Source organism: Dromiciops gliroides, chromosome 1 (genome assembly GCF_019393635.1).
Source record: "Dromiciops gliroides isolate mDroGli1 chromosome 1, mDroGli1.pri, whole genome shotgun sequence".
Classification (NCBI taxonomy): domain Eukaryota; kingdom Metazoa; phylum Chordata; class Mammalia; order Microbiotheria; family Microbiotheriidae; genus Dromiciops; species Dromiciops gliroides.
Genome location: NC_057861.1, coordinates 293,649,927 through 293,794,105, shown reverse-complemented (window position 1 = coordinate 293,794,105; position 144,179 = coordinate 293,649,927). Strand labels below are relative to the sequence as shown.

At 37.6% G+C, this 144,179-nt stretch overlaps 1 protein-coding gene across 1 annotated transcript; it reads right to left on the bottom strand.

The window, feature by feature from the left end:
- Positions 1–64,094: 64,094 nt before the first annotated feature.
- STMN2 (stathmin 2) lies at positions 64,095–128,602 on the bottom strand. The gene is made up of 5 exons (XM_043976243.1): positions 128,355–128,602; positions 99,831–99,926; positions 93,999–94,171; positions 74,541–74,732; positions 64,095–64,300 (listed from the first exon to the last, which is right to left on the bottom strand). The coding sequence occupies exons 1-5, from the start codon at positions 128,371–128,373 to the stop codon at positions 64,241–64,243; spliced, it is 540 nt and encodes a 179-aa protein (XP_043832178.1). The 5' UTR covers positions 128,374–128,602; the 3' UTR covers positions 64,095–64,240.
- Positions 128,603–144,179: the final 15,577 nt, after the last annotated feature.

The following is a 144,179-nucleotide window of genomic DNA, read 5'->3' as shown; positions in this document are numbered from 1 at the left end:
TTATGTTCCTATTGTCTCTTTTTTTTTGGTGAGGCAATTGGGGTTAAGTGACTTGCCCAAGGTCACACAGCTAGTAAGTGTTAAGTTTTCTGAGGCCAGATTTGAACTCAGGCATTCCTGACTCCAGGGCCGGTGCTCTATTCACTGAGCCACCTAAATGCCCCCCTATTGTCTCTCTTATTAAGATGGAAGTCCCTGGTGAGTAGGGATTATTTAATTTATTTTATTTGTGGGGCTTAGCCCAGTGCCTAGAATCTATTAATTTCCTATTATATTAATTGATCGATTGAGTCCAATTCTTTCATTTTACAGATGAGGAAAATGAGATCCAAAAAAACCTTAGTAACATGCCCAAAAGTCATGTCGATAGTAAATAGCCCAGTCAAGATTTGGAACCAGGGACTCACTCCCTATCCAGACCTCTTCTTATTGTGCCACATTTCCTCTACTGAGGAGGCCCTTTTAGAAACAACAGCATGAGGCAAAATGGGTTTTCCAGAGCTGAAAAGAAAGATTGTGCATGTGTTTCCTCCATGGGAATGGGAAGGGAAGAAGTATGGTTTCAATCCTAAATCAAAATGCTTAGAAGGACATACTCATTTAATTCTTCCAACCAAAAAGATAGGAGAAAATGGTCTTACTCAGGAGACATAGAGCTCTGGGTCTATTTTTTTTTTGTGGTTGAAAAATTAAAGGACATGACCTCTAATAATTTTCAAGCTGGTTTTATTTCTTCTTCTTTGAGACTGCTCATCCTACCTCTAGCTGGTTGGGTCCCTGGGAAGGAAAAAGGAGAAATGAAGAGAAAGAAAGAAATAGGGAAAGTTCCTTCTCTCATTAGCAGCCAATTTCCTTCCCCAAATCACTCAAATGATCATTGAAAAACATAAAAAGGATCATAGACATTACAAATGGTAAAGATTAATCTGATTATCCAGCTTTTCCCTTGGGAGAGCAGTGGAACATCTTTTTGTAAATTCACCATGTCTTTTCCCACTCCAGACTAAAATGACCCCTTAAATGAGGCTTCCATTCCATCCCTTGGGATATGTTTCTACTCATAAATATTTCCACAAAGACAATTTTAGGGAAAAAGGTCTCTTTTTTTGGTTGTTGTTGTTCTTATAGGGAAGTTCCCAATGGGAGGCTGCCTGTGCAATTGAATTCCTGCCTAGAGGGGAATGGCCTTCTGAGGTTATAGGTCCAGGAACATGGAAAGCCCTTCTAGAAGAACTTGGCTTTGTGAAAATCCTCCAGCTCTGACCCAATCTGCTGCTGTGAACTAGTCAGCATCTCTGGCACAGATCTTGTAACCAAGCTCTCTGCTACTGCTGGAGTCCTTTGACTATTCTGCCATCAGGGTATCTGATGGGTTAGCATGTCATCCCTTGTCCAGGATTCAGAGTGGTTTCCTCTTGTCTCTCACATCCAATTGAAACTCTTTTTTCTTGGCTTTTAAAGACCTTTGTGATCTGGTCTCATCCTATTCATAGAACCTTATTTCCTATAATTCCACAACACACGTACACTGCCCTTCCAGTTAAGCAGGTCTCCTAATTGTTTCTCATCTATACTGGGCTCATCCCCAACTTCAAGTCTTTGCTCATGCTGTTTCCCTTCACTTGGAATACTCTTTCCATAAAACTCAGGTTTCACCTTCTTCTCTATGTCAGCTGACACTGAACTCTTCTATCACCAATAGTCTGTAGCAAGAAGTTCAATACCTAATTGTTTTCCAGTTTCTTCATGCTTGTTAATTTTGTCTCAATAAAATTTTGAGCTTCTTAAGGTGTAGGAAGTATATTTTATGCTTTTATAGAGCACAGCTAGCCACCTATATGTCTTGGATACATGCTGAAAATAGACACTGAGTCGGGCCCATAATAGAACAGAAGAGTGGATTTGATGGCCTTTGAGAATTTTTTTTTTTTTTGGCGGGGAAATGAGGGTTAAGTGACTTGCCCAGGGTCACACAGCTAGTAAGTGCCAAGTGTCTGAGGGCAGATTCGAACTCAGGTCCTCCTGAATCCAGGGCCAGTGCTTTATCTACTGCGCCACCTAGCTGCCCCCATAGGCAAACATTGAGGCATAACCAGTGGATATTTATTCAAACTCTCTATTGAGGTTCTAATGATATTAAAAGTCAGGAAGGCCCTCAGTATATTGGATACCCTCCCCATGAAGAAGTACATAGACAAGTACATAGATAAGAAGTATACGGACAGGTTGAGCAGGCATGGATGGGTTGTGATCTGTATGGTTTAAGGAAATCATAGATTTCTTTGTACAATGCAAAGTATACTTTCAACAGATATTTTTTGATCAACTGATTAAAATCAGGTGCATCTTCAGCTGAGCTCAGTCCTACAATACAAATCTGTTCTGAGGGAGTGGTTATCAGTCATACAAAGAGACTAGAAGCCCTTCATTTTCAAGGAGTTTATGACAATTCAGATAGAGAGTAAACTTTGTATTCTCTTCTCCCTTTGGGTAACTGGTCTGTGGAGCTAAGTGTCAGTCAGATAATGCAAAGGTAGGTAGTGCTAGATGTGGTAGGATTAGGGAAAATATTGGTTTTTTTCCCTATAAAACTGAATTACCCATTTCACTATAGAAGAAGAAAGCTGGGAGGAACCATGATATAATATGAAACAGGATGACCTGGGAGAAAGTTTTTGTACAACTTAAGGCTAATTTATGTTCAGTGTAGCAAATTATATGGTATTTTATACAGTTGCATGCAAAATGAAGTTCTAACCAGAGACTTCTAGAAACAGATTTCACTTGTTTGTTCTTATCTTACCCCTTCTTTCCCCTTCACTCGCTCCTCCTTCTCACCCTCCCCATAACAACAGCAGCAGTGGTGGTGGCAGCAACAACAAAAAGAGGTCTAGAGACCTTGAAGCAGAGAGGATGCACTCTGAGCCTAAGTGATCATAGGAGGACATACCTAGAGCTGGAAGAGACTTAGAAGTCATTGAGTCCAACCTTTTCATTTTACATATGAGGCAAGTGAGGCCAGGAGAAGTTAAGAGAGAGATGCCTAAGGTCACATAACCATTAAGTGCCACATCCAGGATATGAACCCAGGTTGTCTCTAATTTGTTTATTTTATTGTGCCATGATGAGTACTTGTTAGATATTCCATCTTTATAGAGAAAACATCTTTTTTTTTTTTTTAAGCACTAAGGGTTAAGTGACTTGCCCAAGGTTACACAGCTAGTGTCAAGTGTCTGAGGCTGGATTTGAATTCAGGTCCTCCTGACTCCAGGGCCAGTCCTCCATCCACTGCACCACCTAGCTGCCGCAGGAAGATAGATCTTATTGGCAATTTCCTGGTAGCTGCTCACAACTAGCACTGATGGAAGTCTCCTCACAGGGATTTTCAAATCGTCAACTGGCTTCATCAACAGAGAATTCTTATTAGGTACAGATTGGATTTAGATGCCTAAACGGAGCTGAAGTTAAGATAACAAAACCTGCATTTGAACCCTGACTTTGCTAGTTCCCAGACATGTGACCTTAGGCAAGTCAAATACCTACTGTGGGTCTCATTTCCTCATCTGAAAAATAAGAGGATTTGACAAGATGTCTTCTGAGGTTCTTTCCAGCTGTAAATCAATGATCTTGTAATGCTGAGAACCTGTGAAAAAGAGAGGCTCCTAAGTTCCTTATGCATGTTTCTTACAGGTTGTTCCTATGCATAAAGTTTGTCATATATGTCTCTTGTACTCTCTGTTTAGATTTGGGGGCTCTTTAATGGGATGAAGAGGGACTTTGGAATTTCCCAATACTTACAACAGAGTCCCATACATGTTGGGCACTGAAAAATCCCTGTTGACTGGTAGATGTTTTTTATAGGCATCTTGGCTACCTTCTGGTTGCTATGGTAATCACAAATAGCCCTTTCATGCACTTGCTTTCATTGTCCTTAAGGTTTTTGTTCATTGTGCCTTATTGCAATAATGGTGGTTGTTGTTATTTTTCCTTCATTCTAGAAGAGGACCGTGACATCGGGGTGATGTCATCACTTGAAGTGAATTGGATTTAAGTGAGGGAGGGCTCAAGAATGCAATAATGGACACATTTCCCAGGATAACTAAGTTGTAAAGGACCCCCAGACTGTTTCCTTTTAAAGATCATGTTTGCAAATTTTTCTATTTTTATGATAATTTCATCTGTACAGAAACCAAACCAAAGTAATCCACAGATTTTTTTTTTTTAAAAGAGAAATTGGATAATTTCAGCACCCAGGGGAATATATAATTTTGGTTTCTAGTCGTGTCTCTCATAGTGTCAGAGTGATTATAATTGGGGAAGGAGAATGTGTGATTGCCTTACAACCAGGGCAAATGTGACTTAGAACACGACCTTATTGTTTCCAGACAGCCAGAGCAGGCTAAGTGTTACCTTATAAACTGGTTAGGACAGGAGGGGTGAGGAGGGAGGTACTACACAGAGGAGAGTGGGCAGCAGCCAATCACACTTCCATTCTAATTAGTTCAAAAGGCTTCTGCTATTTTGACTTTGTGGAGTGATTTGCCAGAGCTCCTGGAATGGAAAAACAATTATGGCTTGGCTATCCATGGAACTGGGTGTTATAGTGGCAGAGAGGGATACATGATCCTATGGCCAGGAATCTCAGCCAGACCGGGGAGCTGAAAGGTGCCGCAGAGATGAAGGAGCCCGGGTGTGTGTGAAGTCCAAAACCCTCTAGGGGAGTGGGATAAAGAGGGGGGAAATCTGCCACCTAGTTAGTGGTCCCAGCACTTGTCAATGGTTGAATCATTAAATTATGTTCACCTAGGGTTTGGGGCCTTACTTCTCAGCTAGGGAAAGCCCCACACTGTCAGTTAATACAAGGGAAGGGGCGGTGTGGGATGGGGGTGTGAGGCAACCAGGAAGTCAAGCTTATTTTTGAGGACAAAAAAGGACAATACTGGAGCCACCTGTGCAAACCTGTAAAAGAATGGAAAGTTTTTAGGCAAGTAGACTGATAAACAAAAACAAAGCAAAGTAAACATACTCACACAGAACCCTAACACACAAACATACCTAAATCCAAACACCTTATGATGAGAGGATTTCAGGGTTAGAGGGAAGGTTATGCAGCAATAATAACAATAGTTATTAGGGATGGTATTTATATAGTTTGCAAAGTGCTTGAAAATTTGCAAAAGGCTTCTATAAACATTTTCTACTATTTGCCTCATTTTGGGGAAAATCTCTCTTCCAATGCAGATGTTACTTGTAATACAGTTTCTAGTCTTCAAGAATTGTCAGGAGCCCTGAGATCAAATGGCTTACTCAAGATCACACAGCCAGTATATGTCAGAAGCAGGACTGGAAGGAAGGTCTTTATGATTGCTTGTCTCTCTGTCTCTGTTTCTTTCTGTCTCTGTCTCTGTCTCTCATAGCTGCCACTAAGTACCAAGACATTCTGTGAAGAAGGTGCCACTGCTAGACCCACTGCATCTGATATTAAGGGAACCAGACCAATTGGCCTGTTTGCTCTTTGTAGGATGCTCTTGAAACACAGCAAAGTTGGCAAATGTTCTTACTTTGGCCTCAATTCAATTGTTCTGCCAGAACTCCTTAGCCTAAATGACTATGGATAATTTCTAATAGAATATGAACAATCCCCTTCTCTTATTTTCTTATGATCTTTTTTTGATCTGTAAGAGCCAGGACCTAGCACTAAACCTTTGGCCACATGTGGACTATTATTACTAATATTTTTTTAAAGGGGGGGGGAATTGATCACAAATTCAAATGTTTCTGAAGGAAGTATTTTTATCCATTTTGTTCCATGGTGTTTTCAAAGTTCTGCCTATCTCAGTAATGAGCAATTCAACTATTAAGTTAACAGTTCATTTATATGGGGATAGAGGTGAGTGATAGAGATCATGCTACACTCTGCTTTTATCACAGAATATCATTTCTCCTCTCATTGGAGAAAAATGACCACAATGGCCATTGTTGGATATTTACCTCAGCAATGACACATCCACCCATCTTGGAGCCTGAATCAGACCCTTAAGCAGTAACATGATTGTCTCACATTCTTCCTAAGTTAAAAAGCAGTGGAGTCCACAGGCTTAGTGAAGATGGACATTAAGTTGGTCCAAGGTTAATTCAGGATTAATTTAAGGTCATATTTTACTAGAATAGTATCAGCCAGGAAAGTTCTATAATTTTATCAATGTAGGGAGCTCCTGGTGTGGGAACCCCTTAACAGAACATGGATTGTGACTTCGTATGACTTAATATCACTAAGTCAATGATTTTAGAGCTCAAAAAAAAATTGAAAAACAGTGATGAGGGATTCTTTCATGAAGAAATGTCCCCACTCATTGAGGCTGAGGAATCATGGCAAGCAGAGTTGCACAGTGGCAAAAATGAGTTTGTTTGAGTTAAAGTAGTGGACTCGAGTTACAGAGCTAGCAAGAAAATGTCAGAAGAAGGATTTGAACTCAAAGCCCAGTCTTGACCTCCTAGCTACTATAGCCCATTGTCATTGCTTTGAGGATGGGGATGGTTTCATTTTTTCTTTTGTTTCTCTGGTGCCTGGCACATAGTAGGCACTTAATAAATTCTTATTGAAATAGTTTGTTTTGAACTATGTCCATGATTTCATTGATGTATGTCATTTCCAGTGAGGAGGCTCCCTTTACCAATGCAGATTATTAGCTGCAATGCAACTTATTTTCTTAGAGAATTGCACTAAGAGAATTATTCCTTTGAGAGGAGCACTTAAATGACTTGCTTGAGGTAACGTAGCCAGTCTGTATTCAGAGGCAAGACTTCAACTCATGTCTTCAAGATTAAAATGTGTGGGGCAGCTAAGTGGCACAGTGGATTAAGCACTGACTCTGGATTCAGGAGGACCTGAGTTCAAATCTGTCCTCGAACACTTGACACTTAATAGCTGTGTGACCTTGGGCAAGTCACTTAACCCTCATTGCCCTGCAAACAAATAAATAAATAAAGATAACCTCAAAAAAAGATTGTAAAATATGTCATTCATCATACCAGGCTGCCTCTGGGCTAGAATAGTATTTCAAAGAAATCTGCAGTGGAGAACTCAGATTTGCAGTTACCCATCAAGAACCCCAGAAAGCAACAGGGTTCTCAAAGGTTCCCAAAAAAATCTTGACTCCCTCTCTGTCCTCTCGCTATTTAAAACAACTAAATAGGAACTTTCTCTTTTTGATTTAGTAGTGGTTTTATTTTTATTTCTTGCCAATGACATTGATGGTGCTTGTCTATATTGGAGCAAATTCTAATCTGGTTTCCTGGGTCCTCATCAGTCCTCTAGTTACTGCATTAGAGAAATAGTGAAAAGTAGTTTAGTTGGAATATCTACTACATGAAAGAAACTTTCTGCTCAGACACCACTTTTGAGAATCATTCAAAAAGCATGTGAGCTTATGTGGCCAAACGTTAACTGGCTAGAAGTAATTCAGTGAGCAGAGAAGGTGCTGGACTTGATGCCATGAAGACCTTGGGATCACAGACTGCCTTAGACACTTCCTAGCCTTGTGACCTACGGCAAATCTCTAAACCCCTCTGAGCCTCAGTGTCCTCATCTGAAAAATGGAACAATAACACCTACCTCCCAAGGTGGTTGTGAAAACTGAATGAGATAATGCATATATTTTACATGTAATTGAGAAAAATAAAAGAAAATATAAATAAAAGAAAAAACCTTAAAAAAGAGATAATTTAGATAAAGCATTTTGTAAACCTTGAAGCCTATTAAAAAGGTCTCTTCCTCTTAATATGTGTCTTTAATTTCTCTAAGAGAGAGGACGTGCATTATAGAGGAGAGAGAGATGGGCTCAGGATAAGTCACTTGTCCTCTCAATGCACCAGACGAGCTCTAAGTGGCAGAACGGATCTTCATAGAGGCAGCCAGGTAGCACAGTGGATTACAGAAGTGGGCCTGGTATCACAAAGACCCGAGTTCAAATTCTGCCTTAGATGCTACCTAGCTGTGTGACCCTGAGCTAGTCACTTCACTACTATTTGCTTCAGTTTTCTCAGATGTAAAATGGAGGTCATTATAGGATCTACCTTCCAGGGTAGGATCAGTGTTGTGAGGAACAATGAACTAATATTTGAAAAGCACTTAGCAGAGTGCCTATCACATAGTAGGGACTTAGAAGACACTCATTTACTTCCTTCCTTCCTTGGTAGAGGGAGTATCAAATCAGAAACTACCTACGCTGAGGGTCCAAAAGAGAGAGGAGGGTGAGGGAGGAGAAAGACAGATAATAGAGTCAGCGACTGAGAGAGGAGTGAAGAGCCATCTTCAGGCCACCTGTTTTTTACCAGGGGAGACTGTTTTCAGTGCTTAGCACAGGGCCTGGCACATAGTCACTTAATAAATGTCAATTGATTGGTTGATTGATTGACTGAACCTGAAAACTAGAAAATGCTTCCCGGCTTTTACCTTTACATCAGGACATTTCTGAAGGTCATACCTCATGAGGTCTCTTGCTGTCCTGTTCTCTATGATTTCTTCTCTGGCCCTTCTTTTGTCATCATAAATCTTGGGCAAAGCATTTTACATGGATTCTTTTCTGGGCTCTCAGGGCCACTAGTTCTGAATCAGACAGTTTGTCACAGCACACGGCTGATTTTGGCTGTGACTAAGGGGAGTCTTTCTGAGCTATAGTGATCACCCATTGTGATTTTTAAGACAAGGAGGCACAGTTTGTTTATCATGCTGGGAATCTCTTTCTGATAGCCTTCTCACAAAGATAAGATCTCCAGTTTTGCCAAGCTGGAATTTTGGTACTGTGTTTTTCTCTGTCTGCTTCAGAGGGACACAAGGGTGGGGCATAGTGGCAAAGAACACTTGGGTAAGGAAACAAGACTTTATCTTTCCTGCTCATAAACAGAAGTCACCCAGATAAAGGAAAAACAACTGAGCTTAATGTAAAATATTACTGGTCTATTATACCCATAGGGCAGCTAGGTGGCACAGTGCAGGTGCAGGGTCTGGAGTCAGAAAGACCTGAGTTCAAATCCAGTCTCAGACACTTACTAGATATGTGACCCTGGGCAAGTCACTTAACCCTGTTTGTTTCAGTTTCCTCATCTCTAAAATGAGCTGGAGAAGGAAATGGTAAACCACTCCAGTATCTTTGCCAAAAAAAAGAAAAACCCAAATGGGGTCATGAAGAATCAGACCCAACTGAAATGACTGAAAAATAACAACATTAAGCTATGGGATAGCATGGAATAAATAAATTCCTAAACACTGGATAGTACAAGAGTTTTTCTGTGAAGAAATACAGTACAATTATCTGTTGAAACTACTGTTCTGATAGGAAAAAAACACTAATTAATTTCACTTTATAATAGAATGCTATTAGATTGGGAATCTATCTTTAAGTAGCATTGGGTTGGAGGTTCACAGATGCTGGAAAGGACTTCAGAGGCCATGTAGTCCAATCCATACCTGAACAATATTTCCTTTAACTAGTGTTTGTCCAGCTTCTGAATGAAACTTCCAGTGCTCTAAGAGAAAATCTGCAGGCACACCTTGGAGATATCGCAGGTTTGATTTCAGACCACTACAATACAGTGAATATTGCAACAGATTGAGTCACACGAAATTTTTTGTTTCCTAGCACATATAAAAGTTGTTTACACTATACTGCAATTTTCAAATTGTGCAATAGTATCATGTCTAACACACCCATGTATATACCTTAATTAAAAATACTTTATTGATAAAAATGCTAACCATTATCTGAGCTTTCAACAAGTCATAATCATTTTGCTGGTGGAGGGTCTGGCTTCAATATGTATGTCTGCTGACTGGTCAGGGTGGTGGTTGCTGAAAGTTGGGGTGACTGTGGCAATTTCTTAAAATAAGACAATAATGAAGTTTTTCGAATCAATTGACTCTTCCTTTCACTTGAACACTTAGAGGCTGTTGTAGGGTTATTAAGTGGCTTAATTTCAGTATTGTTGTGTCTCAGGGAATAGGGAAGAGAGTAGAGGGAGAGAGACAGGGCAATGGCAGGTGGGCAGAGACATACACAACGTTTATTAATTAAGTTCGCTATATTATATGGGTTGTTCCTGGTGTCACCAAACAATTACAATAGTAACATCAAAGTTCACCGATCACAGATCACCATAACAGATGTAATGAAAACAATTGAAATATTACAAGAATTACCAAAATGTGACAGACAGATATGATGTTAGAACATGCTGTAGGAAAAATGACACCAGTAGACTTGCTTGATGCAGGGTTGTCACAAACCTTCCATCTGTAAAAAACACAATATCTGTGAAGCACAATAAAATGAGGTCTATTTCTATTCTCCTTTTGGATAGCTCTGTTCTATTTATTGGAAACTATTGTTATAAGATTAGGCCTGATAGTTTTGAGCCCATCATGACAGTCTCCCCTTAAGAGGGGCTGTAAGCTTATAGAACATACGTTTGGAAAAATACTGAAAATAACATCTTTCAAAGGTAGTGCTTTTAACCTTTGTGTCCCCCAATAATATTTTGTCCAATAGCAACTTGTTTTTTCTCCCTGATAACAAACCCCTTAAATAATTTTTGCCATTACCCCTTGTGGAAATTTATTCCACACCCTGATATGCAATTCGGCCAGTTGTGTGTGTGTTAGCACCTAAAATCAGAGTACAAGAGCCCCACTATCAGAAGGGCACTGTGGAACACACCCTCCCCTTCCCTAGGAACACACCTTCTCGTTGGAACACCCCCTTTCTGCTGAATAGACCTGTGGCTTTGTGTTCCCCAATGCAGCACTGTCCTTATGAAATATACTCTATGTTAGTTTGTATGCCTGAGTTGTATACAGGGTCCCCTTTTCCCCTTTTTCTTTCCCATCTTCTCCATTGTTTATAATAAAGCTTTGCATTGAACTGATTCCCATTGTTTTATATGTTATTCATAGTGGTGGAACTCTCCGAAGTCTCTGCCTGGCCCATGGGCCTTTCCTTAGACAACTGCACCTACATTGGGGAAGTATGGCACTGTGAGTCCCATTGGAGAAAGCAAGGATCCATATGGGAATCCTATGAATCCTATGTCCCCCAGGAGGGCCTCCCTTATGCCAGAGGACTGTCAAAAACATTCTCTTTCTCTCTGTCTCTCTGTCTGTCTCTGTCTCTTTGTATGTCTGTATGTCCCTCCTCCCTCACTTGGCATGAGATATGTGATTTCATAGACATACGCAACCCCATATTAGGAAACTCTCCAATGTAGTTTATCTCCTTCTCTGTAATTTATAAATTTAGAGAATTGCTGCGGGGGGGGGGGGCAGGGAACTGCAAGGTTGATTAACTTTCCCAGGGTCACAGAGCCAGTATATGTCAGAGGTAGCACTTCAAATAGGGTCTTCTTGACTCTGAGAATCGGGGGAGGAGAAGCTTTAAAACTCTCTAAACCTGTTTTTTTATAATTGGACCCTTTGAAGGAAAGGTGTCTCAGACAGAAATCAAGGTAGATTTCCCTTTTCCAGAGAGGGTACTTCAACTTCACCAAAGTCCCACAGAATGTAGCAGTTCACCTTAAAGTCTCAATGGGATCTTTATCATTGTGCCTTATGGACTCATATGAAGCAGAGTTACTTTCAATATTACTTAATCCTTATTGAAAACCTTTCCAGAAGAATAAATCCCCAATCTCCTTTGCTGACCTGCTCTAGGGATTTGCTAACTTGACTGTCAAATAGTGTCTAACTCCCTACTGTTGACTTCTTTGTTTTTTCATTTGACCATCTGGTAAGATGATTTTAAATGTACTTGATGGTTTTTTTTTTTTTTGCAAGGTCGTTGGGAGACTTAGTTGTTATTTTTAAAATACTTGAAGACCTTTGACTTTTTATAGGGTAAGACCTTTTATAGGGTAAGCTGTTTTCTTATTTTGATGTTCTTTGTTCTTTGTTTCATGATTTCCCAGAAATGTACAGTGAAGGATGATGTAGAATTATAATGATAACTAATATCTGTATAGCATTTCGAGAATTACAAAGTGCTTCACAACTACCTTGTGAGGGAGGTAGCTACATATATTTTAATATGTGCATATATGCATTATATAATATGTACTATATACCTTATAACATTATTAACTTGTAATATAACATGACACCATTTAAATTTATATATATATGTGTATATATATATATATATAAACATATACATACACACATATATTTATTTTTGAGAGGTAGCAGTGGTATTGTGGATAGAGAATTTCCCTCAGAGTCAGGAAGACTTAAGTTCAAGTACCATCTCTGACATATACTGCCCCTCTGACCCTGGGAAAGTCATTAAACATCTCCGTGTGTTCCGCCCCACCCCTTGCAATTCCCTATGGCTGTAAGTTACAAAGAAGGTGATGAACCACATTGGGGATTTTCCTTATATGGGAGTTTCTATGGGGAGAGGGAGAGGATAGATTACTAGGTAGCTAGGTGGTGCAGTAGATAGAACACTGGACCTGGAGGTAGGAAAACTAATTTTCATGAGTTAAAATTTGTTCTCAGACACTTAATAGCTGTGCAACCTTGGGCAAGTCACTTAACCCTGTTTGCCTCAGTTCCTCATCTGTAAAATGAGCTGGAGAAGGAAATAGCTAACCATTCTAGTATCTTTGCTAAGAAAATGCCAAACAGGGTCATGTAAAATCAGACATGATTTAAAAACAACTTAATAATTAATATAACTGTCTGGTAGATAAATGATGGGTTGTTAGATACATGATAGGTGATAAATAGATGATAAATACTTGATCGATAGATAACTGGAGATAAACACACACACATATATAGTAGGATTAGAGATACACAGATTGGCTAAAAATGATAGAAGGGGAAAATGACCAATGTTGGTGGAGATGTGGAAAAATTGTGGCATTAATACACTGTTGGCAGAACTGTGAACTGATCTAACTATTTTAGAGAGCAATCTGGAATTATGCCTAGAGTTATAAAACCATGCGTACCCTTTGACCCAGCAATACCACTATTAGGTCTGTTTCCCAAGGAGATCAGAGAAAAAGGAAAAGAACCTTTATGTTCTAAAATATTTATAGCAGCTCTCTTTGTGCTGGCAAAGAACTGGAAATTGAAAGCATGTCCATAAATTGGTGTATGGCTGAACAAGTTGTGGTATATAGTTATGAAGGAATAATTCTGAAGTGTAAGAAATGATGAGCTAGAAGATTTTAGAAAAACATGGAAAGAATATCATGAAATAATGAAGAATGAAATGAGCAGAACCAAGAGAATGTTGTATACAGTAACAGCAATATTGTTTTGTCATGGGGCCCAGAGTACCCCAGAAGTTCTTTGGGGTACATCAAGGAATCTTCTCCTTGAGAGACTAAACCAGAGGACAGATACGCCTAGAGAGATAAGTGGAACCAGATCTGACTAAGCTAGCTTTGGGACCTCCACCCTTCATTCTGGTCTCCCTTACCACTGGGGAGATAAGATTAGGTGTGGCTACTTCTTTTGTGTTCTGAGGAGATGGCTTGAGAGATCAGCAGCCACCCCTCACCCAACTCCTCTAGCCACCACCAGTCGGGGATGGTCCACCCTCACTAAAGGAACTTTCCACTGTGAGATGGTCACCCCCATCAGTCCCCTATAAAAGTACCTGCCAGACTCCTGCTCGGGGAGATTGGTATCTCAGAGCCATGTGCTTTGTGCCATGCCCCTCTCCCCATGAGAAGTCCAAGGATTTCTTTCATGGTTTCCCTTCCCCTCCCTTCCCCTTCCCCTAAGTAAACTACCATCTTATTATAACTGCTTTTGTGTGCAAGAGGGTGTAATTCTTTAAAGAGGAATTCCTAAGGACCCCAAGCCCCTACCCCAAACCCCGTACCCCATTTTCCCACATAACATTTTGGTGCCCCACGTTGGGCGCCAAATGATATGGGGAGAAAGCACGTGGGGCCTTAGGATTCCTCCGTAAAGAATTACACTCTCGCACAAGATCTAATTAGGAATGAAAGAACAGGTTTATTGGGGTACAAGAGAAACTGGTTGGGAGGAAAGCATTTTGTTGCTCCAAAACCTTCCTCCCAGTCAGTTTCTCTTGTACCCCAATAAACCTGTTCTTTCATTCCTAATTAGATCTTGTGCGAGAGTGTAATTCTTTATGGAGGAATCCTAAGGACCTATGTGCTTTCTCCCCATATCAGTTTGAAGAATAATTGTGAACAACCAAGTTATTCTGAGTACTATAAATAATCAAATCATCTATAAATAAAGCACCTATGAAGGAAGATATTCAGCTCCAGAGAAATAACTGATTAATAGAAGTATGCATAGTATAGTTTTATATATATTTATACATTTGTGTCCAGTGGTGGTTTTCCCTAGTGCAGGGTGGGGATGGAGGGAGGGAGATGCCAGTTTGGAACTTAAAATGTAAAAAAAAATAAATACATAAAATATTTTGAATACTTTTGTCCTTCAGGACAACCTGGTTCAGGATTGACCCCGAACAGAACTGCAGAAAAGCACTGATCACTACCATTTCTACCATTTCCCTATAGCCCCTCACTTTGTTCCCTAACATATTAAACATGCACACACACACACACACACACACACACACACACACACACACCCCACATTTGGTCTGGACCTGTGATTTCATTGATTCCTCCACTGATATAAATATACTATAAATTTTATTCTTAGTTACCTGTGGTTGGTCATTGAGAGGTCAAGCGATTGGATACACATCCAGCATGAATCAGAGGTCAGAACTGAACCCATATCCTTCCAGCTCCAAGTCTGGTCTTCTAGACACAACATCAGATATTTCTCTAGTAGCGTATTATCCTTAATTTACAGGTGAAAGAAGTAAGGTTGAGAGTAGGGGAAGTGATTTGTCCAAAGTAACAAGGCTAATTCAATCACAGTTGAGCACAGGTCTCCTGACTCCAAGTACAGCACTTTGTCCCACTAACTACCTAAAGAAGAATTATAGCATGCTTGAAACTGCAGAGTACAATGTGCAAGGCAACCCATGACCACAGGATCATAAGTCTAGAACCCACCTAGTTCAATGATTTCATTCTACAGATGAGGAAACTGAGTTCTAACATGTTTAGTGATAACAAGTGTTCTCATAGTGGCTTGGACAGGACTGAAAACTGCTTGGGCAGAATTCATTAAGACACTCCAATGATACACAGTCATCATTAAACATTCCATGCACTCATCTACCATGGAAAGCCTATTTGCTAAAGGAAGGAGATATGAGTTGTTCCCTAGTGGGGAAGGAGGGAGGGAAACAAGTTTAAGTGTTTCTGCAGTTCCTGGTCTGGTATATGTGTCACACAGTTTATTTTTCAAAAAGTGACACATAAAACACTTAATTCAATTTAACAACAAGGGCTGGCTTCCATGTAGCTTCTTGTGTGTGACTTCAACAGATTTTCCCGGGGGTGGCTCCCACATGCTTGCAAGGAGGTATGGCATGAATTAACTGAAAATTAAGTGTTACCCTGCTGTTTACGCAGTTATATCCCTCAGTGCAAACCCCCAAGGAAGGTCTGCTTCTGTCATGAAGTGGTCTAAACCAGGGCTCTCTCTTGTATTCTTTTATTCCCTAACATTAGTGAGAGAGAGAGAAAACACAAAACACGTGAGGAGAAACTGCACACTTGGGCTCTGGCTTCCTCTATTATCTCTGAGGAGTGGTCATTCACTGCTTCTCTCCTCCAGAGGTCTTACAGACTTTGCTGCAAAGGAAATCCTTCCTGCCAGGTTGCTCAGCAACACATTGAGACTCAATAAAGGAAGACTACTTAATGCTGTGCTACAAAGAAAATCCTCCACTTGATGGTACTCTGAACAATACACTACACAACTGTAGTTATTCAAATTAGTCAGCAGTATTAGCCTTGTGGTTTATTGCTAGGCAGAAGATCTAGCTAGGGTTAATAATATCCCAACTTTCTGAACCAAGAGAGGGGCTTGGGCAGGGTTATCACTGGGCAAAATAAGCAGAATAAGCACTGGGTTTCTATGTGGTTATGATTCCAGTTTTGCTATTTACCAACTGTGTGACCTTGGACGAATCACTTAACTTCTCTGGGCTTCACTTTCCTCACCTGTAAAATGGGGTTGGGTGGGTGGTCTAGATCAAAGCTTCTTTTTTTTTTTTTTTTTTTTGCAGGGCAATGGAGGTTAAGTGACTTACCCAGGGTCACACAGCTAGTAAGTGTCAAGTGTCTGAGGCCAGATTTGAACTCAGGTACTCCTGAATCCAGGGCCTGTGATTTATCTACTGCGCCACCTAGCTGCCCCCCTAAAGCTTTTTTTAAAAAATAAATTTATTTATTTAGAATTTTCCCCAAGTTACATGTAAAAACAAATTTTCACATCGATTTTTAAAAACTTTGTGTTCCAAATGCTATTTCTCCCTCCCTCCCTTCCCCTCGTTAAGAACTCAAGCAATTCAGTATAAGTTATACATGTGCAGTCATGCAAAACATTTCCACATTAGAACTAACAAAAAATTATACTTCCATCTGTATTCAGATAACATCAGTTCTTTCTCTGTAGATGGACTGCATTTTTCATAAATCCTTCTGATAGCATCCTGCCCATCATTTCTTACAGCACAATAGTGTTCCATTCTAATTTCATCCCACAATTTGTTCAGCCATTCTCCAATTGATGGGCATCACCCCAATTTCAAATTCAACTTTAAAAAAAAATCTCTTTTACTGTACCAACCAATGGTGGTATTGCTAGGTCGAAGAGTATGCATGGTTTTATAGTCCTTTGGCCATAGTTCCAAATTGCTCTACAGAATGTTTGAATCAGTTTACAACTCTACCAAGAGTGCATTAATGTCTAGTTTTCCCCATATCCCCCACAACGTTTGTCATTTTCCTCTGCTGTCCTGTTATCCAAAACAATAGGTGTAAGGTAGTACCCAGAATGATCAAAGCTTTTAAAATTGTGGGTCATGAAGTGAAGGTGGGGGTCATGAAACATTTGGCAACAGTAAAAAGTTATGTATACCTATTTTATATACCTATATACTAGAGTTGTGTAAAAATTTCTTGGGGAAGAAAAGGTCACGAGTGGAAAGAGTTTAAGAAGCCCTGGTCTGGATGATCTACGGCTGGTCCATTCCAGCCCCAAATCTGCGGCTCTACAGCCCTTACTCCCTAATAACTCCTAGCTTCCCATTACCTTCTTGCTGCCTCTTGGATACCCAGAATCCCTCATTGTTGCTTTTTTCCAAGCAGCCTTCAGGGACACTACTACTTTCTCCAAAATTACCCTCCTTTTTCCTCTCCCCCTCTTGCCCCCAATCCTACTCCCTCTAAGCATTAGGAGCAAAGCAGAGTAACTAAACTAATGTATACTTAAGTGTGAATAAAGTGGCCTAGCTTCATTTGCTTAGCATCCTGTTGGGTGTTTGCATTTTAAAAAGGGACTCTTGTAACCCCAAAGACTAAACCAGAAGTAGCAATTTATACACATTAAATAAATTTAACAAACATTTATTTAATGAATTGATAAATTGTGGAATGCCGAGCATCAAGATGAAACTGGGCTGGGAAAGGCATATCTTAGGCAGGGGCTCTTTCTAGAGGTTACCTCTCCTTTTCCTAAACATATACATCTATATATCTGTAGGTTTTATGGAGCAAGTAGATTGAAGTTGGGATGTTGCCTAATATCTGTAGAATCATGGCAGTGGATATAGAGAAGCTATTTCTACCATAATCATCAATACTATTTGTTTAAGGCATTGTGTTAGGCACTTTCACCAGGCTGCAGGACGCTTTACAAGACATGAAGGAAAGCCTATAACAGTTTACAAGCTGTCACATACCTAGTTTAGCAAAAACCTTTTCTCCTGAACTTGTGTTACAGTTTCACCACAGACCTAAGTCTATCACTAGTGCCCAGATAACCCCCAACACTGCTCAAAATGACACAATCTCCTTACGATTATTCCATTTGCAAATACAAGGAAAAGACACCTTGGAGGTGTGCAATTGTCATGGATGCCAGTACATCCACCTGACTGAGATTAAGCTAAGGAAGCTTGATCTTTCTTGTCAGTGGAAGAAATCTAGGTAACAAACATGTGGAGATTATTAGCAAGGTTCTCTAAAATCCAAGGCAGAGGAGCAAAATAGTATCCCAGCCAAAGATGGAGATGTTTGTGATAGCTGGGCAGATATAGCTAGCATGAGGCAGAAATGTCAGTGCAATCTCAGCAAAGGGTAATAAACAACCCCACCAAAAGCTAACAGTAAGGCAGCTAAATTGTGGGAACATTATAGTGCCTACCATCACTCCCCCCACCAAATATACCACAGCTCCCCATTGACAGTATGACTGAATATGAGGGAACATTTTTTTCATCTGAAGACATTTTTAGAGACATACACATGGAGAGTGTGGGTAGGTTATAGTGAGATTTGAGGCAGGTCTGTCAAAAGGATGAAAGGAGCAATATTGAGAGGCTGGTGTGGGTCTCTTGTAGATACGATTAGGCTTGGGTGGAGGTGAACACACATAATATGCTTTGGGATTCTGTGGTAGTCATAAATGGTAGAGACTACTTTAATGGCCAATTTGCTCCCCCTCCCCTTTGCCCATTTTTTTTTGCCTTAATTTCTGTTTCATATTTTAACCTATTCTAAACCCATGAGTTGCTTTGTGCTGATCACACTATCTAGAGACTGATTGAAGGCAATAGTGTCCAATGACCACTTAACTCAAAAGGCATTAGAGGATAATAGGTAGAGAGGTGGAAGGAACCTCTGTAGGAAAGGGTGGTGGGGGGGAGAGAATTTGGGACTGAAAATTAAAATAAGAGGGAACTCTAAGATTATATATTGTCATCCCTTCATTTTACAGGAAAGGTAACTGAGATGCAGAGAGGTTAAGTAATTTGCCTAAGTTATATATAGCAGTGACAAAGCCAGGATTCAAACACAGATCCCGTGACTCCAAATCCAGCATTGTCTTCCTCGTGCTAAGATTCAGTTTGATTTACTGCTTCCTTCCTACACTGTGTGAGCATGGGAAAGATCCTTCAAACACAGGATTTAGGCAATTTAGTCTAGTGAGCATAAGCCTAACCATTCCACTGGTATGTTATGACTCAATGTTTATTTAGGGCTAGCTTATGTTCTGAAGGACAAATTTTGTAGTTCCGTTTCATCAGCCCCAGAGAAAAACAGAATTTGGAAGAGAAAGTTGTCCCTTTCTGACCAGCGAGGTAGTAACTAATCAGTAGAGGATCTGAGACTAATATGAGAAAAGAAATGGTAGTTTCTGTTGGGATTCTCCACATGGCACCAATCTGAGGTAGATTATGTAAAGAGTAAATCCTCCAAGGAGTGGGGCTTATTGGGAGCTATGGATCACGATATGATGGAGGGGAGAGTACACTGCTTGGGAAAAAAGTGGGAGCATCTGTACCTTACTCCACAAATCCCTAGAAGTATAGCTATTGGGGCAGCTAGGTGGCGCAGTGGATAGAGCACTGACTCTGGAGTCAGGAGTACCTGAGTTCAAATCCGGCCTCAGACACTTAACACTTACTAACTGTGTGACCTTGGGCAAGTCACTTAACCCCAATTGCCTCACTAAAAAAAAAAAAGAAGTATAGCTATTAACATTTTTTAAAAGTGGAGAAAAATTGTTGGGCCACACAGTAAAAGTAGAGGACTATGCCATGTTATCACAAATAGATATTTACTTGGAATTGTCTGTATAGGGGCAAGAGTCTCTAAAATAACTCTTCTTACTTTTCTTCCATTGCTAATAGCCCATACAACCAACACACTATTAACACAAGGCAAACACAAAGTGAATTGGACCAAAACTCATTTCCCAATAGATAGGTGGACAAGGATATGAACAAATGATTATCAAAAGAACTATAAATTATTAATTGCATATGAAAGAATGCTCCAATCACCAATAGTAAGAAGCAAATCAATACATTCTGAAGATTTTGTCTGATACTTGCAAATTGGCAGAAATAAGCAAGAATGGGAGCAGATAAAATTGGAGAGGTTGGTTGGGAAAAATAGGCACACTAATGCATTGTTGGTGAACGTATAAATTGATACAACCATTCTGAAAAGCAACTAGGAATTATACAAATAAGGTGGCTAAAATGTCCGTACCCTTTGACCCATGAGTCTACTGCTAGACATATGCCCTAAGGAAGTCATTGGCAAAAAAAATGATTCCATGTAAAATTTCACATAAAATATTTATAATAGCATCTTTTATAGCAGCAAAGAATTGAAAACAAAGGAGATAGCCATTAATTGGGGAATGACTCAATAAATTGTGGCACATGAATAATGGAAAATTACTGTGCTGTAAGAAATGATGGACATGATGAATATAGAAAAGCATATAGACATATAAACTAATGCAAAGTGAAGTAAGTAGATCTAGGAGAACTGTACATAACTATTAAAATAATGTAAATAGGAAGACTGACAACCATGAAGGAATTGAAACTGAGTATTATGAAATTATAAAAAACAGGCTTGGCTCAAAAGAAGCAATATGAAATGATACCTTTCTCAAATCTTCCTTTGCATAGATTGAGGTCCATGGGTGTGGAAAACTGAATATTGCATCAATTTTTTCCAGTGTGTTGATTGAATTTGCTAATTATGCCTCCTCATTCCTCTTAAAAATTTTCTTCTTATAAGAAACAGGTTTTTGGGAGAGAGTTAGGAAAATCTCATTTGCTGCATTTTCATTCTGTTCATTCCCACTAACCACTGATATTCCCCCAAGTTTTGTCCTTGTTTGTGACTACCTCTATACTGTGTTTCTTGGTAATTTAATAAACTTCCATGGATTCAATTATCATATTCATTCAGATGATTTTGATATCAATTTATAGCAGCTCTTTTTGTGTTGCCCATCAATTGGGGAATACTGTGGTATATGATGGTGATGGAATATTACTGTGCAGTAAGAAATGACAAACAGGATGACTTCAAAAAAACTTGGAAAGACATGTATGAAATGATGTATTGGGAAGTGAGTAGAACCAAGAGAACACTATACACAGAGATAGCAATATTGTTTGATGAAGAACTGTGAATGACTTGACTATTCTCAACAATACTATAATCTAAAACAATACCAAAAGAGTATTGATGAAATATACTATCCACCTCCAAAAAAGAACTGATATTGATGGAACAGACTGAAGCATGCTATTTTCACATTCTTTCATTAAGTGAAAAATATGATGATGTTTTGCAAAATCATATATGTATAACCCATATTGGATTGTTTGCCACCTTGGGAAGAGGGGAGGGGAGGGAGGAAAGGAGGGATAGAGATTGGAACAGAAAAATATAAATAAAAATGTTTAACCTGAAAAAAAGACACTTATTAGCTATATGACCTTGGACAAGTTAATTAACACTGTCTGCCTCAGTTTCCTCATCTGTAAAATGAACTGGAGAAGGAAATGGCAAACCACTCCAGTATCTTTGCTAAGAAAACCCCCAAAATGGGGTCATGAAGAATTGAATACAACTGAAAAACGTCTGAACAACACCACCTTCTCACCTACAGTCTTGTATCTCCAACTACCTATTAGATATGTCTAACTGTATGTCCTATAGACCTTTTAAACCTAAAATTGTCTGAAATTGAGTTCACTATCTTTTCCCCTTCCCTAACCCTCACTTCTGAACTTCCCTATCACCCAGACTTGCAACTTAGGCAATTCTCCAGTCTTTACCCTCTTTATCACCCATATCCAAATCAGTGTCAATTCCTATCTTTGTAAAGTTTTTCATATATGACTCATTCTCTCCTCTGACATTGTCACCATCCTGGTGCAAGTCCTTCCTCATCACCTCAAACCTGGACTTTCTGCAATAGTCTTCTCATTTGTTTTCCTGACTCGTCTCCCCTTATGCCAGTCCATTTTCCACTCAACTGTCAAACCAATCATCCTTAAGCACAAGACTGACCATGTGTTCCCTCTATTCAATCAACTTCCATGGCTCCCTATTACCTCTAGGATCAAATATTAAATCCTCTGTTTGACTTTTATAGATCTTCATAATCTGGGTTCCCTCCTGCATTCATAGTCTTCTTGTATTGTACTCCCCTCCATGTAGTCTATAACCCAGTGACACTGGTCTTCTTTGCTGTTCCTCCCACAAATAATGTGATCTCCCCTATCTGAACATGTTCACTGGCTATCTCCCAGGCCTGAGACTCTTCATTTCTACCTCCAGACTTTCCTGGTTTCCTTCAAGTCTTAGCTAAAGCCTTCTACAAGAAGCCTTTCCTAGTCTTCTTTAATTTTAGTGCCACCTCCTGAGACCACACCCAATTTATCCTGTCTATATTGTGTTTTGTACATAGCTGTTTGCATATTCTCTTCCCCCGTGAACTTTTGAGAGCAGGGAATGTCTTTTGCCTTTCTTTGTATCCCTGTCACCTAGCACAGTGCCTTGTACATCATAGGTGCTTAATAAATGTATGTTGACTGACTTGAGGGGGAAGGATTCAGGAGGAAATGTAGATGATGTAAAAACAAAAGATACTTAAAAAAACCCATTTAAATTTGTAAACCTATTTAAAAAATAAGAAGGAAAATGACTTGGGCACACCTCATCTTCCATAAACTAAACAGCTGCCTATTGCTCCGAGGTTTTGCTTTGAGGCTGCCTGAATAAGTTTGTGGTGCCTTCGGTCTAGCAGAGATTCAGAGCTGACTCAGGTGAAGTTTTGCTAGGGCTGGCTTTGGCTCTGAGTCAGGTTAAAATTCTTTAGCTATGCCTACCCTCTAAATCAGAGGCTCTTTATTTGAAGTTCATTGGACTCTTTGGGATTTCACAGGATTGCTGAAGTTGGATGGGAAGAATATTTTGAGGTCTATGTTTCAGTATAATTGCTTTCCTTTGTATTCTTTGTGTTTTATTTGATGAATTTAAAAACAGCATTCTGAGAAGTGATCTGGCTTTCCCAGATCGCCAGAGCAGTCCATGATGCACAAAGAAAGATTAAGAACTATTGCTTCAGACTCAGCTTTACTCTATCCTTAGTCATGCTTCTGAACTCAGACTAGGTCTATGGCACTGGGGAATTGACGGGGCTTCTTCCACAGAGCTTGGACCACTCTGAAAAGGAACAGGATGCTCAGCTCTCAGAATTCTTCTTATTAGATTCCCCGTGGTCCCCATTAGACATCCTCTTTTTAAAAATAAACATTTACTTCATTTTTCCATTTTATTTTTTATCTTAATAGCATTTTTCCAGTTACATGTAAAGATAGTTTTCAACGTTCATTTTTGTAAGATTTTGAGTTCAAATTTTTCTCCTCCCTTCACCCTTCCCCTCCCCAAGATAGCAAGCAATCTGATATAAACATTATTTAAAGTTTTGAGTTCCAAATTCTATCCCTTCCCCCCTCCCCCTTCCCCCTCCCCCAAGGCAGTAAGCAATCAGATATAGGTTATACATGTGCAATTATATAAAACATTACCATATTAGTATTTTTATATAAGAAAACTTGAATAAAAGAAAAAAATGAAAGAAAATGAAAAATAACATGCTTAGTCTGTTCAATCAATATCAGTTCTTTCTTTGGAGGTGGATAGCATGCTTTATCATTAGTCCTTTGGGATCATTGTATCACTGAGAAGTTAAATCACAGTTCTTCACTGAACAATATTGCTATCACTGTGCACAACATTCTCCTGGTTCTGCTCACTTTACTATACATCAGTTCACATAAGTCTTTCCAGGCCTTTTTGAAAACATCTTGCTTGTCATTTCTTATAGCACAATAATATTCTATTATAAATTCTATACCACAGCTTGTTTAGCCATTCCCAAGTTGAATGGCATTTCTTTGATTTCCAATTCTTAGCCACCACAAAAAGAGATGCTATAAATATTTTTGTATAAATAGGCCTTTTTCTTTTTTGGGGGGATGGACATTTTTTATACTGTGATGCTTTAAGCAGCTAGCTGATGGTTGGTTGTAGGACAGAAGGGGAAGGAGACCTTAATTTGGGGGGGGGGACTGTGTCATGCATTCGTAGATATGGATGGACTACATATTGATAGCCTATATTGATAAACTATTGATAGACTACATTGTAAAGTCCATGGAAGAAAACTTAGGTACTGTCTTTATAAAATGATTTGAGTATTTAGTTAACGAATGATAGTCTGTCTGAGACTAAGATGAATTTAGGCCAAGGCATGAGGTATGATTTTCTCCCTACTTTGGGGGAGGTTTGGAACTGGAAGGATTGGGATTGGAGCATTGGAAGAAAAATTGAATTAGGAAAAGTAAATATCAGCATTTTAAGAAAAGGTTACTTTTGCCTAAATTCCTTAATGTCTAATAATAAAGAGATTTCTATCCATGACTATATAACAGATTAAAAGGAGTTGTTGTTTTTTTCTTGCCACTGGACTCCCTTAATCAATTAATTAAGTATATGTCTACCTGCTTCCAAACATCTGGATGAGGAAATAAAAGATTTGGACTATATATTCTCTAAGGTCCCTCCCAGCTCTAAATCTATGAGCCATAATCTAGAAAATAAAGTATTCCAGATGTTTCCAAATAGTTGGACAGTGAACATTATGTAACATAACATCAATTATTACTATGTCATTTCATTGCAAGTATCATTTAATTTCAACCATAGAAACCAACATTAATACCCAAAGTCCCAATTATGAAAATGAAGTTCTGAATTTTGGAGTTATTTGCCCAGCCTTAGGTTATTTAAGATTCAAAGTTAGTTCTTATCACACTAGTCATTGCAAGGAGACATTCACTTTCTAGAAGAGATTCTCTTGACTTTTTATTGTGTCCTGGTTGCGTTTGGCAGTCTGGCAAAGCCTGTGGACTCCTCAGAATAATGTTTTTAAATCCATAAAATAAAATATAAAGCATTACAAATACAACAAATTATATTGAAATAGAGTTATCAAAATAGTTTAAAAAGCTACATGTTCATAGATCCCAGGTTAAGAATCCCTGCTCTAAGGGATCTAACTAGTTTATTCCACAATTTAGGACACAGTAGATTAAAACCAACTCTTAGATTTCCAAGTGAAAATGAGGAGGTAGTCAGCAGAAGTGACAAATGGACTACAGAAGTGCCTGTTGACAGTCCCAGCAGTTGGGCAGCTGGATTCTTCATGGTTTTTCAAGAACTCTAGGAAACCTTGATTGACATTTCTATCATATTGGCATATGATAGGTCCATGTGAGTATTTGAATAAGTTTTTATTTTTTATTTGAATAAGTTTTTGCTAAGGTTTATTTAGCATCTTCACTAAGTATCTGGAATAACTAATAAATTAGAACAATGTGTGGCATTGAGAAGGACCTCCCTAAGCATCATTGACTGATCAAGGCTGGATTTTAAGAAAATATCCTTACTTGTGCCCTAAGGCATTTTGATTTGATTCAATAAACATTTAAGCAACTATTATTTTCCAGGCACAATTTAAAATCTAAGATATGAATATTGAAAAAAACCATACACACACACAACATGCTAGAGCTTAAAGATAATGCTAAATCCTAAAGGAATTACAGTTAGCTGAATGGGTTTGGGCAAAACTCCCAGAGTTTCAGGCTCTTCATTTGTAAAATGAGAGGGTGAAGCTAGATGTTTCCGTGGTTCTAAATTTGCAATGAAAGGGGAGAGGGCATCTCAGAGTATTGGGAATTATTTTGGATTTGGAAATAAGAGCATCTGGATGCAGATCCTGGCTCTTCCCTTTACTACCCAATGGTCTTGGGCAAGGCCCTTAGATTTCCTGGTCCTCACTTTCCTGTCTGTAAAATAGGGCATTGGAACAGACGATCTTTAAGGCCCCTGCTAGTTCTAAGTCCCTTTATTTGAAGAGGTAAGAAAAAGAAAAGAAAAGAAAAGAAGGAAAAGAAAAGAAAACAGGCCTACCCTTCCCACCCATTTTTTTTTTTTTACTTTTAGGGAAAATAATCCTAAACAGATTTTAATGGAGAGGAACAATCTCAAATTCAATAATGCTGAAGTAATCCCAGGGAAGCAATGAGATGCGAGAGTGCAATGGGATCTCCCAGTGGAAAAGGCCAGGGCTATTTTGGGCAATAAGCACCATGGAATAAAGAGGTGATAGTTCTTCAAGAATCTCTCTGGTTTGAGAATGTCTGCTGCATTCAGGTTTAGTGCCTCCAATCCCTTAAGTGATAAAAACAAATTAGGATGTTTTACAAGAAAAACATAAGGGTAATTAAGAGGGAACAGAGATTGACTTAGGATGGAAGATGAAAGGAAAGCGATATGTATATTTGTATAGAAGAGATAGGGATGGACAAGGAAAGGGCTAGAATGATGATTATGCTTTTCATGTACTTAAGACTAAACTGCTGGTCACTTTCAATTAATGGAGTACAAAGATACAGGGTAATGAAATTTAGAAGATAAAATATAGAACAAATGCAAAAAGTAAGTGATTCAGTCAATAAGCATTTAATTAAGCACTTAACTGTAAGTCAGACATTGTTCTGAACACTTGTTGGTCATCTTTTGTTTTTGAAAGGGACAAATGACATCATGGGGTGATGTCTTGATTCATGTGCATGAATTGGATTAAAGTTTGGCAGAGTTGCACAAAGTCATCAGTCTCATTCTCTCTTCCAGAATCATTGAAATCCAGTGGCAAGACATAAGTCATTGACATTGGCCCAGTGGATACGATGGATGACCTTGGTGTCTTTGATGTCTTACCAAGCTCTACCTTCTTGGTCTTTGGAACAAATTGTTCTTATCTACCCATTCCAATGGGTGATATGCTTGAGGTAGAAATCTCTTATTGCAGAAGCCTCAAAAAACTAAACATGAGGGATACACAGAAAAATAAAAACTGTGTCTGCCCTCGAGAAATTTACATTCTAATGGGAGATACATGTGAATAAAGGTATACACATATATGTATATTTATGTAGATACACATGAAGCGGACATATAAGACAATCTCAAAGAGCAAGCCACTAGTAGGTTGGGGAAGGAAAGGCCTCCTGCAGGAAATACACATAAAGCAGATGGAAGGTAGTCCCAGAGGGAAGGGCACTAGCAGCTAAGGAGACTGGGAAAGGCCTCCTGCAGAAGGTGAGATTTGAACTGAATCTTGGACAAATCCCAGCAGTAGGGAATGATGGTAATGGTTGGTACCCAGGGTGATGGAGTGTTGAAATACTGGAATTCATATTTACACAGAATAAGTATTTTGCAACTCTGGAAATTTTAAAAAGAATGGAACTGGTTTTATTTTTTCTTTCCCCCCAAAGAAGTAGTTAGAATCAAGTCTATCCAGAAACAGAGTAGACAAGATAGCATTTCAAAATTATTTTTAAATGTATTATTTTATGAAGTCTTATGGACCACATGAAGAGGGCTAAAGGTTAGTAGGCAGGTTCTGTTGGAGATTTTGCTAATATTGGTGGAGAAGATAAAGTATTGAGGAGGAGCAGTCATTCTGGGAACTATCAGTCCTGGCTCTTTTTAAATAACACACCCTGAGTTATCTTGCTATTTTTTAGATGCCTGTGTCCCAGGTACCTTTGACTTTCTTGTTCTACAATCTCAGAGACAACCAATTAAGCTAAAAATAATTCCTTGTGCTTGGGCAAGGCTTCTAGGTATTTGTATTAATTACTTTGTATGGTGGCACTGAGAGAAGAGTGTGTGGGGAGGGAAAGATTAACAGAAGTACAGAGTTGGAGCTTAGAGACTGGGTGCCAGAGATTCTCTTCATTGCTCACCTGGAAAAGGATGAGTTATGCCTGGGCATCCCTGAGTCAGAATTGCCAGGGGAAACTAAATTAAAGAAATTTAGTGTGTGTGCTCAGACTCGCTTATCTAGAACTAGGCTGCAACTTCAGCTCCTCAAACCTGAGGTTTGTATAGTATCTCTTTTCTATTGCCTTTGTCTGCAGCCCCCACCAGATAGGTGCCCCCCATTCTTATTGAAGCAGTGACCAACATTCCTCTTAACCTCTTACCTTTTTTGCTTCATTTAATATTTTATTTTCCCCCCAATTACACGTAAAAACAATATTTAAAATTTGCTTTTTAAAGTTTTGAGTTCTAAATCCTTTTCCTCTCTTCATCCCTTCCCTCCCCGAGTTGAGAAGGCAAGCAATTTGATATAGGTTATACACATGCAGTCATGCAAAACATTTTTCCATATTAGTCGTGTTGTGAAAGAAAACACAGACAACTACCCCCCAAGAAAAATAAAGTTAAAAAAAGGTTTGCTTTGATCTGCATTCAGTCTCCATTAGTTCTTCTGAGGTTGGATAGTATTTTTCATCACGAGTCCTTTGGAATTGTCTTATTACTAACGCCATTTTGTAGATGAAGCAAATGGAGTTGAGTTGACTTGCCCAGGGTCACACAGTTACTAAGTGTTTAAGGTCAAATTCAAATTTAAGCCTTCCTGACTTTGGGCCTCATGCTCTATGCACTGTGTCAAGGAGTATAGAAAGTCATACTCCCAAAGATTGTTCCTTGATCCTCAAAGGATCAGAAGTGGGTTTGGCTATAAAAACCAGCCTGGCCTCCAACTTCTACATTTCTGTGATTCATTCTTCCAAATTTCCTAGACTCCCAAGGTCAGAGAATCTATTTTCTTTACCTGGAATGGAAAAGAACTAATGAAGAGGCCGAGGCCTGCTTTTGGGGCAGTCAGGGCCTCTGTTTATAGCATGGTCCCTCTCTGGACACTGTGTGAGTGAAGGAGTCACTGAATGAAGTGGGGGAAAAAAGGTCATTGAAAGTGACCCAGGCCTTTTTTGAATTCATCTCCAGTTCTGGATACCTAGCCAATTGAAAAAGATTGTCCTCAACCATGTGATTAGCAGATTAGACCCAGATTCTAGATCTTAGTTACAGAAGACAGTTGAAAAATATCACTTATTATCAGAGTTAGAAAGGATCAGAGAGGCACTTACTAAACGCTGTCCGAAACATCTTACTGCATTAAGCATAAAGTACTTCCCAAGACTTCAAAAGGCAGACATGTAGGAGAAATATGGTTCCTCAACATGTCCCTGATTTCCAAAGTCTTTTCTCTCTCTCTGAAGAGAATCTGGAATGGTATGTGTCCTCTCTTGAAGCAGGAAGCAAGAGAAAATGTCTCCCCTCTCCAAAGCTCTTGTACCAACTCCATCCTTTACAAAATCACTCAGAGGAGCAGCATTCTCTCTACCAATGATGAGAGTCTTCTCCAAATGTTTCAGACTTGATACCTTGGTTACACAAGTATGGTCCTTGTTTGGTGTCTTGATTTAGAAGGTGCTACTAACACTGGAGGGAGGCTGGTTGGTGCAGTGGATAGAGATCTGGGCTTGGAACCGGGAAGATCTGAGTTCATATCTGGCCTCAGCCACTTACTAGCTGTGTGACCCTGGGCAAGTCAATAAACCCCATTTGCCCCAGTTATTTATCTGTAAAATGGGGACATGCTGCAGAAGGAAATGGTGAAACCACTCTAGTGTCTTTGCCAAGAAAACCCTATGAATGTCTATGGGGTCACATAGAGTCAGATACAACTGAAGAACAACAACTAACACTGGAGATGGGTAGAAGACCCCACCAATGAGGAAAGTCTACACAAATGCTCCAGGCGTGAGACTTGGTTCGTGCTTACCTTTCATATTTCGAGTGCTTAGAGTTTTCTCCTGGGAAATGCGGAACGAACATGAGGGTATCAGTTCTATATAGTTCTATATTGCACTGACCCTTTTGAAAAATTAAGGCATCAAAAGAGTGATGGACAAAATAAAGGAAAGCACTAAACCATTAAACACATAGCCTTCACATCTGCAGTCATTAATTGAAGCTTGAAGGCCCTGTAGTGATATTTAGTACCATGTGATGTCAGGTAAGCAATCCATTGAGAAGATAGCTGGAGACTGTCTTGACTTTTCTGGAGAAACTTGCTGATTGTCTAATTACTAATTAAGCCAGGTTTACTTTTTTTTGTGGGGCAATGAGGATTAAGTGACTTGCCCAGGGTCACACAGCTAGTAAGTGTCAAGTGTCTGAGGCCGGGCTTGAACTCAGGTACTCCTGAATCTAGGGCCAGTGCTTTAGCCACTGTGCCACCTAGCTGCCTGCCGTATTTACTTCTTGCAAGCTTCATTACTCCTCAGGTCTTGATAGAATCTGGAGTAACAAAAAGGTAAGACTGATTCTTATGTAACTGAAACAGAACATTAGTGGGAATGAACTGAGCTTCTTTTGGTCACTTCCAGGGACATGTGTCCTTCAGCACTGAGCATGTATTCCTAGAAATGGCCTGGAGAAGCTCAGCTCAGCTCATCATGTTCCATGGAGTATGCCCCCATTTCATGTATTTATTTCCATACTAGGGGGTAGTGTGTTATTAGAAACAGTGTCAGATTTAGAATGATAAGACCTGGGCTCATTCCTTAGGTCTTTAATTTTCTTTCCAGTGTGACCTTAAATGTATCATAGCTTTTCTGGCCCCAAGTTGCCTCATCTTTAAAATGAGAGAATTGGATTAGATATATGCTCAAAGTTTCCTTCCAGCTCCCGATCTAAGATCCTTTGGAGTCACTAAAGAGACTAAATCTGTCATTCTCTGTTATAAATCTCTCCTTTTTGTGTGTGAGGCAATTGGGGTTAAGTGATTTACCCAGGGTCACATAGCTATTAAGTGTCAAGTGTCTGAAGTCAGATTTGAACTCAGGTCTTTCTGACTTCAGGGCTGGGGCTCTATCCACTATGCCACGTATCTGCCCCTGTTATAAATCTCTTTTTGCTGTTTTCTTGTATCCCAATCAGCAAGCCTGAAAGGGGGCAATGGACATTGTTCTTTCTGTCTCTAAGAGGATAATGGAGAGAGCTATCTGGTTGATGTTTATTTTAATGAAGGCAGAATTCAGCAATAGTCTGAATGGTTGCAGGGCTAAATCTTAGTGTAAAAATGCTATCCTATTCTGAAAGATTTCCTTCTCAGTAATTCTTACATAGTTCTGCAGAACTTGTCCTCAGTTTGAAGATTTGAGACCTTTTACTTTACTGTGTGATCCATGGTCCTTAAGGCTGATGCTACCTGGGTCTGAAGGGGGGGAGTTTAATTCAAAGGAGTATTTTCTCTCCTTGGCTCCTTATTCCCACCCCCCCACCCCCCCTCAACACACACACACACACACACACACACACACACACACACACACACACACACACACACACACACACTTGGAGTTTGCTCAAGGAAATCTCTACTTACAGCTTAGGTGTAGCTGAAGTCTAGGTTATTCAAAGTAATCATATGGTGTCAGACAGTATTAAAAGACACAAAAGACTCACAGTACCTCATAAATAGATAAAGAAAAGGCATACGGGACTCAAAGGACTTGTAGTAGTTCATAAGCAGATATAGAAAACACATAAAACACTCAAATAGACTTTTTGAACTGCTGAACAAGCTATAGCCTTTCCCAACAGACTTTCTGTGTTTGAATCACTCACTGTAATAGTGGCAAAGTCAACGTCTCTTCCTTCCCTGAGCAGCAGAATCCTATTCACTGTTCTTCCATCCTTTGGGTCCACTTGGGTGAGTTTCTTCTTTCTTTAAAAAGGATGCTGTTCAGCAAGTCTTCCACCTTTGGACAGAAAGTCTGACTTGAATATAAGACCATCAAATTTGGTTTGCCCATGAAGTAACTCCCAAGGCTGGAGCTATCCAAGGAATTTCCCTTCTCTGAATTGAAGAAACTAGACTTTGGGACTGTGCTACCTAGGAAATGAATCTCTCTCCTTCTTTAAACTTGAGGTTTGGGTTTAGGGTCATTTCTCTCAGGTCATGTAGGCAAACATATGTGTGCTTCTGTCATGTTCTTCTGCAGTAGCTCTATCAATGCCCTGGTTGCTGCTATCACTTGGGCTGGGAAAGCCAATTTTCAGTTTTGGTGCTCTGAACTATGTTCAGGAAGCGGTGAGCAAACACTTGGAAATCTCAAGTAGGACTGTTATGGAGTATCCATTGTTGGTTCCTAGAGGGGGTGGAAGACTGTACACAAACTCAGCCTGCTTCCTCTCAGGACCTAAATCTGCTGTGGGTGTTCTGCCTTTTGAACAGGGAAAATGAAAAGGGAGCCCCAGAGTACTGAACTGCTTTGTCAGCTTGCTTTTAAACACTTATTCAAGGACATGGCTTTGTTGATGAACATTCATTCTTCTAAGTATAAGCCATCCAGTCGTCCGGGAAGCAGCCTCAGTCACTCTAAATAAGTCAATCCGATCTTATCCAATAAATAAATATTCATTAAGCAGTTCCAGGCACTATGCTAAATGCTCGGATACAATAAAGTCTTTGCCCTCAATGAGTTTACAATGTAAAAGGAGAGACAACCCACAAAAGGAGGTGGGAAAGGTGTGTGTACGTGTGTGTGCGTGTGTGTGTGCGTGTGTGTGTGCGTGTGTGTGTGTGTGTGTGTGTGTGTATGTGAAGGGACACCAAAGGGTAGCCAGCTCAGGGGCATCTTTTACCAGGCAGGGCAGCAGATGAAAAGTGGAGTGACCAGAGAGTCCAGGTTCTGCCCTCTCTAAAGGAAGACATTTGGAGGAGTTTAATACTGTGCTCTTCAGCCATCAAAACATGTGGAGGGAAATGGAATCAGTAAGTGGTGAGTTTAGAAGTCCTGAGTTTATTCTGTGAGTGGCATCTTTTTTATGGAATTGAAACCAGGCAGGGCAGTAGATGCAAAGTGGAGTGAGTTGGTTGGGTCTTCTAAATAAGACATCAGTGGCTTTGCTCATATTCTCCATTGGGAGGTGCCTTGACCCCTAGACAAAGGTTTGCACTCTGTAAATTCATCAGATTGTTTAAGGAGCTCATAAAATTGATTGAGACCTGTTCCTCTGATAAATAATTACCCCTGACCCCACTTACAGAAGTTGTTTTCTACAGTAAGCATAGAGTTTGGAACTATAATTTAAAGAAGTAAAAGAATATAAAGTTCTGTGAATGGGACTGACTTTTAAAATGGCTCTTTCAGGCTCTTTTTGAATTTAAATAAACCTTTGTTGTTATCCAAGTTGAGCCGAAGCTTCATGAAACTTTAATACTCTCTAGGATCGATGATCACTCAACAGGAACTTGTGGCCAGGGCTAAGCTCCAGCTGTTGTATGTTTCTGCTGCAGGTGGAACAAGTTTGAAAATCCTATATTTCCTTTCCAGAAAGTCCCAAGGTCCCATTACAGAGTCCTTTGGGATCCACCTCATTGAGATTTAAATGCCAAGAGAAATTCTAATCTCAAAATAGTTAGGACTCTTTAAATCCAATCTGCAACATCTATGTAGTATAGTGGAAAGAAAATAGGGTTTAGAATCAGATGACTTGGGTTTGAATCTTAGCTCTGACATCTCTTAGCTATGTGACATTGGATGAGTCACTTAGGTTCTTTCTTCATCTGTAAAATAAGGGGGTTGAAATAAAGGCAATAGTGACATTGCATACCCTAATCCCTACTGCCTGAAGGCCAAGTGTATTACATTTCACTCCCTCCCCCAGGGTTCTTTGATGTCCTTAAAGGGGCTTGCTTTGGGGTGTCCAGGCTCTCTCTCATTGGCTCCAATGGTGCTCAGAACTGTGTTCAGGAAGCTGTGAGCAAACACTAAGACATATCATGTACTACTGTTATGAAGTATCCATTGTTGGTTTCTATAATTTTAGGGGTCTTCTATGCCCTAGTTCTATTGTAGTTTACAAAGGAGTATTTATATCAAAGGTATAGCAAGAATAAACATACAAATGCCTCCCCCCCAAAACCTGAGGAACATAAATCCATTTCCTGTACCCCTAGACTCTGGGGAGACCCTGAACTCAGATTTGAAGCTTAGTTTGGTTCCTATGTAGCACTGTCCCACAAGGTTCCAAGTCCAAAGTCCTGATTGGTTTCAAACACCAGACACCCTGGCTTCCTTGCTGGGGTCAGTTGCCACCTCTGGCCTGAAATCCTGGCATGGCTCAATTCTGGGTCCAGGGATTCCATCACCCATACCTAGTACTGAAAAATTAAACAGAGTGAAACAAAACCCCAAGCCCATCATTTAGGAACATGGTGCTTAAAAGAGGAGATGGGGGGAAGATAGTTTGCCTGCCAGCTCAGTTCTTCTTGCCCATGTTGTGGGTGAAGAGAACCTTTACCATTTCTGGAAGCTCTGAGAAAAAAGACTTTTCCAGTGTCATAGTTTTAGAGACACAGAGTGTTCTGCCTACACAGCCAATACAAAGAGGCTGTTGCCACCCATGTGGTAGAAGAATGTTGGATGTCTTCTCTGAGAAGTAGGGGACCTCTAGTTTAGGCGATCTGGAAATGTGTGGAAGAGCCCTTGTTCCATTGATTATCTCTAAGGACTCCTTCTGGCACTCAGATTCTATGATCTTATGTCCCAGGGAGGCCTCCAGTATTCCCCCCTTCATTTTCTCTGTTTTCAGCTTACCCAAGAATTAAAGGAGTGTCCATGATCACCCATTCAACCAGTAGCTCAACTTCTTAGAGGTTTTGGCTTTTGCTGCCCCTTGGCTATCATCTGGCAGAAGGCCCTGGGCCATTCTGTCTTGATGGATGAGACCTCACTTCATATCTAGCTAGCTCTAGAGCCAATTATGGTTTTTCATCATGACCATTTTCAGACCTGCCGCTACTTCTGTTTTTACCCCTTGTCTGGGAATTATAATAAAGTCAATATGACTATTACTTCTGGAATGGGTCAGTCAATTCACTGCCCTATTGTTCCACTCATCAATCAAGGGACTTACCAGCCCATCATTACCTTCTTTGGCCACCAGTCTCCTATGTGTGTTGTCGTCCTTTATTATAATGAAAACTCCTTGAGGACAGGTGTAGGCTTCCTTTTGAATTGTATCCCTGTCATTTTCACAACATTTGGGCCATAGTAAATTCTTAATAAATGATTTTTCAAACATTCAGCCATTTAGGATGAATGGTATAGTGGAAGTAGCAATGGTTTTGGTTCTGGGTTCATATCCAAACTTTGCCACTTACTATTAATATGACCTTGGGTACATCCCTGTCCTCTCTTAAGACAGGACCTTCATTTGTAAAATGAAGGGATTAGATTGGAGTGATCTCTAAAAATCTCTTTCTCTTTGTTTTTTTAAAAAAATAATGTTTTTGTTATTCTAAACTTGATAGATATTGACAATCATGACTGTTCCATAGAAAAATTACAGAAAAAGAGAATTGTATAAGAAACTGAATCTCATCATTTTTGTTTTTACAAAAAGTCTAATGAGAAGGGGAGGAAGATCATACAATCAAATTCCTATGTAGAAAAGGCTGAAGAATCTGTTTTCAGAAAGGCATATAATGACCTCTAATGGAAGTCATAGTGGAAATGATTAATTTCCTCCTTGATTTGTAACATGCATAGAGGATCTATAGCTGGTATTTGTCAGCCAACTATATGATAGGGAGATGGACTGCTGATCAGCTACTTACCAGAACTAGAATGCATTAAGAGGCAATAGTCAGCCAAATCCAGTTTGTTAGCTCTGGACTTTTTTTGCTTGATATGTTCTAGTGAGGAGGCAATGACTAAGCCCGTTGTGGGGAGAGAGGCCTTAGGCCCTGATCTTCCTACTGAAGTCTTTGTGAAGTGCATGGTGAATACATGGTTCTGCTGTTGCCTTTATTATTGGGTCAGGAGAGTGAGCTACCAGAAGTTCAGGAGCTGGAGTCCATGTCAGGATTTTCTGGAAGCCAAATGTTGAGGAGTTAAGTCCCAAGAAATCTGCCTGCCTCAGTCCTGCATAGCAGAGTTTCAGACTCACCCATCTGTCTTCCATGCCCATTCAGAAGTCAGGTTGGTAGGGGTGAATGCTATGGAAAAACTATTTTAAGTCTGAGCCCACTATCCCCCCAAATAAAGATTGTATAGGGGAAAGTATGTCCTTAGATGTTGGGCAGGGGTGTGAAGTTTATACTTCTGCCTTTGCTATATCTTTGCAGTAAATATCTCTTTGTAAAAGTTAATTGGTGTTAAATGGAATTGAGGCATTGATCATTAGGGGGTACTAGTGACAGGAATGGGGGTCTGAGACGATAGCATTAGAGAAATATTTCCTGAACCACTCAGGAATGTAGACAACCTTACTATGAAAGAGTGAGTTCATTTTCACTACAAAACATATACACTTAATTCATCACTTTAGTTTCAAAACTGTTTCATGTATCCATATATTGGCCTTATCCAAAAAGTATATGTTTCATTCTATGTCTCTAATTCATTACTTCTCTGCCACAGGGGAAGAAGCATCCTTTATCATTGGTCCTTAGGAAATGAGATTGGAGAAAACAACAAACACCGAAAGAAAGAAAGAAAGAAAGAAAGAAAGAAAGAAAGAAAGAAAGAAAGAAAGAAAGAAAGAAAGAAAGAAAGCATTTTCATATGCATGGCAGAATACAAAAAGAGTATCTCTGGATTTCCATTTCATACCTCTTGTTTTTTTGAATAATATAATTTAACACATTATTTTCAAAATTTCCATGCTTGTCTATACTCTTTTTATCTTCCTTTTCTTTTACATACTTTCATACTTTCAAAATGTTACGCTGCTTCCTCACCTCACTTTTGCTTGTGAAACCATCAACTTTCACCTCCATCATCCCCCATTACAAGCTGAGAATAGAAAAACAAAAACAAGAAAAAAACCTTGCACAAATAATCATAATCAAGCAAAACAAATCCACACAGTGACCACATAAAAATGCATGTACCTGTACTTCATATCTTTCATCTCTCTGTCAGAGGTACTTAATCACAGGTTCTTTGGAGATATGGTTGATCATTACATTGATTAGAGTTCTTTAGTCTTTCAAAGTTGTTTTTCTTTGCAATGTTTCTATCTTGTATAAAGTGTTTTCCAGGTTCTGCTCACTCACTCTGCATTCATTTGTACTACCTAGGATTCTAAGAAATCATCTCTTATAATTTCTTATGGCACAAAATATCCCATTACATTCATATACCATAATTTGTTTAGCTATTCAGAGTTGTTTTTCTTTAAAATCTTGTAGTTATTTTATAAATCATTCTCCTGATTCTAGTTTCCTCACTCTGTGTGCTTCAGTTCATATAAATCTTCCCAGGTTTCTCTGAAACTGTTTTCATTTCTTATAGAACAATGGTTTTCTGTCAATTCATATATGATAAATTATTGCCATTAATCATTTGTTAGCCACCCCTTAGTTTCTAGTTCTTTGATACCGTCAAGAGCACTATTAGAATTATTTTGTACAATGAGTCCTTGCACAATTTAATGACTTTTGGTGGGGCAGTTCTAAATAAAGTTGGGCTAACTCACAATTTGATCAGCTGTGCATTAACGTGCTGGTCTCCCCACAAACACTCCAACAATTGCAATCATTTATCCATCCATCCATCCATCCATCCATCCATCCATCCATCCATCCATCCATCCATCCATCCGTCCGTCCGTCCGTCCGTCTATCTATCTATCTATCTATCTATCTATCTATCTATCTATCTATCTATCTATCTATCTACCTACCTATCTATCTATCTATCTATCTATCTATCTATCTATCTATCTATCTATCTATCTATCTATCTATCTACTTATGGTTTATTTTTGCCAATCTGATGGATGTGAAGTGGAACCTCCAGTTTTCAGTTCTCTTAAATTATTTTTTTGGTCAGGGCAATGAGGGTTAAGTAACTTGCCCAGGGTCACACAGCTAGTAAGGGTCAAGTGTCCAAAGCTGGATTTGAACTCAGATCCTCCTGAATCCAGGGCCAGTGCTTTATCCATTGCATCACCTAGCTGTCCCCCAATTCTCTTAAAATTAATGATTCAGAACATTTGTTTTCTGATATGTTTGTTGATGTTTCTTTCTTTTTTTGAGAATTTCTCATTCATATCCTTTGTCCTATTGGGGAATGGCTATTGTTCTTATATATTTGAATAATTTCCCTTTATATATGGGATATAGCATTTTTATCACGTTTGTCTTTATTCATATAAAAAGTGTTTTTAAAAAGTGTGTATTCATATAATTCCTGAGTGTTTCTTGGTAGATGGACTTCCCAACATTTTATACATCCTGCAATTATTTTGAATAGCATTTTCCTTTGTATCTTCTCCTTCTGTGTCTTTTGGATAGTATAGAGAAAGGCTGATATGTGCAGCTTTATTTTATACTCTGGTACTTTTATGATGTTATTAATTGTTTCAGTTAGTTTTTAGTTGACGCCCTAGGGTTTTCTAAGTGGACAATTATATCATATGCCAAAAGAAATAATTTGTTTTCTCTTTGCTAATGTTTATTTTCTTAATTTCCCTTTTTTACCTAGTTTCTATAGCTAGCATTTCTAGTACTATATAAAATAACAGTAATGATAAGACACCCTTTTTTTAACTTCTGATCTTATTAGAAAGGACTCTAGTATTTCTCTATTATAGAAAATGTTAGGTTTTAGTTTTGCCTCAATCCTATTTATCACATTCCTGGGAAGCTAGATGCTTTAGCAGGTAGAACACCAGGTTTGGAGTCAGGAAGTCCTGAATTCAAATCTGGACTCAGCTACTTATTAGCATTAGATTCTTGAAGTATACAGTGCCTTACCTTTATCTCTTAGAATCCCTCGTTTCCTTTACAACTGCTCAAAATATACTTTATTTTTTGAATATTTTATTTTTCCCCAGTTACATGTAAAAACAATTTTAAACATTCATTTTAAAATATTTTGAATTCCAGGTCTCTCCCCCTTCAGATGGTAAGCAATTTGATATGGTTGTACATGTGTAATCATGCAAACTATTTTTTATACCAGTCATGATGTGAAAAAAAACAACAGAATTCCCCAAACCCCCATAAAAATAAAGAAAGTGAAAAATAGTATGCTTTGATCTGCATTCAGAATTCCTCAGTTCTTTCTTTGGCGTGGATAGCATTTTCATCATGAGTCCATTAGAACTGTTTTGGATCATTGTATTGCCAATAATAGCTAAGTCCTTCACAATCGATCATTTTACAATATTGCTATTATTATGTAAAATGATTCCCTGGTTCTACTCACTTCATTTTGCATCAGTTTATGTAAGTCTTTCCAGCTTGTCATTTCTTATAGAAAAATAGTATTCCATTATAATCATATACCCCAACTTATTCAGCCATTCCCCAGTTGATGGACATCCTTTCAACTTCTAGTTTTTTGCCACCATAAAAAGGCTGGCACATATATTTTTGTACAAATAGGTCCTTTTCCCTTTTTAAAAAATGTCTTTGGGATACACTTTTAGTAGTGCTGGATCTATGCATACTTTGATAGCCCTTTGGGCATATTTCCAAAGGGCTCTCCAGAATGGATGGATCAATTCACAACTCCACCGACAGTGCACTAGTGTCCCAATTTTCCCACATCCCCTGTCGTATTAGCCTTTATCTGATAGGTATGAGTTGTTTAAACTTGCATTTATCTAAGCAATAGTGATTTAGAGAATTTTTTCCTGTAACTATAGATAGTTTTGATTTCTTCATCTGAAAACTGCCTGTTCATATCCTTTAATCATTTATCAAATTAGGGAATGACTTGTATTTTTATAAATTTGAGTCAATTCTCTATAATTTTGAGAAATGAGGTTATTATCAGAGACACTTGTTGTTAAAATTGTTTCTCACCTTTTTGCTTTCCTTCTAATCTTGGTTGCACTGGTTTTGTTTGTGTAAAACTTATACAATTTAATATAATCAAATTTTTCCATTTTATGTCTCATAATGCTCTCTATCTCTTGTTTGGTCATTAATTCTTCCCTTATCCAGAGATCTGACAGGTTAACTATTGCATGCTCCCCTAATTTACTTATGGTATCAAACTTTATGTTTAAATCATGTGCCAATTTTGACCTTACCTTGGTATAAAGTATAAGATGTCGATTTATACCCAGTTTCTGCCATATCATTTTCCAGTTTCCCCAGCATTTTTTGTCAAATAATGAGTTTTTGTCCTAAAAGCTTGGGTCATTGAGTTTATCAAAAACTAGTTACTATGATCATTTACTACTCTGTATTGAATACCTAATCTATTCTACTGATCTACTACTTTTTTTCTTAGCCAGTACCAGGTGGTTTTGATGATTAATGCTTTATAGTACAGTTTGAGATCTACTAGGGTTCCTGCTATGCTTCCTTCAAAATTTTCCCCATTAATTCCCTTGATATTCTTGACATTTTGTTCTTCTACATGAATTTTGTTGTAACTTTTTTAGCTCTATAAAATAATTTTTTAGTAGTTCAATTAGTATGGCACTAATTAAGTACATTAATTTAGGTAGAATTGTCATTTTTAGTTTAATGGTTTAGTCTACTCATGAGTACTTGATATGTTTCTAGGTATTTAAATATGACTTTATTTGTGAAAAGTGTTTTGTAATTGTTTTTTAAAAGACACCTTATATACAATATCCTTCTTGATCCCACTAGTTTTTAGTGCTCTGCCTGAGCACTAAATATAATAAAAATTACATTTTAACCTAAACTAATTTAGACATTCAATTAAATTCAAGTACCAAAATTATTTTACTGAATTAGAAAACAATATCAAAATTAATTTGGAAGAACAAAAAGTTAAGAATATCAAATAAAAAATGTAAAGGAAGGAGGCTTAGCAGTACCAGATCTTTATATTATAAGGCAGTAATTATCAAAACTATTTGGTCCTAGCTAAGAAATAGAAAGATAGATCAATGAAAAAGAGTAGACATACAATTTACAGCAGCAAATAAATATAATAATCTTATATTTGAAAAGTGTAAAGAGTTAAGATTCTGGGATAAGAATTCATTATTTGGTAATTGTTGGGAAAATTTATTGGAAAAACTGGAAAGCAGTATGGCAGAAACTTGGGATAAACCAAGATAAGGTAAAAATGAATACATGACCTAGAAATATAGAGTGATATTACAAGAAAATTAGAAGAACATGGAACATACTATTTATTAGACTTATGAATAGGCAAATAATTTGTGAATAAACAAGAGATAGAGAGCAAAGTTAGGTATAAAATGGATAATTTTGATTACGTTAAATAGTTTTTGTACAAATAACACAAATATAGCTAAGATCAGAAGGAAAACAGAAAATTGTGGAAACATTTTTATAGAAAATTTCTCAGATAAAGGTCTCATATCTGAAATATATAAAAAATTTTGTCAACTCTCCAAGAATACAAGTGATTTCCCAATTGATAAATGGTCCAAGGATTTTAACAGGCAGTTTAACAATGAAAAAAATCAAAACAATTTATAGTCACAAAATGCTCTAAATCATTATTGATTAGAAAAATGCAAACTAAAACAACCTTTAGCTATCATTTTATACCTATCAGATTGGTGAAAACTATTTGAAGGAGATAGCGACAAATATTGGAGGGGATGTGGAAAGACTGTAATACTTATTCATTGTTGGTGGAATTGTGAACTTTTTCAACCATTTTGGAGAGAAATCTGGAATTATGCCCAAAGAGTTCTTAAACTGCCTATAACCTTTGACCCAGCAATACCACTACTAGGTCAGTATCCCAAAAAGATAATAAAAAAGGGAATAGGACCCCACATTTACAAAAATATATCTAGTAGCTCTTTTTGTGGTAGCAAGGAATTGGAAATTGAGGGGATGCCCATCAAATGGTAAATGGCTGAACAAGTTGCAGTATGTGATTGTGATGAAATACTACTGTGATATAAGAAATGATGAGCTCAATGATCTTAGAAAAAAATTGAAAGACTTCCATGAAAAAATGAAGAGTGAAATGAACAGAACCAAGAGAAGATTGTATATAGTAACAATGATATTGTTTTGAGAACAACTTTGAGTGAATGTCATTCCAACTACTATAAATACCCAAATGAAGAATAAAGAACATACGAAGAAAGACACTATCTGCAACCAGAGAAAGAACTGATAAATAGATGTATAGAATAATTTTATATACATATACACATGCATGCATACACACATGCACATATACATATGTGTGTGTATATATCTATACACACAAATGTACATAAACACATCTATTTGTGTCTAATGGTATTCATATCTGGGGGAGTGGGAGGGAAGAAAAAAAAAGAAACTTACACGATCATTTTTTTATATGTATATAACAGTTGTACATAACAGATTTCTTTCTTTCTTTTTTTTTTTTTGTGAGGCAATTGGGGTTAAATGACTTGCCCAGGGTCACACAGCTAGTAAGTGTCAAGTGTCTGAGGCTGGATCTGAACTCAGGTCCTCCTGAATCCAGGGTCGGTACTCTATCCACTGCACCACCTGGCTGCCCCACATAATAGATTTCCAGTCCCATGTGCAATCAATATATTTTTTATGATACTATATTATAGAAATGATTGTTTTATTCCATAAATTGAAAATAAAATAAAGTAAAAAATGATTAAGAAACATTTTGGCTGTGAAAGAGCCCCTGCATAAAGATAATAACAAGGATATAGTCACTCTCCATGTGCTGAGATACTGTGAAGGGATAGGAAAAAAATTGCTCCAATCAATTCGCTTTTAAAAAAATCTTTAAATAAAATTCAGACTACACACTTTTAAATAAGAGCTGTCTGAAAACATGAACAGGCATGTTGTAGGTGTACAAGAAGATCCATTGATCAGGAGGCCGAACTGTGTGCCCTCTAAGCTCCTATCCAGTTTTAATAGTTCATGATTTTATGAATAGAAAAAAATTACTAGATTGTATGCTCATTGGGTGTGGGGGCTATGTTTTATTTAAGATCGAATCCAATGTTTTGCAATAAAAGCTGTTCAACAAATGTTTGTTGGGGAGACAGAAAATTCAAACACAAACATAAATGATGGTGGACGGATGGCAGTTTGGTTTAATGTTTTCACTAACCAATGAGGAAATTTTGTAGCTATTAAAATATCATTTTTTCAAAAGAATAAAAGTGCAACATTTCCAAAAGATAATTATGAGGAGCTTTCAATACCTATATACATACCTGTAGTCTTTGTTTGCGTGTATACATATACATACCCAACCAAAGATCTATATATTTTAAAATTTAGAGCATATCCCCTTTAACTAGGACATAGTCTTTCACAGAAATAGTGGCTACTAAAGAGATCATGTTTTCCTGATACATAGCTCCTGACAGGCTAGCTCTCAGCAGGTGTGGTTTCAGTGTATTTTTAGCTTTGTAGGCACCCTTAACTGGCCTTATTCTCACTTTGAGGTGAATAGGGTGGAGAGGGAGTGTAAAGGCCACACTGTAATTCATTTCTATAATGGTTTCATAAAAGGAACTTCTAAGAGGGTAGGATTATCAGATCCCTAGAAGTGATTCTGGCCAAGAACCTCAAGGGCTTTGCATGCATGACCTAATTAATCCGACCACATTAATTTGAGGGAAGCAAGGTATCCTTTTTAAAGATGGAGAAACTGAGACTTGGAAGAGTGAGATTACTTTCTCAAGGTCACACAGAGTTTGTGATAGACAGAAATAGAAGCCAGTTCTCCTAACTCCCTAACTGACTTTATGGGTTAGGCTGGCTTTTTATATTCTATCATGGTCAGCTAGCCTTCAATTTTTGCCCAGTCATTGCTGCGACTTTTCTGAAATAAAGTGTTTTTTTCCCCTCCAAGATCTAGTACTAGTTATAATTCTACTTTCAATCTTTCACCTTCAGAGACCAGGCCTGGGAGACCCAGGATACTGGGCATTCTCTGGGATCCTGTGGCCTACTTTTTACCTTTGCAGGACTATTTTTCACATTGCTGCCCTTGAAAATTCTCCCTCTATTCTGCTTTTTCTCTCTTGTTCTGAGAACTCTGCAATCAAATTAGCACTACTGATCTTTCTGAAAAGGGAATGCAAGTTGACTTCACTGTTGTTTCACTGACCATCTTTGTGACCTCCCAAATCACCACTGCCTTCTCCTGCTACCATTCCACTCTCTTTGTTGTCTCCTGCATCAGGATTTAAACTCCTTAAGAACAAGGATTGTCTTAGCTTTTGTAATACAGTTAACTCTGGTCCCATTCTCTTAGAGTCAGGTCTGTTACCTTTCCCTCTTTTTAACCTTTAGGGAGTGGAGGAGTCTCTTTTCTCTGCCATCGGCTCAAGTTCTCTGTATACATCCCCTCCATTTTAGGGGTTAGGGTATTTTTTTTACATTGTGTTAGATGGTCTTTCTACTTGGATTGTCAGTGGGTCCTGGTGTTCTAGCTTCCTTTTTCTCAACACCCATTTTCTTCTTAATTTCTTACAATCTTCTTTACATCTTCAATACTTTTATTCAAACTGTTCTCTTGGAGGTCACCAGCTAATGCCCTAAATGATAAATTCGGCAGTATTTATTCCATTCTCAGTTTCCTAGACCATTCTGTTGTATCTGACACTGTTGACCATCTCCTTTGCAATTCCTAACATTATACTCTTCTGTGTATATTTTTTATACCACTCCTATTTCTTCTGCTTTTTCTTCCAGTTTTGGATATAGATATATCTAGAAGATATGTTTCTAGGTATATCTAGAAGTTGTTTGCATATTATTTCCCCCATAGACAGTGATCTGCTTGATAAGAGGGACTATTTTTTCCCTTTCTTTGTCTCAGCATAGTGCTTGGTGCAGTAGGCCTGTTGACTTGTTGACATCAACTAACTTTTCTCAAATGGGGCTTTTTAATCATGTAATTTCTGCTCCAACCTGAATGATTCTATTTTTCACCACATCAAATTTATTTTTCTCTCTGACTTTATTTTTTTATTTTTAAGTTTTTAAAAATTCATTTTGAACTTAAATGCAAAAAGACAAAACAAATTTTCATGTACATAGTACAACACAAAATGATTCGATATGAATCCATGAATCTCCATTTCGTAGTTCACTTTTTTTTGAAAAATCATGTAATAAATACCACACAGTTTTCAAAAAGACCCTGCTCTTCTGTACTTTCTTTTGATTTTTTTTGTTTTCTGCTATGCACTTTTCAGTTTTATTTTTTTTCTACCTCCTACCCCATGTTGCACTAGAGAAGGCTACCATTTCTCTCTCTCTCACTCACAGACACACACACACACACACAAAACCATGCTATGCATGCTTCTATTTATCATTTATGTGGAGGTGGATGTAGCAACCTCCTTCACAATTTTTTTTGGGGGGAGTTGGTCACACAGCTAGTAAGTGTCAAGTGTCTGAGACCCAATTTGAACTCAAGTCCTTCTGAATCCAAGACTGATGCTTTATCCACTGCGCCACCTAGCTGCCCGCCCCATGCAATTGATTTGAGTACTTATAATACTCAAAATAACAGTTGTTTCACAATTTTTCTTCAAACAACATTGTCGTTACTTTATATGTTCTCTTGGTTTTTCCCTAATTTTAAAGAGGAGCCAACATATAGTTCAATCTTACCTCCTTTATGAAACCATTCCTGTGTATTCTAGTCCTCTAACTCTTCTCTGAACTCCTATAATGTATGTATTGGATACCATACAAAGTAACATTTAATCATACATTGCTTTGTGTTATTCACTAATCATTTCCTGGCTTTGTTTAGTCTCCCTAAGGAAACTAGAGTCCTTTAGGGGAGGAACTTTGTTGGGCTTTTGTGTCTCCCACACTGTGCTTATCAGAGTCCTGAGCACACAGCAGCTGTTTAACAAATACCTTAGTCAGGCTAACTGCCTGTAGGGAATGAGTTCAGGTAAGTTTTATGAAAAGTAACATGATTTTCCACTATGTTCCCAACTCTTATCCCACTCTTCCCAAATCTCAGTCATATTAAATATGAACACAAGAATTTCTGAAGCTCTAGACCTCTGTTCATTTTTAAAAATTAAATTTGATCTTTTTTGATTAATCAAAATCTATCCTTTCCCCGCTATTGAAAAAGAAAGAAAACCAAAGCCCTTGTAACAAAGATGTATAACTAAGCAAAGCAAATTCCTGCATCAATCATGTATAAAAATATATACATTTCAATTCGGACTCTATCAGCTGCCTCTCTGTCAGGAGATGGGTAGCATGTTTCATCATGAGTCCTCTGGAATTGTGGTTACAGACCTCTGTTCTTCAGTATATAGACAGATTAGTCAATAGCCCTACTTTGCTGCTGTTATTCAGCTGTATCTGACTCTTTGTGACCCCATTTGGTGTTTTCTTGGCAAAGATACTGGAACAGTTTGCCATTTCTTTCTCCAGCTCATTTGATAGATGAGGAATTGAGGCAAACAGGGTTAAATGACTTGTTCGGGGTCACACAGCTAGAAAATATCTGAGGCCAGATTTGAACTTAGAAAGATTCATCTTCCTGACTTCAGGCCCAGCACTCTATCCATTGCACTGCTTAGCTGCCCACAATAGCTCTACAATGTGTGTTAATAGCTGGAAGCTATGATTGCTGAGCCAGGGTCAATGATTTTTGAAAGTTTATGAAGAATATGAGAATTGCTGTGGTATTGGAAAAGGGTAGAATTAATGATTTTCAAAAAAAGGGTAAAGATTGGAAGGTGCAAATTATAGGCCAATGAATTTAACTTTGATTCCTGGAACGATTATAAATACATTGCTAAAAAGCAGATAAATGAACAGGTAAGTAGAACAAATATTATTACCCCTCTTTTACAGAGGAGGAAACTGAAATTCAGAAATTATAAGGGACTTGCCTTTGGGGTCAGTTTGGGTTTGAACATAGGTCTTCATAACTCCCAGCCCCACACTCTGAGCTCCATTATGTTAAGGCTTCCTTTGTATTCCTGGTCCCTGGTACAGTACTCGCTTGTATGCAGTAGGTGCTTATAAATGTTTATTGAATTGAATTTTTAAACTTTTTTGTTGCCTTTTGTTTTTATATCACAGACTTTTCCTGATATCCTCCTTCTCCTCTACCTTGTTCTTTTCTTGTAACAAAGATAAAGAATTAAGCTTAGTTCCAGCAAGCATCTGTGGATGTTAGGGAAGGCTAGTCCAGAGAAGAGAAGATTTCTGAGGGACATATTAACTTTCTTCAAATATTTGAAAGGCTGTTACCTGGAACAGTCATTCAACTTGTTCAATTTGGTTCCAGAGGACAGAACTAGGCCTGGAAGTTGTAAATTTATGCAAGAGGACGGGAAAGACTTCCTAACTGTGGGCACTTAATAAATGCTTATTGACTTGATTTGAGCCCTAAGTGGTATGGCTTACCCCAGAAGATACCAAGCTCCCTCTTACTGAGGTGGGACAACCCCTTATTAGCTATATGGCAGATGGAATAATTTTTCCAGTATGAGTTGGATTACATAACTAGCAAGGTCTTTTTTCACTTCCAAATCTTGTGATTACTGCACAAATAATCTTCTTCATGACAAATCAATGATTGTTAGGAGCAAGCCATATTTTACATGACTTGATCAGCTCTGATGTGAACCAAATTGTTAGCTACCTCAAAGTACAAGTCCCTAAGAGCACATGGTCATAGATTAGTGCCAAGAGATAGTAAATCTGCAATACTCAGTCAGACTATCGGCCTGGTAACATGTGTGGGGAAGTACAGGGGATCAAATAGTTTTGGACATTTCCAATTCTGTCACTGACCAGAAGAACCATTGCTGGAAAAATCCAAGTCTTCACCACTGTACTCTGCCCTGATTTTCTCATCATGTCAATTGAAAATGATAATTGCTTCTAATCTAAGTCTGAGGCTAAACTAGGCTCTGTTAAATATTAAAGATGAGTTAGATGGAAGTGTTGAGCAGCATGAATCTTAGCAAAGAATGGAAACCGGAAAACTCCTCCTCACTAACTATTAATACCTGCTGAGAACTACATCTGGGTGATGAAAATTATAAATGATAAGGAAGTGGAAGTTTGCTCTCTGTTAGGTAAGGATAATTATAGTATTATGAATATGAAGCTTTGGGTTTTTTTCCCCTTCTTTCCCTTTCAGGGTCTTAATCCAGTTACAGTACCATGCTATTTGTTAACTTAAAGGATTATGTGCTTTATTAGTTATGTAAAGTCAATGAATAGCATTTTATGCCTCTGTTTATTCCATCCTGGAGTCATCAAGCAGGAGTCTTAGCACCTAACAAATGTTATCTGTAAGGAAATGTTTGAGACACATATAAGCATAGGATGCCCCCTGGTGGACTATAGTGACTACACAGAAGGTCCTGAATACCTCAAAGTTCATTTGAAACAGAACTGTATGAAATCAGGCTCATTCTTCCCCAGATACATACAGACGCCTTCTTCTTCCATCCCTCCTCTTCTTAATATATGGGTTGCGTAAAATGGAAACTGTCAAGTTGACATTTAAATTCTGATCTTTCCAATGCAGACTGAGAATGAAAGAGAAGAGAATCTAAGTATTAGGCCAAGAAGTAAAAACAGAAAACATGTTTATTTCAAGAAGAAAGTGAAAGAGAATCTTGAGGAGTCTCAGTTTTTAGTGCCTATTCTAGATACCATAGTGCTTGTTGCTATAGAAATACTTATTATCTAAAGAGATTTCAGTGATATTGAAGGCATATACAGTGGATTTGGGGCTATCTTCTGGCCCTTTTCATACTATAGTTATACCTAGTATTGTTGTCTTAAGAGTAAGAAAGAATCTTGCAGGACATCTAGTACAACCTCCATTTTATGGGTGAAGAAACTGAGGCCCAGAGATATTTAAAGACTTCCACAAGGTCATACTACCAGAAAGTAGTAGATCTGAGACTTGAATCTTGATCCTCTTATTCCAGACCCCTCTCCTTCTACTATACCATGTTGCCTTTAACAATCCAGTTGAATAGAGAATTCCACAGAACTATTAGGTGAGTCTTACCTAACGTGTTTTCAAAGGCTCAACTTGTAAAACAAATGAGTGGAAAATAATTATAAGATAGGGAAACATCTCAGAAACAAATGTAGCCTCTTCCTGCTTAACCTGCCTCATTCTCATTTTGGGGTCTTTCCAGAAAATTAAAGCCATTAATTTTGAATTTACAGGGAAATAAAAATCCATCCTAGCATTTTCCTCTTTGTATTTTTCCTCCTTTGAAACCTTAACAAAATTATTCCATATGAATAAGTCACTTAGAGGTGAGTTGGCTTTCCTGGCTTCTTTTAAGACTTTATTAAAATCTCACCTTCTAGAGGAAGCCTTTCTTGATCTTCCTCAATCCTAGTGAATTCCCTCTATTTATTATTTCCTATTTATCTTGTATATAGCTTGTTTGTACATAAGTGTTTGTAGGTTGTCTCCCTCATTAGAATCTGAGCTCCTTGAGAGCTGGACTGTTCTTTGCTTTTCTTTGTGTCCCCAGTCCTTAGCACAGTGCCTGACAGTTAGTAGGTGGTTAATGTTTTTTGATTGTCAGTTCTTAGTTTATTGTATCACTTTTTGATTTCTACTAAATACTTAGGGAATCTCAGAATTGGAAGGGACCTTAGTATTTATCTAGTTCGACATCTGAACAAGAATTTATACTGGCTTGATTCAATATTTTATGGACATGTGGTCATCAAAGATTTACTTGAGGACCTGTAGGCAGAAGTGTTGTCAGGTTGAAATGAATTTATGGATGTAAAGCACTTCGCAAACTTTATATGCCAGTCATTGTTATTATTTTTAGCTTCCACTCACTAGGCTTTAAGTGATGATGACTTCTTTCTGTGAACCTTCCATAGCATTCCTCCAGAACTCAAACAGTATTGTTAGGGTGATAGAACGGTGTCTGCCAGTAAATGTTTAGCAACCTGATTCTCCCGGGACAAAAATGTATACATACACACACATTTTAAAGTTTAATCTGTATTATTTATACTTTCTTAAGTCTAGGCAATCAAAAAACCCAATAAATTAAGCCCTGGTTTGTAGCTAATTTTTAAGGTGTAAATGCTCACATTGAAAATTTAATAATAATAAGAGAGAAAGTTTAACAATCATCCTCACAAGCTGGTTAGAGCTGCCTCTAGCACACTCTTGCCTGTAGGGAGGGGAAACCCACTAGTGTTCCAGAGGAACCCATTCCACTCTATAACTTCTACCCATTGCTCCTAGTTCTGCCCTTTGAGAATAAGTAGGTTAGTCTAATCCCTCTCTCCACCAGGAAAGATGGAGTGCCAAGTCAGGAAGACTCAAACTCAAATCTCACTCATTTATATGACCTGGAATAGTTGCTTGATCTTCCTCAGCCTCAGTTTCCTGATCTGTGAAGTGGGTATAATAATAATAGGTGTGAGAAAGCACTGTGTAAACTTTTAAAGCACTATATAAATAAATGTCTGCTCTTACTTGAAAGGAGCTAATCTCATCCTTCCCAAGTCTCTTCTTTAGGTTAAACATCCCTAATTACTTCAACCTCCCTTTGTATGGCATAGTCTTGCAGCCCCTCACTACACTGCTGCCTTCTTCTGTATGCCCTTCAGTATACCTATGTATTCCCTAAAATGTGACACCAGAGATGTATTAAGACACACCAGATGTATTAAGTCTGACTAGGGCTGGGGAGAACTCCTGAAGGTAATGAACCTTTAAATTGTCTAGATTCTACACCACATTATTCTATAAGGTGAACAAGCATAGCAGAGGACCTGAGCTCAAGACCTGGACTTATCACACCAGCCATGGGACTTTGGGTAAGTCACTTCCACATTCTGACCCTCAGGTTCCTCATCTGCAGAATAAGATTAATTATATCACAGATTTTGCAGTTACTTAGAATCTCAAGACTCAGGATACCTTTATTTTTGCTTCTGCTGCCTTCTAATTAGATTCAAAAGGGAATTTAGCTTTCTAGATATCCTTTGATTATGGGAGGTAATGTGGACTGAATTGCCCTGTCAGAATTTCCATCTTCTTCTTTGTTGTGCTATTCTGGAATCTGAAAAGCAGCAAATCATAGAAAAGCATTATGGTTTTAATGAAATACTTAAGCATATCAATGAATTGCCCATGAAAATTGATGTGGAAGACATATATGTAATGCAGAAGCAATTTCTATACAGATGGCCAAATGCAAGGACAATTCCTTAAGCAGTCTGTGAAATTTTGGGACTCCAAAACAGTGAAGTCACAACACCAGATTCAGACACTGGGGAAGATGAAAATGTTGGTGTGATTAATTGTTCTACACCTGCATTTCAGAATAGGTCCTTGCCTTTAATTACTACCAATGGAACCAGAGATGGGTAGCTCATAAGATCACAGGAGGTAATAGCTGATATTTTATACAACTTTATGTATTTTATTATGCAGGTCACCCTCATACAACTATATGTTCTAGCCAAATTGGGCTATTTGTCCTTCTTTGTATACAATATTCTTTCTCTGGCCAAATTCTCCCCCATTCTTGGAATACTCCTTTTCTTTTCTTTCCCTCTTTGGAATCCCTGTCTACCTTCGAAAGCTCAGTTCAGCTACCACTTCCTTAAAGATACTTTTCCTAATTATTAGTGTTCTTTTCTCCAAAATGGTTTGCATAAATTTTATATTCATTTATCTGTGTTTATATTTTATCTATAAGTTCCTTGAGGGCAGGGACCAATTTGTTTCTGCCTTTGTTTCTACAATAAATACAAATTGCAGTGCTTTGTACAAAAGAGGTGCTTAATAAATGCTTATCAAATAAATGGATGAATGAAAGTTCATGATTCAATATTTTATGGTATAGTGGTATGTAGTGCAACTCATCTCATACATTCTAATCCTTTGTGACTCTTATACAATAGGAGTTGTGCATACAGTACTTACCTCATAGGAGGATTAAATGAAATAATATTTGTAAAATACTTAGCACAGTGCCTGGAACATATTAGGCACTATTTAAATGCTTGTTCCCTTCCTGTCCAAGATATATCTGCTAATGAAACAATTCAATGGATTTTCCATTCAACTATATGTTGCAGTTTATATACTAGTAATTTTTCACTGACTTAGTTTTTTGTTTGGATGGCTAGGCTGAACTTTTTTGACTGATAATGGATCTCAATTTAGAGGGTCTATAGTTTTTTCAGGATTGAGGTGTAAAGAATTTATTGTTATTTGAGGTTTTTATGCCTCAGCATGCACTGGCCTGGGGCTCCACAAACCGCACAGTGCTCCACCCACTGGTTTTAGCTGTTGCCAGGGCTCTGGCACCTCACGTCATCACCACTCGCGACGTCTACATGGGCCTGGCAAAATTATAATGATTGGAAGCCTAGTGAGGGCAGTCATGTGACTGTTAGAGCGGCCATCCCATTGGCTGGGGCTGTGTGGGGAGTTTTCTAGGTTTGGGGGAGGAGAATTGGGCATTCTAGGTGGAAGCTGGAAAGCGACAGGCGTTCTGCTGCGTATTTTCAGCTGATTCCTGGGCGGTGGCATTTTTTCAGGTATTATAATTTCCCTTTCCCCATTTTATTTCCTTTCCCTTGATCCTACTGATCCTGTTTGTGTTTTGTTTTTAAATTCATTCTTGTTAAAATAAATCTTGTTCTGTTTTGAGGGAGGTCTCTTTCTTTGCCCCAATATCGCGGTGAGCCGCTTAGCTAGCATTCCTCAATTAAAAATTGGTCCCCACAGAGGCAATAAACACTCACAAACAGGAGCATCTATAAGACCTCACCATCTTTTGGAAATCCCTCTTTGGACTATCTGCTAGGCATTGTCTGGTCTATACTCACCTACTGGATCCATCACCTTTAAGCTCAGACAGACAAGAGACGTTCTGGTACTGGTGACACATCACAGAAGGAAAATTTGGTAATTTTATGGGGGAGTTAGCAAGCAACCAGGAGGATGCTTTGGGGCATCTTCTTGTTTCCATGATCACAGTTGCATTTAGTGAAAGAATAACGTCTAATAGAGGTGTAAATTCTTCCCAGGTAGCTCCTGTTCTATAGGGATGTACAGGAAGGAAAAACCTTCCCCACTTCATCTGGTGCATAATAAAACATACTGAATGAAAAATTTTAAAATAGGAAAAATTATGTACTGCTATTATATTGTATTTTGCTGTTGGAATGGTTTTTATTTTATTATTGAATTTGCTAGTTGTGTGACAAAAGCCTGGAGATCAGAAGTCAAAACAAAAGATGTATAATATCAAAAGCATACATTCCAATCATAAATACTATGTTATAGAATTATATAATTTTAGATCTCAAAGGGACTTTAGAACTCCCTGTCTGGTGTAGTGGGAACAGCAAAACTTTTAGTCTGAGGACTTAGGTTTGAATCCTTTCTCTGCTTCTTACTACCCAAGGAGATTTATGCAAATCAGGTCCACTTTTTGGGTTTTTGTTTCCTCATCTGTAAAATGAGTAGTTTTGGATTAAATCATCTCTAAAGTTTCTTCCAACTCTTAGATCCTTTGTGATCATTGTATGTATGTATGTATTATGTGTGGTGTGGTGTGTGCATTTAAGTAAACAACAGAATATGCTCACCTTGATAATAATAGAAATTATTCTTAACACTTTGTGTTGCCTTCAATCACCCTGGAGATGCTGAAAAGTTTCCTCCACACTTCAGAAACACTCCAAGTAAAGCGACATCCTTACTAGCTAGAAAGTATCAGGGCAGCCACTGTGTGTGGTCAAATGTATCTGTTTATGTTATATATTTCCATATACATATATACATACATAAAGCATAAATTCACATACATACATATATATATACACACATTTATAGATGTATATATTCAGCTCCTTAAAGTTATCTGATTGTCTGAGCAAATCCTCCTTTAGCAAAAAATACTACCATGTGATCAGAATTATATTTTATTTATATCAAAATCAGAACCCCCTGAGATTTTGGAGACTGGAAATACAATTTGGTCTGTGTTTCAACCATAATTGACAAAATATGTGGTAAGAATTATTGTGCTATAAGAAATGACAAGCAGGATGATTTCAGAAAGACCTGAAAAGACTTGTATGAACTGATGTATAGTGAAGAGAGCAGAACCACGAGAACATTGTGCACAGAGATAGCAATATTGTTTGATGAACTGTGAAAGACAACTATTCTCAACAATACTATGATCCAAGACAATCCCAAAGGACTATCAATGAAACATGTTATCCACCTCTAAAGAAAGAATTGATAGTGATGGAATACAGACTGAAGCATGCTATTTTCACTTTCTTTCATTTTTTTCTTTTATTCAAATTTTCTTATGCCAAGTGACTAATATGGTGATGTTTTACATAATCATACATGTATAATCTATATCTGATTGCTTACCACCTCAGGGAGAGTGGAGGGGAGGGAGGGAAGGAGGAAAAAAATTTGGAACCCCAAACTATAAATAAAAATGTATATTACTTAAAAAAAATAAAATAATAATAAAATACAACATTAATAAAACACCTACTTTTAGTAAAAAAACCCAGGAACACATCTTTTCCTGCTTGCATTATTTTTACACAGGATAATTTTGTGTTTTGCTTTCCTCCAAAGATTGTAAACTCTTGGACTGCAGAGACTGGGAAATATATTTTTTTCATATTGGACAAGGCACCCAGAACAGTGCTGAGTACAGAATAAGTACTCGAAAAAGTTCACTCCTCTCGTGTCTTTTGTCCTTATGTTAAGTATGTTTTTAAATTTGATTTTCTGGAACTTCAGAAACAATATGGGTAGAGATGACTCTGATCTTACTCTTCCAGAATGAGACTGACACTAAATTTCCCCTTCTGGGCATCTGAGATGTTGGGGTATCTTTCTATAGTGACATTGCTTTGAACTTGAGGAATGTTGTAGAGGGGTTGTCTGGTAAACTAAAACTTGGACTTGATGAATTAGGAAGCACTTCTAAACCCAGAGATTTTGTGAGAGGATCAATCAGCAGTGGTAAGAATGCTGGTTTAGAGTTAAAGGACTTGGGTTCAAATCCCAGCTCTGCCACATACTCCCTGTGTGATCTAGGGAAAATCATTTAACATCTATGGGTCTCAGTTTCCTCATCTGTAAAATTATGGGATTGGATTTGATGATTTCTTTAGTCTCTTCTGGTTTAAAATTTTTGAAATGTAGAGTCTAGTGCATGGAAATTCCACTGTAAATTTATCAAATACGTTTGATTTCTAGCCCAGAATTTGGTTAGGGTATGTCCACTTGGAAATCTTCCATTTTATATTCCTAAACAATTAAGGGAATGAACTGTTTTTTTTGTGGTTAGGTGTTAATATGCTTTGTATTGTTAACGATGTTAAATGTTTCTGATATCTTGAATAATAGGCTTATATGAGACACAAAACTTAATTCCCAGTCATATAAGCAATCAGAGACTCTAGGAGATTTTGACAATCAGTGCATGTGATGGAAATACAGGACTAATGTGTGGCCTGACATTTAGAATTTGTTGCTAAATATTCATTCAGGGGGATGTTTGAAAAGTGATTACCTGACAGTCAGCTCCTTGATTCCAGTCATATATTCTTCACTGTCCCTTTCATGGATGTATTAATAAGATGTCATTACTGTTTCTATCCTACAGCAAGGGTCAGTTGAGGTGGTGGTGGGTATATAATTGATATGAAAGTCCTAGAGTTTACTGTCATGATAACAGTCTTCAGAGTGAATTTTGTAATTCCAAATTTATGTTAATAACAACTTTCCTTTGTGTAGTAATTCAAGGCTTACACTGCACTTTCTACATAATAACTGAACAAAATAAATGGCGCCATTCTTATCTTTATTTTATGGATGGAGAAAGTGAGGTTCAGAAAATATCTGAACCTCACTTTCTGAACTAGAATCACACATCTAGCAAGTGTCTGAGCCAGGATGTGAACCAAGATTTCTTGACTCCAAATATTCTTTCTAGTACATTATGATTCTAGTTTCCACATCTTTTGTTATGCTACTTTCTCAAAAATATGCTTTTAAATGTTGTATGTGCCTTTTATTTTTATGCCACATTCTTATCCTGATTCCTTCCCAAAGTTCCCTAACTGAATCCTTCCTTTTAACAAAGTAAAACAATTAAATAAACCCAATTGGCACAATGACTGCTTCTGACAGTGTATACCACTGTGTTGAGTGGTCTAGTCTAGCTAACTCTCTAAGACTGTGGGTTGAAGAGAAGGGCCCAACTTGCCTTGGTAGATGAGGTTTCTTCTTAGGTGTTCCCTATACCAATGTTATCACTAGTCCAGTTCCTATTCTAGTTACATTGATTTTGTTATTATAAAATCCTTTTTGTTTAATATAGTTGGAATTTTATGATAATTTCTATCCGTTGTTTGGCTAATAATTCTCCCTTTTTAGTTGTGAAAGGTACCTTTCTATTGTCCTGTTGTCCCTCTACTTTAAAAAACAAAACAAAATTATATGACCCTTTATATTTAGGTCTTATCTCTATTTGGAGCCTATGGTGGTGTGTAATGTAGTAGGTAGGAAATACTGGTCTAAATCTCTTTTCTGCCAAACTGCTCTCCAGTTTCCCCAACAATTCTTGTTAAATAGGCATATTTTCCCTCAGTAGTTTGTGTGTATGAGTGCTAAACACTGAATCGTCATGATGGATTGCTTCAGTATTTATTTATTTGGTCTATGCCACTGTTTTTTTGTCCTTTTAAATTTGTACCATATAGCAAAATAACTATTATGTAATATAGGTTGAGATTAGGTAATGCTAGGCTTCCTTCCTTCCTCATTTTGCATTTTTAAGGGTAATCATACATTTTTAAAAGTTCTTAGTTTTACAAGCATATAATTGTATGCAATAGTATTAAATAATTATTTTTATTTCCTCTGTTGTGAATTAATTTTGTTTATTTTCTGTTTTGTTAACCTGACTTTCCCCAGCGTTAGCTAATGATTTATCAATTTTATGTTTATATAAAAGTTATTTATTTTATTTTAAATTATGAAATAAAACAAGCATTTTCCTAACATAATTGAATAAAAAAGATGATTGCACATGAAGCTGCAAAACTATTATGTACTACTTTTTATTCCTTCTAAATATATAATATAATTATCTTGTAAATTTCTCTTTTTTCTTTCTTCTTTCCACCCATCCTATCACCCTAGACATGGCTACCATTAGATACAAATATGTAAAATCATTCTAATTTTGTTTTTCATTTAATAGTTTTATGTTCACAGTTTTATCTAGTCTGTTTTCTTTCTTTTCAATTTTTCTTTTTTGCAGGGCATTGAGGGTTAAGTGACTTGCCCAGGGTCACACAGCTAGTCAGTGTCAAGTGTCTGAGTTCAGATTTGAACTCAGGTCCTCCTGAATCCAGGGCTGGTGCTTTATCCACTGCACCACCTAGCTGCCCTCTATCTATCCTATTTTCAAGATTTCTTCTTTTGAGCTTGTTTTGAATTTATCAATTTATTTTATATTTAAAATAAGATTCCCAATTTAAAAAACTTTTTACTTTTCTGTTGCATCTCTAAAACTGGCTTTTTAATTTATTATAACTGTTCTCTTTTCTATAGTTATTGTTATAGGGGAAATTGATGGGGGTTTGAGGTAGGGGTTGTAGGAATATTTTGATGACTAGACCTAATTTGGGGGGACTAATCTGACTGGAGGACTAATCTGGGACTTTTGACTATTTGGCTATCTGACTGCTATTAATTTAATGTGGGCCATTTATAAAGTTCCACCACACTGCTCCACTCCCAAATTGATAAGCAAAAAATATCAAGAGGCCTCTTAGCTAAATAATCAAAGCAGAGTTTATTTATGAGATACTATTTCAAATTAAGAATACAGGGAAATAAAATGTACAACCTGACTGCTTTCCTGCAGTCTCTTTCCACTGGTTGCTTTCCTACCTGCTGAGCTTCAAACTTTTTTAATACAATAAGGGCCTTAGCCGCAAGAGGCCTTAGGGCACTCAGGTCCTTTATTCTAACCCTGAGCCCCTTTCACTTTGTAAATCCCCCTGCTTCTAACTTTCCTCTCCTTACTGCCACTGCTGAACCGGTGTTTCTCTCTCACCAACCTTCTGTCTGTCTGCTCCGTCAGGCTGCCCTCTGCCGCCTTTGCCACCCCTCTAATCTTGTCTGCCGGCCTTTCTTCCTTGTTCCTAGTCCTGTGTTACTGTTCGTCTCATCCCCACCGTCTCCTTGTCCAAACCTCTTCTCAGATTCTCTCATCCCTCCTTGTCCAACCGAACCCCCTTGCTGTCTAACTCCCAGGTTTATATATACCTTTTTTTTCTCTCCACTCAAATCTCCGGGCTTCCTGCACCCCCACAGACCAAGCTAATCCTCCAGCCAGGGTTGCGGCTGGTGGGGGGGGGGGGGCGCATGCGCTCCAGCCTCACGTGCCTCAGCACAGGCTATCCGGGGGCTTTCAGATAGCTCCGCTCAGGTCGGAGGGAGCTGGGGGCTTAGCTGAAGGGGGGGGGGCACCAGCTCCTCCCACACAGAAGAGACCCTGAAGGCCTAAGGCTTTCTGATCTCAGCCTAAAGGTAGGGTCCCCAAATCAAAATAAATTTTCACAGGGTTCTTAGGAATTGCTCTTTAAAGAATTACACCCTCTTGCACACATATCCAATTAGAATAAAATAATAGTTTATTTAGGGTGCTAGGGAAAGGAAACCAAGAGAGAAATCCTTGGATTTTTCATGGGGGAGAAGGCATGGCACAGAGGTGTGGCTCTGAGATACCTATCTCCCTGAGTAGGAGACCAGCAGATACTTTTATAGAAGATCGATGGTGGTGGTCCTAAGGGATGAGGACCATCCTCTACTAGTGGTGGCTGGGGGAAGTTGGGTGAGGTGGGGCTCCGGATCTCTCAAGCCATTTCTATCCTCCTCATACCACAAAGACAGCAGCCACACCTAATCTTATCTCCCTGAGGGATGGGAGAGACTGGAATGAAGGGTGGGGGTCCTGGAGCTAACTCAGTCCAGATCCTGTGGCCCTTATCTCTTTATGTGTGTCTGTCCTTTTGTTTAGTTTCTCAAAGAGGTTCTTTTGATTTACCCCAGAAAACTTCTGGGGTACCCTGGGCCCATGACAGTTATTGATCATTCTTGTTCTTTGGCCCATTTATTGTTCTGAATGTCATTATGTCTTATGTCTGTATATTTTGTTTGCTCCCTCTTTAAATGATTATTTTATTTTATTATTATATATAAAGAATATGGTTATTATTTCTGACTTTTAACATTCGAGATTTCTTCGTGCCCTAGTACATGAACAGTTTTTGTAAAAGTGCTTTTGATACCGAGAAATATGCAAACTTTTAAATATTTTCTGTTAGAATATGCCATAAGTTCTTAAAATATAATTTTTTCCCAGTGGTATATTCAGCTTTATTATTATTGTAATTAGGATGTATATAGTGCTTTAAGATTTGCAAAGCACTTTACACTCATTTGATCCTCACAAAAAATCCTAAGGGGTAGGTGCTATTATTATCTACATTTTATAGATCAGGAAACTGAGTCAGAGACTAAATTACTTATCCTGGATCATATTTGAACTCAGGTCTTCCTGACTCCATGTCTAGCACTCTGTTCCCTGTATCATCTACATTGGTCTTTGTTCAATGTAGAATTTCTCCTTTAAACAATAATCTTGTCTTGGAAACATAAAAAAACTGATGTCATTGTTTAGCTATACTTGTTATTTTTTCTTGCACATTTCTCATTTGAAGTATTTAAATGTCTAATAGCCTGTTTGAGTCTACTTTCATTTGAAGGACTAATGTGCCTTCCTTTTTTTTGAAAGTCCATCTTTTTTATCGGTTGTTTTGTTCACTTGTATAGGATATGTTATCATGCAATATACACCAATCTCCTTTGCTTTCTACACTATTATATTCTAATCCCTTTGATTTCTTGTTGGTCAGAAGTAGTACAAGGCTGTTCAGATAGATTTTTCCTTGATGGCCGAAAAACAATATATATATTTTGACATAAAAATACTAACCTTTAATTACTACGTTTCTTGGTGACTAAATGTTGAAATTTCTAACTTCTCTCTGTTGGAAATCTGATGATTCTATCAATAAATATTCTGTTCTTAGCTTTCAGTACCTTTCATGGATTTTTGTGTCTTATTTCCTGCAATAGATTATTTAGGATTTTTACAGTCATAGTACATAAACTATTTATTAAGCACCTACATTATGCAAGACACTAGGCTAAGTGCTGGGGATACAAATGTGAAAAAGAAAGACAGCCCCTGCACTTAAGGATCTTACTATCTAAGGAGGGGAAGACAACACATTAAAAAAAGTGAGAGGGCAGGGGTAGGGGAGAAAGGTACCTGGTAGGACATAATGGAGTCAAAGAGATCCAAAATAAGTGCAGTTGGAAAAACCAAAGAATTTGAAAATTAATGCAGTTGGAGAAGTCAAAGAAGTCCCCAAATGAATGTAACTGGGTGGGGAATGAGGAGATGTCTGAGGCTTTTCAATTCATCATTATTATATATTTTTTCCAGATCTGTAATGATCATATTATCTCTAAATCTTGTCCTCAATATCAGTAGTTTTTCCTTTTAGAGAACTCATGTGACCTTTCAATGCTATTTGTCCTTTGGCTCTTTTGTGCCAAATTTTTGTCCATAAATATATTTTGAGCTCCCAATCTACCATTCTCATTTTCAGAGGGACTAATGTTTTGGAAGAATTCTCCATTTATGTGGTCTAAATTATCTATCCCCTTATTGGTCTTTTTGATTTCTTCTCTGATAGATGATTTCCACTCTAATTTCACTTTAATCTTTGTCATTATTGCTTCTTTTAATATTCCCATTTATCCTATTTGAAATATCCCATTTGAAAAATTACAGGATTTTTTTTTTTGACATTGCATGACATTCTTATGGGTGGTCCCATAGAATTTGTTATCTTTTTTTAAAATTAGAATTTTCAGATCCTTTTATATCACTGCTTCATACAGGGTCTCAAAAGTCTTAGTGCAGCTTTAAGCTTTAATAGCTTAAATAACACACATTCATATATATCCACATATGTTTTTTTCATTTGTCTTCTTCCCTAGTTTATTTATTCAAGGACTGCATCTCGGTTTGTACCACCCTTGGCACAGGAGACTGGCACTGTCTTACTGGGTCGTTCCTCCCACACTGTAATGAACACACAGGTAGGTGTCTTCTGGGATTGGGTGTGTCCATTGTTCTTTCCTCTTTAAGGGGTGTGTTAGGGGATCAAGTCAGATCATTACTGAAAAAGAAGGGGAAAATTACTAGAGCTAGAGCTTAAAACAGAGGTCACCTAGGGAAGACTGGGTGAAGGAACTGTCTCAGCCTTCTTTAGTTATTTCAGAAGGTTTTACATTGTGTCATGATGTTTTCCATTTTATCTTTCAGACAAAGTTTGAATCCCTATGTATCTGGTGTTTTCTTTTTAATTGTTTTGAGTTGGTGGGCTTTTAGAATTAGGCTCAAGAAGACTTAATTCTACCTTCTTGGCAGTTTCCTATACCACCCTTTTAACCAATGTTGCTGAGTATATGATTACTCTTTCTATACTTATAATTAAAAGATAGTTGTTGAAGCTTAAGAAAGACATCTAATCCAATCTCATACATTCAAGTGCCTAGCATAGTCATCAAATATAGGAAATCAACTATAGGAAATCAAATCATTTCCCCAAAGTAGCAATATGAATATTAGCAGAGGCATTCAGTCTACAATTCTGTTAATGACTCATAGGGAAATCATATGATTTGTTACTGACCAACCTATGTAGAATTAAAAAAATTCTTTTTTGATAATTCAAAAAAATTTAACAGGCATAAGGGAGGCAGCATCATATAGAGGAAGAACATTGGATGAGTAATCAGAAGATCTGATTTTTTTTTTTGGGAGGGGGCGGGTGAGAAGACCTGATTTTTAAAACCAGATTCTTGATTAGTGGGAGAGTGATATGGTTGGATGAGATCAGGGATTCTCAACTAGGGTGTCCATGAGCTTAGGTGGGAAAAATTACACCTTTATTTTTACTAGTTTCTAATTAAATTTAGCATTTCCTTCAACTATGGATGCAGGCGATAGCTATTATTCTGAGATGGGTTCCAGAGATTTTGCCAGACTGCCAAGAGGGTCCAGGTCACAAAAGGGATTAATAATCCTTAGATTAAATTATCTACATGCCTATTACAAGGACATAGGTAAGGCAACATACTACAGTGTCATAGTGGTGTTGATATACAGGAATAAGAACCTATGGGAAGGCCTGAGAAGTCTAGCCTTGTGGAGTCTATTTCAGAAGGATTTTCATTCTCTGTATTTGAACCTACAGCATCTAGCATAGTGTCCAGCACATAGAGATAGCCTAGTAGCATAGTGAATGGAGTGCTGGTCTTGAAGATGGGAAGACCTAATTTCAGATCCTGCCATGTGACTTTGGACAACTCACTTAACCCCTCTCACCTTCAGTTTCCTCATCACTAAAATAGGGATAATAATTGTACCTACCTCACAGAGTTGTTGTGAGGGTTAAATGAGATAATATAGGTAAAGTCCTTTCCAAACCTCAAATTGCCATATAAATATTTGCTATCATTAGAAAGTGGTTAATAAATTCTTGCTGATTAATTGATGTGGTTAATGGGATTCTCCTGTGAGACCTGGAAGGGGATGATACTCTTCAGAACCATGGGTCTGAGTCTTGGTGGGTCTCATTCAGGCCTTTGCTATTTTTAGATTGATGGACTGATAATCAAGGTTTCCTGGTAAGGGGTTTCTGGAGAGACATTATCTGCTGACCCACTTCCTGCTGGGCTGGAATGTGACTCAGTCAATGGGGCATCCATTTCCCCCTCAGCTGCCCTTTGGAAATGCAGCATTTGATCATCACACCACTGAAGCAGCAAGAGAACAGACCAGACCTTTTTCAGTTCACAGAACCCCAATTCTTTATTCATCACAGCTTGCTCACAATGACATACAGGAAAATAGCACTAATGAAGAGGAGAATATGCAGGCAGCAACCTTCAAGAGGTGGGGTTGGGGGGAAACAACTTCAAAACTGCGAATATTTTTGAGTGGGTGTGTTTGGTGAGTCCCGTAGTTGGCGACGAGTGCCTGTCTAGCCCTCTAACTGTTACAGTCTTCATGGTTAGAGATAGGTTTTTAATGAGGTGAGGTCCCCTAACACTGATGGAAAGGCCAGCTTTGAATGGAAGTCAGCAGTGTGTAGGAGTGTATATGTAAGTGTATATGTCTTAAATGCAACAACCAGCTCACAGGTTCCAAGTTGAAAAATATTCAGTAGCATCATGTACTTGTACTATATGTAATAGCATAAAAATGAACATCATCAATCATGGCATCCACGAATAAGCCACCTGACACACTAATTATTCATTCCATCAAAAGAACTTAAACTAGAGAATTAAGCCCACTTTTATGAGGAGTATTTTATGGCTGTATTTGTACCACTTAGGTGTTGCCATGTTCAGCACTTTATAACATTCAGCTTTTTGCTTCTACTCAGATCGATCTTAGCTGTCTTTCAATCCATCCCTTTTCTAAATTCGAAGTCACATTTGTTGCCCATAACCCAACGGAAGCAGAAATGAATGGGAAGATGATCAATTTGCCTATGTTAGAATTATTCTGTTGTCTCTAGGCTATTAAATAGATTATGAGCATACAAATGTCAAAGAGCTATTTATTTGGATGGTTTCCACATGGAGTCACAATACCTGTGATCTAGTTATTGTCTCATCAAAGCTCAGAGATTATGAAGCATTCTAGGCAATTAGGCATGATTGGTCTCTAGCACCATAACCTACTACTGACCTCAATGTTCTGTTGGAATGAAAAGTGCTGGGAATGGAGTTGGACGTGGGGAGCTTCCAAAAGAACAGACCTAGCAAATTCAATTGAGTGGAAAGAGACAACATCAAAAGCCTGTTACAGGACATGTAAGATTATGAAATAACTTGCATAATGCAATACTTGTATTTTTTAACAAAAATGTAAGTATTTACAAAATAAGATCCAAGGTTGTTTTTTTTTAAACATCAAGCAAATCATTCTGCAAAGAGACTGCATTGTTTTTATTTTTGTTTGTTTTTTATAATGAGTTCTTTTTTTTTTTAAACCATGTCATACATTTTCCCATACTGATATCGCATGATCCATTATAATATAGGCAGGGGAGTTTACTAGAGATGGGGATATGTTATGTCTGCCATTCTCTTCACCCGGACAGTTCCACCTGCAGTTCCTTGTTCCTACGAACCTCTGCAGCATGCCTCTCCTGGAAAACAGCAATGAGAGAAATGTCATAGAGGGATAGGATGGTGTAGCAGACATAGCACTGGCCTGGGATTCAGGAGATCTGACTTCTATGCCTTGCTCTGACGACTGACCAGTCATGGGAGTATGGCCAAGTCGTTTTACTTTTTGAGTCTTAATTTCAACAACTATAAAATGAGGGCAGTTGGATCTCTGAGATTCCTTTGTATGCTAGCATTCTATGCTTAGAAATTCTCTAAGGACATGATTATGTGAGAAAATAATGGATTTTGGGGGTCCCAGAGACCTCCTCCACTCGAGGGCCTAACCAGGGAGCCTTGCCTGACCTTTCTTAAGGCCAGCCCAGAGTCAGCAGAACTGTAAAGGAAATGTAGATTGACCTTCCTGACTACCTAAAGGAAGTTAACTCACCTAGACCACCCTCAGGTCATGCCAATCAATGGACTTGAATGTTACTTGGATCAATGTACAGCTTTTCACTGAAGGAGTATCCTCAAAACTGCACCTAGCCATCTGAATATTTAACAACATTCCTCCAAATTGTCATGTTTAAATATTGACATAAAAGTTGGTAATTAGTGATTTATTATTTTGTTTTGTTGTATTTTTGTTAAAAGGAAAACACAATTGACAGGATTTGAGTACAACCATCTATTTTTGTTCACTATCCTATATGTAACTTATTTGTCCATAATTATTTGCATGTTGTCTCTCATGTTAGACTGTGGATTTGAGGGCAAAGACTGTTTGTTTTTTGAATGTGATAAAATAATGGAATTTGACAGATGCCCAGGGGCCCCACCTGACTGACTTAGTATTGTTTGAATTGGGTGAGAATGAGAAATTGACTAAGTACCTAGTAAGGATGATTGGATGTAGACCACACCTGGCTGGCCCTGAGTGATGTTATTCTCAGAGGCTGTGTACTACTGACATCAGTAAGAGACCACTTTCAACGAATCAGCTTGAAGGACCTCCCCTTTTGGGGAGGGAGAGAGGAACTAGGAAGTGGAGTTTAGCAGGCTGCCTGACTCTTTTTTTGGGGAGGAATAGGCACGTGGTGAGAGAGGGAGAACAGGAGTTCCCCTTGTCATTCTGGACATTGTCTTGGTGGTGAGAGATTTCATGTGGGCTGTTAGGAAAGGAAATGGTTCTGTCTCTCTGGCTATACTGAATATATCCAAGCTTTAATAAATCTTTAAAAGCCTAAACTCTTGCTGAATTTATCAGTGATTTTAGCCAGCTTCCTCCCCCAAGACTTTGGGTGGGGGGGCAGATTAGAACCCACATTTAGATTTTAAACAACACATTATTTTTGTGGTTGTTGTTCACTGTCAGGCACATAACAGGTGTCTAATATATACTTGCTGATTTGACTTGTTCTTTAAGCCTGGAGAAACTCTAGCTGATGGATCCATATTACTACAATAAAGCACCGTTGCTTTGCTGGAGGCAGCTATGCCAATTGTGGACACAGCTTTCAGAAAGGAAAGGTACCCATAAATGGTAGCAACTTTTGTAATTAGTCTACTAAGAAAACAGCTTGCATGACTTAAATAATTTTTGAAGAGTACCCCCTACAAAGCCATAAATTAGCTAAAGAAAGAAAACTTATTTGCCTTTGGGATGAACACGTATGGGTTGTGAGCTAGAAACTCAGCAGGAAAAGGTCAGACTATAAATAAGTACATCTGAGTTTCTAGAGCATTGTTTTCTTTTTATTTCCCCTCCAGATACTTCATGGCTCCTTTGCTGGTAAATTCCTGACCACACCTCTTTAGAGCATAATCCTGAACTATATTATCATTTAGATACTATTGACATTAGGAACTCAAATGAAGCAAGGCTTTCCTCCCACCCCCTTCTATGCAGCCAGTAGGGAATTACAGAGCACCATTATCTTTTCTATCAATCTTTGATTCTACTAAAGTGTTTGACTTGATGAGTAGATCCCATAAGGTGGTAAATTTTATGATAGTAGGAATTGTTTCCCCTGCACTACTTTTCTCCCTCTCCCCCTCCTCTTTATCTTTCTCCCTCCCTCACATACATAGTAGACACTTAATCAATGTTTGTTGATCAATTATTAAGGAATACTAGAAAAAAGCTCATCAAAGTCATAATGATAACCTTTTAAGATTCATTACTCATCATCAGTAGAATTAAAGAGGGTGCTAGTTTTGGTTCTCCTTTGCACAATCTGTACCCAAGGATATAATAAAAGATCTGGAATCCAGAATTACATTGAACTTTTGTACTTATAAGAATGCTTAATATGCTAGAAAAAAGCATTGGGTTTAAGATTAAAAAAGTGGGGGAAGCTTGGTGGCACAGTGGATAGAGCACTGGCCCTGGAGTCAGGAGGACCTGAGTTCAAATGTGGTCTCAGACACTTGACACATACTAGCTATATGATCCTGGGCAAGTCACATAACCCCAATTGCCTCAAAAAAAAAGTAAAAAAAACCCAGGATTATGGTTTTGGGTCAAACACTAAGAAATTGTATGACCTTCATCATGTCACAGACACTGTCCTTGTCTCAGTTAATTCATCTGTAAAATGGTGAGGCTGAATTTAATGTCCTTTAAAGTGATTTTCAGCTCTTAACATTCCATTATTCTATTTCAGCTCAATAGGTTGTCTATCAACAGAAATCCTTGGACCATTCACCTACAAGGTTCTTTATGCTGTTGATTGTACACTTGAACTACAAACTCAGGATGATACATAAGAGATTACAGACTGCTCTGCTAGATCCACATATTGTAAAGATCATCCTAGTTTGAATAATGAGTGGTCATGAACTAACTTGTATCAGGAATAATGTGTATAAAACACTTTGCAAATCTTAAAACACTGTAAGACTGTGAGCTATTATTATTCATTTCATTTCCTACACACAACGACAGAGATGAAAGTGATCAGACTAATTTGCTTTTGTAGACTTCTTACTTTGTGACAAAGAAACAGAAAAAACAAACCAACCCTGCAAGGATACTATAGAACTTGGATCACTCATAAAGGCAACACATGGGATACTGGAGAGAGGCAATATGATCAACTGAGCTGGCCTCAAAACCTGAAGGAACTGTGCTCAAGTGTTGTGCCTGATATACACTGGTTGTGTGACTCTGGGCCAATTACTTAAGTTCTCAGTGCTCTGAAGCTCTTTAAGTCATACATGTCATAGAAGATGATGACTTGCGCTGGCACTGGGAGTTTTCTCACCCAGGAATCCCTTGCACCAGTGAAGTCACAGTTCTAATTCCTATCTCAGTTCCTATTGAATACTGGACGTCACTGCTATCTTTTTTGAGGAGTTTCATCAACCACTCATGACGTATTCAATGGCAATGATGGGACAGTTTTACCAGCTAAGCAAGATTTTTAAATAAAAATGACAAGGAGAAACAGAGGAAAAGGCCACAATGTATACAATGAATGCAGGCTACAGCTAATGGAGCTTGATGGTGGTTTGTTGTTATTGTTTATTTTGCCTTTCTTTGCATCTTTAACACTTAGCATAGTGCCAGATATATAAAAGGTGCTTAATAAATCCTTGCTGATTTGATTTTTTTATTCAAGCCTGGAGAAAGTCTAGCTATTACTACAGTAAAGTACGATTCTTTACCTACCTTGAATAGAGTGCAGCTCTTGGAATTGGGATGCCTGGACTTGAGTCCCAGCTTTGCTCTCAATTAATTTCTATATGACACTGAGTAAGCCACTGTACTTCTCTCAGTTTAAGTTTTCTTATCATTGAGATGTTAAAACTGAAGCTTCTTATTTCACAGGATTGTTGTGAGGCTCCAAGGAGATAATGCATGTAAAGTACTATTCAAATTAAGCCATTATTGTTGTTTTTGTTATTAACTGTGGATATGTGATTATAAATGGAAAATTGAGGTAACTGGATGGTGCTCAAAGCTGTCTCTCGGGAGAAAACATGGCTGAATTTTATTTTCTCACAGAAAATATTTCGTTTTATTATTGCTACTATATCATAGTATATGATGCTATTACCACTATAACAACAGTCATAATGTTCTCCATTTAGAATTGGCTACATTATTAGAGGTGTAATGAACAATCACAAGTAAATAGTTTGTTTTATTTTGCACTTAATTTATATAAACATTTAATTTTTAACATTTCCATGAGACACCTAAATGTGATTACTTAGATTGAAAGTCCTTTGGCTATGAACAGGAGGAAGGAGCTTATAATAAAGCTCCCAGGATTCTTTGTTCTTCTCACTATTGAAGGTGAGACTGTTGTTTTCCTCAAAAATCAGAGATGGGTCATCCTGGCATCCCTTAGGGCAATGCTACTTGATGAGCTCAGAAGGAATAACAGATTGCTCTACCTTGCCTGAGAAATAAATAGTGTATTCAACAAGGCCTCCATTCTTAATAACAACGATAATGATAATAGCTTTTTAAGGTTTGCAAAGTGCTTTACAAATACATAATTTTATCTTCACAACAACCTGGAGGGTAGGTGCTATAATTTTCCTCAATTTTATAGATGAAGAAACTGAGGCAGTCAGTTCAAATGACTTTCCCAGGTTCACACAGCTAAGTGTCTGAGGCTGAATTTGAACTCAAGTGTTCCTGACTCCAGGTCCAATTCTCTATCCACTGTGCTATCTAGCCACTATTCATCTATTATCTATCTATCTATCTATCTATCTATCTATCTATCTATCTATCTATCTATCTATCTATCTGTCTGTCTGTCTGTCTGTCTGTCTGTCTGTCTGTCTGTCTGTCTGTCTGTCTTCCTTCCTTCCTTCCTTCCTTCCTTCCTTCCTTCCTTCCTTCTTTCCTTCCTTCCTTCCTTCTTTCTTTCCTTTTTTCCTTCCTTTTTTGGAGGGGCAGAAAGGTCATATTTAATTCTATTCCTTGCCATATCTCTGAGGAAATTGTGAAAAAAGTTAATCTAGGTTCATTGAAACAAGTAACTTCAACCCATGGACCACATGTCTGATACCCACCCACTATGAAAAGGGAAGAGAAGTGAATCCTTGCCATCTTAGAATTTATGATCCACATGGTGGGAAATTCTGGGCCTAGTATGATATATACATTAGATTTTTGGACAGTGACTTTCAAAGAATTCAGAGAAACAATAGTTAAGATGTTAAAGCCTGAGAATGTAAAAGGGAAATTGGCTCAAGAGGGATGAGAAGTTCTTGACAATGGAATTTTGGTGTCATGGTAACAATGATGAAGAAGATTGAAGCAAGGACAGGTACTGAGGACTACTACAAAAGATTAGCAAACTATGATAAGAGTAACAAACAGAAGTTAGTATGAGGTGGACTATGGTTTCTTACAACTCAGTTTATGAAACTGACTTTTCAAGATTCCAAGAACAGTAATTTGTTTATTATGCCAAAACAGAACATCTAGGCATCAATCGTGACTTGTTAATTACAGTTCTGAGCTCTGAGGATCACTATTTAGGTCATTCTATTTGGATGATACAAATAGATCTGCATAAAGGAGGAATCTTTGTGCTACAGTTTCATAAATCCGTGCTTCTAATCCATCTTCCTCCAAATCTGATCCTCTTCTGTGTAAAGAATTGAACACTTAAATGAATGATGATATGATTAGAGAGATGAAGTAAAAGGGCATGTCACATTTTGAGGTAGAAGAGAAAGGACTACAAACTAATGGATGTTACAGTATAATTTCGGGCTACCAAAGAGGGCGTGTTCATCTGATAAGGGACCCTTTATTTGATAGATGCATGCTACTTTATTTGGGGTTCTGGGGAACTTCTGGGTTTCTGTAAATTGACATTATGAATCAAATATGCAGCCATATTTAGAGCACTATATCAGGCATCAGCCAGGACTTGTAATTTAATTCATAGGATCATAGATTTAGGGCTTAAAGTGACCTCAGAGGTCATTTAGTCCAGTGATGTCAAACACAAAAAAGAAACAGATCCTTTCAGCTTGCATAATGACTTAGAAAACCAGAAATGAACATTATCTATATTGTCTTGTATTTTTATTTATTTTGTAAAAGATTTCCCAGTTACATTTTAATCTGATTCTCACCAGGCACTCCCCTGTTTGTGGGACATGAGCTGACACCTCTTTATATATCTGATCTACTTCAACACTCTCATTTTGTTGATGAGGAAATTAGGCTAAGGCAGGTTAATCGATTTTCCTAAGATTGCAGATGAAATAAGCATCAGTGATGGGATTTGAACCATGGCCACTGTACCATGTTGGAACTTTAAAAAAATCTTATGTGGCCCTGGTATGATATTTCATATCCAGTTTCTGGATCTGATGGAGGGGGTGTCCTTTGAAACTGTCATTTTCTTATTGTTCTAGATTTGGGTGCATCTTACAGCTGCTGGAGGGATCTTGGGTGGGTCATCATATCTCCTTTTATGATCTACTGTACTTAGCACTTACCACATATTGCATTTCCCCCCTCTAATTGTCCTGCACAAGTTAATATTTAATTTGTACTGTTTTTTTCCTGATTTGACCTGTGATTTCACTGGTACCTGAAACTCCCTGGGAAGAAACTTGATCTACCAATACCAATCAGCATCTGCTTATCAATTTATAGTCTTGGAACATTTCTTAATGAGTGACTTGCCACAGTCACAAAAGCAGTATGTGCCAGAGGCAGACTTTGAACCCAGATCTTCACTCTGAGCCACCTTTCTACACACTATTCCACGATGCCTTCTCTATTTAATAAGGGAGATAAAACATCTACACATGAAACAAATTATAAACTTTTTGCAAGAGGTTGTCTAATACTTCTTTTGTAGTCTCCTCCTACTGCAATGTGCTAGGCATGTACATGATCAACTCTCAATAAATACTTATTAGATTATGAGATTACTGGACCTGGAGTTAGGAAGAGCAGAGTTCAAATCCTGCCTCAGACACTTAGTAGCTGTGTGACTTTGGGCAAGTCACTTGACTTTTCTAAGCTTCAATTTCCTCATTTGTAAAGTGGGGATAATTATAGCAGCCACAGCACAGGGTTGTTGTGAAGAGATCATTTATGTGTTTAAAGAGCTTCGCAGACTTAAAAGTTCCATATAAATGCTTGCTATTATTATTATTGTTATATCTATAATCAATTATGCTGATTAACTATCAGCATTTCCGTAATGCAGCTACTTTTTTTTGGTAAGGCAATTGGGGTTAAGTGACTTATCCAGGGCATCAAGTGTCTTAGGCTGGATTTGAATTCAGGTCCTCCTGAATTAAGAGCCAGTGCTCTATCCACTGTGCCACCTAGCTGCCCCCACAGCTACTTTTAATAGAGCAGATGTCACCATTGGCTGTTGTGATACATATTGTTCCTATTAACACTGTTGTTTGTTTTATTTTATTTTTCTTTTTTCTTTTAGTCAATATGGAATAGTGGATAGAGCTCTGGACTTTTATGTCAGGAAGACCTGGAGTTTAATTCTTCTTCTGACATTTATTAGTTGAGAGACTATAGGCAAGTCATTTAACTACAATGAGCCTTATTTTCCACATCTGCAAAATGGGGATAATAATAACTTGAGTTCTTATTCACAGGGTTGTTGTGAAGCTCAAATGAGACCATGCATGAAAAACTCTCTGCAGACCCTAAAGCACTAGATAAATGTCAGATATTATTATTTTTCATTTTTCATTTCAGGCACATGATGGATGATTCCTACAAAAGTGAGGCAGTTAGAATAATTTAAAACACGTCAAATACTAAGAAAAAGTATTGTAAATTTTGGGTTCAAACTCCCTGAAAGCATCTACCTTTCTCATACATTAATTACATATTCAAGGAGGAAATAGGTGGGGAATGCTCATTAGAAAAAAAATCAATTGAATTTTTGTCCAATCATTTTCTGTCATGTCTGACTCTTCATGATCCCATTTGGGATTTTCTAGGCAAAGAGACTGGAATGGTTTGTCATTTTCTTCAGTAGCTCATTTTACAGATGAGGAAACTGAGGCAAACAGTGTTAAGTGACTTGTCCAGGGTCACATAGCTAGTAAGTCTCTGAGCAGATTTGAACTCAGACAGATGAGTCTTTTTGACTCCCGGTCTTGTACTTTTTCCACTTTGCCACCTAGTACTGACAGGGCACCTAAAAATTCATGAAACAGAAATTTATGGGATAGTTCTAAAAACTGAGAAAGGGAAAATCCCATCATTCCCAGCTGCCCTAGACAATGAGCAAATATCCTGTTAGATATGGCTGTTGTATGTTGGGCTATGGAATGCTAGTGTGGCTGTAAATACTGCTATAGCCCATTTGGGCTATACCATTAATCATATCACTAATGCCTGCCATTTCTGATTTATAACAGGATTGGCCATAAGCACTAGCCTGGCTAAGTGATGATAATTACTTTGCTATCACAGGGAAAGTCTTGTTGGCAGATGTCAAGCCTTCCATTTACTCTTTATGAAATACAATTACAGTACAAGGTTGATGTAGGTAAAAATTCACAATGAATTCACAATGAACTCATTTTCAAGTGGATAGGATTGAGAATGAGATTTAAACTGTAAGCCTGGAAATAACTACATGTGGAATGTTTTTTGTTTTTAAAATATTGAAAAGAGGTCTTCCCCCCTCACCCACCTCAAATAGAATCTTTGCTTTTGGCCTCTGGTATAAAAATGATTACATATGATCCCTATTGCCTTGAGGAGGGCTATTTTATTTGCCCAAGTGCAATCATCCAAAGCTCAAATTTGTCCATTGTTCAGAGGAGACCTGCTACCTGATGCTAGACAGTGTTCACAGTGAAGTTGCTTCAGGAAGATCATGAGTGCATAAATATTCCTGCCTGAAGGAAGCCACATTAACTGAGACTATCTGAAGGCCTGTGTTGTGAGATGATACCCATAAAACAGAAATGACTCAGTCTAGCACATAGGTACACAATCAGGATTCTAATCTAGAAGGCAGAGTGATATAGTAATTGGGAGCATCATGGAAGGAAATCTGGTAAGGATGTGGAAGGGTATTGAGGTGGCAAATAAGTTGGCTTGGAAACATTAGGCTATGAGCTGGAATTATAAATAGGGGAATGGGAAAAGATTTGCAATATGTGGGACAAGACAATTTGTAGAACCTCATCACCCTTTGGATGTACAGATGAAAAACGTAGGCAGAAGGGCATAAATTATTTTGCAAATGGAATCAGAAGGGGCTGCCTTTGTGTATCTGTGTGTGTACATGTGTGCAGAGTTTTACAAATATTACCATTCCCAAACTGTCATTAACGTAAACATGGTCCTTATTACTGCAGGATAGCTCGAGGCCACTTGGAATAAAGAAAAACTTGCCCAATTACCATTCTAGTTGCAGACATTTACCTCCTGGCAGGGAACCTAGCATTACACATAAGATAATACCTGGTTGCCTTTGGTTACCATTAAGATCCAGAAAGGGAAATGGAGGGGCAGAGGGAATGGCATGTTCCTTCTGGAGAAGGTCTGCAATGATGACTCTGTTTTGTGCTCCTGTGACTCTACCAGATTCAAAGCTTCCCAACTGCTGAACTGATAACAAAATGGAAGGAGGAGAAAAAGAACTCTGCTCTGCTGTCTTATTGCTTGGTGTCCCCAGAGCTGTCAGAAAGGTGTATTCTGCTGAATATGAAATTTCTTCTTTTTTTTCTTTTTTATAACTAGAACTAGAATAGTGATAGCGACCAGACCTGTGATTTTCATGGTAAAAGTAATTTCGAGGTAGGAAAATCCCTCTATCAGTGCATATTGGCACCCTTTGTGTACATTACTACCTTAGAGGGTTGCTTACATCACTGAAGGCTTAAATGATCATGGTTAACCAACCAGTATGTGTTAGAGATGGGATTTGAATGCAGGTCCTTTTGGCTTTGAGGCCAACTCTCTATCTATTATGCAACAGCCTCAAATAGATATGTTTAGATGCTTTCATCAGCCTAATTTTTACTCTTGTCCCTGAACATGTTAATGAATCTCTTCATTTTCCTATTCCCTATTCTGAACTTGATTCAGGGATAGTAATGGTGTGGTCCTGCAATTTCTGTATTCCAAGGCCACATAAACATCCCCTGGCAGCGAAAGCACCAGAGTTTCCTCCACAAGGACCCATCAAGAAAAACACAGAAAAGGGAGGCAGTTTCCTCTAGAACTTCAGGCCTGCTTCCTCCTTTGCTTTGGAGCTGAGAAGATATCTCTCACAAGAATAATGCCCCACTTACCTTCTCTTGAAGGCGTTCAATAAGCGCAGCTAAATTAGCTTCACGGTTCTCTTTAATCTGTTCCATTTTCAGTATCAGCTTTTCCTCTGCCATTTTGCTGAAGTTGTTGTTCTCTTCCAAAGCCTTCTGAAGGACTTCTCTCTCATGTTCTCGCTTTTCTGCCAATTGTTTGAGCACCTGGGCCTCCTGAGACTGAGGGGAAAAAAACACATCCCGCTGACAATCATCCAATTGCAAACCTGTCAGAAGAATGAGCCATTGACTTGGGGTAGCGAGAGCTTTATGAGAAATAATACTCCTCTACTCCTTCATCAATGTTGTTAAGTGAGGTATTTCTCAGAGCGTTTTGCTAGCACACGGTTAACTGGAGAAAGAACGTTTTCAGCTGGGGATTTTTGCTTTGGGCAAGCTATCTTCAAAGAAGCAGCATTTAAACTATGCTGACTAAGTTTCAGGCATTGCTGTCAAGCATTTATACAACATAAAGTGCTTTAATTAATCATTGGATGCCAACATTCCATTTAGGTCAGAGAAGAATGGGTAAGGGCTGGGGAGAGTTCCGGGCCTGGTTTCCGGCTGCATTGTTCTTTGGCCAGCTGTAACGCCTTGCTGTGTGTGAGCCTTTTATATCTCACCAATGGGAATAGCTAAACTGACAGTCTCCTTTTACCGCTCCTCCCTTTTTTATGAGCCTAATGTTCCACTTTGAATTCAGGATGGTACAATGTCTATTTGAGCACTCACAGGTGAGAGCTCTTCTTCTAATGCCTCTCCTGAATCCTCTGAGGTCCCCTGGAGACTCATTTTCCTGGAGTAGGTGAGTGCGTAGAGTAGAATCTCCCCCCAGCCTACCTTTTCCTAGGATTGTGTGGTCCAGGGTGTGTGTCAATGGGATAATGTCAATTCAATTCAATAATGAGATAATGTCTGTTTGATTCAATAATGCATAGAGGATCATAGATTTACATCTGGAAGAGGCCTTAGAGGATATTCAACATGACACTTTCATTTAAAAACTAAGGAAACTGCTTTAGAAAGGGGAATGACTTCCCCAAGGTCATATAGCTAGTAAGTGGCATAGCTGGGAAACAAATCCAGGTCCTCTGGTTTTCAAATCCATCACTCTCCTAATTCCACAAATATCACACACCTACTACATGCAAGGTGTTAGGTTCTTGGACTAAAGAGATGAAAAATGACATAATCCCTGCTCTTGGAATTACAGAACTAGGGGTTAAAGTTAGGGTTGAAAAATTGTTTAGAATTATCCATCTCCTTTCCTTTTTCCTTTCTGTCTATCTAAATCCTCTCTGGCCTCCTAAAGCCATCTTGAGGCCAACCTTTCCTCAAATATCTTTTCTGATGATTCCCCCAGTATGCATGAGCTCCCTTTGTATTGAAAATGTTTAAAAATTGTTTTACAAAGTGGAACATCATTGGGTTAGGGAATTCTGAGAGTGATGACCTTTGGCTGAGAAGTGCTCTTGATAGAGGTGGCACCTGGGCTAATCTTTGAAGGAGGAGAAGGATTTTCATAGCATTTTCATCCTATGGAGGATGAAGCCCATTGTAGGAATGGGCAGCCATTGGGAGAAGCACCAGGACAAGATCAGAGAACAGCCATTCCACTCAGGCACATAAATCAGGCTCATAGATATACTTGTGTTGTTTTCTTCACCTGGAACCATCCCAAAGCCAACCCTTTCTCTGAACCGCAGATCAAGTCTCACCCCGCCCTTGAAGCTCTGAGATAAAATATGAGGAGCTAGGTGGTACAATAGCTAGAGTCCTGGTCTTGGAGTCAGGAAGATCCTGAGTTCAAATCCAGTCCCACATACTTACTAGCTGTGTAATCCTGGGCAAATTACTTAACTATCATGAGTCCAGTTTTCTTAAATATAAAATGGGAATATTATCAGCACCTATCTCACAGGGTTGTTGTGAGGAAAAAAATGAGATAATATTTGTAAAGTGTTTAGTATGGTGCCTGACACAGTAGATGCTTAATTAATAAATGCTTGTTTCCTTCTCTTTCCTCCCTCCTCGCTTCCTGAATGCAACTGGAACTGTTCTTCTCCCCCCCCCCACCTGTTTTTGCAGGGCAATGAGGGTTAAGTGACTTGCCCAGGGATGCATAGCCAGTAAGTATCAAGTGTCTCAGGCTGGATTTGAACTCAGGTCCTTCTGAATCCAGGGCCAGTGCTTTATCCATTGTGCCACCTAGCTACCCTTTCATCTTCCCTTTCTATGAACTCTTATAACTCTTATTATCTGAGTCTCATAGTTTGGTAGTTAATAGAATTGGTTTTCCCATGGTAGAGTGTAGAATCAGTCTTTTTGGATTATAATCACATCTGATACAGCTATATGCCATTTATGTGTTAGTCTTGGTCTCCTGCAGGTTAAAGACCATTTCTTATGTACCTATCTGTCCATGGTGCTGAGCATCCTCAATAAATACTTGTTCATTTATTGAAGGAATGGTGAAGGGACAGAAAAAAGGACATAGCACCTGGGTTCTGTGAGGGTTTTCAATTGAGCCTATCATATGAGATAGCAAAACCAATCAACCAACAAGCATTTATTAAGCACCTACTGTGTACCAGGCATTGTGCTGGGCACTGGATATAAGGAAAAAACCCATAAATCATAATATGTGGACTTTGTAGCTATGGATATTTCTTTTAGATGCAGAAAGCAGATATTTTCCAATTCTTTGACTGTCATCTAGACCTATTTGTAAAGGTCTTTATAGGATGACATCGCATATAATGCATTCTTTTTCCTACTGGTGAGGAGTCAGTGAGCTTTGAAAACCCATAAATTATATCCAAGGAGTAGATTATTCACCCAGAAGGATCTGACTCACTGGTATTTTTTTCCTTATATAATGATCTCAAGATTGTACTAAAAAGGAAATAAGATATGACAGTGTAAAAAAATATAGGGAATTTCATGAAAATAATTAACCACTTTCTTTGTCAACAAATTCACTAGATCAAAGTGAGGGAAAAGCCATGCATGATTCTGACACCTATTTTTCATACTAGACTTGTTTTCTGGGAAATCTATTAGGCTTGGATTATGCTCTAGGTTGAGACTTCAAAAGGAATCCTTGTAAACAGCAGTGATAAACAATATTTGGTTTTAATTTAGACACTTTTTGGTCTTTTAAGTTAAGCAATAAATGTTGTTAAAAGCCCTTGTGGAAAAAAAACAAACCTCTAACTGGGAGAAAAACAAAATCCAGTGACAATTTTTCAGATCTCAGATAGGTGTCTAAACTGAGCATTTGATACCAAAGCACCATTGAAATAGTGGAATCATTTGTGTCAATGCATTCCACTGATATTTTAAGATGAAAACTGTTCACCTCTGGAGAGTGACTAATAGCATTTTGATGGTTAAACCAAAACAAAGATTACAGGTTTAGAGTTGGACAGGGTCTTGGCAGTCATAGAGTAAACCTCTCCATTTTAAAGATGAAGAAACAGAGGCCCAGAGACGTACAGTGATTTGCTCAGAGTTATACAGGTAGTAAGAAGTGACAGACTGAAGTGCTGTTACCACCCTGGATTCTTGCAATAGCCTTCTGCTTGGTCTCCCTGTCACAAGTCTCTTTGTACTCCAGTTCATCTTTCACTCAGCTTTCCAAGTCATCTTCCTAAAGTGCAGGTCACTCCCCTACTCAGTAAACTCCAATGGCTTGCTATCATCTCTAGGATCAAACATAAAATCCTCTATGTGGTGTCCAAAGTTCTTCACAGCCTGCTCCCCCTTCCCCAGTCTTTGCAGTTTTCTTACCCATTATACCTCCCTAACATTCTCTCTGATTCAACAACACTGGCCTCCTTGCTTTCCCATCAACAAGATACTCCTCCCAACTCTGTGCATTTCCATTGGCTATCCCCCTTCCTCCTCTCTGTCTTTTGGCTTCCTTCAAGTTCCAGCTAAAATCCTATCTTTCCTGTGGCATACTTTCCTGAGAAACCTTAATGATAGTGTCTTTCCTCTGTTGATTATATTCCATTTATCCTGTATATATCTTGTGCTTAGTTATTTGTATGTTGTCTCCTCCATTGGACTGTGAGTACCTCGAGAGCAGGAAATGTTTTCTGCCTTTCTTTGTATCCTCTGCACTTAGGCCAGTGGCTGACATGCAGCAGGTGCTTAATAAATGCTTCCTGACTGATTGGCAAGTACACAACACTTTCCATTGTGGCATACTAAGAAAGAAAGGGATTAATCCTCGCTACCTGCTACATATGCTTTTATTGTCATCATGAGGGCCCTTTGAAGAGCCCATCACTTCCTTATTCTCTTATATCTCATTGAAAATGCTTTTTAAGACTCTTGTACTTGAGAAGCAGTGATTTGGGATCCACGACCTTGTTCTGAAAACATATTTTGATAAACCTATTTCAACATAATTGTCTTCCTTTGTAATGCTATGTTATTTATTGTACGCATTTAAAAACATTATTCTGAGAAGGGGTCTATCTGTCATAGTTTTCACCAGACTGTCAGAGGGCTCCATGACCCAAGCAAGGGGAAGAGCCCCTGGTGTCATGAATACAATGCTAGATTGCGAGTCAGGGACACCTGAGTTTGAATCTTCCTGCAGACACTTACTACGTGAAACCTCTGTAAGTCACTTCACTTCTTGCAGACTCAGTTTCCTCATCAGTAGAATGGGGATTATATTAACACCTACCTTATAGGTGGTTGTGAAAATCGAGTGAGCTAATATATGTAAAGCTCTTTGAAAATTTTAAAGTACTATAAAAAAACATTAGCTATTATTAGTGTAGGAAATAGTATTCATGCTAAATAGTATAAGCGCCCTTCTAGTTTTTGCCTGTCCTTCTTATAGTCAGGATCATTTCTAAATCATCCTAAATCATTGATATAGCTTGTTTATGTAAATATATTCCTATTATGCACTTTTGGATTGCTGTGTATGACAAAGACCCTTAACTAGTGGCCCTTCCATCTAAAAAAATGAATGACTATTACTTGGAGATTTTAATTTGAGAGGAAATCTATATTGAGGGTTTTTTTTGGGGGGGAGAGTGGACTATTGTCATTACTACATTCTGAAAAGACTCAAAGAGTAACTTGGGTCAGTGTGTTGAATGTTGTCATTGCTTGTTCGATATAGCTTGTTTATGTAAATATATTCCTATTACACACTTTTGGATTGCTGTGTATGACAAAGACCCTTAACTAGTGGCCCTTCCATCTAAAAAAATGAATGACTATTACTTGGAGATTTTAATTTGAGAGGAAATCTATATTGAGGGGTTTTTTTGTGGGGGAGAGTGGACTATTGTCATTACTACATTCTGAAAAGACTCAAAGAGTAACTTGGGTCAGTGTGTTGAATGTTGTCATTGCTTTCTGGCATGGTATTGAAGGCTTGTTGGAGTCTCACTGTGTCATATGTCCAGTCTTTGCTCCTTGTCTACTGAGAGGAGACAGGGAGTGGATTCAGAGAGCTCCTAAGGCTGAATGAAGTCTGCTCTCCCTCTATATCACCTTGCTGGATAAAGAGGGAGATGGTGAATAGGGCTAAATTGAAAGGCAGTTTTGCAGTAAGACAAACACCAGGAAGAAAATGGTCAAGGGAAAAGGTACCGTGATCTCTTACTCCAGAAGGTACAATCTACTTCTGGGCCATCTCTAATATGGACAACCCTTGGGAGAAGGCTCAGTTAGTTGCAGATTCAGGATTCAGTTGTCCTTAGGATCATGGATTGAATTGGAACCCTTGACCCAATCCTAAATCCTTGAAGCAGATGCAGAATTACTTTAGATCCTTGAAAGTTCTCTAACGTGGGACCTTGGTTAGACTTCCAACTATGCTTTGAATAAACCATCCAGATACTCCTTCTAGAAATCCATGGTGTTAGTTTTGGCAGTAGGGAGGAAAAAATAAGATGAACAGGAGGCCAAAGGGACAGGGTATCATTTATCCTGCTTTTTGCCTTAGCACTCTATCACAGGAATATATCATGGCTAGACTCCTTTTGACAGTATAGTGAAATCTATGGACTCAGAATAATATTTTAATGTACATCAAATAAAACACATAGGATCACAAGGGAAATTAATCATATTGAAATACTATGAGCAATATATATGTATACATATATCCATGTATGGATATATATATGTATGTGTATGTGTATGTGTATGTGTATGTGTATGTGTATGTGTATGTATATGTATATGTATATGTATATGTATATGTATATGTAGATACCCCAATGCATGAAGCCATAACTGTTTGACTGGAAACTTTGACACTCAAAACTATTCTGATTTTTCTATTTTTCAATGTTAATACAAAAATTAATTTTATTTTTTATAATTGTGATCATAATTTTCCCATTCAAAAAAGTCAATTAGTGAGAAAAGTACACCAGGAAAATGAGCATGAGAAGAAAAATGGATAGGAATTTAATAGGGCAGGTTGGTGGCAGGATGTATTTTCAGATTTCTAGCCTTGTGGGGCCAAAAGGAATCTTTGAGCATGAACGTATAGCTCCCACATGGGGATTCTATACACAGGCCAGAGTGGTGCATTTGGCTCTATTAATGGGGTTGGTACTTTTAGAGTCATTCAGAGTTAAATCAGATTATGTCCCCTAGGATCCAAGGTTTTCTGGACAGCATTTATTCATCTCTAGCTAACAGGGGAGAATGGAAGGAAGTGAAGAATGTGTCTGTGAGTGTGATTTCACTAACCAACAACAAAGGCCTGGAAAAGTAGGTCAGGTCACCCTTCCCTGGGCACGGTTTATGGCTAGGAGTCTTCTCTGCAGTGAAGTGTAGAATGGGAGGTGAATTAAGGGGGAACAACCCTCCAGCTTTTCTCAATAGCATGATACCTTATTAGGGGTTTTGTTCATTAACTCTTTTTTTCCTAAACCAGTGTTTCTTAACCTTTTTTTCTATCATGGTTCAGTCTGATGAATTCATGAACCCCTTCTCAGACTATCATTTTTAAATGCATAAAATGAAATAAAAGTATTACCAAGGAAATTGAAGATATTAAAAAAAACAACAACAACAAAATTCATGGGTCAAGGTTAAGAACCCCTGTCCTAAATGAAGACTCTTAGACTCCATTCATATTATGGTCTTTTTCACCAGTCTTGAGTACCTCTCTAGTAACTCAGTAGGGAGAGGAAGTTATCATCTCAAATCCTTCATTGTTCTAATAGCAGCCCAAGGATTGGGTCTCATCTATTATTTTCTGGTGTTAGTTGCTAGGGGTGAATTCATCTCTGTTATCCTCCAAATTCAGCCCTCCAGCTTCTGTCTCACGGGGAGATGTTTTAAATTCTGGTAGCTCTGTTACCTTTAAATGTTGAGCTGAAATGAGACACGATTCAAAATGAAGATGTGGAATCAAAATTCCTTTTCCCTAGAGGACCATCAAGTTGAGCAGAAGCAAAATGCTCTAAATTAAAGCTCTGACCTAAGCACTTGAGGGCCTATTTGCCAAAGGGACATACTTGATGACTTGGATGATTTAGACTTAATACAGAGGCAAAATTTGCTGAGTGTTGTTAAAATGAGCTCATTTAGAGAAAAATTATTCAACCTTTGAGCATATCAGAATGGTATTGATCTAAAATGGAAGGTCAACAGGATGGAATAATAGGGCAAGATAATGGCCCACTGATGTAATTAATGCCAATGTCTGGAAGATAATATTTATAGAAAATAAATGTTAACCGTGACATTCTGGAAGACAAAGATCCTCTTTACACTTTCTCTTAAAGAAAGAGATGTGACTTATTGTAGGATTTTTAATTTTTACATAAATCCCACAATGGATTCCATATTACAGATATAATTTCTTCTCTAGTGTATATGGGGAAGAAAATGGTAAGACACAGAAAAGAGTTATCGTACATTTTAGTAGCACTTCTGATATGGTCCAAACTCATTTACTGTCATTAGTTATAGTGCTGGTTATAGGAGCTTAATTACTGCAAAAATAAAATGGAAGATAAATTTGAGTTAAAGGGTATCTAAAACTCACTTATACTCTACATATACATGAGTTAGAAGGGATATGAAGGTCTATATTTTAGTTATTGCCAGTTTGATTTTCTTTTCTCAATTGAATTTATCTTCTATCATTTCATTTTCTTGTCTAATTTCTATCATTTATGGATATTACTTGCTGTAAAGCATTGTCTAGCCAAAAGTAAATCTTCCTGTGCCTTCTTTGAACTCCTTGGTGAGTGAGCTAGGCTACTTAAAATATAATTAATGATTTAACTTTTAACAATAAAAGTTGTGCTGTTAACCCAATTACACTTAAAATAGAGAATAGACACATCTAATTTAATGCAACAGAGCCTTGTTAAGAAATGTCAATGAAATATAATTATAGAAGAGAAACTCCACTCTATGAATTCTGTGGTGAAGAATCAGATGTATTAAAAAAAATTATAGTCAATTTAAAGACCTTTGGAATGACCTCTCCAGAAAGAGCAAACAAAAAGTTGATTGTGCTGAAAGGCTAAAAGAGAGTCACTGTGTTGCTCTCTTATTATGTAACTATGCAAATCAAGATTCTATTATTCCATAGCTCATGTGACATCCTCTTTACAAAGTGAAATCCTTTCTGAATGTTTAACTAAGAGTGATCCTAGGTAGTGTGTTATTACCTCCAAGCCATTTCATATATATATATATATATGTACATGTATGTGTATATACCCTGCCTGTCTGTCTGTCTGCCTTTCTGTCTATCTGGAAGTTTAATGTAGTATAAAGAATATTCAATATAGGATTGAGGAGATCTGGATTAAGGTCTCTTGCACCTCAGTTTTCCCATATGTAAAACGGGGATAAGTAATACCTGTCTTGTCTGCCTTAAAGAATTGTCATGAATCTATGTTAAAAAAAAGTCCCATTTCGGGGCAGCTAGGTGGTGCAGAGAGGACCTGAGTTCAAATCTGAATGCAGATACTTGACACTTACTAGCTGCGTGACCCTGGGCAAGTCACTTAACCCCAATTGCCTCAAACAAACAAAAAAAACCCAAACCAAACCAAACAAAAAGGCCCATTTCAAAGTGCTTTGCAACCATAAAGCTACATATCAGTAAGGGTCATTTATTTATTATATCTTGCTTATGATTATTTTTGAAAGGGCACATGGTATTAAAAGAGAGTTGGTCAGGAATAGTGATTAAGGGCTAAAATTAATTATATACGTATATGTATTGTAACAATCAGGGTGCCACCCCCTTGCTGAGAAAGACATTGTAAGAACCAGGACAACGACCCCCTGAGGAGAAAGCATGTGACTAGGGTCCGGAAGTTACATGTATTCAGAGAGCCGCCTGTAAGTCCTGTCAATTAATGCTACCAGCCAATTAGCTTGGAGCTGTGTGTAGAGACAGCACCTGGGAGGGCCCCCAGGGAGCTTCTGCTCCAGAGAATAGGGGATCTCTCTTTTCAATTGGAGGTCGTGGTAGCTGCAGCAGGTTCCTTCTGAACTACACATGTTCTTCCTATCTCTTTTGCTAACTTCTACTTTAATAAATGCCCCAGACAGGTGCTACGAGCTTCTAATTTAAGGCGACCACTCCTTAGATTTTAGTCACAATTAGATTTTAGACATCACAGTATACACATATGTATATGTGTGTATAAATATAATGTGTAAATTATAGATATATTAAAATAACCAAGAATAAATCTTTCTAGTAAAGAAGCTAGAGGTAATAACTGAACTAGTTTGGGTTGGGTTCACTTTAGTGATGTCTATTTTAGGGCATAATAGTTTGGATATCATGAAATCCTTAAATTTACATTTATAAATATTTATTACCCTTTAAAAAAAGATTCACTCATAGCCACTTGTAGTTGGGCTAGTAGGTATAGCTCTCTTGTCTTATTTCCTAGCAAATTAATTTTAAAGACACTGGAAAATTATGAACTTGAAAAAGAAGCACTTTTACATTTCCCTTTTGGAGAATTTTATCTAAAAAAATGAAATTAATCTAGTTCTCTGTAGTCAGCTATAGGGTGGGGACTGTGATTTGGAGATCTGGGCTGTAGTTACCTCATTATTTCCTGATTCAGAAACAACAGGTGCCTCATGGAAGTGACCATTTGTTTTCTTAAACAAGGGCAGGGACTGGGGAGAGACAAAGACTTGTCAACCTTCATAACAATTTCCCCCTAACATTTATTTTTGGTCCAGTCAATCAGTGGAGCAGCATTAATTCCAGCCCCAAATGTGCCCAAAGCAGTATGTTCCACCTAGCAGCCAGATGGCCAGTGCTGAGATGCTGTTGGCAGATGGAGAAGAGAGCTACCCAGAAGCAGCAGGTGCAGAGCACCAAGGTAAATTCAAATTCATGCTGTGATGCATCACTGGAAGCCCTTCATCAAACACAAAAATGTCCCTGGTTCATAGTCAAGGTGGCACTTTTGTGTTCTGAGCCTGGTCCTTGGTTTGTAACAGATGTGTTCTCCTTACACACGTGGCAATTCTGATTTTTTTCCTGGTGTGCAGAAAGGTAAATCGTCCAAGTTTAATATTGTGATCTTTTCTATTTAAAACTAGGGTGGTTGTGAAACTGTAACTCTCATTTAGTGCAATTGTAGAAGATATGCCCATTTGGAAACTTTTACTGACCATGGCTTTGTTTTTGTTTTTTTTTTTAAGTGAGGCAATTGGGGTTAAGTGACTTGCCCAGGGTCACACAGCTAGTAAGTATTAAGTGTCTGAGGCCGGATTTGAACTCAGGTACTCCTGACTCCAGGGCCGGTGCTCTATCCACTGTGCCACCTAGCTGCCCCTCATGGCTTTGTTTTAAGATAGGAAAATAAACTTCTAATCAAGCTTACATATTACCCTGAAACTCTAAAATTGACCTCAATTTGGTCAAAATCAGTTGGCTAATGAGAAAATAAATCATGGGAAAATAGGTACCAACAAATACAGAATCCTGAATGATGATTCAAATGAGACTCTCTCACTCTTTCTTTCTTTCTTTCTTTTTTTTTTTTTTTTGCAGGGCAATGGGGGTTAAGTGACTTGCCCAGGGTCACACAGCTGGTTTAGTGTCAAGTGTCTGAGGCCAGATTTGAACTCAGGTACTCCTGAATCCAGGGCCGGTGCTTTATCCACTATGCCACCTAACTGCCCATCTTTATTTCTTAATAGTGATATATTGACATATACATCTAAGGTATCCTATTTTGGAAAGAACTGCCCAAATATTTTCAAATGACTTTGCTGTCAATCAAAGGTGATGTTATTGATCACCTTCCTTTCACTACTTAATTTCTCTAAAGAGTGATCAGTAGCCACTGCTTGAAATTCCTTATCACATATTCAATTCTTAATCCTTTATAATCTTGCTCCTGCCACTACTCCTCTATGGAAACTATTCTTTTGAAACACTTTAATTCAATTTGTCATTTATGGTTCATAGATGTAGAGTGAGAAAACACTTTAGAGATCATTTGGTCTGACCCCTCATTTCCCAGAAGCTAAATAACTCGTCCAACATCATACAGGCAGTAAGAATCAGAAGTAGTATTTGAACACAAAGTTTTTGTTTCCAAAAGCATTGCTTAGGCTGCTGTACTATTTACTAAAAATCTATTCTATACAAGGCACTAATGATACAAAAGACCTTGTCCATGTCCTCAGCAACTTGACAACATATTGGAGTACATAAGATCCATACAAGTATTAGTATGATAGAAGGTAGAATGTGACACAAGCAAAAGAAAGAGTCAGATGAAATGCTTGGTGAGAAATGGATCACAAGACCCAAAGAGTAGCTTCATTAATGCTTTGATGTTAATTTGGAAATGAGTCTCCAGTGTAGTGCACGAGGGATTTGTCCTTGGTCCTAAGCTTTTAAAACTGTCTATCAGTGATTTTGATAAAGACTTTGATGGTATGCTTATCAAATCTGAAGATGGCAGAAAATGAAGAAGAGCTAGCACAGAGTTAGGATTCCAAAAGGTTATGACAAGCTAAAACAGTGGCCTGAATTTAATAAGGTGCAATTTAATAGAGATAAATACAAGATCTTACATGGAATCAATTAATAAATTTCTCAAGTACATTATGGGGAGAGCATGATTAGATAGTAATTCCCCCCAAAATGTGGATTTTAGACTACAAGCTCCATATGAGTCAACAATATAATATAGTATCCAAAAAAACCCCAAAATTCAAGTAAAGCAATCATAGGCTATATTAAGAGAATTATAATATCTAGTATTTGATAGGTGATAGTTCTACTGTACTCTACCCAGGTTAGACCACAACTGGCTATTCTTTTCTAACTTACCAGCTAAACTTACATTATTTAATAAATAGACCCTTCTTTTTTTCTGATCCTAATTCTCCATTTTGAGAGCAAGAAGGAGAGCACATGCTAAGATTAGGGACAACTGGTTGTCCAGTTTTGCTGGCTCACAGGACGTATGAAGGGAAGTAGGGTGAAGCAAAGCTGGCCAATGACTTCCCCTTCATCTAATTAAAGGCCTTATCTCAGTTCTCATTCTAAAATAAAATGTTGGTCCTGGAAGAACTCTTATAGATCAGCTAATAGAAACCTCCCATTTCATAGAAGTCGAAAATGGGGCCCAGAGACATTGTGACTTTAGTAAGCCATACAGTGAGCATCAGAGTTAGGAACAGAACCAAGGTTTCTCACATCCTGATCTGGTCCCAGTTTATGCTACTTATGCCCATCTGCCTGCTGTAGCATTTATACCTGTAGCATTTGACACTGTTGACCATTCTCCTTTCGGGACTCTCCACTGGTTTTTATAACATTCAGCTATCTTTATTCTTGGTCTTTTTTGCTGCCTCTTATTCATCCTTCCCTCAATGGGGGTGTACCCTAGAACTCCACCCTTAACTCTCTGCTCTTCTCTGTTGCTGCTTTCTTCTTCATCCCTTCTCATGGGATGTTAATAATAATAATGCTATTCTCTCTCTATGGGAGGTGGGGGAACTCTCTTTGGCCTTGTCCTTTCTTCTTAACATCCCCAACAATTGGTCACACAACTTCTTTTTGAAAACCTCCACTGATGGGGAACTCACTTCCTTCTGGATACCTATACCATTTTTGCGTTACTCAAATCATTAGGAAGATTTCTTATTATTGAGCCAAACTTTGCCTCTTTCACATACTTAAATGTTTTAACATAAGTGCTTTGTGAACCTTAAAGTGTTTCATAAATGATGACAGATATGATGATGATGATGACATTTCAAGCTTGCCTATCATTTCCCCTTCCAAACTATCACGCTGTCTTTCCTGACTTCATAATATTTGATAATAGTACTCTCATGGATTTGGAAAATATTTGCTCAGTTATCAAGTTGTATCTATTCTTCCTCTGTGATGTCTCTTATGTTTTTCTTTCTACAACTACTGTCCTCACTCAGACCTTTTCACTTTATACATTGACTACTGCAAAGGCCTCTTTACTGGCCTTTCCTTAGTATCTATACTCTTCTACTTCTTCTCAAACCCATTCACTCCTACACACTCTCACCAGGTGATATGTCATAAAACGGAAACTTTTACATCCTCCCAAAACAAAATAAAACAAAACAATAACGCTTCAAACATACTACCCATGGTTTAAGTTAAAATCCAAACTTCCTTAGCCTCATATTCAAGGCTCTGTACAATCTGGCTTCAGACTTTCTTTCCACTCTCATCTACCATCACTCCCTACATAGACCTTTATAAAGCTTCTGGTAGATTGGTATTTTAAAAGTCTCAAGAATGTGTCTTGTCTCTGTACCTCTGCGGGTCTCCTAGCTTAGACTGTCTTCCCAACTGGTTTATTTCTGCAGATTCTACCATTCCTGTAAGGCCTACCTCCTCTGAGAAGCCTAACCTAAACAATATAGCCCATAGCTGCTCCTTCTGTTAAGTCCCCAGAGCCTACCCATAGTCTTTGTTTTTGATCTAGCATTAATATACTCCCTCCTATTAGGTTTAATTAGGTTTTTATGTGGGCAAATATTTGCTCTTCAACTAGAATGCAACTCCTTTTGGGCAGTGTCTGTAGTTGTTGCTTCTTTCTATTACCTCACCCTTTCATAGTGACTAGCAAAGTGCCTTGCACAAAGTAGGTGTTTAATAGAATTTTTGGACACTTAAGTAAAGTATCAATTCAATTAGATTGCCTCTGATTTATATATGCAGTATTCTACTTCAGTATATATTGGGCATATATCTATTTTTGGAATTTAATTTTACTTCAATCTCGAATGTTTGCCATCCATGAAATTAGTGTTATAAGTAAGTAAATGGTCTCAGAACTGTGGAGATTGCCTATTTTATGTCAGGGATCCAATTTGGTTTAGAAAATAAATGAACACATTTAGAGGAAGAAGAGATGCTTCCCTTCTTCCTTTTCCTTTTAGGAATACTTGGATTAGAAAGAAATCACTGAGTGGAGGAAGGTCCTTTGGCTAGACTTGGTTCAAATGAACTGGTTGAGACTCTCACTTTAGCAGGCAACACATGGGATCCTGGGTAGAGGCAAACGTGATGGAGCTAAACAAGGAATGCTTAAGACATTCAAATCCTGGTAGCATTTGATGTGATGAGGGTGATGAGGTGTTCTGGTGCCCCCTAGGGGATGCTGATTTATCAGTTCCCTATCAGGAGACTTTAGGTCTAAGTGCTAATGACCCTCATAGACTCACAGAATACATAGTCATACAGTCTCCCCTTTAAGACTTGGAATAATGGGGGACTAACTACTTCATGTCCAGTCCATTGCACTTTGGCATGGCTTTAGATGCTTGGAAGTTTTTCCTTATATTGAACTAATCTTCGCCTCACTGCAATTTCTACTTACCCTTGAATATTCTGCCATCAGAGATTATTTAGTCCAAACCTGTCATTTTATAGATGAGGAAATCGAGGCTCAGAGAGTGGAAATGACTTGCTTTCCCTCCCAACTCATTGCTTTACCTCTTTCACCCAATTCTTTGCAGAGACATAACTATGGGCGTAGAAGACTCCATAATGTCAGACTTTTTTGATATATTAGTTTTGCTGAGTTTAATTATCTCTATTTTTATTCTGTTACAAAGAATGGCTTTCTGGGAGAGGAAGGAAGAGGAATATATTAAGAAATGTAGATATTGAAAAAAAGAGATCAATAAAAATCTATTAAAAAACCCCACAACACATTATCTCTCTAGTACTCAAGGACATGATTAGTTGGCTCTGTTGAGAAGGGATTGTGGCTTTTCAGCAGTTTGTGTGCTCTTTCTGTGGGGTCAAGGAACTCTCCCATACCTTTCCTCTTGAGATTCAGTCTCCTTTCTATAAGTGCTTTTTGGATATCTCCACTTGGTTTATCTGCTACCACAGATATTGTGTGTAGGATCATCACCTTTCCTCTTCCAAATTTGTTCTCTCTCCTTACTTTTTTGCATATCCACTCTGCAAGACTGGACCCCTTTCTCACTCCCACATACAGTCAGCCACCAAATTATATTAGTCCTTCCTTGGATTGTAATTCTAGAACCTACCTTTCCCTTTCTATCCCATAGGTTTTTAGGGCTGGAAGATATTTTTGAAATAATTTATCTCCCTCATTTTACAGTTGAGAATACTGTGATTCAGATCGATAAAGTTATTTGCTCCAGAACACACTGTGGGGAAGTAGGAGATCCTAAATTCTTGTCCAGGATGCCAAAAACTACTATTTCTTTGCACTGCATCTTGCTGTCTGTTCAACGTATGGCTCATTATCTTTCAGCCTGGGCTATTTCAAGGCTGTTGAAAGTGTCTCTTCACTTCTGATCTTTCCCCCTTCTGTTCTATATGCCACTGACAGATTATCTTCTGAAAACATTTACTTTATATTTGTTACCTTTTTTTTTTGCTAGAAAGACAAAACCTTAAGGGTTCTTTATTGCCTTCTGCAAAAAGTCCAAACTTCCCAGTCCATCTTTCAAATGCCTCTACCTTCCCACTAATTTCCTACTACTCTTTTATTTTTCACAAACATATCCTGTTCTGTCCTCTCCCCTCTTCATTCAAACTGGTGCATCCACTATTCCTTAAACAAAGTATGAATCTCTCCTTCTATGTTTGTGGAACAAATGCTCCAAGTCATTTAACCTCTCTCAGGTGCAGTTTCTTCATCTATAAAATAAGGATAATAAAAGCCCCTAACTGCCCCTCCCCCAGTTAATATTTGTCAAGCAATTTGCAGACCTTAAAATGCTATATAAATATTTATTATGATGATTTTTGTTGTTTTTACTTTTTTGGGGGAATGAACCAAGGATCTTCTTGGTATAGGGAATTTAGAGTAGTAAAAAAACCACTTTACTGATGCAAATCTGCAATTTCCCTGCAAGTTATTATCTTAGCTTTCTAGGATATACTGAGAGAGAGCCTAAGTGACAGGGTCCTACACAGTTTATAATAGAGGCAAGGCTTGTACCCTGATCTTATTGATTCTTAGGTCAGTTTTCTATCTACTGTGCCGCTATCTCTCCATAATATTTCTTTGAAAGTAATGGGATCGGTGTAGAAAGCCAACCTGATTGGGTCCTAAAACTCCCTCTTTTCACAATGCATTAAAAATAACTGGAAATACTAAATAACTCACATAATTTGCCTTAATTATCGGTTTCACTTCTGTGTGGAGAAAACCACAATATCATCCAAGTGAGTGGAGCTAGGAGGGCAGAGGAAGCAGCTACAAAGATGAGTAGATCTGAATTCGAACTTCTATGGAAAGGTCGAAGAATGCAACTTTTCCAAAGCAGATGCCCAGCTTTAGTCTCTTTAATGAGAATTTAATACTTTCCCCCCAGAAGAACACTAATCTAATTAACACAGTGTAATCTAAGAGTAAAAAATCAATTAATGATTTTTAAAAGGATAGCATTTCCTATTAATTAGTTGGACTTTCTGCTAATTAAAACTTGGCTGTGAGGATATAATCTATAGTGACTTTTTCCTAATAAAAGTTTCAGACATGTAGGAGAAAATTGAAATGGACATAAAGATTTTATAGGATTCTAAAATGAGTTATCTATGGGCATCATCATTCCAGATGATTAGACATTTTTAGCCAAATTGTAAATTTCTAGTCCAATTAAATTGTTCCTATCGATATGACTGCTGGGGTGGAGAGAATGTGCCATGACCCATAATTTATCCACTTAGAATGATCTGCCAAGGGGCTTGTGACAAGAGTATCCAAATCATTTGACTCTGACTTTCTTGACTCATTTTTCTTATTTTGGTGACTTTGAGAAGTCAAATGAAGCATTTTGGGTAGAGGCGACAGCAACAATCTGAACTCTGGGTCTAGGATTGTGCAGATTAAAAGAGATTTGAAAGTGGTTTATATTTTTAAAGCACCAACCATACAAGGAAAGTATCTGTGGGAATGGTAAAGAGCAGTAGAAAGATTATGGACTTGGTGTCAGAATACCAAAGTTCGAATACTTCCTACCCATGCCAGGAGTAAGCCTAAGCCATATGACCTTGGGACTGAATTTCTTAATCTGTAACATTTGAATAATGTGTACCTGAGAGTTGCTAAGAAGATCAAATGAGATTGTGTATAAAAAGTAATATGTAACTATTAGTGTGATGAACTATTGCTATGATTTCTTATATTTCAGTTCTGTTCCTGATTTTCTATCTTAAGTCACAATTTTCCTCTGCTTTAGATTACTTACTTGTAGATGAGAATGGGCACCAAAAATGATTTTCCATAATGCTAGAAAAAAAAAGATCAAGAGTAGCACTACATTATAGTTTAAGACAGTAGTTCTCAAAGTATGGCCTGCAGACACAAAAGTCCCTTTTTCCGAGGGTCTAAAAGGTCAAAACCATTTTAATAATAACACTAAGACATTTTAATTTCTAATGTAATAAATTTGATTGATATAATGTACATAAACAAAAACTCTTAGTACATGGGTGTGCTTAATCGTTTTTGAGAGTTTAAAGGGGACTTGAGACCAAAAAGTTTAAGAACTGCTGGTTTAGTGTCAGTGAAACTTTAATAAATCTGAATTCACAATGAGCTTGAAACCATCATGTGCATGCTGCCTTTAGGAAGAAGATAGAAAAGACAACGAAGCATACTTGTCATAAATTAATTAAATAAAAGGAATTACTGTGGAGTTTCCCTCGTTTAGTATAGATTCAGCCCAGTCCTCTACATTAATACCACAAAGACATCATTAGTCTTAGAATTGTGATATTGGAGTCAATATAGAAACCTCAGTCCCCAGTGATAGATAAAATGCTATGCACAAGTATAACCAATGAAGTAGGGAAGTAGACAAATTTTTAGAATGATTTTCTACAACAGGAGTTGAAGCAAGAAGAATTGGATGGTTAAGAAATTTCAAATAGGCAGGAAACTCTAATCTCTGGACTTTACACTTAATTTTGGCTTTAGTGCATTCATTTCTATTTATTTATTTACATGTGGATATTTGTATTTGGCTTGTCTCCTTTAAGTAAAAGTAGAGCAGAGACTGTAGCTTCTTGTTCCTTTTAAAGCTATTTATTAGTGCTTAGTTCAGAGTTGAGCATACAGTAAGTACTTAATACATGCTACAGTTAATCTTACCAGTAGAAATTAGTGGCTAAAGATAAGGTTACTTAAATGCTCTGGTTTATGGATTCCTCATTTATAAAATGAGGCACTTGGATGAGATAATGTCTAAGGACTCTTCCAGCTCTAAATATGTGAACCGGTGTGATGCTATGATGTGTGCATAGATCATCAGTGTTCTAACTAGTGTGAGGTCATCAGATCACTTCCCCAGGACAGAGAATTTATATGCTACTTAGCAGGATCTTGAGATCCACTTTCCCCAACCTGCCAATTCTTCCCTGTTCCTTATAACAGGCCAACAGCTACAACCTATTGACTCCCCTCTACTGTACTCTGTTGTACACCACCCCACCCCCAACCAAAGTAGCCTTTCATAACAGAAAACTATTAATGACCCTGTGTCCTGGGGTGCCCCCTGTCTGTTTCCCTTCCTCCTCCCACCCCCTGCTTGTCCCAGGTACAGTAATTGATAGTTACAACTCTGTAAAAAATACTTTCATATCATTAAGAATCATTATGGAGAGAGGGCTTTCAAGATTGTGCAATGACCATAGCTCAAGTGGCTTTGAATGTTATAATTTGGGGAAAAAACACCCACAGTACAATGAAATTATATTTTTATAGTGAGAAAAACTGCCAATTAAGATGTGGGACTTACTAGGCCAGGGTACTACCAATTTATTTACCCAATGGGCCCTTGAGAAGATTAGCTAAAGACCTCCATAATGAATTTCAGTGTGAGGCAGTGGATCGTGGGGAGGAGAATCATGTGTGTTTAAAAGTGAACCTAAAAAGGAAGAGGGTTTTTAGAAGCTACCTTTCTTCTTTCCTCGGCAGCTTCCAGCTTCTTCTGGATCTCCTCCAGAGACACATCCTTCTTCTTTGGAGATGCTAAAGTTCGTGGAGCTTCTGACACTGGAGATGGTGGCTTTAGGATTAGCTCAAAGGCCTGGCCAGAGGCTCGCTTGTTAATCTGCTTCACTTCCATATCTGAGAAATGAAGGGCAGAAAGTTCTGAGTATGTTCAGCAGGAAGGAGAGAATAGTTTTCGTGATTGTGATGAGAATAATGTTATAACTCACATTTATCTAGTACTTTAAAATTTATATAAAGTTTATACTTTATAAATAATCTGATCTGTTATGGGCAAATGGAGGCATTTGAATTTGAGTTGGAACAGAAGGGGCCCTGAGATTTTCTGTGCAATGCTCTAGAAATATAAATTCACACTTTTGGCATAATTAGGAATGTCTTTGATCAAGATAAATATTTATAGCTTTTGAGAAAAACAAGATTTAAGGGGGGCAAGGTGGTAGGAGGCCTACTTAGAAGAAAGCTCTGTCCTTACTTCACATTTAATTTTGTTTATTTGCCTCTGGAATGAATATGAGCCACTTCATGAAGATGAAGTAGCACAGATTTGCTCTTTGGTAATTGTCATGACTGGAGACATCTTAAGGCCACCTTTTAAGTAAAATGAATTAGGCATTCTGATATGCAGAGTCTGGGAATTACAAGCATATTTATTAGAACCAGAAAGCAAGTCACTTAACTTCCCTCGGCCTCAGATTCTTCATCTTATTTTGCTTTTTAAAATATCTTTCTCCCCACTCCATTAATTGTATTAACCTGAATTTTCATTTACTGCAGCAATTTACTATTATTCTTTAATACCTTCTCAGGTACCAATTAACTTGATCAATTAACTGGGTCCCAGTGAAAGTGGTACCATGGAGGGGATATATGCTTATTACATTTATAAAATATTGTTAATCAATTAAATCAATTTTATAATTGATATATAATATTAAACTATATATCTCTATCTGTATTTGTATATGGGGTCCAGACTTGTGATTTCATCAGTGTATAGTAGTGCCATTGAGTTAAATCTTGTTAGGCAGCCAGATGACACAGTGGTTAGAGTTGCCTATGGTTGCAGAACTAAGTGTCTGAGGCAGGACTTAAGCCAAAGTCTTTCTGATTCTAATTAGGATAAAAAATTACTTCTATCCCATCTCTAAGAGATGATAAATTCAGTTTCTGATCAAATACTGACAGGAACAGGGAGCTCACTCCGTTATAGGGCAATTCATTACTTTTAAAAAAGTTATATTTCATATTAATTCCAGATAAACCATACTGCCCCTCTTATTTATGTATTGTATAAAATGTGTGATTACATTTGGATGGATTATATAGCTTGTGTTACATTGGAATTTGGGATGGGACCTGTGATTTCACTGGCATATTTATGCCAAATATGGTTCCTTGAAACTTCCATTTGGTATTAGTTCTGCTTTCTGGGGCAAGACAGACTATCTGCTACCTTTTCCACATGATAATCCCTCAAATATTTGAATACAGCTATTATGTCTATTCTAATAGCATTCCTCACATGAAATGGTTTCCATTCCCTCATGATTGCCCTCTTCTAGACACTTCCTGGTTCATCAGAGTCTGCACTTAACAGATAATGACCAGAACTATACCTTACACTCAGTAAGGATAGATTACAGAACCATTACTGCCTTTCATGTAGGTGCTATAAATCTATCAATGTTTCCTGGACTAAATCTTAACCCCTTTATCACACAGTTTTATATATATATATATGCCTTTTTCACATGACATGGTATGAAATTGTCTAATTTTAAATTTATGCAAATAAACTTATAAAAATATAAAACTTTACATTTTTTCCTGTTATATTTCACAGGGTTGATTTTAATGCATCATTCTCACCTATGTAAATGTGGAATTTTCTCTAAATTATTTGTATCTGTGACTACATAGGTCTGACTTTATTGAAATAGCCTATTATGATTCATCCTAAACTCTTTATTAGCTGACATTCTAGTAATTGGTCATTAACACGTTGACAGAACAATGAGCTCCTATGTTCATAGTGACAGCTAGGAGATATTGTGTGATGTTTTATGACACATGTCTTCTGGATTTTCCATGACAAATTATATTAAATGGTTTTATTAGACTTTTAGTGTTGAGTGGATTTGATTACATCCTAATTCTTTGAAAATTGGAAATCCACATATAATAACTTTCTGTTAATAGATCAGTCAACAAGAATTTAAGTAGCTACTATGTACCAGGCATTTTACAAATAGTATTTCATTTCATTTGATCCTCACAACAACCTTGTGAGGTAGGTACTATTATCATTTCCCTTTTACAGTTGAGGAAACTGAGGCAGATAGAGGTTAAGTAACTTTCCAGGGGTTGCACAACTGGTAAGTATCTGAAGTCAAATTTGAACTCAGATCTTCCTGACTCCAGGCCCAGTACATTATCCATTGTGCCACCTGGCTATCTACCTTGCCTTGCATGCAGATGCTCTGGGGATACAAATAAAAATAATAAAATAATATCTATTCTATAGGAGTGAGATAAGTATAAATAATATATATGTAGCATAAATAAAAATTGAATAAGAATAGCCATATATAAGGGAGCTACATACATAGTAGTTTGGGATAGAGGGCACTAGTATTGTGTGTGTGTGGGGGGGTTGTGGGGGTTATCAGGAAAAGTTTCATGCAGAAGATGATGCTTTAACTCTGTCTTGAAGGAAGAGAAAGACTCTGAGGTAGAGGTAAGGAGAAAGTGCATTTCAGGCTTGTGAGATTAACTGTTAATCAGTACAGTCTCTTATGATGCTAATAACTTGAAAGTTAATACATAAAGGGTGTCCCCAAACTCTCAGTGCAATTTAAAGTTTAAGCTTAGTTTAAAGTTTCAAGCTTAAAACTGCACTAGGATTTTTGGGACACCACATGTGGATGTGGATATATGTGTGTGTGTGTATACTATTTATATGTAAGTTTATAAACATTATTTTATCAGGTTATATGTACATGTTATTATATGTATCTTGGTTAACATACCTAAAATAAGAAAAAACAGTAAAAAAATCCATGTATTAGGGGAATTATCTCAATCATGAAGTATTAACACTTGTTAACCCTTCACAATAATAGAAAATACCTTATTGAAAATGAAGTTCCTTTCCTATGCATCATATCAATTTACATATTGCTATCAATTGTATCTATCATTTTAGACCCCTGATATTTTTCCTCCTTGTTATTGTACTCATTTTCTATCCTTACTCCATACTTACAATGTACAATGCCTGCTGATATTCTTATTATTTGTTTCTCAACTATCTAAGAGAGGTTTCCATGAGAGGCTAGTAAGTATTCCTATTTAAGGGATGAATACATCCTCTTTAAGCAGTCCCATTGAAAGGATTTCCTCTATAAGGAGTCACAACACCTTTAGAAATAAGGACTGTGTGCTAACATCCAACAAAGATCAAACTCTGGAATAATGTTTATAGAGGGTAGGTCAAAAGTCCCAATGTTTTAATATCTTTTTGAAAATTATTTTTTCTTGATTTTTGCCATTTATGAGCTTTGATTTTTCACACATAATATAAATTCATTTCTGATACATAATGTATATGATGCTATGGTACTGTAAATTAAAAACAAAAAAATAAAGGAGTTATTAAATATGGGACCCCCTTCGTGACTTTTGGCCCTACCCTATAGTAAGGGTCAGTTCTTAGATTCCTAGCCTCCTATTCCAACAGTTGTTACTGAATTAAAGCATCTGCTAATGGGCCTATGAATGACCCCAATTCTAATGACCTTGTGCTGGTTGGGTGGTAGATATAGAATTAACTTTTAATTCTGGGGGGACTTTTTAAAAACTGTAAACTTAATGTGCCAAAATAGATCATGCTCCATGCATAAAGTTCTTGACATCAAATATTAAGAGGCAACATGTTCAAATACAGTAAGAAGTATGACTTTTGTTAATAATATTTAAGTATTCCCCCCTAAAATTAAGAGCATAGTCTCCTATTTATTATCTTAGTAATGTTGACTGCGAAGAACAGCGGGTTCAAGATCCTTTAGAAAATAAGTTTTCACTGAAAAATTTATCTATGCATATGTTTACAGATATTTTAGGAAGGAGGGAATAAACTTACACGCACATACATGAGAATCAAATTCTTCTTGATAGAATAATTGATGAAAGTAGAAGGTTTGGTGTGGAGGTGGAATGGGGAAAGTATTGTGGGGTAATGGGAAAGCTTATGACTTGGATTCAGGAGGCTTTTCCCCCAGCATCTAGTATTGTGCCTTACACATAGTAGGTGCTTACTAAATGTTTGTTGAATGAATAAATGAAACACAAATCCTTGTCCCAGCTCTGTAACTACCTTGAATTCAGGGCATCAGACAAGTTATGTCTGGTCTCTGGGCTTCAGTTTCCTCATTTGTAAAATGAGGGGGGGGGGGAACGAGTAAAATGATTTCTCAGGTCCCTTCTAGCTTTAAATTTCAGAATACTGATTTGAAACAGATGTGTGCTCTTGATATCGCTGTTATTTCCAGACGAAACCATTAGTTAGCATTTATCACGAATGTCCTGCCACTCACAGATCTCTCAACAGGATGACAAATGGAGTGACAGATGAAGAAAAAAGTCCTTGACTCCAATACCCAGCTTTAAAAACAAAGGAAAGTGGTAATATGGGATATGAGCCTCTTTACCTTCCCTTAAGACCTCTATGTTTGGGACTAGTTCAAGTAGTCTGGCTGAATGGATTGATTATTTTGGTTCTCATGATTGAATTGGGGTGAATCACTACATTAATAATTAATGAATTAAAGTCCACTGGGGAATTGGGGTGATTAGGCTTCCCTCAACTCTCTTTATCTGGGTAACCCTCTGTATCAACAACCCCTTTAGCAGTCTGCTGAAGCTCTTCTCCAACAGCTTCTGGGAACAATGATTTTATATACAAAAAATAAAATATGCAGAATTGTAATGGAAGCAATTTTATTCATGTCCCCTCCCCCAAATATCTAAGCTGCTTGGCAATTCACGGACCTCAGATAAGAACCCCTATTCTAAATGAAACTAATTTTCTTATAGGCCCTTGCCAGCTTTGACAATAATAAATAAAATATACTGAAGTGCATTTCTCAAAGCCTAAATAGTTTTTCTCTCCTTGCATTTGCAGTGAAAAGCTTATTCTTGAAAACAAGGAGCCACTCCAATTGTGGATTAACATACTATTTAGAATAAATAAATAGTAAGTGAATGAATGGTTAGATAGGGAGGCAGATATAGATATAGACAGGGACAGATACATGATAGAAACAGATAGATATAGACAAATAGAGACATATACATATATATACACATATGGATAGATAGATGATAGATATATGGATAGACAGATGATAGATAGATAGATAGATAGATAGATAGATAGATAGATAGATAGATAGATAGATAGATAGATAAACAGTGGCAGCATTTGTGATACCATTCTGGAAGGATTATTGTGGTTAATCTAGCTGGAGCAGGTGCTAGTAACAATGCAGCACTGCTTCTGATGAAGCTTTAATGTGTTATTATTAGGGCCAAACACAAAATGTGACAAGCAATAGGCAATCAATAAGTGCTAATAGCCAGAAACAGCAAGTCAATTGTAAGATCTATAGAGTATTGATTTAATTATGGTTGGAACTGGGACAGAGAAATGAATGATTTCCCAGCCTTCCCAATGATCTCAGATGCTAAGTGACTTTCATCATAGGTTACTCACCATCATATGTATAGATGTTAATGTTGCGAGGTTCGGGATAAAAACAAGAGCAGATCAGTGACAGCATGGACAGCTCCTTCATTTTTTCCTTGTAGGCTGAAATAAAAACAAAAACAAAAGATTATGTGAGTGAATTTTCATGGTCAAATTCCCATCTGTCTTTAAGTCTACATGTTAATTAGAGTACTTTGTAGCATGATTCCTGACACACCAAACTGCCTGATCTTTCAGGTATTCAGTCAATCATTAAACAAAGAATTTTTAAGTGTCTTCTATTCCCAGAAGTTGTGCTAAGTACTGGGCAGGCAAAGAAAAGAAAAAACCCCAGTCCTTACTCTCAAGGAGTTTATTGTCTGATTGGGAAGAAACAAGTAAACAACTATGTATAAACAAGATATCTAAAGGATAAATTGAGGGTAGTCTCAGAGGCTCAGAAGGAAGGCACTGGCATTAAGGGGGACTAGGGAAGGCTTCTTACAGAAGATAATATTGTGGCTGAGACTTGAAGAAATCCAGAAGGCAGAGATGAGGAGGGATGGACATGGGGGATGACCAAAGAAAATGCCCAGATTAGGGAGATGGAGTGTTGTTCCAGGAACAATAAGGAGGCTAGTGTCTCTGGATTGCAGAGTATGTGCTGGGGGGATGGGGAGGGAGTGAGAAGTCTGGAAATAAGAGAATATACTGAGGCTAAGTCTCTCTTCCAATACATTTTGTAGTTGTCTAACTACAGTAAACTGCTCTACCTAAGCCCCCATAAAGCAGAATGCTATACATACATTCCTTTTTATTAACTTATTCAACTGAAAAAATGGTTCCAATTTTATCAGTAGATTGTAGGTTTCTAGAGGACATGGACTATTTTTGATTTTGTATTACCAGTGCCTAGCATACTGTAGGCATGTAATAAATACTTCTACTATAGAGCTGATTAAAATACAGTTTTAAGCAGCAGCTATTTGCCCATTTATCCAGACTGGGTAACAATTTGTATCAGTAGGATAAATTAAGCATTGATGAATGAAAGAGGCATTATAGAGAGTAATGTGGGTGAGCTACATAGGTTAGATTGACAACAGGAGAGGCTTGATATATAGACCAGGGGCAATAGTTCAGGCATAAGGTGATCAGACCTAGATTGAGGGAATGAGAGTAGCAGCAAGGAGAAAGGAAAGGAAGGGATGAGTGCCATATACATCAAGGAAGAAGAACTTTTTGACTCTAACTGAATGTGGGGGCCAAGAAAGAGGGAAAATGAAAGATTGCTTTAAGATTTCACACTTATACATTGAGCTACCACACTCCTTAGAAAATGGAGAAATCACTCTGGGCTGGTGTAGTTATGGAAGGCATCCCTGGAGAAATGGGACATGAGATGGGCCTTGTATAGGATTCAGATAATCAGGCTTGGGGGTGGGAGGGTAGGCATAAACAATCAAACCTAAAAAGCATTTCTAAGAAAAATGCAAAACCCAAGGAGACAAAACAAATATGTCGTGTAGTAAGAAATGATGGTGTTAATAAAGCTTAACCATCTTAACCATCAATAATGCAATTGCAAGTGTTGAGTGAATGGTAATTCTCCTTATGAGCTTACATTAATAGAATATCCATAGTCCTTTCAATGTATCCCAGCATAAAGTGGAGCTGTGAGCTTTTTTTTTTTTTTTTTGCAACTTCTGGGAGGTGATAAGTAATTCATATAATCTTTTCCACAGTTGGTTGCACTTGATATTAGCTATTAATGTTTGAGAATAAATTTCTTACCCCAGTGAATTAATTTCAAATTCAGCCCACATGAAGAATATTGATACTAGAGCAGCATCTACTTAGCCAAATGACACAGGAATGCTAATTGTTTTCCTTCATTCTTCTAAATGCTTATCATTAACCATGCCCTTTTTACCCTGGCTTTCAAACAGATCTTCATTGTTTAACCATTGTGTTTGAACAAGAAAGTAATGTATTATTGATTTTAATAATAAAGAGACAGAATCTTATATGTTCTAGCTTTAAAGCCTCTTCCCGCCCTGTATTGCTTTTGCAACTTATATTTTATATAAATACCATAAGGAGACTGTTGTCCTGTCCATTGGCCCAGACCCAGAGATAGAAGGAAGGGATACCGTGACAAAGAGCTGCAGACTGGAGGTGGGAAGAAAACATTACTGGTAGGAAGTGGGATGGGGGGAAGCTTTGGTGAGTTTTTAGTTCGGTTCTCTTTCCCATTTGCTAATGGAATTTCCATTATCTTTATTGATGTGACTAGAAAAGCCTCAGATCATAACTACTTATGCTAAGGCAATCATCTGGGGAATTTAGGACAAGAAAACTCTTTTGCCTAAATTATTTGGGCATCTTAAGAATAAGCATTTTTTGGTCTGAGTGATACCCTATAATTCTATCTCATCATTTCTGTCTCTCTCTCTCTCTATTTATCTATCTATGTGTCTGAATGGTTCATAGATTTTATTCTTTTTTTTTTTTTGCAGGGCAATGGGGGTTAAGTGACTTGCCCAGGGTCACACAGCTAGTGAGTGTCAAGTGTCTGAGGCTGGATTTGAACTCAGGTACTCCTGAATCCAGGGCCGGCGCTTTATCCACTGTGCCACCTAGCCGCCCCCCATATATTTTATTCTAAAAGCTTTAACTTAGTTTTTTGAAATGAAAGCTTAAAACAAGTATATAAAACAATGACTAATTTGTATTGAAGGAAGTAATTTTCTATAACACTAATCAGATTAATCTTCTCTCTCTTTTTTCATCTCCTCTCCTTGTATTCTCTTTATTTCTATCTCTTAAAGGAGAAAGTATTGGTGGGGGGGTGTAATCATATTTTGCATATGATATATATGTATGTATATGAAATATTAAAATTACAATGAACTATAATTAATTGAGTTATGGAGATAGATTAAAAAGTCCAGAAAATTATAACGATAACAATTTAATATTGTTACATATTAATATAAGTGGGGCAGCTAGGTGGCGCAGTTGATAGATCAGTGGGTCTGGAGTCAGGAAGATCTGAGTTCAAATTTGACCTCAGACACTTACTAGCTGTGTGACCCTGGGCAAGTCACTTAAGCCTGTTTGCCTCAGTTTCCTCATCTGTAAAATGAGTTAGAGAAGGAAATGGTAAACCACTCTAGTATCTTTGCCAAGAAAATCCCAAAATGAGATCACAAAGAGTTGGACACAACTGAAATGATTGAACTAAGAAAAATTAATATAAGTAATAATAGCTAGCATTTGTATAGCACTTTAAAGTTTGCAAAGTGCTTTATAAATATTGTCACATTTGATTCTCACAATAATTCTGGCATATAGGTGCTATTATCATCCCCATTTTATAGATGAGGTAACTGAGGCAGATAGGTTAAATGATTCACCCAGGGTTACACAGCTGGTAAGTATTTGAGCCTGGACTTAAACTCAGGTAGAACTGCATTTATACACCAAAGTGGATCATTGAGAATTGGAGCTATTAACCACTAATTCAGAGTAAATCCTCATCATAAAAAACCCCCCAAACCTGATACAGATAATGGAAATTAATTTTTTTTTTTTGGTGAGTCAATGGGGGTTAAGTGACTTGCCCAGGGTCACACAGCTAGTAAGTGTCAAGTGTCTGAGGCTGGATTTGAACTCAGAGACTCCTGAATCCAGGACTGGTGCTTTATCCACTGTGCCACCTAGCTGCCCCCGAAATTAAATATTTTTAATGGAACTATTTCAATCATTTCTTCAATTATCCATTTCATTTGATTTGTGTAAACATAATCATAGATATGGGCTTTTATTCTTACTATCCAGTAATCTCTATAGTTCTAGATTCCCAGGTTTTATTTTACCCTGGGTTACCCAAGATCACCCAGCAAGAAAACTGTGATGTTGACACTTTGACCTACTTTTTCTAACTCCAGTGTTCTTTTTACTACTCAAATGTAGCATGAGTGGGTAGTGTGGCTCAGTGGAGAGAGCATTGGCCTTGCAAACTCAGATTCTGCCTCAGACACTTACTAGCTGTGTCACCCTGGGTAAGTCACTTAATCTCCTCCTACCTCAGTTTCTTCATCTGTACTTATTATACATGGTTGTGATAGCAAAAAAAAAAAAAATGAGATAAAAATATGTAAAAGCACTTGGTAAACCTTAAAATGCCGTACGAGATGCCCCCCCCCCCGCCCCGATTTAGTGCAGTTAATATGCTTAAACGACATTAAGCCCTTTGGAATACTCTGTATAAATGTCAGCTATTATTATTATTATTATGATGATGTAGCTTTTTAGTTGCATATTCATTGGATTATGGAAATATCAATTTCCTGTGTAGAAGATGTTACTTCTTTTATGGTTGTCTGGTTATTTTGAGTGTAATACATGGCAACTGATATCACCTTTGTTTACTAATATGTGAAAAGTCAGGGAGAAATATTCTTGAAAATTCCATATTTCAGAATCTACAGTGGGATACCATTCATAGTAGGATGAAAGGGAAGTACCACGATTTAGTCAAAAGGAGACAAATTAAAGTGGATTCTGGAATGGAAGTGCTGAGACCTGAGTCTGACACCCAGTTCTAACATTCACTAGCTGTGGAAACCCTGGGCAATTAATTTCATCTTTCTCAGGCACCTCATTTTAAAACTGGAATTAAGTATAGTCATAATACCTCCCTTACAGGGTTGTTGCCCTGTTAATCTGAAAGCACTATGTAAATTGGAGCTCTCCTTCTATCTCAGATAGCTTGGCTAATAAACTGATTGAAATGACTGATGGTATATTCCCTTAAGTTTCTGCCACAGATCCTGAAAAGAGCCCAGAATGTCAGGTAGCTGCCAGTGTACAAATTGAAATCTGTGTGTTCCCCTCCTCTCTTTCCTTTTATTTTACCTGCGGCCCTTTTAGTAATGAGTTTCCTTGATAAGTTCTAGTTATTGAACTGGAATCCAATTTTGCTTGTTTTCTTTGGAAAGACCTCTGGGGATAAACTCACTATGTAAAGATATAAGATTAGACAAAAGGGACAATGCAAGGCACAATGGGCTTGCTTTACTTTGGTGTACAGTAACTCTATTTACATTGGCCTCTGAAGAGATTTCATTGACAAAAGCACTTCTGTTGAGCTCTGGAGGTAAACGTTTGTTTATACTGATTTAGACTGTAGGGCCTATTCTCTTACAAAAGAAATTTTGTCCCAGACAGTTATTTCTAGAGACAGAGCATTTTAGCAATTGCATCAGACTCCAGGATACTACTGGTATATCAGGCAACTCTGCTAAGTATTGTCACAGAAATCCTAAGGTGTATACAAACATATACAATCAAATATCAATCATGAGATATACATATTAATAGTTGAGATATGTATACAGAGACATGCACATAAAGGTACCTATACATGCATGCATGTATGTATCCATCTGTCTCAGCCATAATTTCCCATGATTCTCACCTTCCTCTCTACCTCCCTACTATCTTTTTTGTAATCTTCAGATTTGTTTTTGATAATAATTTTAACCTGATTTCATCTATAGGTAGGCTAATATTGTGGGGTGAGGGTGATCAAGAGAAAGAAAAGCTGTGTTCCATTTTCACCTTAGGCCTGAGACCTAATGTAATAACAATAACAATAATAAATAAGGAATAAACTAGCATTTGTATAATGCTCAGAGGCTTGCAAATAGCTTTTACATATGTGCTTTCTTTTTTTTTTTTTAATTTTTTTTTTAAGTGAGGCAATTGGGGTTGAGTGACTTGCCCAGGGTCACACAGCTAGTTAAGTGTTAAGTGTCTGAGGCCAGATTTGAACTCAGGTACTCCTGATTCCAGGGCCGGTGCTCTATCCACTGCGCCACCTAGCTGCCCCTTATATGTGCTTTCTTTTGATCCTCACAGCTATAGGAGGCAACTGCTATCTTCATTCCTACTTTCCAGATGAGAAAACAGGTAGAGAGAGGTTAAATAACTAGAGGGAATATTGCTGGTGAGTGTCTGAGGTAGGATTTAAACTCAAGTCCTCCTGATCCCAGGTCTAGTATTCTACTTACCAGGCCACATAACCATCTCTACAACAGATTATTGGGCTGAGCCAGTTAGGAGGTTCATGGGCTGGAGTCAGGAAAATTTTGTTTCAAATTTGGCTTCAGACACTAGCTTTATGCCTCTGGTCAAGTCATTTAACCTCTTTCTGCCTCAGTTTCCTCATCTATACAATGAAAATAATAATATCAGTCACCTTACAGAGTTGTGAGTCTCAAAGAAATAACATTTGAACAGTGATGATTTTACTCCTCTCTCCAAGGTTAATGCTTGCATTTCCCTGCAAACAGAGCATGCTTCGACAAGCTACAAGTCACTGCAATTTCCTTCTTAAAAGCCTGAACAGAGTAGGCCCTAGTAATTTTAAATAAAAACCATTTCCATCCCACTATGGATTCTAATTTGAGATTGTCTGATTTTTTGGGAGGTTGAACAGAGACCGATTTTGATATAAGGAACTCGTTATTTAAGTAAAAAACAATCTACTTTTTAATGAAGTATTTGGACATTATTGATAGCCATTGTTATAGCTGGCCTTGCTCCAGTTGTTTCTGGTCTGTATGATGTAATGGTACATTGTTGGGTTTGAAAATGTATCCATTTTATGTTGTCCCCCCCCCTCCACTAAGAATTATGTCTCCCAAAGTACAATTTTCAAGGCCATTTATGAAGGATTAATATTTAAGTAATGTAAGCATTGTACCTTTCATGTGGGGACAGATAACAAATCAAAGAAAAGGACATTTTAAAAGGTCAAAGTGGAGAAACCCCATCCCTGGTTTTACGGAAACATATGTGGCACTAAAATTCTCATTCTCATTCTTGGCACAGAAAATGTGACAAGAAAAATAAATTGGGTGACATGAATCAGTCTTTGTGATCAAAATCATAATGAGAATCGTAAATTGCACCAACCAGGGACCTGAATGCTGCCTTGATCCCCATTTAAAGTTCCTATTCATTTTAATCAATGTCCCACTCTATGATGTGGAATGCTAGCTATTTTTTCCTGATAAAGGAAAATTGGCCGTCTTTGGGGAGGCCCTGCTAGACTATTGTTTATAGAAATAATAGAAACATAGTCTGTTTACAGTCAATGTTTTCTCACTCAGCCCAATTCTCCTGGGATCTCAGGGAATGCTTCTTTTTGTCTTGTTCTGTCATTCAAGGGTGGTCAGATGGCTACCAGACAGCAAACGACTTGTGTATGGCTAGGTTGCCTTGCCCTGTAGACTATTCATAAATATGTTCAGACAGGTATGAGGAAATGATTGGTCCCCAAACCTCAGTAGTTCTCTAGTCAGTGTGGTTGCATTCACTCTGCAAGGACAGCGTAGTGTGAGTGGAACAAGTGTTAGAGTTTTCAGACAAAGCAGTTTGAGGTTCTGTTTGCTATGTGATACTTACTACCCATATAACCTTGGGTAGAGGCAGCTTGATGGTGTAGTGGATAGAGTGCTATGTTTGGGGTCAAGAAGACCTGAATTTGGGGCAGCTAGGTGGCTCAGTGGATAGAGCACTGGCCCTGGAGTCAGGAGGACCTGAGTTCAAATTCGGCCTCAGACACGTAACACTTACTGGCTGTGTGAACTTGGGCAAGTCACTTAACCCCAATTGCCTCACCAAAAAAAAAAAAAGAAGACCTGAATTTAAATCCAGCCTTGGGCACTTACTAGCTGTGTGACCTTGAGCAAATCATTTTACTTCTGTTCATTTTCCTCAACTGAAAATGGGGATAATAATAATATCCACCTCATAAGGTTGTTGTGAGGATCAAATGAGACAAGATTTATAACATACTCAGCACAGTGCTTGGCATATAGTAGATGCTACAAATGTTAATTTCCTTCTTTCTTGTTTTGGGCAAGACACTTAACCTTGATGGATCTCAGGTTTTTCATTTACAAAATGAGGTCATTAGACTGGATGACCTCTATGGCCTCTTCCAACTCTAACTCCATAATACTTGTTATAGGAGAAGAGACTAGTCTTAGAGTCAGAAAACGTGGGTTCAAATGGTGGCTCTTTCCATTGTCCTGTTGGACAATGGTTGAGTCTCATTAGCTCTCTAAGCTCTAGTTTCCTCATTTGTAAAATGGAAATGATTGTATTGACACTACCTACCTCACATTGTTATGGGGAAATATTCTGTAAATCTTACAGTGCTGTATAAATGGAAGCTACTATGGAGGCCAAGGTGTCATTCTCTACTGTCATTTTACAAAGTGCTTGATGTATCCTTTCATTCCTAAGAGCTTTAATTTTAGGTTGACTACAGAAGTCCACATAAAGGACATTCCTAATTTTGGCCACACTGGCCTAATTCCTCCATCTCAGATGTATTAAAACCGTACTATGTTTAAACACTGAGCAGATCCTGCAGTTATCTCTTCATTTGTCCTTGTTATTAATATCATTTTGCATTAAGTGATTTAATCAGTTTCTAGAATCAGAAATTTTTTGGTTACTAGTGACAAGGAAAAGAAACTATTTAGATGCCTTGTTGCCACCCTAGTGTTGAGATGTTTCTAAGGGTTCTTCAGAATACAAAACAAAATTAAGAAGCCCTCCATTACTATTGCCCGTTGATTAGACATTTAAATTTGGCTATGGTCCAGGTTTCTGTATGGGGGGGAGGGTACTTAAGTACAAAGATGAAATACCAGTTATACCATGGAATATATGCTCAGTGGCAGCAAAATTTTCAAAAATAGAAGCTGTAAAAATAGGATTCATTGCAAGGGCTGTTGAGAATATGAAGTTAAAACCAGTTTTATTGAAGAGGATTCAGTCACCAAGTCACTGACATTATCTGACTACTGTCAATGAGCTGCCAAGAGAAACTACACTCTTTCATTCCCTTTTTTTTTTTTGCAGGGCATTGAGGGTTAAGTGACTTGCCCAGGGTCTCACAGCTAGTAAGTGTCAAGTGTCTGAGGAGGCCAGATTTGAACTCAGGTCCTCCTAAATACAAGGCCAGTGCTTTATCCCCTGCACCACCTAGCTGCCCCTCTTCCCTTTTTTTTTTTTAGTGAGGCAATTGGGGTTAAGTGACTTGCCCAGGGTCACACAGCTAGTAAGTATCAAGTGTCTGAGGCCGGATTTGAACTCAGGTACTCCTGACTCCAGGGCCAGTGCTCTATCCACTGTGCCACCTAGCTGCCCCCCCCTTCCATTCTTAATAAAGGTTCTTTGTGACCAGTCATTTCATTTTTTTTCCTTTATATCCCCAGGACCTCTCATGGCACTTGGCACAAAGCAACTGTTTGATAAACTCTCATTGATTGATTGATGTGGATCATAATGATGCCAGGCATGTAGTCAACTGCTGGGCCCATAATGGAAATTTTCCCAATTTAGTTGGCTCTCACAGATCTTGAGTTCTAATGGAATATTCTTTGAGAATCCAGGGTTAATCCTTTCTATACCACAATACATGCATGATGGCATAGAAGTTTATGATTACTCTAGTGATAAAGCAGCTATTTTTTTATCTCCTTTCATTCCCAATGACCACCATCATCTACATTTCCAAATAGTATTTATCAAGATTTCTCTGAAGAGAGGGGTTTTCAGAGCAATATATAATTTTTTTTCTACTTAATTCCTTCTCCTTGCTTAATCCTGGTGTAGAAATGATCTTGGATTCTTGGATGTGGTGCTATCAGACTATAAGTCCTACCAAACTGAATATGAAGCAATCATGGACTATATAGACATACACTCTATACTGAAAACCATCTAGTTAAAGGTTTTTTCTTTCTTTTTTTTTTTGTAATGGGGGGAAAAGGGCTTCTAATTAGATTGGGCAGAGGGTAATTAATTTTTTGGTTATGAGCCTTCAGTTACAGAGGGTTTTACTCTGTGCTGACTGAAGGATTACCCATACTGAGGAAACAGTGGGCCCTCGGAGACCCACAGAATGTGTTACACTGAAGAGAAGAGCTAGGGAATTTAAGTTAGCATTTGAGCTCTGCTTTACCAAGAAAAAAATACCAAGGTTGAATTGAATGGAATCACCTTGTAAAATCTCTCTTTATAAGTCTCTAGCTTCTAAGTAAGTAAATGTCAACCAGAGACCAATAATTATCTGAGACTTTGAAAGCCTGCTGAAACTATCAGTCCTCAAATATTGTATGGGAAGGCCACTCATTTAATTGATAGAAAAAACACCCAAACCGTCTACTCCAGCCTGTCTAGTGTCAGATTAAATTTACTCATGCTACTTTGAGATTAATCAGACTGTAGGCAGAATCCTAGAATTCAAACATGATAAGACTCAGGCTAAAATAACATTTAAGGGTCAAAAATAAACACAGAGTGACAGAGGCCTCTGAGCAGAGAATGCTAGAGAAGATTCATCTCTATCCAGTGTTGTGGCAGTGGAAGGAACATTGAAGTAAGAGGGCTTGGGTTTTAATACTGACTGCTATTATTGACCGTGTGACCTTGGGCAAGTCTTCATCTATAAAATGAGGGGGGATGGACTAGATGGTCTCTGAGGTTGCTTCCAACTCGAAATCTCTGATTCCATGTTTCCCTTGGACCACTGTGGTACAGCAGTCAAAACAGCAGAAAACTATGAGTCAAGATGAGCATTTCATAAAACATCATGATAACATCAACCACATTCAGTGCCCCAAATGCTCCAAATCATTTCTACTGTGATTCATTTTATAGCCATCAATTCATTTATTCAGTAAAGATTTGAGCATCTATGCTGTGCAAGTTATATTCACATTCCTGTTATTCATTATTAATTTGAAGGTTTCTTCAGAGAAAACAAGGAGTAAGTGAAATCTTCTGAGTTAAAATTTTAAAAATGTTTGATGTTCAAAATAATGAATATTTCAACCAAATGCAGTAGTTTTATTTTTGAGTAATTGCAAGACTCACAGTTATTTAAGTAAGTGTTAAACATTTTGCTACTACTCTGGAAGTATAATTTCCTTCAGAATCCATTTTAGAGACAGCTAAAATGGTGTGAAAGAAATCCTTCAGGTTAACCTAGATATGTCAGCTAAAATTGCTCATGTGTGTTGGCATTTCAAATACTCCACCTCCTCACAGTTTGCCATGGATGAGCTCATTCTTTTCTGAAATGGGCTTTGTTATATTGCAGGCTGGACTTTAATTAGTACAATCTTCTGTCAATAGCATAGTAATACATTAGCCTTGTAGGGGATGAAATCACTGCATTATTCTGGAAATGATTTGTCTCTTCCCATCACTGCTGAATGTATTAAAATGTGATATAAACCAGAAAAATTTAGGGGAAAGAATCCTCTTTCCTTCAGGCTCTATACTACCTGGGAGATATAAAATAGAATTAATTCCAAGTAAAAGCTGTTTTTAATGGGAAAAACCCCACAAACTCATAGTTAAACAGTACATCAAAACATATTAAGATGGGGAAAGATTCTTTGGAAAGTGCATGTGATTCAGAAACACAAGATGTCAATTCAATTTTTGAAAAGTATAATGAGAAATCTAGTTTAATTTTAAAATGTCAGACATTCCTATGTAGAAATATCAGCTTGACTTTCGGTTGATTGAACTAATGGCTATGTGGAGGAAAAATAATTAAAATCTTAGTTTTATTTACTAATAGTAAACAATTTAATGTCAGAATAAAAAAACTAGGAATAATCTTAATTATAAAAATTCTCTGGTATGCAATGATGACTTATAACCAATGAAATAAATAAAAATGCATATAAGATTCTGAGTCTGTTTACCCCTCAGAGGGATTTTCAGCACCCCACCTCATTATTATGAGCACTTGATTGATTTTTTTTTTTTAGTGAGGCAATTGGGGTTAAGTGACTTGCCCAGGGTCACACAGCTAGTAAGTGTTAAGTGTCTGAGGCCGGATTTGAACCCAGGTACTCCTGACTCCAGGGCCGGTGCTCTACCCACTGCGCCACCTAGCTGCCCCTCACTTGATTGATTTGAACATAAGAATTTTATTATTTGCAAATGTCCTTTTCAATAAATTCCCAATTTCTGCACAAACTATAAAGTCTGTAGTTTCATTTGTTACAAATATTTATTAAGTGTTTACTGTGTGCAAACACGCAACTTTTAAAAAAGGTAATTAGAGCATCCACTCTACAACATATCCCACAAGTCCTTGCTCGAAGACCTTTAGTGAAGGGCTGTCCAATACCCTCAAAGCATTCTATTCCATTATTGGATAGCTTTAACCATTAGAAATCTTTTCCTTACGTCAAAACCTAAACCAAATCTCCCTCCATTTCCATCCATTGTCTCAAGAGTGCCCTCTGGGGCCAAGAAGAACGGTAATAATCCCTCTTTAAAACTTAAAGACTGTCATTATTCCAAACTCCCCCTTTCTCCAATCCCCTGAAGATTTTTCTTTTCTAGGACAAACATCTCCTTTTCCTTTAACATGAAGCCCTTGCCATTCTGGCTGTCTCTTCAGGATACTCCCCAGCTCATTAGCCACTTTAATTATATTTTACTTAATATTGTGTCATGTGTATTAATCTTCTCTCTTCAACCTGACTGCAAGATCCTTTGGGAAAGTTATGATGTCATGTTTCTTGTTATTGAAGCAGTGCTGTGTGGTGGAAAGAGTCCTGGCCTTGGATAGAGGAGACCTAGACTCTAGTGCCACCTCTACCACTGATATAAAATGACCTTGGGCAAGTCACTTAAACCTCTTTCGTCATTTTACTTAGCTGTAAAATTAGGTGGTTAAACTAAATAGTCTCTAAAATCTCTTCCATCTCTAAAATTCAATTATTTTTATCAAACTATGTAAATTTGTTAAATCATCCATATCCTGGGAATTGCTATCCTGGGCAGCTATGTGGCACCATGGGTAGAGCAGCAGGCTTAGAGTAAGGAAAACCTGAATTCAAATCTGACCCTCAGACACTCACTAGCTGCATGATCCTGAGAAAAAACCCAACTGTTAGCCTCCATTTCTTCATTTGTAGAATGGGGATAATAATCACACGTACTTCCCAGTGTTGTGAAGATCAAATGAGATCATGATTGTAAAGCACCTGGCACATAGTAAGTACTCTATTAATGTTGCCAGTTATTAGCTATTATTATTGCTATCTCTGAAGACTCAAGTCAATTTCCCTCCTTTCTCAGTGCATTTAGTGTTTGGCTCAACTAATTTCCTTTCTTTCTTTCTTTTTTTTTTTTGTGGGGCCATGGGGGTTAAGTGACTTGCCCAGGGTCACACAGCTAGTGAGTGTCAAGTGTCTGATGTCGGATTTGAACTCAGGTCCTCCTGAATCCAAGTCCAGTGCTTTAACCACTGCACCACCTAGCTGCCCCCTTGGCTCACTAATTTCTACTTCATTGCAACTTTTGCCCTGATACTAAGGGACTCGAACAAACATACTATTGGTCCCTCAAATCCCCCAACCATACTGCTTAGCCATACTAACTGATTTGCTATTTGTCACAACACATTATTTTCAGTCTTTGAACTTTTTCCTTGTGCTTAGAATGCTCCTTCTCCCCACTTGGCCTCTTGGAATACTTTGCTTCAAGATTCACCTTAAGTTCTCCCTTCTCCTGGGTGCCTTTCCTGCCCATCCCAGCAGCTAGTGCCTTCCCCTTCTGGGTTACCTTTACACATTTGCATCGTGTCTCCCCCATTAGACTTTAAACTCCATGAGGAAATTTTTGTCATTGTATCCCCAGCATTTATCTCAGTGTTTGGAAGATAGTAGTTAATAAATATTTGTTGATTAATTGATTTCTCAACATAATGTAGATCAATGCTGAGCACACAGTACCTACTGAATAAATACTTAATGACCGACTCATGCTCTGCCATCAGCAATTTAAGGAGGGACCAAAAATAACCCATAATCCTTTTAATTATACCTATGAATTCTACATCTAGTTTCCTGATCTAAACTTCTAGAGAGGAGTATTTATATTCACTTGGATTTGAGTGTAACTGAATGTCTCATATTAATCATGTGTATTAGCATCCAATTAGGCAGTTAGAATTTTTTGGTCCTCAAGTATAATTTCAGAAAGGGGACTTTTATTAGTTTTCAAGTGAACATCTCACCAATTACATCACTGTTGTCTTAGTGGAGGGTATTTCTAAGTTGAGAGAAAATTTATCCTGTATAGATCTTGTCCCTACATGATTGTTTACATGTTGTCTCTCCCATTAGATTGTGAGCTCCTTGAGAGCAGGGATTGACTTTTGCCTTTTTCTGTATTCTCAGAACTTTGTGTGGTGCCTGTCACATAGGTGCTTAATAAATAATAGGTGCTTAATAAATAATAGGTGCTTAATAAATTTTTATTGACTGAGAAAACTGCTGCTGCTGGAAGAAACTATTTTCCTTGCTGTTACAATCCATTGCCTTCTACTTGTTTTACAAACAGAATAGAAACTTATTATTGACCCTTATCAAGCTGAATAATTGATATTGACCTAAACCTGCTGAAGGTTTAAAGGTTTAGTTATTATACTTTGTTATTGAGCTTTAAAAGTCTCTGATGTTATTGGCAAAGTACTGGTTTTAATGAGTAGGGGATTGCTGATTTTGGGATTGGGCCACTTATCCTCAGGCTCTAGCTGGTTTCTTCTTCCCTCCTTATTCCTAAGGACACAGAGAAAGGTCTCTATTCAAATAGAGATATTTGGCTTGTTTATTAATAAAGTTGTTGCCAGAATATGAAAATATACTTTGGAAAATATACATGAAATATGTATGACTTTTAACCTTTCATTAGAATGATCTCTCCTCAAAATGCTGCAAAGCCCCTGAGACCCAAACTACCATCTTTCAATCTAGATATTCTGACCATTGTATGATTCAATTGAAAACATGCTAACTTCTGCCTAGAAGTCACCTACTTGGATGGTGTACACTCATTTTGCACATGAATAGTTATTGCCCCTAGGCCTCAGTTTTCTTATCTGTAAAAATAAAGGAGTTTGGGGGCAGCTAGGTGGCTCAGGAGATAAAGCACTGGCCCTGGATTCAGGAGGACCTGAATTCAAGTGCAGCTTCAGACACTTGACACTTAACTAGCTGCGTGACCCTGGGCAAGTCACTTAACTCTCATTGCCCTGCAAAAAAATAAAATAAAATAAAAATAAAGGAGTTCAACCAGATGACCCCTAGGGCCTCTTCAAATTTTGACCTTCTATGGCTGTCCAAGCATATGAAACAATTGCTTAATCTGTGATTGTGGGATAGTAAATAAAATACTACTTACCTGCCCCATTGTTCACCAAAGTTATCTCTTTCACATATTTATTCTTTCTTCTCTTGACAAATCAAAGAAAAAACATTTTTTGATAGTCTACTATATGTAAAACACAACACATGGTGACCTCCCCTCAAGGAGCCTGTTGTGTAGTCAGGGAGACAAGTCACAAACATTCCAATAGGAATGTATACTCCTTGAGGGAGCAAAACATCTGGCATAGAGTGGATATTTGTTGAATGAATGAATGTGAAAAGTTAAATAACAATACACAATTTAGACAATAGTAGAAGAGATGATATCATAAAGCAGTATAGAGATTGTCAATGTTTAGCACTTTCATTTCTGTAACTTGCAGCCTTCAGTGAATTACCAGGATCAGCCTAATAGAAGTGGTGTCTCCTTCCATTAGGTGACTTGCCTATTCAGAATGTATTCCTGGAATATTTTGGTCATGTTATGGTGGCAGATTTCTATCATTTATCTGTGGAATAAAATTGTAGTATTCTCTCTTTTAACAATGCAAATGAATTTCAAAGTCCTAGGTTCTTTACCCTTTTTTTAATCCCCATTGCTTTTTTTCAATTCAGTTCAATAAATACTCACTAAGTAGTTACAAAGTGCAAAGACTTGGGTTCAGTTCTCAAATAAAAGGTCCTATTACCCTGGGAAAGTTCCTTAAGCTTTCAGAACCCCAGATAACTCTCTAAGACTTAAGTTGTAAAACAGTTGCAGGTCTGTATTTGTAGGAGTTTTCTAACTTAAGAGTTCCCTAGAGCTATGAAATCATTTGTCCTTTACAGAAAACAAAATCTTAGAAAAAAACACTCACGTCCCCAAATTTTTACAAGATGAATAGGTTTTTTTTCTTTTGAGGAAAATGTTAACTTTCATTTGGCTGTTTCCTAGTATTATTGACTCCTTTTACAAAATCCTAGGTTCACTGTCAGATGGGATGCATTTCTCTGCCCTCCCCCCCATTTTATATTACTCTATTTACACATTTCAGAACCTTAACACTTTTCTTAATTGGAATGATTTTTTTTTTTTAGTGAGGCAATTGGGGTTAATTGACTTGCCCAGGGTCACACAGCTAGTAAGTGTTAAGTGTCTGAGGCCAGATTTGAACTCAGGTACACCTGACTCCAGGGCTGGTACTCTATCCACTGTGCCACCTAGCCACCCCTGGAATGATTTTTTAATCTTTCCTTCAACCCTAACCCTAATGCCAGGCTCATTTTGGAAACAGGTAATTTCCACCCCCCCCCCCATTTTTTCCTTCTCCTATTTGTGAAATAATGATTGACATCAATTTATTCTTAGAATCAAAAGTATACAGTTGAAAAAAATTAGTATCCAGATACAAGTCAGAAAAACAAGAAGTGAGGTTTATCAAATAAACAAAATCATAAAGATTCTAGGGAAGTCTACAATGTAGCTGGTATTACCATAGCAGGACAGCCAGGGCAACCAAGCTAACAAGGTCAGCAAAGCAAGCAACTGTGGATATTAACTCAGAATACTGCAAAAACCTCTTGCCCACTATGAACCTGTCCTTAGAGGGCATACAAAAACAAGGAGAAGGAAAACTTCCTTGCTGGAGTTTGTTAGATGGTCCATTCTGCCCCAATTTATCTTGAAAAGAGGGAAAGATGAGCATGGTGAGTTCTCCTTGTGGTAGAACAGTGTGGCTGCAGGGAATTGTGTTCATCCTCTTTCACCTTCCCTGCTTTTCTCCATATTTCTCTGTTTTGAGAATCTCTAGAAATGTCAAATGTCCCAGGTCTGCCTGAAGTTTTACTCATAGAAAATTGGGGCACTGTTGAGTTTATATTATAAAATCACTGACAGCTGTATTCTTGACATTCCCTTTGAGCCATTCCATATTCTCTTAGGCATGCCTATGCCAAAGATGAAGAGGCTGAGGATAAATGAGTTCTCCAGTAAGGGATACTGCTTTTGGAAATGAATACTTTCTTACCTAGTAAAAAATTCAATAAAATAAAATACCATCTCATCCTCTGAAACTAGTCTAACATCTCTTGGCAGAAAATGTATAATTAGACTACAGGGAGAATAATATATACTTAAGGACTACTTTATTGTACATTTTAAGGCCAATTACAAAATGATTTGTGTACTGACAACATGTTGTGTATTTCAATGTTTCTGACCAGACCCCATTTTGTGTGTTTTTAGTGCTATAGACTTCCTAGGAGATATGAAATATTAGGGATTTTTCCTGAATCATCTTGGTCAAGATTCCTTTTCTTTTCCTTGATGCTAAAAACTTGATGAGAATAATGAAAAAGAACTCTGACATTAACAACATTTCTTCTGAAGAACTGATACCCTAGATAATGAATGGAGTGGTGACAAAGTTAAAAATTGAGGGGCAGCTAAGTGGTGCAGTGGATAAAGCACTAGTCCTGGATTCAGGAAGACCTGAGTTCAAATCTGGCCTCAGACACTTGACACTTACTAGCTGTGTTGACCCTGGGCAAGTCACTTAACCCTCATTGCACTGCAAAACAAAACAAAACAAAACAAAACCAAAAAAAAAAGTTAAAAATTGAAGACTACCATGAATCCCAACTTAGTAGGAAGGAATATTTCAAATGATCAAGCGAATAATAGAGACAAGGAGACAGAAACAGGGAATGTGCCATGAATTTGCAATGTAGTTTTCAAAGCATAATGGCTCTTCTGTATAGTCATACTAGATGAGAATATGGTTCTTAATTGAAAAAGCAGTTGTTTGTTTCACCCTGAATTTGAAATCTCTCCTATTTTTCTGAAATAAGTAATGACACCCTGACATTCTGCCCAATTTGTTTAGGCATTTAGAAATATTGTGGCAGATAATACCAGGATCTACACTTCCCATGAATATTTTTGCTTTTCATATTCAGTGGTAGAATAATATTACAAATCTGGGAGAGGAGGAGAATAATGCTATGTTGATGGGGTATGAATATAATGCCTTTTTTTTTTTAAATAGAACTACAGTATCTCAGTATTGCAAGGACCTCGGAGGTCATCTATCAATCATAAGCCATAACTGGTTAAAAATGGCTCCATGGTATACCTGACAAGTAGCCATCCAGCCTCTGATTGAAGACTGCTAGTGAGAAGTGACCCATTTTTTCCTGAGGCAGCTCATTCCCCTTTGGGATAGCCATTTCTAAATCTTAGGGACTTTTTTCTCTGCATGCATTTCAGGATTGATCATTAGTTTGATCATTAAGCTTCTCATCAAGCTTAAATGTATGTCTTTGTAACTTCTCCCTTCACCTCTGGTTCTACTCAATGGGGCCAAGGAGAATAATAATAATCTTCTTCCATATGACAACTTTTCAAAGACATGAAGACAGCTATCATTTTCTCGCTACTGTTTTTTTTGCAAGTTTTCTCCAGGCTAAACGTCCTGCATTTCTTCAACTTCTCCTTAGATGGCATGATCTTGGTGCCTTTCATTATGTTGTTTGCTCTCTTCTGGGTGCTTTGCAGCTTGTCAATGCCCTTCTGAAAATGTGGCTTAGCCCAGAATACTTTCAAAGAGCTCAGAGTGCTTTCATATACATTATCTCCCATGCCTTGGCAATAGAACTGAGAGGAAGGTATGTGGTTATTATTACTTTCATTTTATGGATGTGGAAAATATATAGTGAATGTTTCAGTTACATTTGCATATATGGTGGTCACCATCAAGAAGGTCTTGTTCGAACATGAAGAACATAAAGGAATTCCTAATGATTTCTTCATTTATTGAATTTTTGGGTGGGTGGGGATAGCAAACATATAAAATGTTCATTTATAATCAATAGTAATTTTTCCCATCTCCAAATTAAGTATAAAATCAGCCCTCTTCTATCCTAGCCTTTTATATTTATAGCAATTGGAGATAATTGCTACTTAATTGATCTAATAATTATATTGTGATAGAAGGTTCTAAAATTTTAAAACATTTAAATAACAGTATTGATTAATACTCAAAATGTTATGGAATTACATATTTTCCTATATTAGAGTTAAGAAGAGGCAAGAAGGCACATGGGAAAACATCAGTGAAAGATTTTTTTCTATTTAGTGATTATAGAAATATCCTTGGTTTTGATTTCTATAAGTCAGTATGCAAATTTAAATTATATTGGCTCATAATTCAAAAAGTAGATATAGTTAAGTAGATGATATAATATTTCTGGGAATATAGTTTCAGTTGTGTCATGAATATAACCCCAAATCCAGTAGCTATTGGATAGTGGTAACTTTCAGAATTACAAACAACTTCAATCACATTTGAATAAAAGAATTTCAATAATTTTCTATAGATTAAAAATAGATACATAAAGCCATACATGTTAAAATATTATATATTTAAAAATCTGACATTCTTAGTTAATACATCATCTACCTATTAAGTCCTTAGTTCACAGACATCTATATTTCAATCTCTACATCTCTGTCTTTATTGAGATAATATTTGTAGAGCTCTTAGCACAGTGCCTGGCACATAGTAGATGCTATATAAATGTTATTATTATTATTATTATTATTGTTCAAACTAATGATCAATCCTGAAATGCATGCAGCCTTCAAATAGATATAGGACTTTTGCACCCCATTACATTACACTGGCAATATATTTACCTTGGATTTGGAGGATGATGAAATTCTTGCATGGAAAGCTTATATGCTTTCCTTGAAGCTGTCAGTGTGTCACTTGGATGCTCTAAAGCAATGATGGAAGGATCTTGCTAATAATATAAGACTAGTGCTGTTGCATTGAAGACAGCAAGGTGTGTGGAGTACTAGATTACAAATGCTGCAGTAGAGGATAATGGGGGATCCCAGAAGAAGAGCAGCAACACTAGTAAATTACATGAATGTAGGATATAAGGACTTTGAGAACAGAGATATTTTTCTTTTATCTTTGTATCCCCAGTTGCCTAGCATAGTGCCTTGCACAGAGTAGGTGTTTAATCAATGCTTGTGGCTTAGAATATATTAGATTTGAATACATTAGAAAATAAATTTGATCATGGAGCATCAGCTAGGCCTCTGGTTACTAGGAGGTCAAAACTACATTCATTATAAATGAATTAAGTTGGGAAGCACTGGCCCTGTATTCAGGAAGACCTGAATTCAAATCTGACTTCAGTTACTTGACACTTACTAGCTGTGTGACCTTGGGCAAGTCACTTAATCCTCACTGTCCCACCAAAAGAAATAAATGAATTAAGTTATTCATTACATGAATACAACTCTATAGCTTCAAATGACAGATGTATTTTCCCCAAAATGGTGTGAGTACATTTCTGGTAGAAATTTTTTTTAGGCCTTAACTAATCTTCTTATCAATATATTTGTGGGTTTGCTTAATTATGTTTATAAAAATGCAATTAGTCCTCTTAATCCTGATATAAAGATATAGAATTAAAAGCATAACATTTATATATCATTGATAATGTACTGACATACTAGGTAGCTCCAAAGGGTAGAATGAGATGGAAGTTACAAAAAGGAAAATTTAAGATTGATGTAATAAAGAACTTCCTTTATCAGAGCTAACCAGAAGTGCGTTGGGCTGCCTTGGAAGTGTGGTCTGGTGGCAGCTGGTGGCAAAGTGGATAGAGCACTGGGCTTGATGTCAGGAAGACCTGAGTTCCAGTTCAGCCACATACTGACATCACTAACGGGGGGGGGGGGGAGACCTTGGACAAGTCACTGAACCTCTCTCTGCCCCAGTTTCCTCATATATAAAATCGCTATAATAGTAACACCCATCTCCTAGTATTGTTGTAAGGATCAAATTTATTTATTTAAATCACATACATATTATTTAATTATTATTATCATGAATTTGCCCTCATCAGAGTTCTTCAAGCAATGATTGGATGGCAACTTATATATGTTGCAGTAGGAATTCTTTTTCATGTGCAGGTTGGATTAAATGGTTGCTGCATTCTCTTCTAACTCTGAAATTCTGTGAATTTGTGAGTGCATAGGACAACAGAAAATGAGCCATTTCTTCAGGCTGCAGTGTAATTGCTCTGGATGGGTAACTGTTAAATAAGCACTTTCACATGGATCACTTTACAATGCTCATAAAAAATCATTCAGTTGTAAAACATCTACTTCCCCTATGAAAATGGAGAAATGATTATTTATTAAAATTCCATGTAAGGACTGTAATTATCTACTTCTTGCTTACAGAAAAAAATACAGTCATGCTAATGCTTCAAGGTACCCAAGACTACAACCTTGAAAGTAATGAAAAGTATAAAAGAGAAGAGTCTCATGTGTTTGTATTGTAGCTTTAGGTTATAATCGGAAGTTTCTTTGGGGATAGGCATCTGTATGGAGCCTTAAACATCAACACCTAGAGAGGTTGTATTTTTCTACGACTTGGAAAAACCACTGTTCAAATGCATTAATTAACCTTTATGTTCACATAAAAGTAGTTTGTGAGAACAAATACATACAAAATGGATAAATGTTATCTTTAATCATGACTAATAAAAATGGGTTATATAAACACAGATTTTACTACTGCAAATGTCTCTTTGACAAATGATGAGCCCTGCTTCATTTATTAAAAGATAATTAAAATGCTTCACAGGGGGATTCACAGCTTTCCCATGGATCTTTTCTGTATGCATCCATGTGAGGTAATAGAGAGATAAAAGAGGGACTTAAAGTTATATTTAATGGTAGGGAAAGATGTTAACCTTTGAGCCATATACATATCAAGTCCAAATCTAAGAAATTTTTTCTTGAAACCAGCATGCCATAAAAATCAACATTCCATTTTATTAGAAAGGCAAAGGAATCGTTCCTGAATTCATTATTCCCAGTGAGTCTCAACAGATAAAAGAAACCTATCCCAAGAAACATATAGTCATACTAGAGAGAACATTGGATCTTAACTGTAGTTGTCCTGACCTTGGATGAAGTATTAGATAATCATGCATTCCATACCTTAGAAGAGAACACAGCTGGCCCAACAATGTTTCACAGCTTCATTTCCCCTAAAGCTTAAGAACATGTCAAGTATTTGATAAGCCCAAGGTCAACTGTTAACAATGTACACTTAGCTTTTTTGATAGACATGTCATTGTTAATGTCCAGTTTGTCACTGCCCTGGGTACATATAGGTTTATGCTATCACTAAAAACAATGTAAATAGTATAAAAATAAATAACCTTATGAAATCATACTCAAAAATAACACAATGAAACTAGATTATGCCAGGGTCTAAGCTACTGCCTTTGATCTGTCATCTTTAAAAATCATATGAACTCTTCTGGCCCACAAACATAATATTGAGAACAGATGTTGGAACTGGCAACGTATACATTATTAGAGCCCTTTTGAAAGAAGTCCCGGGAATCATAATTGACATCTTACAAGTGCTCAAACTGAGGATCCTAGAGGAGATAGGCTTTACCAAGCTCATATACACTGTGAGTTAGTAGCATTACTGATACTCACATTCAGGTTACCTGGTCCCTAGTTCCATTTGCTTTCCACTGCCCCAAAACTTGCTAAATCATTCTTTGATTATTCATTCCAGGGTAAGTATTTGGGAGGGTTCGGGGGTGAGGTTCCATTTGGCTCTTAGTATTTGGATGCCCTTTAGCTTTTTCAGGCCCAAATAATGGACAAATTTCTAGTCCAGCTGCTAAATTTTGCCCTGGTGTCACAAAAGAGTTATTGCAACTGACAAATCTGGTCTACTCTCTCTCATCCAAGGAATAGTTGAGGAACTGGAAGCAACTAGCTCATTAATGAACTCTTACAGTATTGAAGTATTACAAGGAGGCAGATTTTCCTCAATATAAGGAAAATTTACTAGTAGAACTATCTGTAGGTATAATGGTCCACGTTGGGAGCCAATGCTTTTTTTTTTTTTTATTGTTACTGTAGGTTATATTTTATAGCTGTGAAGACAGCTGTTGGGAAAAATTAGAATGGTTGGCCTGCAGTCAGATTAGAAGTTGGTGGGAATTAAAATTACTATTTAGCATCTTTGGACAGAAAGTACTTGCAAATGTGGAAGCACTATGGAAATGTGAAAGATGACTTGACTTTCAGGCATGTATCCCTAGCATAAAATTGTACTTATTCGAAATCCCAACATATCCAGACCTCATTTGAGCAGTCATCTAGGAATTTGAGTAGCATTAACAGTTTGTCATTCAGAGCACAATAAAACCTCTCCTCCCCACATCCTGTTTGTTGGCATTATTTGATAATTTTAGGTATTTTTAAAAATGGTATGGATTGTCTGTACTTAATTGTGATCTTAATAGAAGCAAAATATCCAGAAAACTGGAGGTGATCTGGTTGGGCCACATCTGGATTATCATGTCGAATTACTGGTTTTACATTTTTGAAGAGACATGAATAAACTAGGGTTGGTTAAACATAGTGAATCCAAACAATGAAGGGATTAGAAGTTTTAAAATGGTGGTTTTTAATTTGGAGAAAATTGAAGGGGCCACCTAAGGGGGGTCATTATAATTGTCTTCATGTTTTTGAAAGACATGTGGAAAAGCTATTAGAATTGCAGAAAAAGGAAAAATAGATGAAAATGACAAGGAGCCAGATTGTTTCTGAATTAACAAAGCTTCTTAACTGTACTGTCCCAAAGGGGACAAGGCTACTCAGCAGGTAGGGGGTTCCTGTCACCAGAGGTTTTTGAGGTGAGGCTAGATGACTATATGTATAGCTACTGTTGAAAAATTCCTAATCTGGGATGCAGCTTGTCCCACAAAGCCTCTGAGGCCCCTTTCAGTATGAATAAATCAGCACCTTTTCCCATTTTGCTTTAGTTGTGTAGACCTTATCCCATCTCACTTTCCCCAACCCAACCCACAATGTTTCAAAGCTATAGCAATGTCTAGGGAGCATCAAGGTAAGCTTTTGCTCTAAATTATTTAAGTAGTACCTTATTGAATGTGATGTGGCCCTGTTCTATGTGACAATGTAATATACTTTTTAAAGTCTGTACAAAACTTGGAATCTTGCACTATTTTGACTAGTAGGAATGACCTGTTTGATGTTATTTGTGCTGATCTGTCAAGAAAAGATTCTTCTCACAGTCCAATCCATGACCACAAATGCTTGAAGTAAAAATGAATTAAAATATACTGAAATGATATTTGAAAAAATCCTTTGAAAGAAAATTCAATTAAAGTGTCAATGGCTTAGTATAGAGTAATTCCTCAAACAATGAAAGCATTTTTGTTTGTTAAAATGTGTTACTGCAAAAACCACCACCAGGAAACAAACTCCAAACCAGGATGAGGAATCACAATGAAACAGAACTTGGCTATGCAACTAAAGTTCTGGGATTTAATAACCACAAATCACTAAAACTTATTACTTCCTACTTTTCAAGAACATCTTTCTTCCTAGTATAAAAGATGCTTGGAAAAACACTATTTGGGCAGGATCCTTTTTAATACTTAAACTACTAATCCACCAATGGGTAAAGTCAATCACACAAAACTTGACTTCCTTGCCTCAGTTCGAAGAGCCCATTCATTGTTTATGGTCCTACTATCAGCTCCTGTGCTATTTCATTTATATCGTCATCGTGAAACAATACCCAAATCTCTAGAATTTTCACTTTGTTAATTATGTAGCATAATTTACATGCACATATTAATTTTTGTGTGTCCAGTCCTTGTAATTTCTATTTCTTCTCTAATCCGGAATGGTTTTTTATCACACAGATGGTACTTGAATGCTAAAGACCACATTTCACCTAGCAAACATATTGCATACAAAAATCGTGTAATGAATAAGAAAAATCACCGCTACCAAACAACAGATTCAGCATTGTAACTGAAATGATTAGCAAACTCATTTAAAATAATTTAGCATCTCCGAATTTGACTTGATCACTAAATTTGTAAATGCCTCTGAAGTGCCTAGGGAGGATGCCTGTGTTGCCTCCTTTTGGCAGTTGGGTGCCTGTTCAGGGTGATGGTGATTTCCATTTCACCACCAGGGTTTTAATTCAGAATTTAGATAATGTAGTTCACAACACATGCTACTAACTACCAGCAGAGGAGAAAGCTAATTTTAAAATGACGATTTTATCTTTACACATTTTTAACCTTGCAGAGTCTGTACTGAAGGAAACAAAACCTTAGAAACATTTTTCCTCCCTGCTGCAACTTCAAAGACCAAATTGACGCCAATTTTTCAATCAATCCATGGTAAACCAACCCTTTTCAAAGGCATGGACACTCACACATATACATACTTTCACAATATTGTGACAAATAACCATTACAACATTTTATTGTTTATATTTATAACTTTATAGAGTCCGGAGATATTTTTAAATGTCTGCATCTCAGTGGGAAGAAGGAGGAAGAAGAAGGCTATATGAGCTTGAGAAGAACTTGTCTTGCTATCCCCCCCCATTAAAAAAAATTCACAGATATCTTCAGAGAATAGAAACAGAATTTCCCCAATTATTTGTGAGAACAATAAGGTAACTGGGTAATTAGGACCTGATTAAAAGAGAAGGGAATGGGGAGGGGGGGGTGTGAATGTAGAGGGGGCAGATTTAGTTATTTCGGGGAAGGTTGGAGGGTTTGAGGGGGTGTCATTGCTCCGATACCGAACCTCTACCTATTTTTTATGGATGTGGGGCGAGAACCTTAGGCAAATCCGAAGGAACCTTTGGTGAGGGAGAGAAGTTAGGGGTGGAGTGGGACTCCGGTTAGGGCTAATCTCTCACAGACTACAAATTCCCAATACCAGATTGGTATCACCAGCAGACTGCTGCAATGGGTAACGAGCGCAGCAGGAGGAGGGCGCGTCCAGCACTGCAGGGCTGGCTTCTCTCCCACAACTACCGCCTCAATAGATTTGCATATCCAGCTGTTTTCTGTCTGGCTGTGCCCCTCACAGATTTGATTCCTCCCTCCTCTCTCTGACTTCCTGGAGGGGGGATCGATGGGATGGAGCGGGATGGGGTGGGGTGGGATGGCGGCGGATGGGACAGGTTTTCCCGTAGCTCAGGTTCCTTATCAGCCCTGAGGGAAAAGCGGAGAGCTGGGGCGACAGAGCTTGAGGATACGATTGTTCCGACCCCCGAGAGCTTGACTGATGAAAATTGGTGGGTGCGAGTGAGGAGGTGAGGGGGGAATGCTACTGCGGGACTGGCAGGGGAGGGGCTCTGAGGGAAGGGCATATCTCCGCTCGTTGGCCAGCGCAGGGCTGGGCTGGGGCGGGGCAGGGCAGGGCAGGGCAGGGCAGGGCGGCTTTGTGTAATGGGAATGGGCTGGGGCTACTCCCACCATGCCTCAAAGCCTAAGACTTTCAGAAGGTCCAAAGCTCTCCTCCAAGTTTCTAGCGTAGATATTGTTGCTACGCAAAAGAATGGGTAGGGCGGGGTTTAGGCTGGGTCAGTTAGCTCAGGTGGATCGGTGCTTGGAGGGGAGCGCGGGCGCACTGCAAACCCCTGCAAAGGAGAGTGACCATTTTTGCAGACCCCGGAGCCGCACCGTCTTTCAGCATTTCAGGCCTTTACTTTCTGATTTGGGAATCAGGAGGGGCCCTAGCACGGCGGGTGGGGCAGGAGGGCTAACTGCCCCACAGGGAGCTGGCTCAACCCTCCTCCTTTCATTTCTTTCCCTCACATTGCATTCACTATCCTGGAGAAGTGCCCAGATCCAGTGGCTACTGGACACACCTTGCCTCTTCTCTTCTTTCTATCCTCCCCTTTGCTTTCTCTCTTCAAGTCCCCCCCCCCCCCCGCCCCAAAGGGAGGCGACCACAGTCTCATGAAAGCTCCAGCATCCCAGTTTGTTTCTAATGATACAAAACAATTGGAAAGAAAAAAAAATTCTTGTAATTCGCCTTGCTACACGTATAATGGTCAAAAGGTATTGAGACTTATTTGGTATCAACATCTAATCATCGATTTATTAAAATGTATCATATCTGATACATTCATCTGTTTTTCTAATGACCTAAAACATCCACCTCCTAAACAATAAAATGATTCAATGGAAGCAGGGATAATCCCTAGATCCTTGATTTAGAAGCTGAGAGACACACCTTTATATTCTGATACCTGCCCTCTTTACTCAACTGCAGGGCAGGGTCTCCTTATATTTCATAGTTCTATTCCACACTCTTTCTCCTTTGCTCTTTTCCTTAGCTAGATTTCTGAGCTGCTAAACAGGGGTGATATGGAGAGATGGGGAGGGAAGGAGGGAGAGAGAGGGAGGGAGGGAGAGAGAGAGAGAGAGAGAGAGAGAGAGAGAGAGAGAGAGAGAGAGAGAGAGAGAGAGAGATCCCTCCCTAGCGCTTCTGGGAGGAAGAGGACGAGGAAGCAGCAGCGGCGGTCTCAAGCAAATGGGTGGGGTCTGTCTGCATTGTGCTGGGCTGCTGGAGTGTATGGCACTGAGCTCTGCAGGTGCCCTCCCCATAGGAACGCTCAGCCTCACACAAAGAAACCCAACGCAATCTTTATCTGAACCACCCTCCCTCCCTCCATCCTTCTCCTCCCCAACCCCACCCCTGCAGCTCCCCACCCGGCACACTCCCACCCCGCCCCCCACCTCCCCACACCCTTTCCACTGTTCTTTACTTCTTCCCCTTTCTACTAGTCTCCCCTCCCCCAAAACAAAGGAGCGGCTGCTTCCTTCTCCAATATTAGGGGGTTAGCTAACTAGTCCAAACGAATTATTTCACCCCATCCTCTCTCTTTTTTCCCACCCAACCTCCGACCGCAGAGTTGGAATCAGTTTGACTTTGGATTTTTGCCCTCTTCCTTTCTTTTCGCCACCCTTCCTCCCCTTCCTCATTTCTTCTGGTTTACTAGGGGGGAAAATTGGAAAAAAAAAGAACGTTAGACTGACAGTATAAAGCTTTCTTATAACTATGTCTTTCTATATCGTGCTTCCCTACATTTAAGAGAGAGGTGGTTGATGTAACTTTTCACCCCCTTAAGCACTGAGGGGCTATTAAGAGTAAATAAAACCTTTATGGGTGGGAAACCAACTTACCTCTTTCTATGACTCTGGTGTAATTCTTCATTGGGATTTCAAAAGATTGCCCTCTCCACCCTCCCACACCGCACCCAGAGCTGTTCTTGTTCTTGATATTACCAATAACATATATTTCTTTACAAAACACGCCAAACTCTCTTTAAAAACCCTAGGAACAGTCTGTGTCATCGTCTTTAGGAAAAAGCTAAAGGAGTAAAAACCGATTTCTTACCCATTGCTGTTTTAGCCATTGTAGAGATGTGCGGATGGATGCTCAGAGGTGGGGAAGGCAAAGGGGTCCAGCTACAGCAGCGGAGAGAGAGAGAGAGAAGACTGAATAAGGCACTGAGTCTGCAGAGTGGGGCTGTGGAAGAGAAAGAGCAGGAGGCAGGAGCCCATGAATAATTATCACTTCTCAGTCCAAGCAGATTGGCTCTGGAGGTCCCCTGACATGACTCCTGCAGAGCCAGAATCTCCAAGCATTAAATATTGATTTGCCAATGGTGCTGGAGTACAAAGTGCCAAAATGCAGTTTGAAATGGAAATCAGTCCTTCTCAGGCAGCTCCCCCCATTTTAGGGGGCTTAATAGTACAGTCCATGTAGAATGTTTGGTGCCTTAACATGAGAAGTCTCTTGGATCTGAGAGCTGGTCTTTGCCTACCTGGGGGGTGGGGGTGGGGGGAAGGAGACTTGACATTGTTCACATATGTTTTATTGCAAAGATATGAGATGTGATCAAAGGGAAAGAGTAATTTAGAGGATTATGAAGATAGTGATACTTGGATACTTGAATTGTCCAGATTGCTACTTTTAGAAAGAAACTTTTATTATTAAACTGTGGATTTTAACCTTACTTGTTATCTACCTACCTACCTACATGTGTGTCTATATACAGCTATCTATCTCATGTTACACATATATATGTGCAACAAATATGTGTGTTATATATCTCCTCATATATATATATGCACACACATAAACACAGACACACACACACACACATATATATATGTGTGTGTGTGTGTATGTATGTATTTCTCTATCACCTTATTAGTAGTTGGGTCTTTTCCTCTAGGAGCCACTTTTAGTTATTTTACTGTCTCTCTATCTTTATTGGTACCATGGAAAAGGTCTGGCACTACTTTATAGTTCTTTATTCTTTAGTAAGACTAGACTGAAATAGTGACATTTTTTCCTCAGAGATCCACACTGTGATGGGATAATTAACCCTGTGTATGGTCTTTGCCTTTCCTGTAGAGTAAGGGAATGGGATTTCTGAGCTGTTAGAGAAGTGGCGTTCAAGAAACATTATTCTCTTAGAGGATTTAGTGGATTTAAGAGCTCTGGATTTGGAAGTAGAAATACATGGGCTCAAACTCTAGCATAGATATTTGTTGTGTTATGTTGGACAAGTCACTTAACCCCTCTGGGGCATCAGTTTCCTAACATGTAAGATGAAGGAATTAGAACTGATGATCTCCAAAGTTTTTTCGGCTCTAAATTTATGATTCTACAATTTTCAATCTTAGAGACTCCTAGATTCTTGTGATCAGGAAATCTGATTAATTTCCACACAGAGCAAAAGCATTCTCTTGGGTATACTTTGACTGGCTCTAAAAATTTTGCTTTAGTTGGAGAGGGGTTTGTTAAATTGAAAGGCTCAGGGGACAGCTAGGTGGCACAGTGGATAAAGCACTGACCCTGGATTCAGGAGGACTTGAGTTCAAATCCAGCCTCAGACACTTGACACTTACTAGCTATGTGACCCTGGGCAAGTCACTTAACCCTCATTGCCCACCAAAAAAAAAAAGTGGAAGGCTCAAGGGCAGAGTGATGCCTAGTGATCACTTCTTGGGTTAGTGGTACAAAGTGCCTTTTCATTAGTGGTAGCATGGTATAGTAGGGAAAAGTACTGAAGCTAGTGTTAGGAGATTTGACACCTGGTAGTTTTGTGACCTTTAGTATTCCACTTATCCTCTATGAGCCTGTTTCTTTATCTGTGAAATAGCAATAAATAATACATACACTATTTGCTTCAGAGTAGTGATGAAAATGCTAAATAATTTTTGTGGGTCTTAAAGTACTATATGAATTTGAGTTATTATTCTTAAGGGTAGGTCATATTAAATTGGAATTTTATTGAGTGTTTATTGAGTGTTACTCCCTTGATCCTTCATTCTACTGATATCTAAGTAAAAAGAATGATCTTAAGTACAGGAAAATATACAAATAATGGAAGGTAATTCCAAAGTAAATAGAATAAATAATATGCAACTTATTTTTACAAGCATGTAAAATATATTTACAAGCATAATTTCATTGGGAATATACAAATTCACCCTATTATTTTACTAAAATGAAAAAAAAGATCATATGAATGAAGTATTTTTCTTGGAATCCCATTAAAATACTTCTTCAATATAAGTTTATATAAATATGTATATAAACTGGCATGTGTATATCCTAGTTTCCATGCTGTTTTGAATGCTACAACCTAGGTTTGAAAAGGTTTAGAAAACATTAGGGCACTCTCCTTGGTGCTGAAATAAAATCCCATGGCTGCTATAAACTATGATACATAATTTTTAACTCCATAAACCCTTCAGTAAATGTTAGGTAGCCAATAGAACTGCGGAGTGTCTGAACTGCTGAATCATGAAGAAAACCTCATATAAAGTAGAGATCAATAAAATTATCCCCCTATCGGGAAGATTAGAAATAATTTTTCCTGTCATAGAAAGGTATGTGGATATGACACAGCAGACAGAATATAGACAGATGTATGCAGAATACAAATATAAATAATTACTTTCCCCCCTGATTCTTGTCATTTCCCATTTTAAATGTTATTGTGAAGTCATACTAAGAGGAATAGTTATTGGTCCTAAGATGAGAAATCTTTAGAGTAATTAATATGAATAATACTTCAGCCTTACCCTGTTTACCTCATCAGTGAGCTACTCTGCTCAGGCCTCTGAAAAATGAAACTCATGGTAGAAAGGAGTCTAGCAACTTCTATAGGCATACTTTAAAGAAACATCATCCTCTCAGTTGGGGAAAAACAATAGAATGACCATCAATTTCTTATTTCTAGGTAAGTGGATGCAAATGGAACATTCCTAAAGGAGTGGATAGAAAAAGTCATGATCAGAGTGTACAGGGGGTAGGATGGCCAGTTCCTACTGGTTTTCAATTTTGAATAGCTAGATATCTTGTGCTAGTGGAAAGTTATCCCCTTAGATAGGAATGAGCTAGTAGGGAGAAAGTATTGTTTTTCAACTATGTCAGGCAAAGGAGGGAGGGCAACTAGTATGGTAAGGTATATATACACCATATGAGAGATAGTCGATGAAAATGGAGGGGGGGTGTTTAACCTGGAATTTAACATTTGAAAAAAAAAGATCGGCAGAGTTGAATTTAGTTTTTAGTGGACTTCAAACTGGGAGTCAGTGGACTTCAAACTCAGTATAATTCAACAGTGTAATACAGAATGGACCCAAAGCTAATGTGATATAAGGTTGGATTGTGCATCAAATCTCTTACAAGAAGGATGATGATGAACATGATACAATTTGTCTTTGTAAAACCATACCCAGTTTATTGTCTTAAGTTCTGGGATTGCATTTTAGGAAGAGCTTTTATTCATTCATTTATTTCTTTCTTTATTTTTGCAGGGCAATGAGGGTTAAGTGACTTGCCCAGGGTCACACAGCTAGTAAGTGTCAAGTGTCTGAAGCCAGATTTGAATTCAGGTCTTTCTGAATCCAGGGTCAGTGTTTTATCCACTGTGCTACCTAGCTGCCCCAGGAAAAACATTTATAAGTAGGAAAGTGATCAGATGATGAAGGGTCTCTAGGCCATGCTCGCGCTCTCTCTCTCTCTCTCTCTCCACACACACACACACACACACACACACACACACACACACACACATTTATATATTAGAGATGCAGTTTTAGATTTGATATAAATTTTTTAAATGCTTCCTTCAAATGGAATGGGCTATCTCAAAGAGATAGCCCATTCCATTTCACTTAACAGCTTCAAGTGAAGCATATATAATCATTGGAAGGGGATGTTTTAGAGGGAATTCTCGGGTAATGATGGACTATACAACCTTTGAGGTACCTTCAAACAATGAGATTTTCTAATTCTACAAGTAAGAAAGTTGTTCACAATGAACAATATCAGGTCAATAAATCTGGTAATGGTTAGTATTTTTTTTCTGTACTGTTATAATTAATCATGACTTCTTTAAGTTTATATTTTAAAGTATGACTGTCCTTCAGAATCTTGGAGTTAGGGGAAGGGACAAGGAAGGGATTTATTTTGTGACTTTATCTACAGAAAAATAAGCCTGATCATTAGTTTTGATTTAAGAAATCTGTGATCCTCTCTTAATATCCTTCCCTTAAAAGTCCATTTTACTCAAATAAATAATATATAATAGTTCTTGTTGCTACTCATAAGTAGGTGAGTATGAGGGCAATCTGTTGGTGTCAAAGAGATACTGCCATAATTTTCTCCCTCTCCTATCTGGCTCCTATATGTTGTTTAAAGCAAAATCCCACTTTATCTTATACTTTATGTCTTCTATAACTGCTATAATTTATTGTAGCATTTATGGAACCTGTAAATCAAAGAATTTTTAATAAGGATTTTAGTTACTTTGGTTTGGAATGCATTGGAAATTGTCTCAGACCATAGAACTGAACATGAAGGTGTTGATTTTCTTCCCAGCTGTTGAGGAGCAGCTGCTTAAGTGGATTAGGTGATGTCACCAACTAAAGTCACATGGCTTACTGCTATAATAACCAACAATTAAGAAAGACAAAATCCTAAGTGAATTGCTAAAGAACAGTGAGAAATGAGGAATATTGTTAGGATAGAACTTATTGTTTAGAAGTAAGCTTCAATTTCTTTCCAAATCTGTTTCCAAAGAGGTGTCCTACATAAAAGCCTCAGCAGTATACCATACATATAAAGCCTCAACAGAGTGAGATTTAGTGTTCCCAGGTATTGGGGAAGGCTAGAAAGGGAAGATTGGGAAGGCAGAGAGAAGTATGTACCTCATGGAGTTATTGTGAGAAGCAAATGAATGAAAAATTAATGCTTTTTCAGTTGTATGCTATTGATAATAATTGATAATAACAATAATTTCATCCAAGCAATCCTGAATGATCCTGATATTTGCATGGGAGAGATCTTTTTGTAAAAGAGTCAGTAAGACTGCTTTTTGTTCTTACAAATAAAATTTCTTTACAGAATGAACAAATAGCAATGACAATGAGATCTTATATTCTCTGTATTTTTCAGCTAAGTTTGAGATGATAATGATGTGGTCCATTGTTGAATTGCTTGTAAAAGCCTATGTGTTCCCTACAAATAAGTTCCTTTCACATTCCCTCCAGTTTTTCATCTCTCTTTTGTGTGTTCCCTTTCCTTCAGCACCATGAGTATAGGGACTGTATTTTTACTTGTATTTGTGTACCCAGCTCTTAACATAGTGCTTGGCACATATTAAGTGCTTAATATATTCTTCATGCCCTGCCTTGCCTTGTGTCATACGGCCTTTTCAGCTTTATCTTATTCTATCCCCCTTCCATATATTCTGAGCTCTATTAAATTTGACTTTTGTTATTTTCCAAACATTCCCTGTGTTCTCTTGTCCATGTGCCTTTGCTCACATTATTTCCTTTGCAGGGGTGAAATGAAAACTCCACCTATTATATTTCCTGTTTATATTTTAGGCTCAATTCATGTGCCACTTATTCCATGCCTCTTTCCCCAATCTCTTCAGTCTGTGCTGCTCTTTCCCCCTGACCACTTCAGATAGCCAATTTGGTTTTCAACTAATTCATTCGTCATGTTTTTTTTTGTAGTATTGTTAGATGTGTACATATATTCCATTTCTTGACTGAAAGATCCATGAGGGCAGAAGTCATCTCTCCCTCTCTCTCTCTCTCTCTCTCTCTCTCTCTCTCTCTCTCTCTCTCTCTCTCTCTCTCTCTCTCTTTGTGAGACATTTGGGGCTAAGTAAGTGACTTTCCCAGGGCCACACAGCTAGAAGAAGTCATCTCTTGAACAAAAATTATGCTTCCCCAATAGTTCTCTACACCTAATAGGTATTTAATAAACATTTTTTGAATGTAATTCAAAATAGTTGCATATGTTTGAACATTGAATTGACTAAAGGAAACACGGGTTTCACTTTTAACATCAATAAAGAGCCTTAAAAAGAAGAAAAACGATTTCTTGTTTTTCAATGGACCTATTAAACAAACTGTATGTAAAAGGAAAGTCACCCCAAGGAGAAAGAGATGGTTTTCCTTAAAAGCAATGCAATTTGTTATATTCGGAGAGTTTCTAATGTGTTGGGGAGTTGAATTTGAAATGACAAATGGATATAACATGTTTTGTTGTTTGTTTGCCTCTTTTTTTGTGGGGCAATGAGGGTTAAATGACTTGCCCAGGGTCAAAGAGATAATAAGTATCAAGTTTCTGAGGCCGGATTTGAACTCAGGTCCTCTTGAATCCAGGGTCAATGCTTTATCCACTGTACCACCTAGCTGCCCCCAACAACAAATCTTTTTTTTGCCTCTTTAATAAATTATTTTAGAATACAGAATGAATTCAGTTAATTGTTTTCTCTTTTTTCTTAATCAAGACTTCTTTTTATTTCAAATAGGCACTTATACATATTGGTAATTAGTAGGACTGATTCCCTGAAGCAAAATGACTGAATTAAATGACTAAATGATATTGATGATAGTTAATAGTTGAGTTTTTCTGGAAATTAACTTCTTTGGCCCATAAGAAGTACCTGATGTAAATTTAATAAGCTGAATCTTTAAGTTAATTTATCAGTTTTGGTACCTTTAGTATCTTGGCAGCAACTACAGTAACTTTTTTTTTTTAAACTAGGCATGTTGATTTCCAGCCTGGGTCAAAGGAGGACATTAATTTCACTGCAATCAGACCTAGGGAATGAATTTCCCATGGGAGACCATTAATTATTTCTATGTCATCTGAGGGAGGAAAGTTTGGACACAGTGATGAAGTACCTTGGACAGATATCTATGTTAAATCTGGATGATTTGGTTCAGTTCAATAAGTTTTCACTGAAATATGCTGTGTATAACATAATATTTGATACCAGTATATTGGGAGCTATGTGATTGTAGGGTAAGTTGTTGGTGATTTTAATTCAAAATATTATTACTTCAAGGTTAGGGATGAAAAGGTATCATAAAGAAGTAGTTTTTGGTACATAGTAAATGTAACAGTGAGACTTGTTGACTGATTTTGAATCTATTGTTACACCTTTTATGAAATAGTGAATAATAAATGGGGCTAGGAAAAAAAGAGGTGGAGGAAGACAAGACTGAAATGCTTGACTGTGTGGTTTTCTAGCAAAATTATTTCACTAGACTTTTATGATTTCACAATTACAGAATCCTATGGAATGGATCTCAGAGGCCATTTGGTCCAATCTGTACCTAAACAGTATTCCTAATAAATAGTCATCCAATATTGTTGATCTCAAGTGAAAGGATTTTCACTATTTCCTAATGCATGGGTTCTTAACCTTTTTTTGTGTCATTGATCCCTTTGTAAACCTATGTACCACTTTTTGGAATGATTTTAAATACATAAAATAATATACATATATTATAAAAATTAATTATATTTTAATACAATTATGTCCCCACCCCACCCAACCAAGTTAAGTCAACAAGGTAACAAATATTTATTAATCTAGGCAGTGTGCTAAGTGTTGGGAATGCAAATACAAGCAGAAAGAAAGGTAGTCAAGGGGGCGGCTAGGCGGCACAGTGGATAAAGCACTGGCCCTGGATTCAGGAGTACCTGAGTTCAAATCCAGTCTCAGACACTTGACACTTACTAGCTTTGTGACCCTGGGCAAGTCACTTAACCCCCATTGCCCCACAAAAAAAAAGAAAGGTAGTCCCTGTCTTCAAGGAGCTTACATTTGTTTAAAAAAAATAGCTGAAAAGCTGGTTGGGGAGGGGAGGAAATAAAAGTATCTGGCATGGAGACATTGTAGAGCAAGTTCAGGAGATTCAAGAGTACAGCCTGGAAAGGAAGACAGCTGGTCTGGGCAATCTTCTTAAAAATGAAGGTTCTGGGAGGAATTGGCCAAGCAGAGAGAGAGGCCAAAGGGGTCAATGGCACTTCCAATTTGTGAAGTCTAGAGGTGATTTGAGCTTCCAGGGTAAAGAGGTTTCTAATGCATTATTGAGAAAGTGGGAAAGTCAGGAATGCAACCCAGCAGAGAATGAAGTACATGGACCCCAGGTTAAGAACCCCTTATTTAAGACAATCCATTCTGCTTTTAAATAGTTTTAAATGTTATGAGATCCCAACCCCTCTTATATCAAGCATAGATTTGTCTCTCTGAGCCTTTCACCCATTGCTCCTAATTATATCTTCTTGGGTCAAGCAGAACAAAACTTATCCTTTCAATTACTTGAAGATAGCTTGAGTCTCCCTTAAGTCTTCTCTTTTCCAGGCTAAACATCCTTAGTTCCCTCAAGCAGTCCTTGCATAGAATATTCTCCAGTTCTTTCAATCTCCTGGATGGTATCTTTTGGTCATGTTCCAGATTGTTGAAGTCTTTTTAAAAATATGGTACACACAGCATGCCAAATTTATTAGCACTGTGGAAGGATTCAACATAATTATGATTACCTAGGATATGATGCCTCTCTAAAACAAGCTAAGATACCTTTTTTTTGCTCCTATATCACACTATTGTATAATATTGAGCTGACAATCCATTGCATAAAATTCATAGATCTTTTCAAGCTATTGTTTAGCTATACCTTTCCTGTTTTATACTTAGGAAAGTGATCTTCTAAAACTCAACTGTAGACATTTTCATTCTTCTATATTAAAATTTCATTCAATTTAAGCTAATTGTCCATGCCTGTTAAAATCTTATGGATACTCTTAGCAAAGACATTAGCTCTCTGTTTCTCCCAGCTCTATTTCTTGAAAAAAATTGGCAAGCATGTCTTCTGGAGTACCAAGTTGACAATACTAATGTCCAACAGCACAGAGGCAAAGACAGACCTAGGAGACATTCCATTAGATATCTTCCTCCAACTTGACATCACATATTAATGACTCCTGTTTGAATGATAATCAATTCAGTCCAATTCAATACAAATTTATTAAGAATTTATTTGCAAACTACTAGTCTAGGTGCTGGGGATTCAAAGACAAAAATGAAGACAGTTCTTACCCTCCTTGGAGCTCACATTTTATAAGTCATTCAGCTAGTTTTAAATTAACCCGGCCTACATCTCTCTGCCTTGTTTACTAGGTTAACAGAGAATTTGTCAATTTTTTTGATGAGATCTATGTATATACTATGCCTATAGCTTTCCCTTACTCTTTTAGTATAGTTTGTTGTTGCTCAGTCATTTTAGTCATCTCCAACTTTGTTAGTCCATTTGGATTTTTTTGGCAAAGAAATTGGAGTGGTTTGCCAGTTCTGTCTCTAGATCATTTTACAGATGAGGAAACTGAGGCAAACAGGGTTAAGTGTCTTATCCAGGGTCACACAGCTAGTGAGTGTCTGAGGCTGGATTTTAACTCAGGAAGATGAGTCTTTCTAACTCCAGGGCTGGTACTCTATCCGCTGCACTGCCTAGATACCCTGCTTGTATTGTTGCTCTGCCATAAAAGAGAATGAAGTTAGTTTGTTGTTGATAGTCATATTGGTTTTTGGTGATCACTATTTCCTTTAAAAATGCTCACAAAACGTCTCTTTAAAAATATGTCCTAGAATATTGTCAGTCGTAGAGGTTGAGGTCAGTGATCTATAGTTTATGGCAGATGTATTTTTCCTTTAAGTTTTCTGTTCTCTAGACAATACTGATCCTTGTGTTGCATATTTTTGAGTCTTCTCAAGATACAGATTACCCTCCTATAGACACCCTCTGTCTTATTGAGGCTTTTTCAAATTCTGGTATTTATTCAGAACCAGGTATAATACTAAAGATGCAGTCAAATGAGGGCAAAGTTTAATGAGATGGTTTTCTCCCTATGAGTTTAAATATGGTAACTTAACACACAAGATTGTTTTGAGGAAAGTATTTTCTAAATAGTGATAAGATATGTAAATGTGTGCTGTTATTCCATTGATACTTGGATCCATGAGCTTATGGTACAATTGTTACCTTCTACCAGTATAGATCACAATCCTTCCAAGAATTCTTATCCTGTATGATTCATGCCCTTTACTTGAATCCTTCACAGAGTATTAATTTACCATTTCCTTTAGTTCTTTTTAATAATTTGGTGGTACCAGCAAAGCACTCAAACAGTCCATCTGTTCTCCCTTATGAGACTGGCTCATCTCCTTTTCTGTAATACCTACTTTGGAGGATGGACAACATGCTTTAGTGGTGAGAAACTGAGGTTAGAGTCAGTAGACCTGGGTTAATTTTTGGCTCTGTTCCTTATTATTTGTGTGACCTGCCCACACACTTACTTTTAAGTATTTCTCACCATTTACTAAGTACATTTATAGCCAAACTCCAGTTCCATTGTCTTGTCCCTAAGCAGTCTCTTATTTCCATGTAGAGACCGCTGGAGAGTTTAGAACTATCATCAGTTATCTCCTTCAACCAAGCTTGGGTCATTATAGTTGCCTCAAAGCTTATATCACTGTGTGGATGGATAAAAGACATCCACACAATCTCTCTGGCTCATTGTGCAACAAGGGATCACCTTCTGCTTGGTCATAGAACTGACTCTTCTACTACATAGAACCTACTTTTCTTGCACCCAACAATGAATCAGGTATGAGGGTCTTCCTTCACCAATTTATTTTCTAGTATACTACTCTCACTCAGCACATACATAATTGACTTATGCTCCTCCCCATTTCTCTCTCTCTCTCTCTCTCTCTCTCTCTCTCTCTCTCTCTCTCTCTCTCTCTCTCTCTCTCTCTCTCCTACTTCACTCAACCAATGATCATTCTATACCTCATTAAAATTATACCCAGGGACTGGAATCCTCTTGCCACACAAAACCAGTTTCACCAATAGCATCAATGGAGCATATTGAGACGCTTTAAATAGCCTTGAGGGATAAATAGCAATTTGAAACATCTGCACAAATTCTGCGTCTTCCCACCAAAGTTCTCTTCCTTCCTGAGGGATTTTTAACCACTGTATCTCTGTGTGACTGGGAAAACTGAATAACCTTTCTGGGCCTCATATTTTTCATTTCTTAAGTTGAAGGGTAGGCTGGAAGCTCTCTGTTGCCTTTTCTATCTTTAAAAACTATGATACTATTAATTTTATGTCACCAATACGATACAGCTTATTAACTACCACATATTTTTGAATCGTTAGTTCTATTACTTCATATGCTGTGGTTTGACTTGGTTCCTGTAAATAGTGGGGGAAAAGTCCTTTTCCATTTTCTATCATGTGTTAGTCTATTTGAGAAGGCTATTTCCTAAGGAAAACTGAAAGATGATTTAAATAAGATCTTTGGTTTACATGAAATGGATTTGTCAGAAATTTTTTGCAAGGTTTGGAGTTTTTTTTTTTTTAAATTTTTAGTGAGGCAATTGGGGTTAAGTGACTTGCCCAGGTCACACAGCTAGTAAGTGTTAAATGTCTGAGGTCGGATTTGAACTCAGGTACTCCTGACTCCAGGGCTGGTGCTCTATCCACTGTGCCACCTAGCTGCCCCAAGGTTTGGAGTTTTAAAATTAGGACTTAGTATCTGAGATTTGAGGTCAGTCTAAACATCTTGCACTCTCCTTCCTAAAATATACCCAGACTATGGTTGTTGGAATCAGATGGCTTAATATCTCTATGAGGCCTATTTAGGCCCAGTTTGTAGATGAAATTGAGAAAGTTATTAATTTTGGAAAGCAGGAGAGTCCTCTCCTGAATAATGAAATCAATTCTTTTTAAATGACTGAAAGCTACATATACATTTATGGATATAACCCACATGGAGGTGTTATATTTCTCCATAGTCACACAGTAAATAGCAGAATCATGTGAACCTTGGTCTTCCACTCTCTAAGGCTGGTCTTCTATTAACTCCAAACACTATCTATCTATCTATCATCTATCTATCTATCTATCTATCTATCTATCTATCTATCTATCTATCTATCTATCTATCCATAAGCATATACTTTAAATATTGTGTAATAAGATATTTTATTGCATGCTTATGGCATTTTGAACTTCATGGTTAGATGGTTACTTAGTCAAATCCAATCTCAAGAATTTATCAAAAAAGGGATCAGGGCCTTAATTATATAAAACAAACAAACAAACAAGATTGGAATACAAGAAACTTGGTTTTGATATTAATTCAGGGACTGCCTCAGTTTGGAGTTACATATATTCCTTGGAAATGATCTCTAAAACATGTGGTTAGTCATGAAAGGTGGGACAGATAAAATAAAAAAGAAGGAAGAATCCTCATTGAAGTTTATCTTTTTCTCAATCTGTCCTGGCCCCTAGAAGTAATAGAACTTGGAGGAAGAGTAGTAAAGTTTGGCTGGTGTATTGGTTGACCTATGACATTTCATTGACACTTCTTTAAGCAGACTCTGCTTTTGAATTTTTCTAAGTGATAGAATATTTATGTCTTAAATTCACCACACTAAGGGCAGCTAGGTAGCACAGTGGATAGAGCACTGGCCCTGGATTCAGGAGGACCTGAGTTCAAATCCAGCTTCAGACACTTGACACTTATAGTGTGACCCTGGGCAAGTCACTTAACCCCAATTGCCTCACAAAAAAAAAATCACACACTGCTGAGGGACACCTGGATTTCACAGGTTAAAAAAATATTCATCAACAGAAATGTGAAAGTAGTCAAAGAATATGAGTAGTTTTTAAGAATTGCAAATTATTATCATTTGAAACATGTTCCAAATTACTTATAGTAGTAAGAGAAATAACAATTAAAATAGTTGTGAGGTTCTACCTCACAACTATCAAATCAGAAATGATAATTTTAAGGAAAAATAGGAATAACAATAATTTCATGACATCTTGATGTACTATGTAGTTGATTTTAGAAAATCTCCAACTATATGGAAGGATATGGGAAAATAGATAGTCTTATCCACAGTTGTAATAACTACTTGCTTTCACAATTGTAAAAATATTTGGTCTTTTGCCCTTGTCTCTTGCCCCTGAACAGGGAATATTTTCTTATTCTAATAAGAGGGAGAAGTGAAGAAAGAGGCAGATCAGTCAAGGGTGAAATGGGCAGTATTCAGGTTCCAAGTGGCAGGATTTAAAATTTGTTCTTTTTCTAGTTTTTTTTTTGTTGTTGTTGTTGCTGCTGTATGCCCTGTTCATTGATCTGCCCTTTCTTTTTTTTTTTTAATGGATGTAAGCATTTAGAAATAAAAACATTTTTCCTCTAAATATTCTTTGGCAACATCCCACACATTTTGGTTTGTTGTTTCACTGTTATCAATATCTTTAGTGAAATTATGGATTGTTTCTATGACTTGACCCACTCATTCTTTAGGAGTAGATTATTTAGTTTCTATTTAATTTTAAATCTATGCTTCCAAGACCCTTTACTGAATACAATTGTTATTACATTATGGTCTGAAAAGGGCACACTTAATATTTCTGTTTTTCAGTATCTATTTGTAAGTTTTTTAAAGCCCTATTGCTGCTGGCTTTTTTCAACCATTTTCAAGTCATGTCCAACTCTGCATGACCTATTTGGGGTTTTGTTGGCAAAGATACTGATGTGGGTTGCTATTTCCTTCTCCAGCTCATTTTACAGATGTGAAAATTGAGGCATACAGGGTTAAGTGACTTGCCCAGGGTCACACAGCTAGTGTCTGAGGCCAGATTTGAACTCAGGAAGATGAGTCTTCATCTGAGAAAAAGGTATACTCCTTTCTATTCCCATATCATTTCCTCCTGAAGTCTATCATATCTAACCATCCTAAAATTCTATTAATCTACTAACTTCTTTCTTATTTATTATTAGAGTTATTTAGTTCTAAGCAGGGTAGTTTTACTCTCTATTTCCTCCTATAACATATTTAACTTTTCCTTTAAGAAGTTGAATATTATGCCATTTCATCCATATGGTTAGTATTGATATCACTTCATTGTCTGTGGTACCTTTTAGCAAATGTAATTTCCCTGCTTATCTCTTTAAATTAGATAAATTAGGTCGAGTTTTGATTTTGCTTTCTCTGAGATCATGCTTGTTATCCTGGTCTTTTTTACTTCAACTGAAGAATAATAGATTCTTCTCATCTCTGTATTTTAACTCCATGTCTTTCTGTTTCAAATGTGTTAGATGTAAACAACACATTGTTGGATTCTGGTTTCTGATCCATTCTGTTATCCACTTCCATTTTATAGGTTAGTCATTCCCATTTGTACTCCTGTGTTTTTGCCTCCATTCTATTTTCTTTTACTTATCCCCCCCCCTCTCTTTTACTCTATCCCTTATCAAAAGTCTGTTTTGTTTCTGACCACTACCTCCCTTAATCTACCCCCTCTCATCACTCCTTCATCCTTTCCCTCCCACAGAGAAATTTTTATATTCTCTAGTCTCTTTGCACCTGTTCAGATGATAGTGAGGTTCAAGCATTGCCCACAACTACTTTCTTCTCTTCAAATTTAAAAGCTCTTTCTTATGCATCTCTTTTATGTGAAATAATTTCCCCTATTTTTCCTGTCCCTTCATCCTTCTTTTATTGAAATTCTCTCTTAACCCACCATTTTTTGAATTATTCTAATATATTTGACTCACACTTATGACCTCTATGTAGAATATTTTAACTGCCCTAATAATGATAAAATTCTTGGTATCAATGTATCATCTCCCCATATAGGAATGTAAATAGTTTAACTTTACTGAGTACCTTATGCTTATTATTTCATGTTTACCTTTTTAATGCTAATCTGGAGTCTTATGTTTGAATGTAAAATTTTCTAATTCAACTCTAGCCTTTTCATTAGGAATGCTTGAAAGTCCTCTGTTTCATTAAATGCCTATTTTTTTTTGTCTTGAAGGATTTTGCTCAGTATTTTTTGAGTGGGTTGGTTGCTATCTTATCTTCTTTGCCTTCTGGAATGTCATATTCTTAACTCTCTCTTCCTTTACGGTGGTAGCTGCTAAATTTTGTATGATCCTGACTGTAGCTCCATGGTATTTGAATGATTTATTTGTAGCTACTCAGAGTATTTTCTTTTTGTCCTAGAAGCTCTGGAATTTGTCTAAAATATTCCTGTGAGTTTTTATTTGGGGATATTTTCCAGGATGTCATCAATGATTCTTTCATTTTCTATTTTGTTCTCTATTCTTAAGCTACCAGGTCAGTTTTCCATTATAATTTCTTGAAATATGATGTCTAAGCTCTTTTTTCATCATGGATTTCAGATAGTCCAATATAATTTCAGATAGGTCAAATAATGCTTTAAAAATTAGACTTGGGCAAGTGGAAACTAATGACTCCACGAGACATCAAGAAACATTTTTTTTTTGACTTTTAAAAAATTATTTATTGATGTCTCATGGAGTCATTACCTTTTACTTGCCTGATTCTAATTTTTAAGGAATTTCTTTCTTCAATGACATTTTCTACTTCTTTTACCACTTGGTCAATTTTGTCCCCCTTTTTTGTTCTGTATTTTTTGTGCTGCTTTTAAAAAGCTGTTAATTTTCTTCCACAATTTTCTTGCATTGCCCTCATTTCCCATTTTTCTCTACCACATTTTTTTTTTAAATTTTAAAAATACTTTTTGGGCTTTTTTTTATCCCTTTCTTTAGCTCTTATAGTAATTATTGTTTGGCTTGTGACCAAACTGCATTTTGTTTCAAAGCTTTGCCTATAGGTGTTTTCATATCAATGTCTTTTGAATTTTGTGTGTTGAGCTTTCCTGTTTTGCTATTGTTGTTTATTCATTTGTCTAGCCTATTTTTTGCCATTGAACTTTATTTTAGAGTTGAGTTCTACCTCATTTTTTTTTTTTTGGTGAGGCAACTGGGGTTAAGTGACTT

Bases quoted from the DNA above. Each gene is read 5' to 3' on its own strand.
- STMN2 (XM_043976243.1), bottom strand. The intron at 94,172-99,830 runs GTGAGTAACCTA...TTCATTTCTCAG, and splicing joins TAACATCTATACATATGATG to ATATGGAAGTGAAGCAGATT. The intron at 74,733-93,998 runs GTAGCTTCTAAA...TTTTCCCCTCAG, and splicing joins CTGCCGAGGAAAGAAGAAAG to TCTCAGGAGGCCCAGGTGCT.